Raw genomic sequence first — 116,348 nt, 5'->3', positions numbered from 1 at the left:
GAAAACAAACGTACAAAACAAATGAGAGATGCAAATAAAACAAAACAAAACCATATTCAGATATTAAAACTAGGCAAAAAAACGGTTGCTCATACCACTGGAACTGAGAAACCACGAGGAGCTTTTATCAAGTACCAAAAGTTGTGTTTCTTAAGGGGGAAAAATGTACGAAACTGATCGTGAAACGCCGGAAACAATTGCTTGACCAACACTGTAGCAGACCAGGCAACAGCACTGTGATGGCAGAGGTCCCCCCTCAAGACCGGCGCAGTGCTAACACTGCAAAAACTGCTGAGGAATGGCCCGAGACACATGGCAAAGAGCTCAAGGTGTCGATCTGGCCCCACGTCACAACCCACAAATGATCCACCAACATCCTGGTACCAGACAAGGAACCTAAAAAAGAAGAAGCTGTCATTATGTCACAGAATCTTGCTTTGGAGTCAGACTTGTGGTGACAGCTGTATTGAAGTCTATGGGAGATGCATGCAGAAAACCCAACACATCTACATCGAATGACTTCTGATGAAGAAATGCTCACAGAAAATGAAAGAACACACATCAGAGAGTAGGTTAACAACCAACTTTTTTATTGACACGCTTTTTTTGCTTGGTACACTACAGGACACTCCCAGGGGTCATGTGAGCATGCCTCAGTAGGTCAAAGCCAATTCAGTCCATGGCAGGGCCTCCATGGATTGGACTTGTTCAGACATGTCCCATGGACGCACACAAACCACTCATTTATCTAATCTTCTTAATAAACATCTGATTCTGAAGATACATTCATGTTAGTCATGTGTTTTTCATTTGCAAAGTATGACTGAATCACGTGCCTGAGCTGAGGTGAGCTTGTGTCTTTTTGTCAGATTACATGTCGACATGTTTCTTTGTAGCTTACTGTCCCCAGACTGTTTATGAAAAAAAAAATTACGTTTTATGGTATTATGGTTCAACACCAAAAAGACACAATACTCACACAATCACAATGTGCAGCATGTGTTGTGATTTTCTGTTAATCTCTCTCTCTCGTAATTTTGTCTTAACTAGTACAGTACAAACTTTCCTCTATCTCCGTTCTGCTTTTCACCTTCTACCCTCCATCTGAATTTCACAGGTCATTGGAATTACTTGACTGCAAAGCAACATATTGAACCATAATTGGCTTCCAAACTAGCTGTGATGTCACAAAATCCGGCTTGCACTTCACAGAGAAACTTTCCCCCATCACATGAATGTGGAAACAGTCTTGTATTGAACTCTACACATGTTAGTCTTCATAGTGAAGTGAAGAAACAATAAGTAAAACACATTTTTATTTGAAAGGGGATTTAAATAGAAATACCTGATGACACTATTTCTCTCAGACTCCTCCAGAGCCAGCAAACATAATGTCACTGACGACTGAGCATACTCCATCAGTTCAAGAAAAACTTGTGGTGGACCTTGAATAAAGATGCTTGACTGTGAATTCAACTATACAGCCCCACAAGTCCAAAAAGGGAATTTTTTTAGATAATTAGTTTGATGTTATAGAATTGAAAACTCATAGTGTTCAACTGAAAGAATGTACTTTTAAAATAAAATATAGTTTCATAGTGTTCAAAATTAATATTTGATTCCAAAATAAAGTATTACGATAAGAATTACATTCAGTGTAACTTAAATTACAGAAGCCCTAAAGGGCCATGCATTCACACATTTTATTTCCTCCGTTTTCCTGTGATAACGAGTTAATTTCATTTGTTTTCTCGAGATCTCGAGTTATTATCTCGAAATAACAACTGCCGTTTTCCCGAGATAACGAGATAATTTTCTCGAGATAACAAAACTTTGTTTTCCCAAGATAACGATATAATTAATTTGAGATCTTTAGATAATGACTGTGATATGATAGGCCTGAGATTATGGAGACGCCCGGGACCTCGTAGCTGGTCAGCTATGTAGTTAACGGCGACATCAGGCTCACTTATTGCGCGGCCGATATAGCTGAGGCCTTGCTAACCGTCTTTTTAGATTACGCACACTAATGTGTTTATTATCTGTAATAGCAAGGCATAATGCTATTTCAGCCTGTGTCAGGCCTTGATTGAAAAGATATGTGACGCGGTGATTGATATGCTCCTGCTCCTCTGACATTGCTATACTGAATGATGTTTCCTGCAATGATTTAATATACTACACTATACTCTCGAATTAATTATATCGTTATCTTGGGAAAACAAAGTTTCGTTACCTCGAGATCTCAAATTAATTATATCGTTATCCTGGGAAAACAAAGTTTCATTATCTCGAGATCTCGAGAAAATTATCCCGTTATCTCGGGAAAACGGCAGTTGTTATTTCGAGATAATAACTCGAGATCTTGAGAAAACAAATGAAATTAACTCGTTATCACGGGAAAACGGAGGAAATAAAATGTATGGATCCATGGCCCTTTAGTACGGAAGCCCTAAAGGGCCATGCATTCAAACATTTTATTTCCTCCATTTTCCCGTGATTTCCCGTTGTTTTCTCGAGATCTCGAGTTATTATCTCGAAATAACAACTGCCGTTTTCCTGAGATAACGAGATAATTTTCTCGAGATCTCAAGATAACGAAACTTTGTTTTCCCGAGATAACGATATAATTAATTTGATATCTCGAGATAATGACTGGGCTGATAGGCCTGAGATTATGGAGACGCCCGGGACCTCGTAGCTGGTCAGCTATGTAGTTAACGACGACATCAGGCTCACTTAGATTGCCCCGTCGATATAGCTGAAGCCTTGCTAACTTATCTCGAGATCTCGAGAATGGGAGAACGGCAGTTGTTATTTCGAGATAATAACTCGAGATCTCGAGAAAACAACTGAAATAAACTCATCATGGGAAAATGGAGGAAATAAAATGTATGAATGCATGGCCCTTTAGGGCTTCCATATAAAATAACTTGGTAGCAAAAATATAACTTTTGGCCACGAAATAGAAAAATAACCCCTTTAAGTATTAAAGTTATATCTTGTTATCGTGTGTGCAAAAGTTATCTTGTAGAAGATCATAAAGGAAGAACAGAAGATACATATACGATGACATTTTAGGGGCTCCGTACTAAAATGACCTCAATGTGCAACATCGATGAACTCGTCCTTCGACAGCTTCATGAACTGATTGGATCGGTAATCTCTCTGGTCTCAACTCATTCGATTAGTTTGGTCTTGCAGTCACGTGACATTATTTTCTCCTTACTTCCGGAAATAACCGTCACAGCAGCAGTGAGCGGCAGCAGCTTCGGCAGAAAGTGAAAATAAATATCGACAGACCTCCTTCCACCGACCTGTGTGGCAGGTGAAACTGTCAGCCAGAACCGCTCACGACACTGCAAACTGACCCATTATACAGGTAAGTGTAACGGGAATGTTCATATTATTCTTCTGTAGTTTTAAAAGTTGTCTAAAAGCTGTTTTATGCCACGGTAAACAGTTGAAAAACAAGTTAGCTTAGATGAGAAGGACCGTCCAAACGGATCCGTCTAGCACCAACTCCGTTCACTTTCCTGTGTTGTGTCAGCTGGACAGTTTGCTGAATAATGCGTTTGTAACAATAGACAACATTAGCCTGCTCGCTAGCTCACTAACTTGTCATTTAACAGTGCAGCGGTACATGTTTGCTGAGTGGTTAATGTAACGGTACACAGGTGCTGACTTGGTTTAGCAATGTTGTTGCAACACTTAAAACCTCTGTGACCTAGATTTTCAACACCCGTTAAGACTGTTGCCTCAGAAAATCTTCAGTCTTCAGGGTTCATAAGCTGTTTTCACCAATAACAGATTCAGAGAGACAGAAACAGCATGTCTATGGTTGTAACAGAAAGGAGAAAATCTACCCTAAAGCAAATGCTTCTGTGTTTATACCTGACAGTGAAGCTACCTTAATGTCAACAGAGACAACTGTCTGCTTGAATGTTTTCAGAGCTGGATGATCGACACAGAACTTGTGACTAGAAAACCTCTAGAGCAGGTGGACACAAACTTTTTCCCTTAGAGGGCCAAATCTGAAACTTAAAGGGTAACTCCACTAGTTTTACACACTTACACAAGTGTGTTTACAGATCTCGGGGAGTACTACTGCATTGTGAAAGCAGTAGAAAGCCTTTTGTGGCTACAGAGGAAGCTGCATGTAGTCTGATACACTGCCTCCAGTGATGTCACTCAGTGGCTAAGTTGGATTGCGGGTGATGTAAACACCATGTTTTGAAAAGAAAGAGGTGATATCTCTGATTCTGCTGTATCTATTTTGATTATTTGTCAACAGTCCATAATGAGTCCAACAGTGTTACATGAGTGCAATACTGTTATGGACTGTTTTTCAATACCTGGAGCCTACATTACCCACAATGCAACTAAGTCACTGAGTGACATCATTGGAGGCATGTGTTGGATTACATGCAGCTTCCTCGTGAGCCACAGAAGGCTTTATACTACTTTTTCACAGAGGCTAACTAACCACTAAATATACTAACCCAAGACCTTTAACACACATTAATGTGTAAAATGGGTGGAGCTGTCCTCTGCCTGCCACGGTCAGATTATGAAAAATAATTATCAGGGATCTACGCATTTATAGAGCATTTAATTAAGGAATGTTTATCCGCAGCATGTCTTGCTGATTATAAAACTGAGGGGGGGAAATTACATCACTCTCAGGATTTTGACACACTTAAGACAAAAATCTTACTGTAAGGACCTTTTTATATTTACCGTGCCTGATCTGCTTTTGCGTTAACGTAACGCCACATGACCTAACTGGTCTCTTATCTCCTCTCTGAGATAAGGTGCAATTTTGCAAAACAATTTTATTGTTTGCTGTAAAATTCCTTTTCCGAAGGTTAAAACTTGTGTCACTATGTAAATAATAAGCTCCCAAATCAGATTAGTATGTTTAAATGCTTTGTTATGTCGGTTGATGAATGTCTTTGATGCTCATTGACTGTGACTTTATTTTCAAAACCCACTCACAACAGACTACAACACTGGCATCTTCACCTGCCCACGTCCTCTCCCTGTCCCCTGCCATGCCTTTGGACTGAGGTTCATCCCTCCATCCAGCTGCCCTCGCCACAGACTCGCAGCGAGCGCATCATGGTGGATGTAACCAAATGGCCCCTTTTCAGCCTGATGGGGCCTCAGGAGCTCTCCACGATACGGAAAGCATGCGTGTTCGGTATGTCTGCTAATGAAGCCATCTACATCACCAATGATGATGAGGTAAGAGGTCCGAGGGAAAACTTGTTGGTGGAGTGAGTCATGAAAAGGAAGACACTGCCGAACATTGTAGGTGATGTAAGGCTCCCAGGAGGGGTTTAGCATCTTTTAACTACCGTAGTTGTTTTAGTTTTATACCTGCAACTTTGCCTCACTGTCACTGCTCTCACCAACCTTGTTTCTTGCTGTAACAGGCAACTGTTTAATTTTTTTAAAAAGAAAGCTCCTCTGTAGTTTGGTGATATGGCAGTTGATATCTCTGTATATTTGACATACATTTATCAAGTAGCTAAAGACATGATTCCACATAAATGCTTAATTTATATCTTGCTCTTTCCCACAGCACCTTTTTAAGACAAAATATTCCAATTTACTGTTTGTTTTGTTGCCCCGAACTGTAAAAAAAAAATCAAGTAATGCAGCTTCAACAATACAGATTTGAGATTTGGCTGCCATAAAAGCATTACAGTAAGCTTGCACATTTTGAAAAGCATATTGTGAAGTCAGGAGTTTGTTGCTACTAAAGGTTGCAGTTTGGCAGCTATGTTTAATCTTAAATGTCAAGCTGTCCTTGAATGATGGTCATGATCAACGTCTCTGTGAACAAAACCTTTGGTATGGTTCTTTTATAACTAATGATTAAGTAAATAGGAAAAAAATCTGTAGGCCAGTGCTCCTGTCCTTGCTTGTGGAGACCAGACCTCCACCTGCAGCTCTTATCAGCGCCGCCAGATGATGTCCGTGTGTCTGGAATGTGACCTGTTACCTACTCGGCCAACAGGGGCTGTCTCTGCTTAGCCCTGCTTATAACTGTTCCACATTACATGCTCTCCTGTTTGTCCCTCCTCTATCCACACTCAGGTGTATGTGTTTGGGCTGAACTGCAGTAACTGCCTGGGTACGGGGGACAGCCAGAGCACCATCGTGCCCAAGAAGGTGGACTTCTTGAGTGGGAGGAAGGTGGTCAGCCTGAGCTACGGCAGTGGACCCCACATCCTGCTGGCCACAGAGGGTAGCTGCACAAAACATTTAGTGCTCCTCTTCTTCACATTTGGATTGAAAAGTGCTGCAGAATGACTAATCGTTTTGTCCTTCAGATGGAGAACTGTTCGCCTGGGGCCATAATGGTTACAGCCAACTGGGAAACGGGACAACCAACCAAGGAGTAGCTCCAGTGCTCGTGTCTGCCAACCTGCTCAATAAGAAGGTCACAGAGGTGGCCTGTGGCTCTCACCACTCAATGGCTCTTACTGACTCAGGAGAAGTGAGTGTCTGGGGAAAGGAATGTTTAGTATGCAGTAGAATTATACATGCAGCAGAATGGAAACCTGTATACACTGGTTCCCAGCACCCTCATTAGGGAGTCATCAAAGCTTCACAGTAGGGTTGCGAGGCCTTCCTGATTTTAAGGGGTGAAAGATAACTTTTTAACAAACATACAGTAGATATGTCAGAATTTCTTTCATTTCTGTGAAGAAAAGTAAATGAAATTATTTAATAGTAGTAGTATTTTTATTCAGTCAATACACATAATAATAGTATAGTATAGACATTATAAACAAAGTCAACAGTCTGTGTATTAAGTGGTGACTGAACAGGCCCAGGCAGAAGCAAAATGCTTATTTTTACTTATCTTACATTCTTATCAATTTAAGCTACCATCCAGAAATAAGTACACAGTGGAGACCTGAACACAGGCTGTATTCACAGCCTTCATGCCCTGCTAAACCGCCTCGTCCTTTATTAGAAAAATATTCAGTTAAAACGACCAAAGAGCTAATAGAACAATGGCCAATTATCAGAGAGGAGAAACACTGAATTTGTCAAAAAGAAATAGAAGTACATTGTTAAAAATGAAAGGATTACATAATGCAGACAGAGCATTGTATTAAAAGTTCCTAAAAATATCAGGAGAACTCATCTCTGATGCTATTTTCACAAGCAAAAATCGCCTTAAAATGTATCAAAATCACTTGTTTTATGCAAATATAATAAATATATCCATAAAATATGTCACAACTTTATTCACAGCAGAAGTTGATCCCCCTGAGCTGAAAACTCTGAAAACTAAGCTCAGCCTTAAGGAAACTATCATGCATCAAACTACTTCAAACGTAGTCGGCTTCACGCTGTGTTTCCTGCTGGCTGACAGACACGGCAACATTTCTGTTTTCACTGCTTAAAATTCACAAAAAGAGGCTCTTATGTAGTTTAGTTAAGATGTGTGAAAGCAATAGTTTGACATTCTGGGAAACATATTTACTCAGCTGTCTTGCTGGGAGATTTGTACCACTTTCATGTCTGTACAGTGAACAGCAAAGCTTCAAGGTGCAAGCTAACTTAGCTAACCGGACTGTTTCTTGGCCCGGACCTGTGAATTCTTGGAGTCTCTGCTGGTTGCTTCGCAACTGGTGCTGGCCAAGAAATAGATGGAGTCATTATAAAAAGCCCTGGTTTCAAAGAGCTCGCTCTCTCCACCTATTGAATGTTTTTTGGTTTTTTTCTTAAAGCTGCTGTAAGTGATATATTTTTATTAAAATAAATAGCTCTATATTCCAACAGTAATCACAGATTGAGAGTGTTTGGTCAGTAACACATGTCTCTTCTCCCCCTGCTCATGTAGTAAGAAGGGAAACTTTCTGGTATCCCTGTCCACTTTATCCAATCAGATAACTCCGTAAAGAGGCGGTTCTGTCTGCTCGTGAACACACAGAGAGCAGGATCCTCCTGTTTGCTGCTGTGTCTGGTGATTACTGCTGCATGTTCATGTGGGGACATAGAGAGGAGGGAGGGGATTGCTTACTGCAAAACAGACAGGAAGTTAGCTCAAATGACGACAACGCTTGCAGCAGCTTTAACATTTAAATTTTGAGGGGGACACGAGTTCATTTCACATATATCACTGTACATAGTATCAATATGAGTCCAATCCATTTGCACTCATATTGATACTATGTACATACATCTGGCTCTTCTAGAGGTTTTCTTTGGTAACATTGGTCTTATTTTTTTTTTTATTAAACACCTTAGATAAATCAAAGTGAAAAGGAAATGAAAAAGAAAAGTGAATGGAGAGTGAGCTGGCATAATGCTGATCACATTATTTTCTCACTCAGTCATTCTATCATGTGAGCCAGTTAGCTAAAGTCCTAGGTTTAATCTGCTCAGTCCTCTTGGTCCAAATCTGTAAAAAAAAATATCCTTATGGACTTTGAGGGAAAATGAAAATGACAATGACATTCCATGATACATTTGAAAGTTTTGTCTCATTTCTCTCCTTTAACTTCCTGTCTGCCAGGTGTATGCGTGGGGCTATAACAACTGTGGTCAGGTGGGTTCAGGCTCCACAGCGAACCAGCCCACACCCCGCAGAGTGTCCAGCTGCCTGCAGAACAAAGCGGCTGTCAGTATCACCTGTGGTCAGACCTCGTCTCTGGCAGTAGTGGACAATGGAGAGGTGACTGTTTAATTTATAGTGAAGCTATAAACAACTTGTTATCCGTTTTCAGCCCCAACAGCGCTCATGTGCTCCTCATGTCTCTGCAGGTGTATGGTTGGGGCTACAATGGGAACGGACAACTCGGACTTGGAAATAATGGGAACCAGCTCACTCCCTGTCGACTCGCAGCTCTGCAGGGTTTATGTGTGCAGCAGGTGGGAGATTTTACTCGCGCACAAAAACCTTTACTTGAATGAACTTAAAAGTTCATGTACACATTTTTAAGCAGCTAGTACATGCAGCACTTTCATCTTAATTAAAAATCTTGCACATTAGTGAGTCTGCCATGAAGAAAAAAACGGTGAAGTTACAGTTTAATTGTTGAGATGATTCTTAGAATTTCTCGTAAACAATTTTTTCCTGGGATTTGAAATTGATTGATAAGTGTGTGAATATTCTCTCCAAATCCATTCTACAAGTATACAAATGTTTTTGTACCAAAAATAACCAAAAACAAGACAACAGGAGTCTATTAGGGGAGGTAAATCTTGGGGAAAACATTATAAGTGTTAAATGATGGTGTTATTATCTTATTATTATATACACTGAAGCCTGTATATGTGTTTCTGTGATTGTCTTGTCTTATCTTTAAGACCCTGACTATGTAGTTTCAAATAGTAAAGCCTTCTCTATAACAGATTTTCACTGATAAAATGGCATAGACGGAAATCTTTTATGAGAAATAGCCCGGTTTAGGTCCACTTTGTATGTTTACATTGCAAACTGAGTAAAGTTTACTGTATTGGCGCAATGAAAACCCACTTTTTGCTCGTTCCTTCCTTTGTTAAGACTGGGGTGAAAACAGGTTTTCAGATTTTACCTTTTCAATAGTATTAGTAATAGACTAATATTTAAAAGTAACTAGAGCTTTGAGAAAGTGCATTTTTTTGTGCAACATTTTATCGTTTGCATGCTATGTATGGGAACAGTTCTTTATATTGTTATTCAGTATAAGTCGCCTTTTTTGGCATCTTAAATTTGTGGTTCTTACATCAAAGGTTTTTTCTCCTCTTCAGATTGTGTCAGGCTATGCCCACTCCCTGGCACTAACAGATGAGGGCTTGCTTTATGCTTGGGGTGCCAACACATATGGACAACTGGGCACCGGCAACAAGAGCAACCAACTGAGCCCAGTTCAGATCATGACTGAGAAAGAGAGGTGAGCGACACCACCATCCCCACAGATATAATAAACCTTCTCACGGCCTTCTACACATCTTAATTCTCTCCTTTGGCTTCTTTGACAGGATTGTGGAAATCGCCGCCTGTCACTCCACACACACATCAGCTGCTAAGACCCAGAGTGGTCAAGTGTACATGTGGGGCCAGTGCAGGGGCCAGTCGATAGTGCTGCCTCACCTCACACACTTTACCTGCACCGATGATGTCTTTGCATGCTTCGCCACCCCCTCAGTGATGTGGAGGCTTCTTTCCATGGGTAAGAAGATAATACTGAGTTGACTTTACACTGATTTTAATATCATGCAGTCATACCCGCAGGTTGTATGAGAGCTTGACTTGCGTGGAGCATTAGGAGACATTTCCACTTAGTTTATTGCAGCTGTAAGGAATGAAAGAGAACTGCATTGCTAGTTGTGATATTGCCCACATTTAAAAAAATGAAGCTGGCTAACTAAGTAAGTAAAACCTAAGTATACCACACCCAAAAAAACCAGGGCTGCAAAATCTTTCACAGTAACAAAAGAGATAACATAAAGCATTTGAAAAAATATTTAAATCAATTAAATAAATGCTAATTAAATCTATGTTATGGATAACCTATGTTAACATGTCTCTGCAGCATAGTTTTCATACTGTAAATTAAAACATTTATAATAATTACTTTAAATAGAAGTCATTTGAAAACTTCTTGCCTCCACAGAGGTTTGAAGTCACTCTAAAAATGTAAGGTTTATTAAGGTTTACTATTAAACATAGAAAACATCAGCTTGGCTGTAGATGTTTGCCTGATCGATTTAATCTTGCCTCACTCTCTGCTGGTTCCTCCACTTTGCCCTGAATCCCTATCCAAACAACAAATAAAACATACTATCTATTGGCAAATAATGGACCTGTACTTCCTTATTGGTCCATTATTTGCTAATAAAAGTTTCTTGTAATTTCTTTATGTGTTCCTAAAAGGTTTCCTGGAAAGAACTATGTACTTTTTGGTAGTGGGTACTAATTATTGGGACATTAATGCTGAAGGTCTGAGGCTTAAATAAATGTGTTTCCTCTCCAGGGGAATTTCCTTATAAATAACTCAATTTAAACCCATTTTAATATTTCTTTATTATGAATGCACAGGCCTTTCTCACAGCAGACATTTTGTGGAAAAGAGCAGGTCTTTCTTATAACAATAATGATGGCTCTCGTCGATTCATGTGTCTTAAGACAGTGTGACCCTGAATCTGCATGCACAGCACCAGGACCCTGAAACTGAAGCACCTAAATGGAATCCAGCCATTATAGCTTTTTTCTTTGCACCTGAGATTTGTGTCAAAATGTCTTCCATGGAAAATGTTACTGGGAACTGTATTATTAAATAATTCCTTTTGAATCCAATTGAAGCATTTAATTGGAATTATTAAATTGCAGTTTACCAGTCAAACACAGTCTTAATTAGACTTTAATTAGTGCCAATTACACAGGTCTTTCCAAGAGACTGACGAGCAAATTATTAGGAACAATAAAGCCTCATCAAAAAGACAGAAGAGAAATGTCATCCTCCTTCCTGTTTCAGTTGCAAAAATGAAAAGTAATTATATCTTCCTAATGCCAGAGCATGATGTGCGTGGGTGTGTGCGTGGATGTGTTTTCTCTCTCAAGAGCACGATGACTTCTTGACCGTGGCTCAGTCTCTGAAGAAAGAGTTTGACAACCCAGAGACAGCTGACCTCAAGTTCTGCGTCGACAGCAAATATATCTACGTCCACAAAGCAGTTCTCAAAATCAGGTCAGGGATTTCATCTGACAGCTGTCAGTTTGAAGTCATGATGTAAATGATTAAAAAATACATCTGTTTCTATGCTGAAACAATCTCTTGTGCAGGTGCGAACACTTCAGATCCATGTTCCAGTCCCACTGGAACGAGGACATGAAGGAGGTGATCGAGATAGACCAGTTCTCCTACCCAGTGTACCGCTCCTTCCTAGAGTTCCTGTACACAGACAATGTGGAGCTGCCTCCTGAGGATGCTATAGGTCAGGACCACACACACGTCACAGCCTGATCTTCATTAATATTTAGACTATGTGATAATTGCTGATACTCACAGGGTTACTGTCTATGCTGTCAGGGCTGCTGGACCTGGCCACGTCATACTGTGAGAACCGCCTCAAGCGTCTGTGTCAGCACATTATAAAGAGGGGGATTACAGTTGAAAATGCCTTCTCTCTGCTGTCTGCGGCTGTGCGCTATGACGCAGAGGTCAGTGTTCACCAGCGAAACAAATTATCATCTGTTTCTATTTCAATAAGGAGGGATCAGTTGGAGGTGTAGAAAAATATTTCTTGACAGAGTAAGACTTCTCATCTGTCGATGTGATGCATCTTCATTAAAGGAAATGTCAGGTGATTGTATGTCTCCCCCAAACAGGCAGAATATCAAGTTATAAGGGGCCTGTCTGATATGTGTACAGGTCTGTGGATTTAATTTCTTAGCAGCTCAGTGTCGTCTGTTTGTAATGAGGGTAAACACAGTGGAAGCGGTGGGTTATGGTACCGCGTCCACTGTTGTTGCACTTTTCAAATTGGAGGCTGCGCATTTAATAACATCTCTGTCCGGCTGTCTTCAGATGGCTGCGGGGATTTAATGAAGTGAGGGAGAAGCTTTTCACACAGTGTAAAGCAGCTGTGGACAACAGATACTGAGCAAATCACTTATATTTGCTTGTAGATCATTGCACGAAAAGCTATTTTTTAAACACATGTACTCGCTATGGAGTGTTAAATCAAAATTTGTATTAATGTTTTAAGCATTACTGTGTCATTGTTGCACATTTACTTTCAGACTTTGTTTGCTGTTGTTGAGAAATTGATCTGATTGGCAGCAGATCGATGTTGGGTCAGAAATAAACATGGTTCTGAGACCTCTATTCTCAGAACAAAGTTGAACAACAACTATCCCACTGAGCAAATACATCCAAAAGACTCTTTAGCGCATCTCCTTCCACCTGTACACTGTGTGTTTAGCACCAAAAATACAAAAATACAAGTCCAAAATGAAGCAGCATGAACCAATTTGTGCTCTTTCTTTTGTCATTCAGGACCTGGAAGAGTTCTGCTTTAAGTTCTGTGTTAATCACCTGACTGAGGTGACCCAGACCGCCGCTTTCTGGCAGATCGACGGCAACATGCTCAAAGATTTCATATGTCGAGCCAGCCGCTATGGTGCCTTCAAAAACTGACCTCGACCCCTGATGAATACAGACACAGATGCAGAGACTGCTGTGGCAGCTCCGGGAGTGACTTCTTAAAGGACTCCATCACTCTCGGTCACCTCCACGTACCGTCTCTGACAGGTGGTTACACACAGGAAATCTTCAGATCATCACCATCACTGTCATACCTGTTAGGTCATCTCTTTACAGATTAGAACCAATGCGTTCGTAGCGTGAGCTGTCCATACCCAAAGTACAAGGCTAAGTCTGACAGGAGGGAGCGCCACTTCACAGTCCAGTAACAGTAGCTGTTTGCCACAGCGCCTGACTTCCTGTTCATTCACACATGTTGTGTAAAACAGGGTCTGAAATGCATTGAGAGTTGTTCCTTCTGCTAACTTGAAAGATTCTTGCCAGTCGCCTGCTATCACTTTACTTTTTCTATTATTCTGTTTAATTGACCAAGTTACTTCTTTATTATTTGCACTTGTGTTGAAACATTTTGAATATGATTTTGTTCCTCTTCACTAGAAGATCACAGTTTGGATGTGCCATCTGGAATCATGGTTTTCTGGTTGAGGTATGAGGCTGTTTGCACTTGTTCTATCCTGACACATACAAGTACCTTTAAGACAAGACAATGACATATCAAGATTAGATTAAAGCCATTATTAAGTCTGTTGAAGTCATACTCTGGTTTTAGTGGCTTCCACCACTGCATTGTTGTGAGAAGACTCAAGGAGGGGAGATCTAGTTTCCAGTGTCAGATTCAGTCTTAAACTGTGACTGATGTGAAAATGATCATCTATGAGCTACGTTTGTGGATTCTATTGGTTGGAAAGTATTATATAATGAAGCTTTAACTCCACAACATCATAAAGTTTCTTTAGTTTGTTATTTTTATCACACAAAACACTGGTGTTAAGAGGCAGTTAAACGTGCCTGGTTGCCAGCTGAAACATGGATGAGGCCATTAAAAAATGGGTTTACAGTGAGGCATGTAACTCGTAAGGGCCTGAACACCTTTTCATCCACATGACATATCTACTGTAGCATGTTGAAAACAATATTTTACAGTATTAACATTTTTAAAGTTAAGTGATATCTGCACTACTGCTGTATTTTTAAGAACATGTGTGCTAATTCCTATGCAGTACCTTTGTACTTTAAAATCAATAATTATGTCTAATTGGTTGATTATCATGTGCCAGTAAATTTTGTGACCTTTGCAAGCAAATTAATAAAAAGACTGTTTTCTGTCAAGTATTTCTGAGTATTCGAATATATTGCGACTAACACAATAAGCTCATCTCTCTATTGTGCATCTATGAATCATCATAAACCACAAGATGCAAACCATCTATATGCAGACCACCAAAAAGTGTTTGTTTTTTCATCATGTAAAACACAAATTTTTGTAAAATGTTCTTGCAAACAAGATCACATAGTTTGTTTCAAGTGTAAGCAACAAAAAGTGTCTCATGCATTATGCATTATTATCTTATGAAAAGTGTGACAAACTGAGCAAAACAAGAATCAAGAATAACAACGAATAAACAACGAATTGCAGCTTCATATGAACGTTTATAATTTAAACTGAACCAGTTATGAACAATGTTTTCCTGAACAAGAAAACTAAACATGAACTCTTCTTTGAGCAATAATGGACTCTTCTGTACCATCAGGATACAGAAACAAATACTCAACTGTAAACTGCTGCATTATTTTAGTCTTACTCAAATTAAGTCTTGATTTAACACGTTTACTGTAAATATGATCAACCAGATAGGCCACTAACTGACAACAATACAAGTGACATAAGGCTGAGGAAGAACTGCTCATAAATATTAACCAACAGAGGTAAAAAAAAAAAAAAAAGTACTTGGTTTGGTATAAAGACAAACTCTATTATTGTCACTATAAAGCTGTTCTTTATAATAAAATTCTTTATATTTTCTCCCTACTCTTTCCAAAATGGAAATGGGCCGTTTTGACCCTGAAATCCCAACTCAGACATTCACAAATAGCTACACAGAAATATATGAAAACATTTTAAACATTCACAAAACATTTTGCCTCTTCCTTTTGTTGGGTGGATTTTGGATTTTCAGTGCCTAAAGAAGTGCGAATGGCACGCAACATCTTAGCTCAACACAATAACAAGGAACAAACTTCAGTACAAAAATATTAGTAAAAATATCTTCACATTTTCATATCTTAACAATTCACCAGACTTCTGTGCGACTTCTGATCTAAATGAAACTGTAATATTAACAACACATCGTGATAACGGAAATCTGAAACCAGTGGCTTGAGAATGATCACTGACAAATATATATATATGAAATACGGTTTTGTATTTCCACATCCAGCCCTATTCACTGTCTTAAATATTAAGGCATAATCATTAAAAAAATATATACATAGACTGTTTGTATGAAATATTAAAAAAGACACTGAGTAACTAACAAAAAAGAAGAGACAGTAAATCGTACACACTGATGTCCATGTTGTCTGCTGCTGATGGACTTATCTCCTCAGTGCTGAGACGACTTCCTTCATAGCTGCTGCTGCCTTCCGCAGCTCCGTCTGTTTCCTTTGTAATTCTGTGAAAACAATATGTTGTCGTTTAGGTATTTTATTGTTTTAAAAATGGAAATGCAATACCTTCTTTTCACGTTTTCCTGATAGCCTTGCACCTATGCGATGTGCATATAACCAGTCACTCCTCATTCAAATGAAAATTAGCCAACAACTTTGTCTCCATCAGTTACCAAATGTAAAGTTTCACGTTTCATGAAAGGTCACAGTGTGATGGAAATTCAAAGGTAAAATCTCTGCAGAGAACGGTTTTGGACACCTCAGACTCTGAGGACTTCTGAGGCTGTTAGACTAGCTCAACTTTAATCGGTCCAAACTATGTTGTCAACCTCATCTGAATTCTATAATTAGCATATATGTTAACATGGCACTGCTACATATGTGCTAATTTTAGCAGTTTCTCTTGTCACAGTGTGTAAATGAGGGAATACCAATGTTGCCACTGTTGATAGTTTACTTCACCTTTCTGCTGCTTGGTCACAAGCTCTGCCAGTTTCCCAGAAGCCTCCATCACTCTTAGTGCAAGATCATAATCTGTGGAAGGAGGAGTAAGAGCTTTATATTCCCGTGTTGACACCGAGATGCTTTTATAGTAACTTGTGAGTATACCGTCTCCTCCCTCACCCTCCTGGCTGGCCTGGTCCGTCTGAATTCTGCTGGAGATATTGATCATCTCATTAATGAAATCAGTGAAGATGGCCTGTGTGCAGCTTGCCGCGTTGCAGCTTTTCCAGAAGCTGGCGGAGTCGATGCTGGGCTTTGGGTCAGAGGGGAGCACTGCAGGGGGGGAGACGGTTTCAGGTGGCGCTGGGGAAATGGTAACACTGCAGGGTTTGGAGTGATTAGGAAAGGGAGGGGGCCTGGCAGAGCTTTGCTGTGGGACAGAGGGTCCAGCAGTGTGTTGATCAGGACTGTGGACAGGACTGTGGACAGGACTCTGCTCAGGACTGGACACTGAGAAGACAGAGAGAGAGAGAGAGAGAGAGAGAGAGACAGCTCCATGTGTTAGCACAGCTTATGTAACATTTCAAGGTGTCAGTGACACAGATTGATTTTTGAGTAATTTGCAAATGTACCGCAACCTCTCTGTGACAACAGAAACTCCCTTAGCTAGGCACCGTATAGTGTTTCCCCATGTGTTCTTATTTCAGAGGCCAGCCCATTGGTCTAGGGCCACAAAAGATTATTTTGATTGTCGATTAATCTGCTGATTATTTTCCCAATTTAATGATCAGCTGTTTGAGTTATAAAATGTCAGAAACTTGTGAAAAAAGTCGACGGGATGACGTCCTCGAACAAGACATTCAGTTTACTGTCTTAGAGGAGTAAAGAAACCAGGAAATATTCCATTTTTAAAGGCTGGAATCAGAAATTTTACCTTCCCCCCCTTAAAAAAATACTCCAATTAATCCATTATCAAAATACTTGGCAATTAACTTAATAGTTGACAACTACTTGATTCATTGTTGCAGCCCAACATTGGTTCTCTCATTCAGCCATGAAAATGCACTTTGTATTGTGATCTGTAGCAGCTCACATCACTACTATGTATGTGTTGTGATTTGAACATTACCTGCACTGGTTAGTGATTTAAATCCTGTCTGCAGCACATACAGTATATGGGTAGTTTTCCACCCCCACCCCAGTAATAATTTCAGCTGTCCCGTTTATGGCAAACCAGCTGGTCCTCCTGTAATTAAATCCCATCCAGATGGATTTTTGTGTAGCTTAAAGTGGAGCTTTATCCTGGTTAACAGCTGCATTTTCTCAGCTCAGAGTGAAATTTGACTTTTGGTGTAAACGTTTTAGTAATCTGACAGAGAAATGTTAACACCAACATGCACATCTATCTGGAACCAATTCCACATCCTACAGGTGAGCAAGAGCTCATCAAATGGCCTGTGCGTGTGATTTTACTGGCTATGATAGGGTTGTACTGATGGTGGTGATTCAGAGTCATTCTATACTAGTGTTCTGTGTCAGCCATTTCAGATCTATGTGAGATGCCCTCAGTAGCCTGTTTCAAGCTGGTGTGTCATCAAGCAACAATGATCTGGAGCAAAAAGGTGCAATATTTAAGAATTTTAGTTTAAATATTCAAAAGTATCAACATAATTATTATCGTGGCGCAGAGATGTCTACTGAACTTAGCATGCACCTTTAAGAAACCTTAGATGTATTTAAGCTTTTACATGTGCTGTATAACCACAATCAAGACGTAGTATTTCAAGTCTTGATCATGGTTATATTTATACATTTGCATTTACGTTTCACATTTCCTGACACAAATAAAGTCCATCTTCTCATCATCTGACTGCACGTGAAACAAACTGTTCTGTCACAGTAAGAGTAAAATTTACCTTCACCATCTATCTTCACCACCTCCATCGCCTCAAGCAAAATCACACTATGTTGTGATTGTTCACTTGTTTCAGTCTCAGTTGTCAGCGCAGCACTTGTCATCAAAGGTGGCTGAGAGTCCACACTTCTCTTCACAGGAGGCAGCAGACTCTCAGACTCAATATCCTGAGAGGAAGCAGACACATTTCATGTAAAATGAGTAAATACTGTTCTTCTAGTGAAGATATACCATATATGAATCATGTGTAGAAAGAATGTAGATTTGGAGTTAAATTTGTGATTGTAAGAGAGAAAGAGCAAATGAGAAATTGGTGTGATGTTATAGCTGTCAAGGATAATCATACATTTTTTAAGGTAAGACACGTTTGACAAAAATGACGCACTATGCAACAACTCACTGTTTCATCGTCATCTTTGCTCTCATCCGCAACTTGATTTCCTATAGAAGACAGCGAGAGATTGTAAACCACTTGTATATGAATGTCATGCCTCAGCTACATTCTCTATATATTGTGAATCTGTTGTGACACCTACCTGAGGTGGACTCAGTGGGACACTGAATGTCGTTTCTGTGAATGAAGAACGTCATCAAAAAAAATATACCTTTCTGTTATTTTTAGTAAACAGACAAAAGAGAAGCATTGCATCTGTGCAAGATACCTTAAATAAAAAACTAACATTCAATATATAATGGTTGATGACAGTGTCACAGAGGTGATGTTTGAACTCTGATTGAGCCTGTAGTTCGTTGTGGTGTTGTACTGGATTGTATATTAATTCAACATGTAGGATTTTTTGATTAAATTCTTTCCAATGAATGATTTGACAGTTGGCTAATTAATAAATCAGCTACTTGTTTCATTACTAGTGAGGTGTTTCTGATATTGTCGTTCCTTCTAATATGTACAGTAGTACTTTAAACTAAAAGGTAGTGTCATCTTTAAAAATAATGCAACACCACAAACTACAAAACATACCACAGAAATGAGTCAGGACACAAACAACGTAGTAGCTTCAACAAAACCTGAACATTTTTCAGTATGATAAATATATATAGCAGAACTGTTTATTATTTTGCTGAAGAATATGCCAGTGTTTTTGTTAAAGAGGAGTGATCTCACCTGGTCAACTGAAGCACAGCGGAGAAGAGGGGAGAATAAAACAAATGAAAAAGAAGAAAAATGAAGATCAGATTATTGAACATCTTCAGCCTCTAATGATAATGTTACTGTGGTATAATCAAAGATTAAACTTACTTGGGATTCTGGACCAGAGATTACACTTCCGTCTATGTCAGACTCTAAAGGGGCGTATATTGCCATGTCTGTATCAGGTTCATCTGCAGTTGGAGGGGAATATCAAATAAATCTGTTTGCTACGTGCTTCATACAAGAGTGCTAACCCCACAGAGGTCACATTCTCTCATGTATTGTAAGTGGGTTAACCTGGATCTGAAGAGTCATCGGTTAATATCCTGCTCCAGCTTTCAGGATTGCGTTTAGATGAGGGCTCTTCCTGTCTGTGTCACAGGAGAGACATTAGGCATTATAATAAGTGTCACACTTCATATAGAGTTCATGAAAAGCATAAAGTAATGGGGCTACACGAAGCAAAACCATGGTTGTAATTGTAAAGAAAATAAATGTCTTGCTAGTTTATTGTTATTTATTGCTGTTATTTAAATTGTCCACTAGTGAAAACAGTGAAGATATAAAGGTGCTGTGCAAAGAAAACAAAGAGTTCTGCACACCATCCATCCCTTCAAATAATCACACACTTACTTGTCGCCGGAACTCAACTGTCTCTGTTTCAAAAGCAAATCAGAATGATTAAAATCACTGAATTAATGACAAAAAATAAGCAGCATTAAAAAGCGTCAATGAAAATGTTTACCTTGGAATGTGAGCGCTTCATGCTGCTGGATGAGTTGGAGTCACTGCTGCACGCAGACGGCCCGGCTGCTGTCCAATCAACTGTTAGGAACAAAGGGATTAATCTGTTATTAGAAGAACAACAACAACTTTATATCAACACATAATATGAGACACGTGCGCTCTGAGCAGGACTTACCGTTGGTGTTCCTCTTCTGTGATTTAGGAGCATGTTTGTCACAGTACAATCTAAAAACACACACATGCGTGGTTGTGGTCAAATACTGAAGAGCAGATTATAAACATTTACTGAATAATTATTTAGTTATAGACTTACGAACGGAGATGTTTGCAAAGTGTGAACATACTTACATAACAATGCTATTAGACAAACTATCCAAGCTGATGTTCCCCTCGGTCTTCTCACAGGTAAGGCAATACACCTCGTGGAAATAAAACACAGATATCATTACTCGCTGAACGGTTTGGGGCCACACAAAACTACGCCATGTTATTTCAAATTCAAACGTTTGGGCAACAGGAAAATGAAATTACTGTTTACTTCCACAAATAAATACAGACATTAAAACATTCTGTATTGTTAAATCCTGAGAAAATAATAATCAGTAAATGGCTGATCCTGTGTCTATGTAGTTTTATCAAACAAACCTTAGACGGTCCAGCTTCACTGGGATTTTTGGAGAGTCCGGGCTTTGTGAAGGAAGAAGCATGTCCATTAACAGCGCTGTTCTTCTCTGGAGATGAAAAAGAGCAATTCAACACATACTATGTCATTCACTGTAAAAAGTGTTTACAGGGAGAAGGGTGAAAATTCTGCGATCCCCACTTACCTCGGCGTTGTTGAGAGTGTTTTAAGCAGTACAGCCTGATGACAACACACAAAGACAAATTTATAATCAATTCAAAATAAGTAAAATTCTTCCAATGAATTCATCTTCAACTGTGATTAAACATGGATATTTCTTCTGACACAAAAAGGACTGCAGTAGAGTATTATAAGGTTATTTTGACAGTTATGTCAGACTGACCCAAAACATCCCTTTTCTGAATCATCAACAATCTCAGCTCCTTCATGAACAGCACATGGGTAGTGGTAGGACTTTTTGCAGCGTTTGACTTCACACCCAGCAGTGGCTCCCTTCTTCTTGCACCAGCTACATATCTAATGCAAACAAATAGAGAAACGCAACTACAATCGCTTCCAGCACACAATTAATGGATTGGGTTTACTGATAACTGAAAATGTCAAGAAGAGTCTTTACCAGTTTGCTTCCTCGTTTCACCTCATCCAACACATCGTCCACAGAGAAACCAAACAGATCGTCGTACTCCGGGGAGTCCCGGCAAAATAGCCCTGAGGAATACAGCTGTAAAACAGGGACGACATGAGTGAAATGAGAACACCGTCATTCAAAGCAGGATTAAACATCAGCTGTAAATAAAGGCCTTGTTGAACATCCATACATGATACATGACACGTAACGCGTGCTACAGAGATTTCCAAGCCGACAAAATCTTTATCTCCAGATGTGAGAAAACGTGTTTGTTTGGTAGACTCAAACAGATGTCGCATTATTGTGATTTCAATAGTTTTTTCAGTGAGAAGGAAAATTGTGCTGCAAAAATGATCATTTCTACTGACTGTAAATCAAATCACAATATCTGTCAAAAATAATTGCAATATGATGTTTGTTTTACTACATCGTTCTGCGCTGGTTTGTTCAATAAAAACCTTCTGTCTGTCAGTCCTTTAAGGACATTTGTTATTGATAATACTAATAAGTATGTCAAACCGTAATACACAGACGCTTCCTGAGACGGTTATTGGAACAGAAAATCTCATTTAGTTACAGCTTAATGTTCTCAGATCTGGCCTACATAATAGTTTGTCTATCACAAAGCACTGACATGTTTATTTTTTAACTTTAAAATGTCCTGCTGAGAACATTTCTTGCTCACCACTCTGTAATAACCAATGTTTTCAAAGTATTTAAAGTACTTACTTTGCAGCTGAATGGCATATGTCAGTGTTAGCTGATCAGCCTACACATCACATTACTTTACTAGTATTGCTTAGTAAATGACTGCTTACTGTTGGGTACTTTATTCAATAACTAAACATAATAAGATTTTAAAATCTGCTCATGCAAAGTCAGTGAATGACTAACTTCAGCTGTCAAATAAAGGCAGTGGAGAAAACAAAAATACAGTTTCACATTTAAAATGTAGCTCAACATTGAAATACTCATGCAACGTTCAAGTACCAGAACACTGTACTCGTGTTATGTACTGAGCAGTAGTTACACTCCACCACAGCTCAACAGTAAAACTGTGCCCTTCACCGCCATTACCAGCTCCTTTACCGAGGCTGTGAGTGTGGGGGAGCTCCTCGCTTTGCATCTTGACCACAGTTAGGTTTCTATCAGAGTTTCTGTCGCCTCCATGTTTCCTCAGGGAGTAGCCTACACCTCCCCCTCAGCCCGGGGAGGGCTCTCTTCAAAACTCAGGCGCCAACATTTAAGCTAGCGTCACTAACTTTAGCTCACAAGCGAGTGGTTAGAGATGAATGAGAGATGAAGGAGAAAAAAAAACAACCAATGCAGATATTTACCAAACAGTTCTGGTGAGCTGTGACATGCTCTTTGGTCGATAACGGTCCTGTTGTCTTGGTCTCTTTGTCCAAGTGACAAAGTGCGCAGGAGACTTTATGACCGTGCCCCATGTTAAACAGCTGATGGCAGAAAACCTCTAAAAAAGACGTGTTGGTTAAGTTTCAGAGTTAACATCGATCAGTCTGAAGCTCCGTCCTGCTCCTCCTGCTCCTCCTCCTCCTCCTCCGCGCCGTATTAGCTCACCTCCCACTGTTCTGGTCAGAGGTTGCCAGGTTCGTTCCGAAATATCCCCCGTCGACCTCTCTAAATGTCCTGACACTTGAGAAAAATGTGTGTGAATTTAAATGTTTAATTATATTTTCTAGTAGTAATTATCTTGGATCTGGTCCCAGAAAGTCGCAGAAATAGTGATTAAGCGTTTCATTATTATTATTATTTTTTTAAAAAGTCATTAATATATCGGTATACAGCTGCTCTATTAATATTTGAATTACTAGACTAAATCAAAAAGTCATTTATTGTTTGTTTTTAATGGGCGTAAAAAGATAAAATATGAATCCATTATTTAATAAGTTAAATCAAAAAGTGTGAATAACTATGTGCATTTTATTTTTAATTTATTTTGATTTATTTTTTAAAATATTTTTTATTATTTTGCTCCAAAATAGTCAGATTTAGTCCAAGAACATACAACAGCAACAACGTAGAATAAAATGCATGTGCTATTGCAGCATGCAGCTCGTCTCTGTCATTATAAACCCTCTCAGAAATATCACTGTGGACAGGACTTTGGTGTCCTCAGTGGAGTCTACATGAACGCTCAGATAGTTTTAATGTTACAAAAATATTTTCATCCTCTGTGTTTTTTATTTATAGTACTTCCTTATGTTATTATCAAGGAAGGGACAGGTATACTACGTTTTTCTACTTCCTGCTCCTGTTTTGCTCATAAAATGTGTATAAGTATGTAAAAGTGTATCTTTTATATGTATGTCTTGTACAATTGTTTTTTGGTATTTGTAGACTTAAACGAGCAAACCAAAACAAGTATGAACTAATATGAATGAACAAATTAATGTTCTTATGTTAATTTAATTCCAACACACATGTTTTTGTTAATTTCATAAATGAATTCATTTTCTTCCAAACAAGACTTTATGTGGGGATTTTCAATCTGCTGTAATCAGTAAATGTTTAGTCTTTTGCAGAGATTTGTGGCTTTGTAAACACATTTTCTGGCCATCCTCTGTCTGGGAAATGTTGCTGCTTCAGTTCAGAAACTCATAATTCACCATCTAAATTGCGACGATGCCTTATTTCACTGTCTATAAATGAAAAGATAAAAGACTAGAACAATATTTTTCATGGTGATGTGTTTAGTCTGCAAATTCCAGATATAAGCACAAATGGTTGTAATAACAAACATGGCAACCCAGTTGTCTAGTTTCACTTTCGTTTCCGGTCTAAGTCTGATCTGAGGCCTAGTCTGCCTTTGTGCTTTACATCTGCACCTTCAAATGTTCCAGATGTTTCAGAAAGGCCCAGTTTACTTCAGACAGGACAAGATATATGTATACCTTGCAGTGCAATCAAGTATCAAACCTTCATTTATAGACACAAACAAGACAAAAGAAGAGACCATGCCTGAATTATCACAAGTTGTTTATGTAAAAAAAATTAGACAAGTCACAAAGTAGTGACATCACCATACTTAATGTACAATATAGCATCTCAAATAACAAATATTTCATGACAGACAGATATTAATGAACAATATCTACATTCAGAACATGATCCCTCCACGGGGAATAAGTTAGCGCTATACAGTGATTTCTGATTATTCACATGGAGAAACATTTTTAAACTGCAGCGTACATGAAAATCCACAGAGTTTGACCGGGAGGCCGCCGGAGCTCGTACAGAAAGTCCGGGCGACACAGGTTTCTAATGACAGGCTGACAACAGAGAGACAAACGTGACAGACAGGGCGAGAGTAAAAAGACGGCGAGGAAAGAAGAGATGAGAAGCAAATTAAAAAGTGACTAAATACTGTATATGTTAGCTTCTCTGTTTCTTACGAATAAATAAACACATGTAAAGGGAAAAAAGCAGCAAACAGGGTGTGATCAGACAGAAAACATTCATTCAAGCCCAACGAGCTGTGCGTATTGATCTCTCTCAATCTTTTTATATTTACAGTAACAGTGGAATTATAAACTCCCGGGTGAGTTAGTGCAGACGAACACAAAGACAGCTGTCGTACACATGTGATCTCTGATCTTTTCTCCACGTTTTAATGTGAACATAAATAGATGCATCAACTGAGATCAGTCCTGCTGGCCCATTCATACATCTATTACATTATAATCACAGGGGTCCTCTGTTCCTCATAGAAAACAAACAGACAGGTGTATGACTAGAGGGAGATCACTTTACTACACTGTGAGATGACTGTCTCTGATGTGTTTTGTAAATCCTTCACTGTACAACTGCACCACAATCAAATCTACAACATGTGCACACGTATGACACATTATCTTCAGGACTGGTGCATGTGCATGATTTTAAAAACTGAAAAAATACAGCTTTCTGTGGAAACCCGACAAAAGTCCGATGAGTTGGCAATACGGCGCAGACAGCCACATGAAGCTAGCGTTCGTGACGGCAGTGTGGTGATGGAGAAAGTGCTGAAGAGTTCAGGGTTTGATGTCTGAGAAGCTTGTGTAGGTCTCACTGCAGCTGGACGATGTGCTGAGGTTTCCAGAGCCACTGCCTTCTGTTAGAAACACATATTCAGAGTTAATGTCCTTCTCAATAACTATCCGTTCACACTTAGTTTGGGATAGTTTGTTTGAATACCTGAGCTGGTGAGAGACTGGCATGATTTTGATTTCCCAATGAGCGTGATGAGATTAGCAGCTGCGATCCAGCCTTCCTTAGAAGTGCTCAGGTTACGGACAAACCTGCATGACCACAAACGTGCGATTACAGCAGTGCTGCTATACTGTATATACATGTGTTTTATTTCTCATAATCAGCAGTTAGTAGAAGCTGTTTTCTCACCACTGCCCGTCATCCCCCTCCTTGACCAGCTGCACCATGTCTCCGCTCTTCACTGAGAGCTCTTGAGCGCCGCCCTTCTCATAATCAGCCACCACTGTGTATTTGCCAGCACTCTGTTAAGAAAAGAAAAAAACGAGAGTATAAAAACTAAAGTTAGAAAATAAGCACTTTGCCTGACTTGACACAATCAACACAAATACAGAGTAACATTAGTTTAACTGCTAATGTAATGTAATGCCCTTCGCACTATGGGATGTTTTAGTGTCGTTGAGCTCATTGTTTCGGTTTTGGTTTTCAGTCTCTCAGCCACAGTTGGCAGATGTTTCAGTGAAAAAAACAAAACAAACACCACTACAGGCCATCTGCCTGGCACCAAACAAAAGTCAAACAACGTTAGAGAATAGCTGGTAAACATGGCAGAGCATTTAGAGGTTAAAGAGACAAATATTCCCCTCAGGAGCTGGTGTGTGGCCAAACACGACAAATGTCAGATGGCCAGAAACTTCTAACGAAGGCTAATTTCAGGCTCTGTGTCTGCTGGAAGGGTATGAAATGTAAAATGTAATGAAACCCTGACATTTATTTAAACTGTAAAGCCTGCTCGCTTATCTGCCATGATGGAAAGAAATACAATTACAAGTTTGCAGAAATATACAACAGTTATTTTTAGGAAGGTCATTAAAAATCAACCAGTAATGGACCAGAACTGTAATTGCTCTAACTATCAGGTGCAACATACCTTTTATTACTTACTTCTCAATATCATTTTATATACTACCTCTTCTATTTGAGTTTTTTTAACTTGTTTTCCTAAATATATCTGTTGTTTGTTTGTTTAAGTACTAATGTCAGCATCCACTCACTTTCTATTATCCTGTACACTTTTTTTATTTTTAGTCTCTCATGTTTTTGTATTTTATTGTTATGGTAATGTCATTTTATGCATTCTCTGGCACAATAATGTTTTGCTTTGGGATTAACAAAGTTCTATTTTATTCCATTTTATCGTATCTTAGTATGATGCGTGCATTATCTTGACAGCACCTTCTATTTGAGTTAATGTTAAAATATACGTAAATGCAAAGAAGACAAATCAGTTTTCACAGTGATCATTATGATCTGATTATGTCACTTATCCAGCTGATAATAATTACATGTGTAATGACTTGTAGAATCCAGTGGTGGAAAGTAACTGAGTACATTTACTCAAGTATTTTAGTTAAGTACAATTTTGAGGCTTTTTACTTTCCTTGAGTATTTCCACTAAACACTACTTTATACTATTACTCCACCAAATGTTGTACTTCTTACTCCACTACATGTATTAGATAGCATGAGTTATTAAGTACTTTTGCATTTTTAGATGAGTATGATTTTAAATGCAAAACTTGTATTCGTAACAGAGTATTTCTACACTCTAGTTTTGCTACTCGTACTTCAGTCACATCAAACTTTTTAGCCTCATATCTTGTTAAAGCCTCAAAGGAAAATTCTGTGCAGACACTTTGTTTTTGTCCCCTTGGAGGATATATTTGCCTAAGCCTTAATCATAACCACTCTCAGCCCCACCCGAACCTTAACAAGTACAGACAGGTGTACACATGTTTCTCACACACAGTGACTCATAATACACACAAATAAACAGCTCACACACTGCAGGGCTCCACAGTGTGCAAGTGCGTGAGCTGTTCATCTTTTTATCTCAATGACTTGCTCACGTTCAGCTGACACCTGCCCTCTTTGTTTTATATGAGGATGCATACACAAGCGACCCACCAGTTTCTTGCCGTTGTCCTCCTCCGGGTCGGAGTTAAGAGGATCCTCTGCACTGGAGTAGCCGTCATGCTCCTCTGAGGCATCCAGTGACAGCGAGGCCTTGTTCCAGCCTGAGGGGAAGACGGAGACATGTGTGTTTAGTTTAGAGCAACATTCAGCTTCAGCTGCTGTCAAACGTGTGTGATCTGCACTCAGGTGTGAAAAGAGTGGGGAGGGAGAACTACAAGAAGCTTTTTTGAACAGAGAAGGAAAAACAGCTAATCCCAGAAATCCCAGCATGGCACAATCAGTTCCACAACCATTACCAAAACACCAAGAGTGATGAACATGCACCTCTGTTTTCTAAACAAACAAAGAAAAAGTGGCAGGCAAAAATTCCTTCACATTAGTGTATATTTCTATGATTTTCACGAGGAACGTGGAGACGTGGAACAACAAAGAAAAAACTGAGATTGAAGGGTTTGTAGGAGTGAAACAGTGGGCTGGACACACAGCCAGCGCGAGCCGGTCAATGCCAGTGTACCTCTCAACTTTGTCTGTAAGAGACTAGAGGTGCTGAACCACCTGGCCCTGCTCAGGTGGAGCGGGGGAGGACCTGCATCTGAGGAACAGGAGGCAATAGAAACACAGCTCGTCACTCACCCAGTCAGCCAATGAAACTCACTGTAAGAGGCCGAGGCTGTGCTCTGGCATCATGGACGAACAACTAACCAGACAGGGAGAGTGTGCAGTTATTGTTGAGCGAGCTAAGTACCTTTGAAGCCGAACGGCGTGGGATCGCTCTGGCGTTTCGTCTTGTGATCAGGGCTTGTGGGAGATCCTGGCACGAAGAAAGAAAAAAAGAGGGGTTAAGGATGGTTGTTGGGACAAGAAAGAAGCCACAACCCAAAGATTGTTTGAATATCAATCTTTGGGTCGTGGCTTCTTTCTAATTTTGTGCTAATTTTGATGAGAAAGGACTGAGGTATGGAAGCCCAGAGAGGCAAGTGTGAAATTTCTTTTTCTGGTGATTCATTTTCAATCATCCACACACACAAAAAAAATTGACAATGGACTACTTGAATTACTTTTTCTTCCTTGCCTCTCAGCACTTCCATACGAAGGATGGGCAGTAAACAGCCAACAAAGATAAACTAAAGGCTGAGGAAAGACAACTACGAAGATGCAAACTAATTCTAATAGAGAGCACCTGCGAGATGCTGCTCACAGTTGTGATGCTTTTTGAATGGAAGAGGCTATCCTAACAGACACATTGGCCTTTTTCACAAAAGACACTCTGACATGACACTGTACAAAAAGCACAGGAGGAACGAATCAAATTAATGATGGCTGGATTTATCCGCTTCAGTCTCACGATCCGGGCATTGTGCACGCTGGCTCACTGCCACACTGTAACGTCTTACTGAGACACTTGAATAGCACGGAGCCATTGTTAATGTTATTAGTAGTAACAGCTGTGCTTTTCACACTGTGACAAGTCAAAGCTGTGAAAAAGGTATTGTGCTGGGTTGAATAAAGCCAGGGTCCAGAGCTGTGTGATACCTGGTGACAGGAGGATGGTCATGGGTAATGTAAAACTTTTATCATCGGTGGCTGAGGGCTCTGTGGAGGGAAGCATGCAGTATTTGACCCACTGACCAAGAATCTTTAAAATATATAGCTCTATAAAACTTATTTTATAATTTTGGTTTAACATTTATGCTTATTAGCTTAACCTACATGCATAGAGTTAGATGAGAAGATAAATAACCTTCTGCTTTACAGTAAAAATGCAGCCAGAGCTGGTTAGGTTAGCTTAGCAAAAATACTGTAAAAGGGAGAAACAGCTGGGTATGTTTAATCCATACAAGAAGTGTTAAAATGACAAATTATGTCTTTACTGGGAGGTATGATCCCTATACAGACCTGAGACTGCTATCTAACTTCTCACCTGACTCTCAGCACACTTCCAAAAACTCTATTCTTTGACTTCAACTGACTGAAACTACAATTTTTCATTTCACAAATGCAGAAGATGATGTGACATGTCAGGTATGAGACTGACAGCGGCCTGCAGTTACCTTTCTGAGCTTTGAGGTTACTGAAGCCCTGTAAAGTAAAGCGCTTTTTAGCCACAGCAGCTCTGTCTGAGGTAGGGCTTGTCACAGCCTCATCTGACCGGAGGGAAAGCAGGAAGTCGGGACAGACAAGAGGAAGGAAGGAAGAACGTAAGTTAGGTGTAAAGGAGGAAAAGGAACAAAAAGGGTAGACGTTAGTGGAAAAGACAGAAGTTAAGACATGGGTTAAACATCGGTGGGACATAAAAAGTGTAGTTTTCATGCCCTGCAAACGCTCCATAAAGAGTTGTTACAACAGAGAAGTGTCATCTGTCTGGTTGTCGTCACTGTACTCACCTTTTCCTGTTGGCTTTGGTGAGGAAGAGGAGTTGACATCAGGGCTGCAGGGCTCAGCTTTCTTCTCCTCTCCCTTCTTAAAGCTCCTCTGGCCGGACTTGAAGGGACTGTGGTTGGACAAAAGTGGAACTTAAGAAGCTTCAAATGCAGCTTGAAGCAATCTTTCTGATTATCCACACATTAGTGAACAAATGAGGTGTGGAGTTCAGACTTACCTGAGACTAACTGCTCCGCTGGGTACAGGAGGGAACTGGAAAACAGAATCTGGAGCCCTCTGCTGGCTGGCTACTCAAACACAATACGATCGTTTCAAAACACTTTAACTGAACATTGCACTTATTTTCACAGTCATTACTAATAAAATATTAGTGTTGAAGTTTCTGGTAAAACATATTAGTGTGAACATTACATTTAGACGTGAGTTTTAGAGCACATCCTCTCTCCGTACCTCTGCAGGCTTCCAGCTGGGTTGTCAGAACCTTCCTGATCTCATTTACCCAGGTGGTTTTTACTTCAGCTGATGGTGCCTGAAAGGGTTGGACAAATATTAGAGGGCTGTCATCATTGTTATCTGGAGGTAGATCCATATGCATACCAGTTGTTCAAATACAATACATTGTGCTCAAAGGTCCAGTGTGTAGAGTTTAGGATTAAGGGGGATTTATTGGCAGAAATCCGATATTATATTGAACATTATTTTGTTGTTTTTATTAGCTTAAAATGAGCCTCCATGGATCCTTTTCCATGGAGTCCACCATGTTTCCCCGCCATGTTTCTACAGTAGCGCAGAACAGACAAACCAAACACTGACTCTAGAGACGGCCTTTTGCGTTTTTAGCAGCCACTGTAAGAGGTTTGTACGGGTGAGATGAGGGGCTGGATGCCACTAAATTCTACACACTCGTCCTTTAAATGATAAGTCATAAGCTTGTTTTGCATTTTTCTTTTTGTCAACAAATTCCAGAAGAACGACGGCCAATAATTAACTATGTGTCCGTCGCTCGCTTGATACTTTACAAGTTTTCTATCCTGTCAGTGACAAGCACATTTGTTCTTGAAGACAAAACCCTTAAAATGGATCATAAACATATATTTATATTTAAAAGGATTTCGATTTTTCTAAATGCAGCCCGTCATTGTGGTGTACAGCACATTTGCATTTGCTGGGGTTCATTTTCAGCCTCAGATTTATAAGTGCAAGTATTTACAGCTACAGAAAGAAGATGACACCAGGTCACACAGGAATCAGCCTTCAGTGAGAACGACAACACTTATTACTAAGATCAAATCATTATTAATTTTTTCATTTCATGGGATTTGTTGACAATTACACAACATGTAGTAAATCACCTTTAATTTGTATGTGTTAACGCACCTGAACAATATAGACCTCCTCTCTGGAGTTGCACCAGATCTCAAACTTCTTGTTGTCTCCCTTTGCGTTCTCAGTAATGCCGACAGCACTCATCTGGACATGAAGATGGCAGGGTTACAATTTTATATAAATTACAGGTTTACAGACAACTAAGAGATTAGTAGAGAGGCAGTATAAGAGACAGATGCGTCTGTAGAGGCGCTCACATTCAGAGACTGTTTGAAGCTGTATGAGGGAGCTTTCTCGTAGCCCTCTCCGTTCTCCTCCCTCCTCTTGCAGAAGAGCAGGGCCTTCTCGTGGAGGAAGAGGTGCCTCTGCATGGGCTTGAATCGGGCCAGATCCTTCACCTTGGCGTGACCTTTCTTGTGCTCTGTCCACACGCTGAACGAGCCCTGCATCAGCAGCTTCCCCAGCTCACTCAGATTACCCTGAGAAAGAAGAGAGTTGAAGATACTGGTATAAGATCCACCGTATACTGCACTTAATAAAATACTGTGAACAGGCCTTGATTTGGTATTCATACTCAATTTATATTTTATTTAATGCATCTGTTTTCTGTCGGGTCTGTGTTCTGTGCCAGTGTCCATCTGGACTGTCTATATTCAGACCAGTGTGTCTGTTCTCTAAATAATTTGTCTGTGTTTCATGGAGGCAGCTGCCACAAGTATATGTGCTCCTGCTAATGAATCATAAAGACTGTCTATCTCATACAGACGGGCACTTTGTTCTGCATAACACAGAATCTACTGAACTTTCAAAGTCCTCACGTTATTTTCTTTCTTTATCTTCATCCAGTCTTCATGAATTAAGTGACAGTGAAATTTCAACAGAGTCACAGCTTTCTGAATCCGTGTCTCATTCTATTTACACCTACTCAGCAGATTAGGGCAGTAACTAATGATTATTTTCATTATCGGTTAATCCATTAATCATTTTATCTACAAATAGGGAAAAATGTAAAATCCCTCACAGCCCAAGGTGACCTCTTCCACTGACTTGTTTGTCCAAAAATCATGTACACAACTTAAAGCACCTAACTCTCATAATTTAGAAGCTGGAACCAACAAATGCTTAAGTTTTTGATTAAAAACATGATTTTTTCTTTTTACTTATCCATTATTCTACTGTTTGTTGCAGCTCTACAGCAGATGTAATGCTAAAAAAACATCTCTTTTATCAGTGCAAGTCTGCCCGTACAAACAACAATTATGGGACTGATGCACAAAAGTGTACAAACATAACAAATAATAAACAGTGAAGGGAGAGATGTTAAAATGTTTGCAAACTTAAAGAGAAGACAAATTTAACATACAGAAAATATACAGTATATATAACCATTATAATAATAATATCAATAATATTGTCAATATAAAATCAGTAACCTCTTGAAAGAATTGAAAGATGACGTAACATAATAAAATGCAGGTTTTATTATGTTACATGATTTTTAACAACCTATTATGTAATATATATATTATATATAATATATCCCATTGTGCTATTTTATATGCTGAGTCGTTCTATCCTTAGATTTAGGCAATAAAACAACTGCATTTATTTCTATGTATTCTTTTATTCACATGTGACCTGGTTATAGTTTGTGTATTCTCCTACTTTTTTACTGCCTTAGTGTTCCTGTCTCCCTTTTTAATCCACTCTTCTCTGTTGGTCTTTGCCTTCTACAGATGACTAACACGACCATGCAAGAAATCCAATGTGCTTTTTCATGACATCACACTGTACGAGGCATCTGCTCTCCTGTTAAATGTCTCACCTCGTATCCTGTGATGGCGATGAGGTGCATGGAGTCATTAACAGCCTTGAGGATGCCTAAGATGGAGGTCAGCGCCTCCTGCAGGTCATCGGTCCCCTCACAGGTCTTACTGTACTTCAGCATTTCCTGTGGTCAGAAACACATTAACCATGCAGCTCATAGCAAAGACTAAAGAGCAGAAATCACTCTGAGAAGACAGTTTAACAGTCCGGTTGATCTGTGGCCAGCAGAAAGCACCGTACCTTCAGTAGCAGCTGATATTTGGTGATCCTCTGAACAGGCTTCAGCAGATAGGAATCTAAACCCAGTTTATGCTCCAACTTCTTCTGACACTCCTGATGGAAATAAGAAAACAGGCAAAGATTGTGTCAAATTAACATATAATAGGATATTTACTTAAACACTGGCAGTAAAGGTGCTGTCCGTTCACCTGGAAGAAGGCGCAGTCAGAGCACTGTCTCCAGAGGCTTTCAGAGCGAGGCTTGTTGTGACAGTACTTCTCATAGATCTGCAGGTCTGTCATCTGAGAAACGCAGCAAAAACAAAAGTGGTCAAGACTCCGCTTCATCAGCATAAACAGAATGAAACCTATGTGCTGAAAGTTTCACTCACCCTCTCTAGAAAACACCTTCCAACCAACTCTGGGCAGTCGGTGTACTGCTCCAGCTCCCTCAGAAACGTCCTGGAAACAACAAAACCAGGTGGATGAAGAAGAATGAGAGAAAAGGACAAAGATGATGATTAATTAAAGTGTTGATTAGCTTTGATGGCTAACCAGTGGCACAAAAGGAGCACCAGCTACATACTGAAGGGGACAGAAGTGATGCATTTCCTGCACCTCTGTAATAAAAACACACAAGGAATTATGAACTATTCAACCATTTAAAAGCATGTGGACCCAGCCAAGTCAGCCATGGTGACAGGTTTAGGATTTTTGAATTACTGTAAAGATGCAGGTTCTCCTAAAATAAATCAGGAAATCAATATAAGACTGTATGCGATCGAGCTTGACAGCTTTTGTAACGTTTACCACGATCAACTTATCCATTGCGATGCACGGTAAAATCTTAAATTCTCTCACCCCTGTGCTCTAATGCATGAAAATTGCATCTGACAAATTAAATGCTCTGGCAGCAACTGTGTTGATTCACGATGGAAGGTTCAAGCAGCAGCAGTCCCTTAGAAAACGTTTTCCATCTCAGGCAGTGTTGTCTGCATTACTTTGACACAAGAACATCTATGTCCAGTGCAATTTGTGCAAGTCAAAAAAATAAAGTCCATAATCCAATGGATTATGTTCATTATAATGAAAGCGTCATGTATTTGTATTCAGTAACCGCCTATCTGGTGCTACATCATGTTTTTCTGCACTATAAGGGCACCAGTGAGGTTAACAACAACATGTCAGATGATATCATCAGTGACAGGCAGATGGCGCTCCTTCACCTCTTGTGGAAGTGGTAGATTTCTGGCATGTTGCCAAACAGAATCTCCTTTTTGTTCTGCAGAGGAGCAGGGATGAGGTGAACCATGGCAGGATTATCCATCTCAGAGGCATACCCCTGTGAAAACATGGAAACAAAACGTGAAATTCCGGGCTCGAGTGAAAGACAGAAAGGATTAAACATTCTGAGGAGTGAAGAAACACCTGCAATACGCAGAGCAGCTCCTCAACGTAGGCTCTCTCAGTCTCCAGCAGCTCGTTCATCACGTGCCTGCAGGCAGACAGAGAATAGAGGTGAAAAGAGAGATCAGATGGAGGATTTGGGGCAGGCACGCTCAGGAAAAAGATAGCTCCACAGCTCCATAGATAATGAGATAAGTGTTTTCACACAGTCCATCTGCCGTGTAATTTGATTAGAGATGAAAGAGCGACGGCTGATCCCTCACCTCCTGAGCACCGCCAGGTTCTCCTCCTCCTCCGACAGAGAGGCATGTCTGCTGTTACTGTCTCCGTTCTGCAGTTGGCCGTTTCCCTGAGAGAAAAATAACCCAACAGCATGATAAGAGACACACAAATACAAACCTTTAGAGAACAAGTGGACAGACAACATGTAAACTCCACTCACCTTCTCACAGTTGTTCCCAGAGTCTGTCTCTGAGCAGTTTTTCTCCTGCTGGGCTCTGTGTGCTGTGGAGGGAAAAGAGGATAAATCTAGGGCCAGGCCATGTTGACATGCTTTAGCATTTTTGTTAAATCTCAAGTATTGTGGTTTAAATTAACTGTAAATACCCTAGAATTAGAATATGTGTGTGTGGAAACAGGTAGATGTGAATGATTGTAACTCAATGTAATCAATCTAGTCCTGAATGACTCAAATTTTGTACCTGTACCAAACAACATAGTGACTATTTCTCAGTTTGATGCTGTTGATTGAGGTCTTTTTACCGTAAATAATGCCGTGAACTCACCCTGAGATGTTTTCACAATTCGTTTGGCAACAAAATACTTTGAATATAATATGAAAGCATATAAATAAACAGTAGTGGGTGCAAGATTAAACACACTGCATGTATTTTCTGCCACTAGGGGTCTCTCAATCAAAACAAATCAAAAGACGCAGTTTGATGATGTCGTGAGGTAGCATGGGATCATGGGAGTTGTTGTCTTCATTGTTAAGTAACCACCACTGCCAATGAAAACCTATCTGACGTGAAGCCAAGTTCACAGACGAGGTAATGTTATAAAGATTTATATGCTGACTTCCTTCCTCACTTTCTAACGTATCATCTGATGATTCCCAGGAAGTTACAGCGACAGGTGACCGAATGAAACACACAGTCACCGTGAATAAGATTACTGATTTCTGTAGGTTTAAACATTGTTTGAAACATTTGGGATGATGTAAGAACTCAATCTAGAACAATGGTTTAGTTGTTTTAAGACCTTTTTGTGTAGAAATGTAACATATATTCTCTTTCAGTATATCCCTTGTTTCAACAGTGCCTTTATTGTTCTGAGACGTAACTAAATAATCAAAACTTCTGCCGCCTTTTAGACAGCAGACACAACAGCTTTCAGCATGTAGGATGCATTTAGTTTCAGAACAAATGTGAAGAGTGTGGAAAGAGTACCACTTATTGGTTCGAGTAGTTGAGGATTGAAAATGTATGTATATCACCTGAAAATGTAAATGGTGCCCTGAAGAAAGTCACAGATATGCAAAGAATTTCATGATGAAAGAGACAGGAAGGCCAGACCGTGATAAAAGTCCTCGTGAATGAATGAAATCCATGAATAAATTCTTTAGGAATGTGTCAGCACTTCTAGGTTGACTGCAATGAACATTTCAAAAATGTAACATTTAAACATTTTCGACAGGAAATTTAAAGTATAAACCACTCGTGAGCCATGATATTCATCCACTAAATTAAGTGTTTGAGGGCTGTGGAGAATGGAGTCTAAATGGAGAGTCTGATAATGTTCGTTTGAGGCCTTCACACCCTGTAAATAGCATTAGGGTTGTGCAAAGAATGAAGAGCATAAAAGCCTCGAGAAGTGTGTGAATAGGCTCTGCATTGTGTGAGCTGAATGGTGCAGGTGTGGGTGTGTGGAGACTGACCGGGCGAGCTGAGAGGGGATTTGATGAAGGCTTCAGGTCTGGGGGCTACCGGCTGCACCGGCCTGGTCTGTTTGGCTGCTAGCTTCTTCAGGCTGACCCTCCTCTTTTCGAACATCTCCTGCATGGACGTCTGCTTCTGGAACACCTTCTCCACCTGGTCCTGATGCACAGGAAGTGATCACAGGAGTGTTATGTAAGTCAGTGTATTATTTGAAATGAATATGAATGTGCTGAGTCTATTATTTGGCCATTGCTGAGAATACTGGCAGCTGTTTGGGTTAGTTTTACAGTATTAAAATATTCTTTGTTTGGTCGTCTTACCCTGAACTGCTGGTTGAGCACTGACTCATATTCAGTCCAGATGGCACTGAGGTCCGTCAGTTGGTTCTGGCCCGCGTTATCCAGGTAACGCTCCAGCTCCTGCAGGGCTAACTCCGCCCCTTCATGTGATAAACACTTGTCTACTGGCTGAGACGCCAGCAGGTATATACCATCATCAACCCATTTAGACGCCTGAGGAGGACAGCAGACAATCAGTCACATAACGGCAAACCAGACAAGGCATCTACACTGTGAGAGTGTGCTGCCTTCTTACCTTCTCCAAACTGTGGTGCAGCTCCATGGCCTTTAGCAGGTGGTCCTTCTTGGCCCTAAGGTTGCTGCTCACGTTCTCGCTGATTGTTCTGACCTCGCCGCATTTAGGCTGAATGGAGTCTTCAGCGTAGTGCGAGTTCTGGATCAGCTCATCACCCTCACGAGCCAATGCCAAGGCTCTGTCCAGCACCTCCTGTGGACCAGAGGAGGGTGATAATTATTAGTTATTTCCACCAGTATTCCTATATTTAATACAGTTTTCTTTTACTGGTTGTAATTTTTTAGAGCCAAAATCTATTTGACAGAATCTGACTTAACGTTTGAAATCACTGTCGATCTGCAACCAAGGAATTATGCAACTCTGAGAGATCCTGCAACATTTGAAGGCATTTTGCCCATAGGTGGTGCTGTATATCAACATGTTACATTTAAATAACCATGCTGTAATGGATGTGTGACTTATAATGTAATGACATGACAATATATGATCTTTGTACAAATCGCTAATATTACAAGACAGGATGTAAGTATTAGCCCAAAATCACGACTGGATCCAGAATAGAAGTAAAAACATTGTGTGCAGCCTCGGCAGTGAAGTACACTTCCTGCTGCCTTTGCAGAAAAGATCACACAGAGCAAAATTTCATTAAAAATAAGAAATCTATGTAGATACCTTCATATATATTCTAAATGTGATTATGATATTCACCATTACCAAACACATTAATCAACTGGGACAAAATGTAAATATAATATTATTACAAACTAACAGTTTATTAATAACAGCACTCTATTACTGTTTATAACTGTGATTTGTTATTCAGATAAAATCAGTAATGACAATACGACAAACCCACATTATAAAGATATTATTCATCTATTCATGCTGCGGTTACACAAAGCTTTAATTGAGAGGGGTTGGGTATTACTTACACAGACTCTCTCCTCATAGGTGGTGAGTTCACAGAAGATATGGTCAGCGTGGGCCGGGCTGATCCCCACCTCAGAGAAGGTCGCAAGTTTCTCAGACACCTGATCCAGCAGAGCCCTCAACTGCAGGAGAAACAGCACGGTCAGTTTTCAAGTTAAAAAAAGAGGATCGTGTGGACGATTTCACCTGAGCTAACAGGCTCCGGCTCACCTCTCTGTAGTTGTGCTCAAAGTGGCGCAGTTGGAGACACTGCTCCAGTTTGGTCTGATGTCTCACCCAGAACTCATCGAAGGCCCTTTCTGTCTCGTCCAGCTGAGACAGAAGTCTGACAGAGGAGCAGAGAAGAAATGGAGAGGGATTGTTCAAAACAGGCAGACAAATGCAGACTGAGATATCTGGATATTTTTTTTCTTTTTGTTTGCCTGTGTGCATCTGATGTAGAGTTAATGCCTGCTGACATGGGAATCAGTGCCCTCAGTGTTGCTTAAAATACAGCACTGACTTACCTCAAAGCACACTGCCGTACCAACTTTTATGTAAAATACACTGATGGCAGAGCTCAGACAGCTGTGAACAAATCATCTGCCATCATCATCAACTAACAAAAACAAGCCTGCTGGCATTCATTTTTGTTACATAAGTCAATAAGAGCAAATTGAGAGGCTGTGAAATGTGATAAACATCAGTGACAGCACTACTGTGTATCATTAGCCCAGCGCTGCTACTCAACTTATTATGAAATGACTACAGCGGGTATCTTAAATGTCTAGTTTGGTTATGTAATTGAAAGAACCCCATGTGAGTCGTGACTGGATAGAGTACGACACAGAAACGGCTGTATTTCAAACACCATACAAAGATTTCTATCAAATGTTTGGTGCCATTGCATTCAGAACAACTTCATTTCAATTTGTGCTTTGCTCCAGTGTAAATATGATTTTTAGTGATTTTTGTGATTTTTTCTATCAATTAAGGCATGACAAATATGTGAAATCAAGAATTTTAATTTGTCTTGTGTTGCCTCTTGTCTTGAAAGATTCTGCAGCAAATCTTGTGTTTCTACCTCAAACAGAAAAAAATCTGCTTTTCAATAACAATGATAGAAAACCAAAATAAATTCAGCTTTGAGTTATTTTTAATGGAGAAAAGTCACACTGAAGCTGTAAACTGAACATGTGGGGTGCATTTGCTTAATAAATGGCTAGCAATTAACACCATAAATTACAAAATAAAACAGTTTTCTTTCAACTTCACACATAAGGTGATAAAAAAAACAATGCTTTTTTTATTCAGTTTCTGAATAATGACACAGAGTCACTACAAGTTTCGACACCTTATCATTTAAGCATCAATTCATTCATATGTGCTAATGATTCAGGCTTGGGACCTGTGTGTTTTGTGAAAAATTAAAAAAAAACAGATGTGTTGAACATCTGAATCATTATCACCTCCATCTGTTTATGCTAATGATTCATTTTTCCTCTGGAGAATTATAACACAGAGTCTGGTGTTTGGTAGTTATCCTGCAGTTGTATCGTCTTGTATTTGTTCTCACCTTTGCACAGTCGCCAGGTTCTCCAGTTCATCCTGGTTCATGTTGTGGTCTGGGTCTCTCACTACGGGCTCGTTGATGCTCTCCAGCAGCCTGCTGCCCTGACCCAGAGCCACCAGCAGATCCTCCTGCACACAGACAAAGTCATTTCATCCAAATACATAACAAATGTACATACTTGATATACAGTACACAAAGGAATCATGTATATTACCTTCATTTTGTCTTTCTTGTCGGTGTGCGTGCTCAGCAGGAGGTTTGTGGCCTGGATCTCATTGGGGAGTTCAGTTTCGGCCAGCTCGGTCCCAAACGCCTGCAGGATCTGTGCTGTTTTCTTTACCATCAGCGCAAAGCCTTCAATAGCCTGAAGCACACAAGACACAACAAAGACCGTCAGCGTGCTCACGCATCAATCGAGTCTGGTCACTTTTTATTGGCTACGTATTTTATTGCTGTTGTGCTTTTCTTGATTTTACTAAACAAAACACTTTGTGTAGTGTAGTAGTGGCCATTATTTGATGATGTCAATACCATTTATTGATGCCATTTATACACAGCCAGCTAAGGGTAGCTTGAGTATTCGTAATGAAACCTATTGGAAATGGAAGGACACTTCAGAGAGTAGGTTAACCACTCATTTGTTTTTCCAAATGATTGACAGGGCAGATAACATTGTGACCAACTGGAGCAGGTCACACGTATTATCGCTGATGAGTCTGCAAATCACCCATAGACTTCAATACAGCGGACACCAGTCTGGTTCCAAAGCTAAATTCAGTGAAGTAATGACCCTTCTTTCTTTTTTAAGTTCCTTGCGCAGGTATAGGAAGAGAAAGTATCTGTAAGTCTGATTCAAGTTTGATTTTCATTTTTTGACAAATGGCCACTACACTTATCATTCTCTCTGTCTTATTTTGTTCTTACTAAAAAAGATGGAGGGGTGTACTTCAGTGTGTGTATTTTATCTTGCTCATAAAGCATCTTGTGATGGCAGTGCGGGACAGTGTAATGTTGTACATGACGTGGTGTGTTCAGTGTACATACAGTGCGGTGAGAGATCCACTTCTCATGGCAGTACTCCTGCGCTCCCCCGAGCTCCTGAGTCAGCTGGCTGCGGTCGATGTAGGTGTGCAGCTCTGTTATTGAGCTCAGCATAATCACCTGAAACAATTACATGCACATGTCTTTATAATTAACCAGCGTGTTATTAGCATTGTATTAACATCTTCTTCCTTCATTGAGTTGAATTGGATGCAGATGTAATAACACAAGTCAAGGTTTCTAGAGGTGAGAATGACTGTACGCACCGGCACCTTCATCTTGAACTCATCCTTGTTGAACTTGAAGAGGATGTCAGAGAGTGTACGCTGCAGGAGGGTGGTGGGCCTCAGAACCAGAACCAGCTGGAGGTTCCCTGGGAAGGAGCCCTGATAGGAGCGAGTAGATGGAGACCGTCACAACAGGGCAGACAGCATCCTCCTCCAACCTGACTCAATTATACATCACGCTTGAGCGGGACATGTTCTGTTCTGCACTTCCTTTATATTATCCCCTCCCTTTATGCGTCTCATGTGAAAACTCTGGCTCCAACACATTCAGACATGTGTGTGGAGTGTGTGGAGTACAGGAAAATTGAAACATGTGGGGGATGTGGGGCACTGTTCCTTTGGCAGGGACATTAATCTTCATGTCCTCTGAGATTCTTCTGCATGAATAATGAGGTAAAAGAAGTCGCCTCCAACTGTATGTATTCAGCATTTTCTTTACCCAGCTGTAATCGTTGAGACGAAGATTTTTTTCCCCACTAACAAACAAACTCAGCATAAAGCAAAGATATCCTGACTGAGCAAAATCCATAATAATCCTCCTAATATTTACTGCGTCATGCTGTGTAGCTCAGCCAATAGAACCAATTAAATGCCAATTAAAATGTCATGATTGACACCCACTGACAGGCTAAGCACTGCTGTGAAAGCTGCTTGGTGATGGCTGGTGGAGGGCGGACACTGATCTCCCCTCCTGAGGCAGTGGGATGGTTAATGCAGCTTTAATCAGCTAATGACCTAAACGGACGGCTCGCCCGATAGGCCGGCCTTCCCCGAGTGAGTTAGGGAATGATGGTCTAAGCAGAAATGACAATGAATACATCGTTAATGAAAAACCACGTGGGATGGGCTCTGTTAATGGAATTAATTAATCAATTTGGCGTTTGTCCTTGCTGACCTGCTAAAACCAGGAGGAGCACTGTGGAAAGGGTCGCTCACCACCTGCAGAGGTGGAAATTATTGTGGGACATACTAATGTTTTTATAACATGGTAGTGGTACTTTAATGATTTTTAACAAGTTGTACAGCACACTCTGAAACTGACCTCCTACGAGTTCATATTTTGTCTTTTGTCAATAAATCCCATAAAACACAAAACAAATTTAAACCTAATTTAATATGATCTTGACAATTATTTCCTGTGTAATCAAATCACAGTATCGTATTCCTCTGTGTGATAAAGCTCTGAGATGTCCAAAAACTGTTAAAAATACATTAATGAGCCACACTGTTGCACTGGGTATTATGTTCATTCATAGTGATTTACACAACCATTGTCGTTCATCCCATAAACACCGTCCTGCTGGCAAAAATCCTCCGAGTAGCCTCACAAGTACCCCACAGCTGCAGCCGAGAATAGTCTCTGACTCAGACACTATTCGACTGACTGAGTATATCAGCATTGTTTCCTAAAAAATACAGTGCCCAGCTTTTCTGGATATTATTCAGACTTTTTTTTAAATAAGATAAAACCAAATATTTTTAACCAAACATTTACATTTTCAGTAAGAATGAATGAGCTCTGGTCTTTCCACGGGCTTTGACAGCAGCCTCACTATAGAATATATCCAGCTTTAATGTTTATATGTATATTATAGCTCGCAGCAACACTCAACCATGCAGCCTGGATCTGTGGTCGCTGGCAGTCATGGTCAGTCATGCTGCTTCTTTGTTCTTTGTCAGTGGTAGACTGAGAGATAAAGGTGCACGCAGACACACACACACACACGCACGCGCACACACACACAGATGCACACAAAGCCTCAAAGAAGAGCCAGATATATGACAAGCGTGGAGGAGATGCTTCAGGGACTGACAGTAACTCTGCTGACTTAATTAGGAGCAGTCTATAAAACACACTTTCTGTCTGTCATCAGATCAAACTCAGCCATGCACGGCAGCGGGGAGCTTTCCTCAGAACACACTGACCCACATTCACACAAGCACATGTACAAACAAGTGTGTTTACATACACAGACACACAAGAAGACAAAGAGAGTGTAAACATTCAATATCCCCGCTTACTGTCTCTCTCACACACACCGTCATGCATGTGCACACTGAGTGAACAACCTCGCTGAGTGAGCACAACGCAGTGTGCTCTGAACATAAACGAGCCTCCACTACAAACATACAGCAGCAGCTTGACAAGAGCCAGCTTTCATCATCATCCATTTAGCAGCCGGGCTGAATCAGCCCAAACGGGACATGATTGCAGGGATGAGTGAATGCCCCCTATTACTGGCCTGTCAGTCTGTAAAAGTCTCCCTCGTGGGATTAATAAAGCTTGATTTAATTTGAAATGAGCGACGTGGTCTACCAGGTCTCTCGAGACCACGGCTGGTGATATACATCTCTCTTTCTCTCCCTCTCTCAGACGTTTCGCATATCCCTCTCTGCCTTGGCTTAGTGCTCTGATGTGAGGACCTGCCCGACTTGAAACTTGAAGCTTCGTATTCAATTATTAACACTTTCTTATAATCTACAAGATGTCTGAAATTTGCAAATGTTCCTGTGTTTCCTGCATTTACACAACAGTAAGGGAATCGTGGTGCTGTTAACATCCCAAAAAAGCAATATACCGAGAGAAGTGTGGTGGGGGTGGTTCTCCCCCACGCACACGCGCTTCATCACTTCCCAACAGAAAACATGAGACACAGATAAAAAGATAAGCTTTTCAATTCCCAGAGGAGGAGACTGCAAATGTAATCAGAAACCTGATTACTTCTGATGTTCCACATCTGCATTCCTTTCATTCAGCACCATGAATGACATGACGAGTATCAGCTCTCTGTCTCAGAAAAAGGTGTGATGGACCATTGTGTAGCAATGAAAGATATGATAGGAAAACAAGGGCACAGTTTATGTAACTGATTCTCTTACTGCAGGACCACACAGCAACTGATTGTGCTTCAGAAAAGCAAAAACTATGACTCAAACTCAGTAGGTTTGTAGGCTGCCACCTTCTGAGTCCTCATACATAAATTAAAAAGACATTTTGCATTAATTTTGGCAATTTGTGACGTGTAAATTCAAGATGATGAGTGAGATATTTAAATCACTGTGCGAACAAAAGAAACATCATCTCCCTCTCTCTTTTTTTTGGCATGTGACTCTTTATTTGTCCCTGTAGCTATGGAAACACATGGCAGGCTGTGATGGTGACGGGGAGAGAGTTCAAGGATGGGGTTGGCTCATATTAACCTCCCCCCCAGGGTGGCTGTGATATTAGAGTTGGAGCTGTGAGAGAGTGATGGGGACGCTTCCAGCACCTCTCCTCTCTGGCCTGACACACCTCCTCTCCCCGTGGGCGAGTGAGGGAGGGTGCAAGGCCTCGCAAAACACAGACAATGCAGACAGGAAGTAAGTGCACACACAAAGATAAACTTACTGCGATGCGGAGCAGGGTCCCCTTGACGGCTGCCCATCGGTCTTGCCGGCGATCGATGACCAGGATGAAACCCACATCTGTCGAGGACAAACTGGAACACAGAGAGAGAAGAGCGTGATGAGATTAAGATTGTAATTTGACAGCACAGTGAGTGGTGATAAGAGGTGATCACATCAGCTTTCACCTCCAGGAAACATGTAACATCACACACTGCAGTTTAGTCTGGAAAGTCTGTATGACAATGTAATGACGCTTAATAGCCACAGAAAAGAACTCAAGCAGGACAAGAAAACACAAAAACATACATGTACTTCTCCTTCCCCGTGTGCCGACTAAGATAGTAGAGAACCTAAGTGGGTGTTCACAGCTCCTTGTTTTGTTATGCTGCTCTTTATCTCCTCAGACAGCTGCACCAGTCCGTAAAAGGAAACGCTGTGAAGTACCTCCAGATTTCTTGGCCATCCGCCTCCATCCAGCCCCCCACTTCTCTCCCTGTGCCTCCCCCTCCTCCCCTGTCCTCTCTGGTCCCAGGAGAGAGGAGGGCTTTACGGTTTACACACCACCACCAATCAATGACAACATGATGCACCTACAGCATGGCTGCATGTGAACACCTCAGAGCCTTTCATGCACAAATGTCCAAGTAATCCTCAAGTATTCGCTGTAATGTCCGCCACTCTCGGTGCACAAACAAGAGCAGTCCTTGAAGCAATGAGGGCAAAATAAAAACACAAAAGAAGAGGATGTGTCTCGGAGGTAGATCCCAGCTTTCTGTTCTGAGAGGGAGCCAAATGTTTCAGACCATCACAGCATCCAGCCGGTCTCTCCCCCCTCTGCCCTGCATCTTTCAGCCGTCCAATGAGACACTGGGAGCTGCAGAGACACTCTCCTATAACAGGATGGCTGCAGAGTGATGAGCAGCTCTGGTAGCCAGTGAGCAGATCTTTACAGATGTGGGGGGAGGGGACAGACTCAAAGAGGATGCCACTGTAAGCATGAGGGCTTCATTTATTAGTAAAATACAGTTTATCCATGTCTGCCTCTCTGCTTCCTCTCACTGTAACATTTACATTCACAGCGGCACTTCTCATCCTTTTCCCCTTTCATCTCGACTATTCTCTTCCTCCATCATGCCCACTTCTCGGCTCCGCACTCAATCATCTACACAGACTCTCACAGCCACTTGGGCTTTCAAAGCACAAACTGCTTTACATCTCAGCCGTGGAGGAGAAGGAGGAGGAAGAGGAGAGCGGGGGAGCGGGACAAGAGCTTTTTCTGCCTTCAAGACATTTACGGCTGCTGAGATGAGAGGCTGGTTTATGGTGGAACATAAAGCACCTGAGGCTGAGAGGAGAAGAGCAGAGGAAGACGATGAAAATGTGTGCTGTGTGTGTCAGATGACATGCTATTGCTTGTATCCCATTTCATTTTTACATAATATATGTCTTTTATATTGGGATATGAGTGTTAAGTAGCAGTTAAGCTAACTATGGCACATTTTCACAAAAATGCTAAAGTTAATTAGGGGCACTACACAATATAAATACACAAATAAACAATCAATATCATATGTGGACTCATCTTCTGCATTATACTAAAATATAAATAAAAAGTTTGGTTCTAAATGAAAAGTTAGTTTTAATTTATACTGTAAATGTGCACACAGACAGTGCAAATCTTAGGTTTTGTACCAGTTGTCTGGCGGTGTTGTTGCTGCTCGAGTGTCCTCATAATAATTGGATTTCTCGGGACAGAGTGTCAGAGCTGTGAGTTCTGCCTGATGGCGATGCAAAGATGAGGGAAATTTGCTGCATGAATGCATATGCAGACATAGCAACACACGTGCTACACCTTCCCCACCCCCCTCTCAGAGCAGAGAAAGTGACTGCCAGCATATAAGAGCACTGGTATATTAAATTAGAAACAGATTAAAAAGCCATGAGTGCAGAATGTGTTTCAATTCTGGGATATTACTGTCAGCTCTCTGTACCATAAAGTGTTTGTAAAGGCCAAAGAGAGATATAAAGAGAGAGGGGAGAGAGATGGGATCAAGGACATGACTACTAGTTCATTTGCAGGGTGTGTTTAGATGTTAAACCTAAAACAATTAATTATGATCAATAAATTGAAATTGAAATTAATTGAAAACATCCAAGCAGTCGGCCTTGACTTGGATAAAATGTTTACAGTTATTATATGACATGGTAACGAGCATGTGTGGTATGATAGGATTTTAAAGAAAAAATTAAGTCATTAATATCGATCTGAAAATATTTGTTTTAAACTAGCGGCAGCTGTTCAAGGACATAATACAGCTGTAGGACATTTGCCCCTGGCTGTGGACTGTATGTGCCCTGTCGGGGTTGTCGGTCCCTCAGGTGGCTGCAGCCATCTGCCTCTATATTGAGAACAGCTTGAGGCTCATCGCTACGGCACTCCTGTGGATGACCCTCCTTACGATGGCTAAGTCAAGGAGGTAAATTTAGACACTCACAATGAATGCAAATGTTAGCTGGTTTTCAGGTTAGATCTAAATAAAAAAAAAAAAAAATCCTCATTTCCCAGAAATTGAGTAAGAAATATTGGAAAAGTTGAATCCTGACTAAAATTAAAAATAAAAAAGAAAATTAATAAAGCTTCAGTTTAATGATTCAAAAGTAAAATGTGACAAGAAAAATGCTGTATTGACACATTTCTAAAGGTCTACAACACGAGCACATGTATGTGTGTCTTCATACAGATACAGATGTAGATAATGTGAATACATAACACACGTACTTCAGAGCACAGCTCTGCTCAGCTGTCTGTATGCATTATTCAGAGTCAAACAGTCAGAGTCACTGCAATTTCTATTTTAACGCACTTTGCCGGTCCAGAAATGATGAAGGAAGGCTGGGACAGCCAGGGGGAGAGCTAAATCAAGACACTGAAAGGCTAAATCGTGACCAGAGAAAAAAGTAAAAAATGTACAGGCAAATGGGACAGGAGATTTTTTTGTTTTTTTCTGAGGAATAGGTAGAGAAAGAGATAGTTTGGTACATTTCCCCTCCCCCTGTTGTCTCATGTGGTCTGTCCGTGTATACAAAGACTGTCTGCAGAAGACTGATAAGGACCCAGGGTTAGTAATTGGCTATCTTATTAATAATGTAATCACAACATTCTGCCCTTACAGATTTCCATGCAATACACTGAGCGTCTCATCCACTGCACAAATCCACTGCCGCCTACACCTTCATGCAGTGAGACTGTGTTTAGATACCCACTGCCACCTACTGGCAGACTTTATACACAAAGGAGTGAGGCGTCCTCACAGACTGAGGCTGCCGTTGAATAGTCTTTTTTGCTTAGGAAGGTTCCTCACTGATGGAAATGACCCTGAAGTGCCTAAGTGGCATGATGAGAGCTGGTTGAATGATCTTAAACGCATGGAAAGGGGCTTCAGTGCTTCTTTTGTCTTTATATTATGTATTATGTGGTCTAAGCTCTGAATTCTCCTTCACATCTTTCCTTGACATCTTGACATTTGCCATCAAGGTCAAGGAAAAGTGTTATGGTGACATGCAGTAGGACATCATTTTTTTGACTGCAGCCTAATTCTATTATCTATTATCTTATCTCTATTGCCTCTCTCACTTCAATACAGCCACTCCCTTGCCTGTCTATTTTAAGTTTATTTATTTTTGGACTATGGAAGAACACTCAAGAAGGGTGGAGAGAAAAATCAGTGGTGAAACAAGGGGTAAGACAGTTGGTACAAAGGATATGCAACAATATCTCTCTCTCTCTCTCTCTCTCTCTCTCTGTGTGTGTGTGTGTGTGTGTGTGTGTGTGTGTATGATTTCCTAAGTGTGACACTAGCTGGTGAACTTTACCTGGGAACACTAGTCAGGTAGGTAAGCACATTGTGAAACTCTCTGTCCGTGATCTCTCCAAACGCAGGGAACTCTGGGAACACAATGATGGGGCTGCCGTTATCTCCTCTGCCTCCTAGAAAACAGAAATAAAGAGAAACATTTACACACGAATATTCAGGAATTAGATAGGAATGTGTCTTTGTGTGTATCCCTCCGGGGACCGAAGCACTGAAATTATAGGACAGTTTAATATATGAAGCAGAGACATAACCATTTAAACTAATCATAGCTGTCATACTGTCACTGTCGATCAATCTGACAAGAACAACTCTCTTTGATTTATCACAGTTAGAATAAAGCAATAGAGTGCTGCGAGGAGGACGCTGTGTCCACACGGGGGCACTGATGTTAAAGCTGAAGGTCTGATGACTGGAGGCTGTAAAGAAAACGGTCTGAACATCTATCATAACAAATGATAAAGTCTCATAATCCTCCATTTTACAACAAACAAACAAACAAAACAAAAATTTTACAAAAAAGCAAGTGGATTAACATTGGATTGATATGATGCTAGTTTAGCATCAGACAATACACACATGTAACTTGTAAAACTGTTTTTAGAAAGAGAATATGTAATGGACCAGAAGACCAGCCCAAATAGGACAGGTTTTCCTGCATAATATCCGACCATATGACCAATATAATATATATTTTACTGAGCTTTTCTGTGCTTTTCAAGCTGTATGAAATGTTTAAATGACGTAATGTGGGTACTGTTGTCATTCGTAGTTTTATTGTTGTGAATATTTTTTTTGATTTGTTGTTTGTTGTATTTGTTTTGTTCCCTTGTGCTTTTTAATAATTGTATTTTATGATGTAACCTGATACTTGTGTTGACCCAAGAAAGAATAGCCTCCACCTCTGCAGTGGCTGATGAGGCTCTAAATAAATAAGTGGTTTGTCATAACTATTTTTTCCCAATACAGATAAATTGCTTATTTTGAAAAAGCTAAGATTTTGAAATAAGAAATGTTTCAATCTAAAAGCACCTGATTAGTTTTAGCAGTTGGTTAAATCGCACATCCCAACTAACCACAAATGTTAACTTTGAAGGACCTGGTTTCAATCTTATGCATTTGTCTTTGGTTCATGACTAAGGAAGCAACAAACAAAGATAATGTTTGGAAAGAATGTCCTCAGTGACTTTTTAAAACTTTTTTTTATTTTACACAAATTCAGCTAATCTGCTTCCTCTGGACTGTGTGGGGGTCGTCTGATCAGATCTAACTGACAGTGGCTTAGCAACCGTCATCAGATTCTGCTTTTAATATTGTTAAATCCTGATTGGTGCACTGAAGTTTGTGACATCACTTTTTCCAGACAGAGCTCTGCCCACCTCAAACCACTGAAAATTTTACAGACAGACAGACAGACAGACAGACAGACAACTATACAACATGGGGAAAAAAAATGATATTAAAAACTGATGAGAGACAGAGGTGAAGCACATCGCTCCTGCCATGTTTGCACACAATGTTTGGTGTTGACACTGACGCATTCAATCTCACCTCTTACACACACACACAACCAAACACACGCACACACACACACACACACACACACACACACACACACACGCACACACTCCCTGTGTGGAACAGCTGCTCTGTCAGCGCATGTGAGTGGAATATCAATCTGTCTGCCTTTTCTTCTCTCGTCACTATAGCAACAGCAAGTGCATGGTCATGGTTTCGACGTCTGCTCATATCTTTGTCTTCAAAATGGTTCCCAACTCTGCTGCCGCCACAAGGTCACCACTGAGACACAGAGCAGACAGCTCTTACAGTCCTCTGATGGATAAATAATAGATGTCACAGATATCTGGAAATATCTTTCAGAAAGACGCCTCAAATATGATGAAAAGACTTTTGTGGAGACGAAAACATGTTTATGGTAAACTGGAAATGTAGACGCTAAGTAAATGAAATATGAATTAGGTTACAAAAGCAACAAGGAAGTGGGTATCAGGACAAAAACCTGACTAACAGTGAAGAGGAAGGAGGGCGGTGACATTTGCATAGCATCTCATAACTGCCAGGAAAAAGCCGTTTGTATGAACTGTTTAAATGTCAAGTGGAAGAGCTAAAATGTAGATGAGTCCTAGGAAGGCAGACATGAGACAGATGATTAGCAGTATGTTAATGAAGAGAGAGAATAAACATGACAGACAAAACAGAAACATAAATCCCCAAACAGACAGACACACCTGATGTAGTTCAGAGCTGTGAAAAAAACATGAAGCACTCCCCTCTTCAGCTCTTCATTGCTTTTGCATTTTCTATATAAAAGCACTTACAGGGCTAGGGAGCTGTAGTTCTGCATGCAAAATACAAATTCTGTTATTTTAAAAATTTAGGAGAGCCTCTTAGCATCTACGACTGAATAATGACAGTGCACTTCAGTTAAAATAGGATGGAGGCATAAAAATCCTGACGGGAAATGATGAGGAAAATGTAGAGGGGGAGCTAGCGACCAGAAAAGCCAGGGGATTAAAGGAAGGAAGTGTCACACAGCGACAGACACTATCCTGGAAACATGCTGTCACAAAGTGACAGACAGCAGAAGAATTGACTCAAGAGAAAAAGGGAACACAGACAGACAGGAAAAATAGAAGTGTCACCTGAGAGAAAGGCAAACTTCCTCTTGAGGTCAGGGGTGATGTCAGCAGCCCGGAGGGGACTGCTGTCCAGCTGCATGATCTCATCTGGAGAAAAGACAGAAAGGCAAATATTAGTGACGTCAGAGCCAAAGATAAGAGGAGAGCCTCAGGTCTGTTAGTTATCAAGTCTCTTTATTTGCCATGTTTACAACCAGTCGTCAGGATAAATACGTTGGCAGTTAATGTTTCTGCAAACCGCTGATACATTCACAGCTGTAAACGTTATACTACCATACTGGCTGATTTGTACAAAATGTGTCATATATTATTCACATTACATGTTGATGACCTGTTTTTCATTTCAGGAGGCTGTGGAGTTACCACCACAGTCTGGTAATCCAGTCACCGCAGTTTGAGACTGTATTTCGACACCTGTAAGTGTGAAACCACTGGATATTTTTGACGAGGAACCACAGCGTTTCAATATTTGTAAGCGTGACACATCTGAATAATGTTAAGGAGCCCTCGGGGGAATTTCAAGCCGTGTTTGTGAAAAGCAGATACTATTGACAGAAAGTCTTCACATCTTCAACCATCTTTGTGGCGACCAAAACAGGTATTTTAAGACAAATCATGATCTTTGCCTGACCCAAACCAAGTAGGTTTTGTGCCTGAACCTAACAATATATCTGTGATTTGCAATGCTTACATTACCAATATTTATTCTGGCAGGTGGGTTGTTATTACATAGGTGTCATTTGTCACTTCCCACACGCAACCAACCAACACAGGGAATATAAAGAGCTGCTTTTCCTTGCAAATTATATAAAGGCAGGATTAAAATCTAAACACACATTTTCTAAGAAATATAACTGCATGGTGACCACTGGACCACTGGAGACGTGCCCACAGATCTGTTCTCTTGTAGATGATATACAGTGTTGATAAAATAAAAGTTAATGCAGGTCTCATCACTCTACCTTCAGCCCCTCTCCATCCCCCATGGTCACCCTTCATTAAAAGGATTAAAATAATCAGATTTAAGGTCCATTACTCCGACAGTAGTAGATGGAGATGCAGGTTATACCAGGGATCAAACTGGAAGTTTGGGTGACAGAGGGCAGGGGGGCATAAGTCGTCTAGCCAGTGACGTTTTGGCCAGACAGCTTTTTACCGTTAGCTACTGTATCATTACATGCTCATCACCATCGTTACAACAAGTATATCTACATTGTGAAGCAGTCAGACACATCACAGATATTTACTCTGAGAAGTTACACTGAGACACAGCTGTGTCTGCCAGCTGCTGGGCCTCATGAATATGCACTGAACACACACAGTCTCCCTCCAATATACAGCGTATGCATTGATTTTTATTCAAGGAACTTTTCAATATTGCCTCTGTTGAATGAAAACCGACCGCAGTTCAGCTTGAAAATGAGAGCTGTGCGGCAAAGAGCAAAACAGATCAATACAGGAACAGTTGGCAAAGTGCAGCTCGTCTGCTGTGGGATTGTAATGATACTCCTCCGTGTTTACATCAGCTCAGAACGTACACATCCTATTATTTTACACTTAACAAGGTGGGTACAGTTCACTGTATGTTGTAACAATGTGTCTGTTAACATTCGTGACATCTCTATAAAGCTATTTGTCCTTACAGAAAAATAAACATTCAAACGTCTCACTCTTATCTCACTGGATTCCTGCAGCCGCCCACAAACAAAATAAACTCAACACGCACATCATCTTCTTCTGTCCCAGGAGAAAACAAGATGTATGACATTTGTGCTGTTTCATCATGTTTCATTGAACTAAGCAGATGCCTGTTTTAAAAGTCGATGTCACAGTGAGACGTCTGAGGGAAATAAAGTCTGTGCGAAGCTACTGTGAAGTTAGGTAATTTTCAGCATCAAGCCTCGGGGCGTTTTTGTTTGCAAACATTTGTGTTCAAATGCCTTCTATCAGGGCAAATCAGCAGAAGGAGACTACAACTTAAGACAGACCTGATGTGGTTCAGCTCTTCAACTTATCTCCATTTTCTATTAAGAAGCACTTCTAGGACTATAGCTGCAAAGCTTCTGCATGCAAAGTCAAAATAATGTTATCTTATAAACCTACAAATCCAGCTTCCAAAACTGAATCATGATAATGAAAATAAAGGTGAAAAATACGAAGGAAAATGACAAGGAGGACCAGAAGAGCCAGGAGCTGATCAGAAGTGAGTGGCTCACAGTGAGAGGCACTATCCTGTAAACATGTTTTCAAACGTGCCCAAGTCACAGTCAGGAACAATATTGACTTTTCATCTTAGTCTGACTTTGTTTGCTCTGTTCTCCTGAGGCAAACCAGACAGAATTACCACATCTTTCCCACACTGGGAAATGTGTAGAGAGATTATATAAAGGTCAATTCTTTGTGGGTAGTGTTTTACTTTATTATTTGTAAAGCCCATAAACATTATACAGTATATTAGGTTTGTATATACAGTAAGTTTAGGGCTAGCGCTCCCACATTCTTCCCTTGCATTTTCATTTTTAGTAAGAAGAAATGTGTGAAAACATTGGACTGCTGCTCCTGGACTTTAAAAATAATAAAAACTTAACAATCAGAGCCACTTCTTTCTTTTGTTTGTTGTCTGATTATAGTTTTCTGTTTTACTACTTTGGTAAACAATTACCCAAAATCAATGAACAACTTTACAAAACTACACACAGTCCGTCCCAACAACCTCCCCTGTGTGCAACCCTACCTGCTCTCTGACATCTGGCTGAGTAGTGACATCAGGCCCAGACACCTGGCTTCATACTCGGAGTATCACAAAAAATATCCATCAACATTATAAATGTTGTCCTGTCTCTATCGTATGTATGTATGTATCTAGCATGTATATGATCCTGTCTCTGTGTCTCTTTACAGGCACAGCCCCTTCACTTGGACCCTCCTCTGACTCCAGTTCAAACAAACTAAGGAGGCTTGTTTGTCAATGAGACCTATCAGGTGACTTTTGGCCTGAGGGTATAAGTACTCTGACATTCATTGCCTGCTTTCCATCTCTCTCTCTCTCACAAACACACACACACACTGTTTGGTTACAGGATTCGTTCAAGTGTGTCATCTTGGTCTGGCATTTTCAGTCTCCTCTCTATTTAAAACCTTTTCCCTCTGAGACCAGCTGGTGCCATGACTGTTGGTTCAAAACAATCAAACATCAATCATAGGATTTCAGCTAATCAGGGAACTTAAAGGACCATACCACTGTTTTTGAGTATGTAATTGACGACTTTACAGAACAATTCTATTATACTTCACTCAGCATGCCGTATGATTTCTTTTGATTGTTTTCCTACCTACCGATAAGCATATCAAACACCAATGTGTACCAACTTAAATAGTCTGATAATTGCAGCATCAAATTACAGTTCATTAATTAGGCAGATTATGTTCTAAAGCAAATTAGAGGAAACATATTAGGCCTTTTTGTCTTTTTACTTTCCTTCAGTGTTCTTGTGCATGTAAAAGGTCTTGAAAGTTAAAAAGGTCAAAGTCCGCACCAACAGAAGCTCCTCTCTCCCACAGAAAAACACTGCTCCTAAAACGCCACATCGGGCCTTTAATTCTGTGACATTGTGACAACACACTACGTCACCATTTGCATAATTTATGCCTAGCGGTTAGATTGGCACATAAGACTTGATTTAACACAGCTGCTCTGTTGTTGTTAGCGGTGCTGGCTCAGACCTGTGTGAGTTGACCAATCAGAGGAGACTGAGTATTCAGGAGGGTGGGGACAGGAGCTAAAGCAGAGTGTTTCAGACAGAGGGGGAATCAAATCAGTAAGAAGAGCACAGACGAAACAGCATCAACATAAATCTCACATGTGAAATGACAAAAACTGTTCCTGGAGGAGACCATCGCCTACAGTAAACGCAGATCCAGAAAATAGGTGTTCAGGTCCTTTAAGTTTATGATATCTCTATGACTGATCAGTGACATCAAAACACCTTTGACATGTTTATAACATCACAAATACAAATACCTCTGTTCACATGGCACCGAGGCTGATGCAAAGATTGAGGAACCATTCAAATACAATGATCAGTTACAGCAGTCTGTTTCCTCTTCTACTTTACTGGAAATGCTCCTGTTTGTGATGTGGCAAAGGTTGCACCAGTTCATCTGTTAAAAATTAAACACCTACCTGTAGCTGGACAAACATTATTGATCATAAAACCATTTTTGATCTGACCATAGAGCCAAATCAGGGAACAGACTCATTTTATATCAACCTTCTGCTTTATTGATTGGATACTACTTCCACTGACATCTGCACTTAACAGATATTGATTAGGGACAAATGATTGATATCAGATGTTATTGGAGACACAGCGTCCTTTTCCTCTTTTCTTTTAATTTCACCTCAAGCAAGGGTGTGTGCTGTACTTAACAGAAGTCAGACAAGTGGACGTGAGACTAGATAAGCCCGAGGACACAGAGCTACAGCAGTCCAACCATCTGCAAAGCGCACACAGGCACTCACACGCTCCTCGTGGAATCAAGTTCACACAGAAACCTCCGTCAGTTTCCTCTTTCTGACCCAGCCTCGGCCACACCTTGCCCCCAGCAACTCCCACACATATCAAATAAAAACCGACCCCCAACCCAGGCCAGCAATGGCGGCACTTTGTTTCCACATAGAGGCTATTCTGTTACAGAAAAATCCCCCCTGCAACCTGGGAGTTTCACTCACTTTTTGGGCAAATTTTCCTCCTTTCTTCAAACTAGTTTCATTGCTTCCTTCCAAACTTCCATTCAGCGTTCACACAGTGTTATACAATCGTTAGCAGCTCCTCAGGCCATTAAAAGAGAGGGGATGAGCCAGTTTCAGACACTTGTGTATTTCTCACAAAAGAAAACAGTGAAACCATCCTTTTCCGATCTCATCTGCAAGTATCGATGTGTCACTAGGATCTTATAAAAGAAAAAACAGAGATGTTAGAAAAAAAAATCTATTATGTTTTATCGTCTCTGAGGTGGTCTAAATGAAACTCCTATAATGTACATTGATACAGCAAACAGAATCCAAAACATGAAAACAGGAATTGTGAAGCCTGTCAGGCTCAAATGACTTATTGTTTACTTTACTCATGTTTGACTTCATTCTACTGCATGGTAGATAATTAGAAGATAGCAAAGTATTTGCTGTTTTAACTTAGCAGTATAAATGACTAATGGAAAGCTTATCTTTCCCTCCAAACAACAATAATTGAATTAAAGCACTTTTTTTTGCTCTGTCAATAAGAAAATACACACCCTGAACAAACATAACAACGTCCCAACATTCCCTACATACACACATGTAAACACACACACACACACACACACACACACATACACACCACCTGCTGGATGAGACGCTAATGTTCTTTAAAAGGCTTAACGATGGAGATTAGTGTCCACTCACGCTCACGTTTGTGGGCGACGAGTCAAACGTTAGTGGGTCAGAGTCACACACCTGGACTGCCTGCCACTACTGACACAGATTAAAGCGGACTAGAGCAGAAGCCTGAAACCCGGGTTCAACAGGGCACAAAGAGAGGACCAAAACAAAATGTAGACTGTAGAAGCAGCTGGTTATTAGCTTGTTAATGATTCAGAAAAAACTCCTTTAGAAACTCCCAAAGTTTCTTCCAAGTGCTAAACTGTTTTTCTTTTCTGGTTTTGAAAATATGTTATTGTCCAAATATTGGATGGTTCAGAGTTGGGGGGGGGGGGGGGAAGATGGACACCCACAAACAGAGAGATGGGGGAGGGCAACAAGTGGGGATAAGGGGCTTACAGTCATGGTCATGGAGGGGGAGCGACAGAGACGGAGCTCTAAAGAGGGCTGAGCAGTGACAGATAATATCTAAGGGGTGAGAGGGTTCAGATGGGGGTTAAAGGGCGGTGATTAAGGTGATGTTATGGTTAACAATAGGGCTCCAATTAACGATTATTTTCATGATTGATTAATCTGCAGATTATGATTAAACGTTTACTCCAGTGGTCTTTAGTCCTGGTTCTCAGGGACCCCTGTCCTGCATGTTTTAGATGTTTCCCTGCCAACACACCTGATTCAAATGAGGGCTCATCAACAGGCTTCAGCAGAGCAGGGAAACAGCTGAAACATGCAGGACAGGGGGCCCCAAGGACCAGGTACTGAAGAACACTGGTTTAGCCTATGAAATTAAAAAAATGTGAGAATGTTCATTACAGTTTCCCAGAGCCCCAAATGACATTTCAAATTGATTCTTTTGTCCAACCAACAGTCTCAAAGCCCAACTTTTCTTTGACTATTATAAATGACAGAAACGCAGCAAATTGAAGAAGGCGGAGCCAACACACGTTTGACATTTCTGCCAGAAAAATTACGAATAGTTGTCAACTAATTTTCTATTGATCGACATATCTCATTAACAAATGTGCTGGTCTTTATTAATGCGATAAAGAAATAGGAATGTTGTTTGTATTCAGAAAAAAAACACAAGTTAGAAAATGGTAATCATCACTCTGTACAAATTAATAAAAAGCTAGAATTGTACTTTCTTCTATTCTACCTCAGCCATTCCAAACCGTTTCAAGGACATAAATACATACTCGTTGTTCTGTCTGATTACAGTATGTAAACATGACAGAACACATATGGACACAGACCATCTCATGCCTTCTTCTCCTTCTTCTACTTGAAGTAGAAGTAACTCTTCACAAGAACAAATATTGTACGACTGTGGCGATCATGTTATTATATCTGTGATACAAAAAACATGAGGGAACATGATAAAAAAAAAGCTGACACCTACCACGCAGCCAGCGGCAGCAGCAAATAAATCTGTAGTATCTTTCCACCTCCTCCAGAGAGATCCGTACGTGAACCCCACTCTCCTCTATTGGCATCAAACACACATCCAACGCTCCTTCCGTCTCTTCCTCTTCAGTCTGATCATCCACCCCTTCAGTCTCTCCATTCTCCGCTGACCCTGACTCAGCCTCCATCTCTCCTTCCTCTTGAGTTTGACTACCTCCATACCCTCCAGGACTTCCTGCTCCATCTCTCTGCTCATCACTAGCAAACAGAGAATCTCCTGTAATCACAAGCCAGTCCAACTCCTCTCTGTCACTCATCAGCGCTGAGTCCACTTCCACGCAAAACCCAGAGTCCAGCTCGACCTCAACATCCTCTTCCATCAAGCAGCCTGAATCTGCCTTGTCCTCTCCTCCCATCCTGCTGTCCCGGTCACTCCTCTCCGGCTGCACTTGTTCCATGCAGCTCTGCAGAAGGTATCACGGTAACAACTTCCTTCTCATTCTGACTCCACCTTTCACCAGCCGCTCACTCTCTGTCAGGCTGCAGGTGCTCTACAGCCTGCAGCTCGTCACTCAGTAACTGTGGGGACTTCCTATTGCAACCTCAGGTTACCTTCCCTCTAGACAAAAGCTACAGTGTGGCACTCGACCCCACCCTCCCTACCTGTATCCCTCCCCTAAAAGGATTACCTGATTTGAACAGCAACCTGTTAATAGTCTGACCTCCGAAATAGATCCAGTTCTGACTCTGTAACAGTAAAAAGTCATACATAATCAGTTATGTCATGCCATGTTGTGTCACAGTTAGGTAGGAACTGCAGCGCCCAGCGCTCATTTACCTACGCCAACAAAGCTCCGGCTCCTCGCCTGCCTTATCTCAGGAGATGTGGACCAAAAGTACAAAGCCTCCATTCTGACCAGCCCATTCAAACACTGCACTGCATCCCCATTTAACCATTCAGAGACTATATCCATTCAAAGCCCCTATTCTTGTTTACACCACTCAAAAGAGCCCATTCTTACAAACTTAGTGAAAGACTCAATTCTAATGAGACCTCTCAAAGAAAGACGCTGTGTCTTAACTGAATGTGGCGATTTAGATTCCATTTCAATGAGTTGTATACAAGATATAACTGAGCCAACACACGCTGATAGACACCATTCTGTCTCCTAATTCAGCCATTATCTGGTTCAGTGTGCTAAAAGGTTCGACCAAGAGAAGTTGATTGTGTTAAGTGCGTGTACATGTATGCTGTGTGCATGGGTATGAAGGCTTTCATTTGCATGTGTGTGTGTTCAGTGTGGGTGGGGCTTTAAACACACTTGTCTATGACCAAGGGCATGCACGAGGTTATCAGTGTCATAAACCTTGAGAGATAAACACGAGAGCCATTAGGGTCACAGAAGTGCACAGCTCAGACTGAACAAAAGGGTCAAACAAAGGGACAGGGCGGTGATCAACTCGCAGCCTGAGACTAATTGAGAGATGCTGATTCATCTGGTTTTCACATGAAGCCAGCGAGTGAGTACAACGACTGAAAGCAACCACTGCATCAACTATACTTTACCTGTGTAAACCAGCACAATATGCCAAAAAAAATGTTTACCGTAAAAAAACAAAAGCCACCTACACTGTAAGTTTTAAAAGTTGACTTCACTCAGAATTTCCAAGTAAAGTAGACCATTAAAATTAAGTTATATGACCTAAAACCACTAATCTACTTTAAAATCTACATTTTTAGGTGATCAGATTCCTCAGTTGTTTTAAAAGCAAAACTACTTTGTCAGATTTAACAGTGAACTAGTTTATTAACTGATCTTATGTAGCACTACAGCATATGTTAAAAAAATGTTGCATGAAGCCTTTTGTTGCTATGCATAATCTACTTAATTGACTCAAGTGATGTAACTTGAGTTAGTGTCAGTTGAGGCTGAAGATTATGTGTTTGAAAATGATGAACATCTGAAGGAGTGGAGTTAGAAAGAAATTTGTTTACAAGCGGCTAGTGGCTCGAGGCTACATTAGCTGCAACTAGACTCACCTGGACTAGATTCACACCTGAATACCGGACCAGTTGTATTGTGGGTAAAATAGGCGTTAGTTTTGACAAGGAAGAAGAATGTATGGAATAAAACATAAAATATCTCTGGCTCGGCTTTAGCGATTTAGATCCTTTTTTACAGACGTCCATTATGAGCTCGACAAAGTTAAAATGCTAAATCAGTGTTAAAGATTCCCTCTACTGATCTAAATTGTATTCTCTTCTGTGTTTATGACTTGACATCTGGTGAATAAAGGGTTTTGCCAGAATAATCTTTCTAAATGTTCTTTCTCATGTGAAACGAAGTAGGAAAAAAAAGTTTTGTCAGGATCACCAGGAAAAAAAATCCTCACTTGGCCCTCAAGTCTTCTGTAATTTATGCATACCTCAAAATAAGTTCATGTGTGTCTGAAATGGTTTTTGCAGAAAAAGGTATATTTACCACTTAAAAATCCTTATAATGGCACCTACTCATTAAACTGCTGGACACAAGATGTCTCCTCCTTCACCGTAAAGTCCTGCACTGGAGTATTCTACATCACACTTGTGTATGCTGAATATTGGAGCAAAAATTGGCTTCCAAACTATTTGTGATGTCACAAATCATGCTCATAGGCCCGCCTGTAAAAATCAGTTTTCAATGAGCACAGAGAAAATTTACACTTTGAGCTTTGAATGTGAAAACAGCCTTCTAGTGTCAAACTGTGCACATACATCATTCCACACAGCGAAGCTCAAACATTCAACTGTAGGAACAAGAAGAAAGACACATTTCTGACTGGTGGGGGACTTTAAGTTGAGTTAAGAGCTAGCAGATCGCTTTTAAGTGTGCTCAATTCCCTCTTCATGATGGTGCTTGTCTCTGCCAACTCCAACATAAACAGTGTTAAGGACGTTGATCCCTCTACTGGCTTCCCACCTACAAACACTGTCAAGTGCGTCAATGCAAGTCCTGAAGTCAAGTCAGTTTGTTTACACAGCTCCAAATCACTAGTTTGTCACTTTGCAATCTGTGTAGAACATACTCTGTTTGCTTACAATTTCTCAATTCAATAAAGAAAATCCCCCAAGAAAACCTTTTAATCCTTAGGAAGAGTGAATCCTCAGCCAACACAGACCGACAGAGGTAAAACACATGTCATACAGAGTGCAGCAGCAGGTTGGAAGAGTCAAAATATTCCAACATGACACACCTGGTTCTGACAGTTTCACAAACTGGTGTAATGGCATCAAGACAACACTAACTACAAACTAACTATCGTCTGAAAACAACTCAAAAAAAGATTCCTTCTTTTCGAGATTTTACTGCTCAGTGGCCTCCAACCAAACAACTGTTAGATCAACAACATAGTTCCTCTCCTGTATGAGTCTACCTCATGGCTAATGACTAAAACAGAGCTGGGAAGAAATGAGAACTTCCCTGAAACCACAGAGCTCGAGGTACAGACAAACAGAGCAGACAAGAACAACATGTACATAATGTATGTGCAGTCAATGCATGCTATAACATACTGCACTATACGCAGACACACATACGCACTTACAATCCATAACTGCCAGGCACAGTAAAACCTTCGCAATGACGTTCATCCAGGAACAGGACAAACATAAATATCTGAGGACGACCTTGGAGAGAGATGAGGCTGCCTCATCAACATTAAGGAAAGGTTTTCACACACATGGTGTCAGCAAGCTTAAGCAATACACAGAGACACAAAGTCACAAAGCATTTCTGGACAGAAAAATACACAACGAGAAACAAGAAAGTACCATCTGTACATCTCCTGACTCACGTGAATTAAGTGGAACCATCGGCATCCCACTATCCCATTGAGAAGCTCTCCTCCTGGCTTTCCTCACCATGCTTTCCTCCCTGTGTGTTACTGTGACCCGCTAAAGTCCTTTTTCTACGCAGTGGCACAAGCCAAGGTCCCAAAGTGGCCACAGTCTAGCTGAAAGGACACCAACTTGAAAACTCAGCAGCTTTAATCAGCACTTCCCACTCCTTTGCACCAACTCGTCTGCTGGTGAGCTGCTGCGTGCTGCAGTTTCTGCATTTGCTGAAGAATCTGTGAGTGCTGCAGAAAAATATCAGTGCAGCTGCAGAGAGCTGTATGTTGCAAACCGAGGCGGCCGCTTGAGCTGCGCAGTCACGCACTCGCACAGACACAAACTGTTATAAAGACACAGAAACAGCCCAGTGGGGAGCGAGGGAAGCCCACAGGAAACACTGTGTGAGGCTCTGGGCATGATGCCCTGCTGAACTCTGGCCAGTAGATACACATAAACATACAAGCTTGTAGTTTTACAAACACTGAAAAGTTGCACATGAGCGTGCTGAGCCACAGAAACACTCATACACACACACACGCTTACCGTTCCATTCTCTCCAGGAATTCTTGCGGCTGCCAGGGCTGGAAGGATAAGGGGATCCAGAGATGTCCAGGTTCTGGATCAGATGACTGAGCCGGTTGATGAAGCGGCATGACGCCTCACCACCCTCCCGCAGAAACTCATGCAGAGACATGAGAGCCGGCTGCTGTTCTCACACACTCAAAACAAACTCTGTCATCCAGAGAGACCCCTCACTGCACCTGCAAAGCTCCGCTGTACACTCTAATAGACTCCAAGTCGCAGCCCCCAAATCCAGGCATGGGAAGGAGCCTCACCCTTACTCAAGACGACATGCTCTCACACACATCCTATGAAGCGATGTCTGCATGAGCTACAAACAAGACAAGCCTGGTGTCCTCTGCAGAGCCACATTGGGGACTTGAGGAAACGGTGCAAAGCTGGCAGGACCAAGTAAAAAAAAGCTGAGTCACTGTCGGCTCAACCTCGGAAATAAACACTAGAGGTGAGAATTGGCCCTGCTCTGCTCTGCACACACACACTCACACTCTGATGCACAATGTCGCAAGTGCATCTAATGACACCTTAGGTTTTCCGAGCAGGGAAGAGAGGGGAGGAGGGTGGAGGGCAGCAGGAGCAGAGGGCAGCCGGTAGAGCACAAATCCCCTTCTGCTGCTCAGGCTAATTATATTCCTCCACTCCTCAACTAATCTGCCTTTTCTTTCCCTCTTTCTCTCTCCCCAGATTCATTGTTGGTGAACCAGGAAAGAATCCAAACAGCATGAAAACGGCAAAATAAAAATTGCTGAACCTCGACCTCTCAGGGTGCGTTGCTGCTCAGTGTGTGATCAGAGGTGCAGCAGCAAACACAGTGGGTCGTCTTTATTGGGAGAGAGGAGGACTTTTCTGGCAGGCTTTCAAATGTGTTTATGTGTGAGTGTTTGGTCGTGTTTGTGTGGTTAAAGCTGGCAAGCAAAAGGCAGCTTGCAGTTTATAGGCTTAGAATAGAGAATAAGCGAGGAGCTGCACTCTCACACATACTGATGAGGCGACTGCAGGAGGATGAGACACACAACATCAACCTCCATCTCTCTGCCCCCCCCTTCCCCTTCCCCTGTTAATCAGGTCTGATCCCTCTTTTGAGGCATCATCCACCTCTTGTGTGTTATTTCCTATACAGCCCATCATCACTGCTTGCTCCCACTCACCAACCCTAACCCTATACCTGCATGTGTGGACATTTACATACACACATACACGAGCTAAAACCTACCTGCGCTCTCTTACCCACAATTTCAGCAGCACAGATCATAATGCAACAAGACTATGAGACTACAGCTGTACCGGTGAGGCAGTGAGGCTGTGCTCATTAATAAATAATAATCCAGTCAGAAAGATGAACTTGCTGGAGTGTTGATGAAGAGTTCAGGAGTCCCACAGCCTGAGGAAAGAAGCTGCTCTGTAGTCTGGTGGTATGGCTGCGGGTACTTTGGTATCTTTTGGCAGACGGCAGCAGGGTGAACAGACTGACGGGTGTTGTCTTATCTTTTGGGTGATACTAACATGCTGATGTTTAGCATGCAAAATATCCACCATGTTTACTGTCTCAAATGCAAAGTTAGCAGAGGCTGATGGAAGCATTAGTTTTGCAGGTATTTGGCCACAAAACAAAGTAATGGACAAATTATGATTTTGACCTGATGATGGCGCTCCAGGAAAAGTCAGATCACAGCAGTTATCACAATGACTTTCCTAACCCTTCCCACGCTTATGGTAGTCTTGCATAGCCAGATCGTTCTCCATAGCATTGGAAAAAGGACTGGCTGCCCACATTATCAGTCTGGGAAAGGAAAAAAGAAAAAGTTTTTTTGTTTGAATATCTTTAAACCAATCACAATCATCTTGTGTCCAGGATGCAGCGATGGTGCCCCTGCAAAATTTCGTCGGGGGAAATTAGTTTTACACGAAGAGAGGTTAGCCCTGGCATAAAAATGGCTAATTCACCGCAAAAGAGATTGTCAGAGCTGCTAGCCTGTTTACGCTCATACTGCTAGAAACCAGGTTAATGTTAGAATAACTTTGCTATTTTCAGCATGTAGGTTGCTAGCTCGGAGGTTGTTGTTGTTTCCCGTAGCAACAGGGATTATGAATGATGCAAACAGAGGTGACAATGGCATCCAGTGAGTCAGACAATCCTCATGATGGCCATTGAGCAAAAAGCAGTTCACACCTGCTTATTATTGTGCAGGTTCCCCTTGTGCAGCCAAAACAGCTCTGACCCGTCGAGGCATAGTTATAAGACCTCTGGGGGTGTCCTGTGGTGTCTGGCACCAGGACGTTTGTAGTGGATCCTTTGGGTCCTATGGGTTGGGGGGTGGGGCATCCATGGATTGGACTTGTTCCAGCATATTCCACAGATGCCCGATCAGATTGGGATCTAGGGAATGTGGAGTCCAGGTTAAGGCCTTGGGCTCTTTGTTGTGTTCCTCAAGCAATTCCTGCAGTGCAGTGCAGTGTTTGTGGCATGGGAGGGCACACTGTCCTAATGGGGGGCACTGCCATTGGGGAGTACCATTTCCATGAGGGGGGACCCAAGGTTTCCCAGCAGAACATCACATAATAACAAGATGATCAGTATTACTCACATCACTTGTCAGTGGTTTTAATGTTGTGGCTGATCGATGTATATTGCTGCCTATAGAGCCACACCATTAGCATGTCAAAGAAAGTTATTATTAATCTATCAGTATTTCCAATACATATAAATAATAGCAAGTATGAAAGCAAATATAAAAAAATCAATCACATTGTGACAGTAGCCTCAGTAAAATGCAATGAAATAAACAGAGAACAACACTCTCCTTGGCTACATCTACTTGTGTCTTTCTGACCACAGCTGACTGGCTGGAGACTAATGGTGACCTGCTGGATCCATCTGGCTATACACCTGCTCTGCCTTTGGGGATGAGCAGCACAGCTCACTTAAGCAGGTTCAATGATTCCCTGACCTCAAGCTAAAAGGAACCTGACACTCACATTATGTGAACAATAAAGTCTGACTTGTACCTGATTTATAAGCAACCTTCGTTCTTGTGCTTTCCATCAAAACAATGCAACAAAGCAGCATCTGATCAGTAACGAATGACTGGGATCCAATAGCAACCATGAACGTGTGAGACAGCTGGGCTGCCCGGAGATAAGACACTTTCATAAACCTCAGCTCCTCAACCTGGCTCAGCTGCAAATACACCACCAGAGAGTCATTCTCACACACAAGCAGAGAGGTGTGAATACAGACTAGCCAACACAAAAAACTCCCCGATCACAACATATAATCTGTCCCTATAATTGCACGATAAATAAAACAGCCCCCCGAGTTTCACCGGCTGCAGATGAACAAATTCCTGCTGGAAAAGCTCAGACCAGTGACTCAGTGAACTGGATGTGTCCCTTTAAATCAACTGGAAGTAGGTCAATCTCCCAGTTAGAGCCCAGTTCGAGAGTCGAGGAGAAGCTGTCTGTTATCACGGCAGCAAGTAACAATTCTATTTATAAATGATTGATCTACTGTTGTTTATTCACAGGTTACAAGAGCTTATATTTTGTAGTCATGCTTAGGGCGTGGCTCTGGGGACGGCAATGTTGGTCGGCAAGACCTCTTTGGTCAAGCCTGAAGTATCTCAGCAACTATTGGATTGAATGCAATGGAATTTTTTAACAGATATTCATGGATCCCAGAGGATGAAGCATACTGATGTTGATGATCCCCTGACTTTTCCTGTAGTGCCACCAGCAGGTCAAACTTCTAACTTATCCAGGGAAAACTACATTTTCTGGATGAAATGGCACACAACCCGAACCTCAAACAGCGATGTTTATTTCTAACCCTAACCAAGTAGTTATCTTGCCTAACCTTAACCTTTCTTGGCAAAACCAAACCAAATTGTGGGAGAAAGGTCTAGTACATGTTTGGCTGGACGTGTCGCTGTATGTAATCTTGGGAACAGTGATACATGTTGTTTTGGGAGAGGCTGACAATCGACCTATTTCTTCTTTAGCTATGAAGATAGTTTGTTTCAACACTATACCAGTACCTTGCCAGGCAGCTGGTTTTGAGGGGTCACGTGATAATGTGATTTTGCAAATCCATCTTGACAGGCTTCAAGCTATGCACTTGTTGCTGAATACACAGCGTTGAACCTATCAGTGTCCTTTGAAGAAGTACTGGCTGCCAGAGACAGCAGCTAAGGGTGTGGTTTAAATGTGGCAACCAGCAAGAGGAGCAACAACAGTGGTGGCTCCTCAGAGAGTTAGCCTCGATGTTGCTATAGCATCAGTTAACTTAGTACTGGGGAGTTTATTTCATTGAAAGAAGAGCAGAAAATAGTACTGAAGGCTTTTCTCAGTGGATAAAATGTTTTTGCTCTTCTCTTGACTGACTTCAGTAAAATTTTGATTTACCAACTGGCTCCGCTGGTGGTAGCCCCCTCCTACTGTTGATCTGATTGGTTGAAGTAAGCCAGTAAAAGTATATTTTTTATTAAAGTGCCCTTTTCCAAACAGTTTCAAGCAGTGCCTTTCCAGATGGTTCTGTGTAACAAATCATCCGGCACGTCAGGTTTACAAACCTCTATTAAGCACTTTGTTAATTTTTCTCAACTGTAGGACATCTGTATTCCCGTGTTCAGGTGTTTGGGTCTGAGTCACAGCGGTATATAAAACAACAAATACAAGTTAAGACAAGAGGATATCTTTATAAACCAGAGTGTATTGAAGAATGGAGGGGAGAGGGGAAACATCTGTAGAAATTGCACCTTTTTTCCGTTTTTTTTAAGTCATTTCACGTATTTTTAGGTGTCATAATCTTACAGGGTGGTTGGGTACAGCTGTGCTCTGAAGCAAGTGAATATCTGGCTTATTTTGTGGTGGTTTTACATAATCCACTTCAGAGAAATGTTGCAAGTAGAATGTTGTTTACGGTTGAGTAAATGTGGTGCCAAAGGAAAGTGCTGTCTGACTGCAAAGTAAAATGGTGAAAATATTCTAAATATAGCGTGCACTTAAACTAAGACAGGTTTTCTTAGGTGGGCCTGTTTTTAGGTGGCTAAAATACAACCTGTCCACAGCAGTACATTGCTAGGCTTTCTACGCAGGTACTCCTCCTGCCTCTGGGGGCGTGCCGACCATCTTCTACTGTATATAATACACTGACAATGGAAAACCCCTTAAAACCCCATTTAACAAAATCTCCATCTTTCCTTTAGACCTATTGTACTTTTTCATTTGTTTCCCTTTCATTCAGTGTGCAATATTGTTTCTTTTGCATGTAAAAGATCGTGAAAGTTAAAAAAAGCTCCCGTCTCCCACAGAAAACACTGCTCCTGAAACGCCTCGTCAGTAGTTCGCCTTCAATTCAGTGACTTTGTGACGTCACACTATGTCACCATGTCACACATTTGCACAATTTATGTCTAGTGGCTAGTTTGGTACATAAGAATTGATTAAGCACAGCTGCTCTGTTGTTGTTAGCAGTGCAGGCTCAGGCGTGCCCAAGCTGGCCAATCAGAGGAGAGTGGGATTCAGGAGGGCGGGCCTTAAAGAGACAGGAGCTAAAACAGAGTATTTCAGACAAAGGGGGAATGGAGAGGTGCAGCATTGGACAGTAAGAGAAAATTGATGTGTCTTTTGAGCATAATATAAAACTATGAGCCTGAAAATGAGCAGAATATGTCTCATTTAACTTCTAGTCTGGTCAAATCTTTATTCGTCCTATATTTCTGATATTACTTTTGGTTTATGACTAAATTTTATTCTTGTCGGCCTCAACTGTAATTCATGAGGTGATAATTGTGCTAACATGCTAACACGGCAAAAAGAAGATGGTGAACATGGTAAATATTATATTTGCTCTTCTGTCTGACCAGCAATCAAAAACCGAACCAATACACATTCGACTGAGCATAGCTAAGATGTGGTAAACTGCTCTGCTCGTTCACTGATGACTGAATGGCTCCACTGATAGAGAGGTGGGTTGGATTTAAAAGAAAAAAGAAAAAACAGTTTGCCAAAATGTGGAATACTGTAGACAGCCAGAGACTAGGAGCTAACACAGAGACAAGTTGTGTGCATAACTTGCTCTCTGGGGGAAAAGGAAAACGATGGGAGTTCGTTTTCTGCATTTTCCAACCTGACACCTCCTTTTCAGCTTGGTAGAAGCAAGCAGTTTGCCAGATTAGACAATGCTAAATCCTTTTCATCCTCAGTTGACTTTGTTTCCCTGAATCTGTCTATTCCTCACTCTCCCTTCCTCTCTGCTGTCCTCTGTGATCAGCGTTAGAGTCTCTCCTCTGAGCCGATTACTGCTCTCATCCTCCTGCCACACCACATTCTCCTCACATTTCCTGCGAGCTATGATTGCACGTCTGCAAATGTTTAGTATAATGTCACACACTTAATGGTTGCACATGTAAAAAGAAGAATATGACAGTTTTGCCTTTAATTTTGTTTATAGCATGTCTGGAGTAGAGCGATACAGCTCATAATTCTCCTTCAGAGCCGTAGTTTGTTCAGTTTATTGCTGTAGCCATGGGCCCTCCTCGCTCATGGTCCACCCACTCACTACTTTCACCATTTCTGGTGCTATAAGGAGGAGAAGATGGAACTAGAGCACATGCAGCAAGAGCCTCGCCATCATAGAGAACTCAAAAATCATATAAAAGACAATATTTCTCCATATTGTAACAGTAAACACATATTTATTACAACAACAGCTACAAAAAGACTGCAAAGACAGCAAGATTTGCAAACTGCAACACAGTATGGCAAAATGAAAAAAAAATCTAAACAAGATCAGCATCACTGACCTCCGACGAAAAAATATCAACACCAGATGAAATGAAAAGACTGTCTTGTGTGTGTGTGTGTGTGTGTGTGTGTGTGTGTGTGTGTGTGCGTGTGGGTGTGTGTGTGTGTGTGTGGGTGTGTGTGTGCATTCATGCATGTGAGAGTGGCTGTGTAGCAGTGGGTGGATTAAGGGAGATCTCTATAAATGGATCAAGAGAGAAAAGAAGGGGAGCAAACAGCAGAAATATAACTCAATCATTCATATAAGTGCCATTAGTGTGATAAAGGATACAAATCTGTCCTTCAGTCGGTGGTTATAAATCACCAACATCAGGACATCACATCATCAGTCTGAAAAAAGGCTCCGAAATAGCTTTTTTTTGCGATCATTTTTCTCTGCAATCAGACATAAAAGGCCTAAAATGTTTCCCCCGCAACAAATTTGATTGTTCGCAGCAAATATGAAAGGCCCTACACGTACACAGTGGAGCGCTGCACAAAACACAATAGCACACACCTGAGGGCAAAATCTTAGACGTGATGTATATACCTGAAGTGGCAAGTCCATGTTGAGTAATCAGTCAAGGGTAACAGAGGAGAATGGACCGAACATATAGGTCACTGTCTCCCATTTCTGTCCTCAACACCTCTTCTGATCAGACAAATGATTAGGGTGGAGTACTGAAGAAATAGGTCAGTGAGGTACAGTCTTGTATCACAACATAGATCTACCTGATCGCAGCCTGTGTTTAAGCATATTTTACACACATCAGTGTATAGATTTAATGCAATTATCCTAAAATGTGTTACAATTCATTTCAGCTCTTGTGTCTTAACCCCATGAACTACTTTTCAATCTCTGAGTCAGTATCACATTTTCCACCGCTTGTAACAAAAACACAGATTAATGGCCAAACATTTGCTTCGCTTGAGGCAGAAACAGCACAAACAGCGACACATTAAACCTGGTGTGGCTTCCTGCAACAAAGCTTTGTGGCTCACTGACATGATGATCCTGCTTTTTTCTCCATAAACCGCTTCCTTTCACCTTTTATTTGCTCTAAATGTAACCAAGTACTACACTGAATTGCATTGAGGCTGTGTACAGACTCATATTTCACCTTTATCCATACAGCCATGATCCTCTGCAATCAACAATGCAATAACCAGGGACCGTAGCTGCTGCTGAATGTGTTGTTGTCACCCACCTATGCTTTGGGTGACAGTCCTCAGCCTCTCCAGCAGCTCCCCAAGGGCCATCTCTTCTGTCTTCATCCACAGGATCATCCTCCAAAGGGACAGCGGAAGACCAGCTGCCCAGCCAAAGGACACTTTGACGGGAAGAAGAGACAGCTTGCCTGCTTTTTTCTGAACGGTGACTCGGAGAGAGGATGATGATGACGAGGATGGGAGAAGGGGTATGGTGGAGTGGCAAGCCTGACAGACCAGAAGGGGATGAGAGGGATGCAGCAGGGTAAATTAGCCCGAGAGATATCTGTGAGAGAGGGGGTGTGTGCAGCTCGGAGGTGCTAGGATGCTTGTGAGAGATGGGTGCTTTCGAGGATGGAGAGGATGCTGCAGAGGCGGATGAGGGAATGATGCTGATGAAGCTGCTTCGGCTGTGACAGCCCCAGCTGCGCTGACGAGTCCTCCGCAGAGGGATGCAGAGCTCAGGATGCCGGCGATGGAGATGGGGAGGAGGAGGTGTAGCGGGATGCCTCTCTCTCACACGCATGCCTCAGCCTCAGCACTCATGATGCTGCAAACCTGTGCAGACCTGGCAGACTGAGAGGGGGAGGGGAAGTGAAGGTCAGCGCTGCAGTTTCGCACGACGACAGCTGATCCAATAGTGACACCCAGTGTGCAGTCGAGGCATAACAGCAGTGTCACGGAAGAGACTCTTCTGTAGAAACACACAAAGCACTGCTGGTCACACACCATTGGTTATGCTGCATTGGCACCATGTGACGACACTAGGTGATGACAGACATGGTTGGGCTACTTTAGACAAGGGTCAACTCCAGTTGCATTTTCATTCAACTGCAATATTTTGGTCTTTTTTAAAAAAAAGAAAAGGAAGGTAAAAACATGAAGTAAACATCCATTTCTAAATATATTGGAGCTTAGCTTGTACTCAGGTCCAGTGTGTATCAAGATGGATCTATTGGCAGAAATTGAATATAATATTCAGAATTATGTTTTCATTACTGTATAATTATGTAATAAAAACATGAATAATGAAATTAACAATAGCAGAGTTCTCTTTTTCTTAGAATGAGCTTTATATTTTTACAGAGGAGCAGGTCCTCTTCCACAGTGTCTCTGTCACAGTGTTATCTTTTGTGGCACTGCCATGTTTCTAGAGTAGCCCAGAATGGACAAACCACACACTGCTTGAGGCCTTTTGCATTAAATGCGTTTTTTTTTTTTTAGCAATGATTGAATGTAAATTTCCACTCCACTACATTTTGGAGGCAAATATTGCATTTGACCTTCCTCTACATTTATTTGATAACTTTAATTACTAGTTACTTTGCAGATTGGATGCTGCATACCAGCCAAAGCAGTGCAGTGTTTAATTTATTCATTGGCAATCAGACAAAAAAACCCCATTGATTCCAATCAGAAAAATGCTGAATATCATATCTGATAATCAGCAAGGCCGATAACTGGTTAACTCATAGTATACATGCAAATATATGCATGATTTACTTTATTTACTTACTTGTACTTTTAACACTTGAAGCAAAAATAAATTTTCAAATTCCCCCTTCTAGCATTTCCCTGCCGAATTACTAGTGACGTTAGCAACATGGCTACCGTTAGCAGCTTGGCTACGGTCCAAAGCAAAAAGCAACTGTAATAAGAATCCAAACTTGACCAAGTAACCCTGATCTCAGTGCTATGAAAAGGCAAAGTAAAACAGCAATACCTGGGGATAGCGACTGGGGGAAACAATGCCTCTTCCTTCCTAACTGCTATAACTGAAACTGCTGTTTGCTAGTTAGCTCAGTTAGCAGTGCAGCTAGTGGTCTAGACTGGGAGCTCAGAGCACTGGGGGAGTGTTGTCATTTAGGCTTCTAGGACTGGACCTTTGGACCGGGATGGGAAGGGGTTAGCTAGTTAGCATGCTAACCTCAGTAGATATCTCTGCAACAGGATGCGAAGACGTCAAAACTCTTACTTCTTTACATTCTGTTGACAATTTCAGTTAATATTTTTTAATGTTTTGAACTAAAATGACATACATACACATACTTACAGATTGCATCTTTAAGTTTGAGCAAAAAATTAAGTTATTTGTCAAAATATATTTACAGTGTGGCTCATCAACATTGTTAAGAAAATACTGATTACTGGTGGATAACTCATTTTTCTAGCATGCAGGGCAGTGTTTTCACACTTTATTGTTATCTTGAAAATTGTGCAACCATGGAGGGGACTTAATCACATATCACATTTTATCTACAATAGGGGAGTCCAACAGGGACCTTTTTTTTTCTTCTTTTTTTTAATTTTAGCTTTATTTCAAACATGGGAGCATAAGCAACAGTTGTCTGCTGTGGCTGATGAGGGGACGGTCTGCCTGAGGGGCAGGTCTGCCTGAAAACAGACAGAGGACAGGTAGGGGATGACATCACAGGACAGGTTAGAACTGGAAGCCCTTAATAATGGCATACAAAATGTTCTGACAATATTACACAACAGTAACACAGAGGAAAATGTTTTCACTCTTTCTTTATTACAAGCAGAATGACAATACAGTGCTTTGCCCTCATTTGCTACAGACAGGCTGGCAAAAAGTAAACAGGTGAACTTTTAAAATCTTTATCCCCCCCATGAAAAGTAAAATTCTCAAAACCTGTTTAGTAATACAAACAGTGCTGTACTGAAGGTATGATATGAAGTGTGCTGCTCTGAGCACACGAGTCAACATTTCAGACCTTTGCCAAGCTCAGGAATGACAGGAGGAGCACCTGCTGTTCTGCTGATGGACTTAGAAAAAAAGCAGTTTGACATTCTGATCAGCAGTAGAAGGCTGGTGCGATAAACCCATTTGAGACACCTACAGACCGTCCATTCCATTCAAGTTATTTGGTCACTTTTTTTTAACTCACCCACTACAATCTTCTTAGAAAAATAACTTGTGAGGAGGAGTGAACACTTATAAACCCCAGTCGACAGACAATAGACCTTGTTTTGGGGGAAAACCGATCAGTTGTAGAACAAAGTGCAGTGTGTAGACCTATTGGTAAATCTCTAATGAATCATATAACGTATATGTTGCTCTCATTTTGGTTATAAACTTGAACGTACATTCTAACAGAGTTAAAATATAGTTTTCTCTCTGGGATACAAAAGTAGCAAAAGAAATATTCAGAATGGAAAACACAAAAATGACGAGTAAGTCGTGAAAAACTGAGCTTTGAAGGACTCTGCTAACAAACTGTGTTTGAAGAGTGACTAGAAAGAGTTCCCCGGTACGTTATTAAAGTAAAATAGACCTTACAGCATTATTGTGGTAGAATGTGACATGTAGAATATGGCAACAGCACAGTGAGGTGGGACACTGCATAACAAGCACCAAGGCTCTTTTATTATTAATCTAGTGAGGTCAGAGTGAGCCCCCAAGTCCAAACACCTGTGGGGGCTTTGAGTGAAAACTGAAAAAGACAAATCCAGACCTCCAACCAAACTGATAAATCATCCGTGCCCCAGTAAGAAGAAGAAAAAAAATAAAAACTTTGAACACCTGTTACTAAATCTATACATGTTGGCAGATGGTGATGTGTATGAAAATAAACTGTATAAACATACAAAAATGTTTCAGAATCTGACATTCAAGACTTCCAGAGTCAGTCACTCGCTGTGCAACACGACAGATATGCTTTGGACAAAGAGGACTTCGGATGTTAGAGATGCAGAAGAGAGGTTCATCCATAATGAGCTACAATCTTTAGCTGGAGGACATGATGGACAAATCAGTTCAACATTCTATTGATTTGATTGTGACATCGCCGATTCAAGTCTCCCTCCTACCTACAACAGACTATATATATACTATATATATAACACCCTCTTCTCACTACAATATATATCAAAAGTTTTTAAGTTACATCCATACATCAACAGTGACCGCCATCAATAATTTTCGAACAATACATAAAAACTCATGGATTAATGCAACACAGAGAAAAACCTCTTATAACGTGACGACGTGACATTAGCATTCTTACATACAACTTTTGCATAACACAGAGCATGGCAGCAAACACACAAGCACAATGCAACAAGTCATTTAGGACATCCATAAATAAAGACTCCATCGGTGTCGGGCTGCTGCTGTTGCCCGACGCGGCCACATGGAGGCGGGTGTGGCACAGTGGGCTCATTGTCATGAGAAAGAAAAGGGCTGAATCCAAATGTCCACCTTCTGGACTCGAGGACTGAGCTCTGGCAGACTTCAGTTGAACACACTGTGACGTGTTCGCTGTCATCACGTCAAGCCTGCGAGGTTGTGAGACTGCAAGGCTGTATAAGATGCTGGTAGACAGGCCTAAACACTCCAATTATAAAATGCATTTCAGTATTATGTTTCACTCCTGAAGATCACAAATAAAGTAAGCTGTGATTAAGTAGTTAGTATTTATTGAGTCTACTTGGTTACTAATTTGTATTGTGTTTCACTTCACTTTACTTGAAGGATGACAAAAAGAGTAACTAATGATTAAGTAATTGGTAAATAATGAGTCGTTACTAGTTCAACTCATTAAGAAAATGGTCAGTATGTCACAGATATTTATGAACTAATCATTACCTAATGACCTGATTAATACAGTATCTTCCGGTCTGTTCTCAAGTAACTCATCATTACCTACCATACAGTCCTGAACTAAAAGTTGTTCAGGAATTTCTCATTAACGAATCATTAATTGTCAAGGCGTTTCAGAAATGGGAAAAAAACTATTTCCCGCCCATATTGCAAAGAATTGTGGGCACTAAACCAGTGAGTCCAGTTAGGTCTGCACCCCAAGCAGACTCTCTGAGACACTGCAGAGAGTCTGCCTGACAACCCTTGTGGACTGGATGAAATGTGGGTTTGAAGAGCCCTCGGCACTCGCAGACAAACGGTGAACAAGCCCCCCAAAGTCTGCGAGTCTGCAAGAGCGGTGAAGTCTGGGCATTTGGATTCAGCCAAGGTGTCATGATATGTTTCGTAATGAATGATGTCTGTGTTGAAGAGGTTTAAGGAAGACCCGAGAGAAGAAGGACAGATCAGCATGCAGCAGTGATCCGACATGCTACAACGGCAGATAAGAAAAACAAACATGATTGTGAGAGTAAAAGAAGAGACACACTGTACCAGACATGTATGCCCTCTGAACCTCCCTGTCCACTCACAAACATTTTTAAACTGACCTAGAAATATAATCCACTAAAAATGAGTATCTATGAATTAAGGCAGGGTGGCTAGAATACTGCACATCCCTCTTCGGATTTTCCCCATTTCTCTCCTTCAGCTGATGGGTGTGTGTGAGTGTAAGGCTTTGTAAAACACCACTTCTGCTCATTTTTTTTGTTTCTTTTACACCCTTCTCCTTTGGCTCCTAGCCTGCTGCTGTGTGGTTACCTGTAAGGCAAAGGTGTGTCACATACAAACATACAGTTACAGGCAAATTCATGCATACACTCGCGCACATGCACACGCACGCACACCTAAAGGGCTGAGCTTGCCCCTTACTTGGCCAGACCACGTACTGTACATAAATGTTTCCGACAAACGTTTAGAAAGGAGCAAAAAGGACGTGAAAATGGAGGAACAGGCAAGAACGTGAGACTGGAAATGAGGACGAGGAATACAAAAATGTCCGACGTGTTGAAACAGGACAGTTCAATAGTGCATGAAACAATGCACCTCCGCACATGGTTCCCCTTTTGTTCTTAGCCTTTTTCAAGTGAAAGTTGGGTAGGAACTTTGATGAGACTAAGACAGGGACTACACGGAAACAAAAAGTATGAAGATGATGCGTCAGGGCTACAATTTCTAAAGGGTCATCCACTCAGGTGTAGCCCAGAAAATGCACATGGTGAACTCAGCAAGGAGGTTGATGTGTGTGAACATGTTTGTTTGTGTTTTGCTCTAGAAATCCTTGATCCTTGAGATCTTGGTCGCACATCGTGGGATGTACTTTGAGTTTCAGCCCACCAGATTCATGTACACATAGTGTCAGAGTCTGCGCTCGTGTTCACACGGAGGTCTCCGGCCCTGGAGCGTAGTAGGCGAATCCAGCCCCTGAGAGTCTCAGCCTGTAGGGGCTGAGAGAGCACAAATCTGCCCCTCCCCCTTCCGCCAAGTGGGCCAGTAGTTTCTGGGGAAGGGGATCAGACCGGCGGAGCGACAGCATCTCCACGGCGCCAAGGTGGAGGTGAGAGGAGTCTGTGCTCGTGCCTTTGTAGGATCGACAAGAGGACAGTGGAGTCGACTCGGCCACGCCACCCCGCGACAGCTTTTCATGATCCTGCAGAGAGATGGAGGAAGCATCGTGATGAGAAAATCCAGAACAAAGGAGTAGAAAAGGAAATCAGAATCATTGCGCCATGCATGAAGATGGGCACAGACGTAAGACAGGTTAATGCATAAGATCAAACAGCAGGGTTATATTCAGAAGGCTTGTTTTAGATATTGAGATGTTTAGTTTTAATGACACCACGTCATGGATCCCTGGATCAAATTCACTGAACAAACTGGACACAGAAATCCATGAAGTGTGGACACTGGAAATAATTTGCAATGATAAGAAATTCCCATTTTGATTAATAGACAAGTTAGATTAAGCATGCTTATGCAATAGGGATGCAATGAAAGATCCTCTGAGCACAATACCACCTCATTGACTGCCATCGGCAAATAAGACAGCATGCACTGATGTTCACCTGATGTGTCACACAAAATCTTACAGTGGCACAGTCATTAGCTAGTTACATTTCTGCCATCAGTCTGTAAGGCTATGGAAGCACAGATTTTTTCTTTTTTAATTGAGTAGGTAGTTATATAGTGGGCTAAAAATGCTCTTAATTTAAAATCCTTTTCATGTGAAAGACACTTATATTAAAGACTGTTTCATAAGTTTGTACTATACAATCTGTGCTCTATCAAAGATAGTGTAATGAAGGGCTGAATGAATTTAAAACAGTTCAGTTATTTAAAAGAAAGAGATGTCTTTGTTTTTCTGTCACAACAACAAAACAACAATATGTATCAGCACTTACTATGGGCCAATATCGTAATGCACACAGCCAGACTTTCACTATCAGTGCATTCCTATTCTGAAGACACAATTTTCACTTGCTATTCCACCTTCAAACAGCAGATGTCACCAGTATCCCTGATACAAGATGACAATTTTCAGCGTGAATGTGTACAGTACATAGCTTGCCACTGCCATGACCAACCTTGATTTTTCAAAATCAGTTTTGTCTGTGGCATCAATAATGGATTAAGACACCTTCTTTTGAACTTGAATAATAAAATATAAAACTAAATGTTAATCATATCTATATAAACCTCTAAATCTTGACAGTCTGACCCAGAACCTTTAGTTTAAACACCTTACCCTCACATCTATCTTCAGCTACAGTCCAGGACCAAAAAGGAGTCACAACAAACCTACTGCTTACTGGAGCCCAAATGACAAATGGCAGTGGATTTTAAGTAGCCTGGGTCTAATAAAGACTGGATTAAATGTCTCATTTGGCTTGTACCCAGATCAACATAATTCCCACCCCACATGCAGCGAGAAGCACAGCACGCTTTGGAACCAGCGCTGCAGAGTTAATTGGAGATTGTGAATCCGAAAAGGAGGTTTGACGGAAGGAAACGTCTCGTGCAGACACTTCCCAACCCCCGGCCCGAGCCATAGCACGACACAATGCCCCATGCGGTGCAGAGTAGCAGTAAGCTTTATGGCAGCAGCATTAAGAACCCGACTCCCCGCGGTCAACGCCCTCTGTGTGCTGTTACCATGGTGACCCTAGCCCAACTGGGGGGGGGTGCACTTTAGGGTTTGCTGTGCGGGGTGCCGCGGCTGTGTGACATCATGGAGTCATAGGTCCTAGCAGCTTTTTCTCCACTTTCTCCCTCACAGGTCCTATAAGGGCGGAGCAGATCCCTCTCACCTGCAGAGCCAGGAGCCACACAGCCCTCCAGGGCCCCTGCTGTCCTTACCTTCTGTGGATGACGTTAAAGGAAAGGAGGTCATAATGGAACCTGGTCAGACCTGTTGTCTTGTATCCATATATACTCAGCTCTCACTTTATTAGGTACACCAAGCTAAAACTGACGCATGCTAATTCAGCAATCCTGCAATAAATCCAACCTTCATAAAAACTATGATTTTCAGGTAATGCTGAGACTGTTTTAGAGGTGTTGATTCAACGTTATCATTTTTAGAAAGATGTACCAACTGAGTGTATATCCAGCCTGTGTGTAGATTAAGTTGAAGATGACTATGGTTGACAGCTGGCACTTCGGCTCGATATTGTTTTCAATGGACCACTTTTGATCAGATTTTACATCCCCACACACGTTTAATTTTGAGGATCGAAAACTGTGGCAACCTTTCCTCCTCCCTGCAGCTCCAGAATATGACATCACTATAGCATCCCTGACCGACTCTGATTGTGACTTCATCACAGTAGATCCCAGCGTGGGACAGCTGTATTTACCACTGATCACCATGGACACAGTTCATCGCTACATTTGATGTCGGTTTGGCAAAATAAGGGCGCCAAGCCCACTTTTGGGTAGAGCTGCAACGATTAGTCGATCAAAAGACAATGAATGGCCAATTATTATGATATTCAATTAATTGTTTCAGTCATTTTTCAAGCAAAAATAAAAGGATTTGCCACCTTTCTTTGTCATGTATGACAGTCAAAGAAGAGTTCTGGGGTTTTGGATTGTTGGTTGGACAAAAGATGTAATTTGAAGACGTCACTTTGGGCTCTGGAAAATTGTGATTTTGTTGACATTTTATAGACTAAATAATTGTGACTATAATCTGCAGATTAATTGGTAATGGAAAATATTTGTTTGTTTGTTATCTGTTATAATTAATACATAGCAATGTTTTTTTAAATTATCATTTTTTTCTCGATTAATCCCATTGAGTATAAATGTCAGAAAACAGACTGGTCCAAAAAATACTCAATTAACAATGATGTAAAAAGAAGAAAGAAAATCTGTAAATCTACAGATTAAAGAAGATAGAGTTTTGGTATTTTTGCTTTAAAAAGGACTAAACAATCATTTATCAAAAGGGTTGATAATATATTTTTGGTAAATTCTCCATTAATCGGCTTTTCCTTTCAGCCCTACAGTAGATAAAAAACATCAAACTGCTGTTTCACATGAATTCTGCAAAATCCAAGAGTTAATCTGTTTCTGACAATCTCAGAAAACTGGTCCCACACATACCATATTATTAAAAAAAAACACATGACAATGTAACAATATGAAAAACATAAAAGAAACATGGTGTAGTAGATGCAATTTAAATCTCTTAAACAGTAAATATAAAACATGATATATATAATAGAAAATGTTTACTTCACAAGTGGAAGGGAAAATGTTTAGAGGCAGAAATACACAGTTCTAACCTGGCCTGCAAATCAACACCGTCACTACTGTCGTCACGAGCGCCCTCACAGTTAGTTTCACATTAAGCAAGGTGTTGAGACAGTGATAAGTGGTTTACACTGGGACATGCCAGCATGCACACAAAGATAAGGGCTTAAAAGAAAGAGTCACCTCCTCTTCTTGCTCCTCTCTCCTCTCTCTGGGCCAATCAGAAACTCATTCTGCTGGAGGACTGAGAAAGCATGAAGATGGTGGACGGCTCCACAGTAAGGCACGGGCGAGTGGACTGCAGTTACCCCCGAAAGAGCGAGCGGGTGCAGAGGGCAGAGTCACAGGCACACACAGGAGCAGTGGGGGGAAACAAGAGGAGGAGAGGAGAGAGTGATGAAAGGAAATTAAAGAAAAGGAACGGGGAGAAAGGAGTGATGGAGATGGAGGGTGGTGTGAATTGTGATTATGGTGGTCCATTAGGGTGCAGCGAGAAGGGAGAAAGGAGAAGAAAGAGCACAGCAGGAAGAAATCTGTCAGACCTTTCATTCATTTTTCCATTCACGGTGAAGCTCCCTTCACGGGAAGGTGAGGCTAAGCCACAGGGAACAGGAAGTCATTCTAAAACACGCTGCCACTCAAAGCTATTAGGAATCCTAATGGTCTTACTGGATGATTAATAGAGTAGAATAGATTTGCTGCCTGCTCGTATAGTTTATTACAGTCAGAATATCAGGTATCAGCTAGGATATGAGACAATTATACAGGTTGTGAACTGAAATGTGTTACTGTATGTGCTAAAAATGTTTAACTTTCTTAAAAATGGGGAAAGCATTAATTAGTCATTAGTTTATGGTTTTAGCAAAGCAAGAAAACAAAAATCTAAACTCTAACTGGGGAACAAAAGAATTCAAAGCTTCAGTTTGACCTTGGAGTCAAGCTCTTACCTGTGCACGTTCGGTGGCTGTGGGACACATGGTCCTGCAGAGGACCTTCTTAATGACATCTGGCAGCAAGCTGACCGTAATAAGCAGGATGATGCTGAGCCAGGCCGGACCGCTGGACAGCATCTGCATGAACACGTAGTACATCCTCTGGTAGTTCAGGAAGGGCCTGAGCAGCAGCAGGAAACAAAAAATGATCTGATTTTCAGAACAGGCTTAATCAACATGAAGGTTATTGATGCTGAAGAAAAAACAAAGCGGATTATACCAAATGATGCCTCCCCAGAGAAGAGAGAAAATAACGTAGAAAAGTAACGACCCCCAGATGACAAAGTGATTGATCCAGGTCCAGTGGTGTGTGTCCAAGGCAAGCTGAAACAAACAGAATAAATACATAGTAAACACTCAACCAGTCAATGAAGTCGATAGCTTTGCCTTCAGGGTTTAACTGTTGTGCAAACTGAGCGGCCAGTGAAGTCGATCATTTATGTAACACGCTAGTTAACATGAGCGCCGCAAGCTCGCATACGATCGGGCACGTGTGCAGCGGTAATGAACTCATTCGGATTGGAGGGATTACGCAATGCAATAGACAAGAGTGTCCCACACGTGCTCACACACCTTGAGCGTAACGGTGAACACCAGCACAGTAAAGACGAGAGTCCCAAAGGTCCAGTTCCCAAACATCTGCCAGGGAAGAGAGGGAGAACAGGGTTAGTGGTCACATCAGTCACACACCTGCATCCATGGATTGTTTATTAGTGAACACCCTGTGGTTTTGCAGTGCATATTCGGGCACAAAAAAGGAGCCAACAGCCACCGAACATCATATCTAAAAAAGAAAATAAAAAAAGTATTCTCTTGGACTTTCTTTTAAGCTCTGGGGCCAATTATCTGAGCATATTTTCCCATCACCTCTGAGCATCCACATGATTCTCCCTGCTTAAATCCTAGAAAGGTTCAGGCAGACATCGGGAGCGAACAGATGGAATGAGAGTTGGAAGGGAGGAGGGTGGAGGGAGAGGCAGATCAAGATGGACAAACTGGGGTTTTTTAATGTAGTAACCACAGCTGGTTGTTGGTACCAGTGCACCTATCTTCCTTCATTCATTAATCCTTTCCTTTGTGGATGAGAAAAATACTACGATTTTCTGTTTTACACCCATTTTTTGGGTTTGTCACCCGTACAAAAAGATGAAAACAGACCAGCCACTGGATGCTGGAGCGGTGAAATTAAAACCCAACCAACCCCCGAGAACTGCTACCACAAACACATGGACGTACAAGTACACACATATACACACACAAATGCACAAACACGTTAGACAGAACAACAAACAGATGTTGGATCTTAATCTATAGTACATACTAGCAATACTCCATTTACTACCACAACGAAACACAAGGATAATGTGGGGGAGCGTCTAAGGTTTCTACTATGTCAGTGGAGTTGTTAGGATCAGGTACTGTGCAGGATTCAGGGCTTTACAGAGATTAGGGGGAATAATGGAGCACTGGAAAACTACACATTCAAATGAAAGTGCATGGATGATGTGAAGTGAGAGAGGATGAAACGGGATGAAACGGTCAAACTGAAAGCTTAAACGGTACGACAGGAACTAAAAAAGCGTGAAAGACAGAGAGAGCTGACAGGGAGGGAGACAGGCTTACCATCTGTGTGTTGGTGGTCATAAGCTGAGGAAGAAGAAGAAGAAGAAGAGGAAGAAGAAGAAAAAGGAGAGGAAGAGGAGCAAAATAAAGAGAGAGGAAGCAGAGAGAAGGAGGGGGAAGAAAAAAGAGAAAGGAATCAGGACAAAGGGTAAAATGAATTTCAGGATGTTTCAACTTAAAAAACAGGACCAAAGGCAATCAAAACAGTTGACATGATACAAATTAACAATACAGAGAAAGATGCTATTGCGTTGTCGATATGAATGGAGATCCAATGTTGCTGACCTACAGGGGGGCTGGGATAGAAACCTTACTGTTAAATGACAAAAACATGACCACAAAGTCAGTCTATAACACTTAACGCCTCTTTCATGAGAATCCAATGGAGATGGATGAGTGTTCGTTCAGAAACTTTGTGTCCATTATCCTCTTTTCATTTCCCTAAAAGTGCTTTAACTGGTCTATTTCTACCTTGCTCCTCTGTTGACAGAGACAGAGACTTACCTGGCCATTGCTGGTGAAGGTGGTGTTGTCAAACAGGAAGTAGGCACCAAAGAAGAAGATAACAGCGTCAAACACACCCAGGCATGTCCAATACAGGAAGACAGGCCAGCGGAGGAGGGAGTTCTTCGCTATGTCCCTAAAGACAGGGAAAAACAGAACAAAGCAAAATGAGCAAAAGCAGCTAATGTAGCATTATAAAGGTCGCGGACAACATGTCTCCTTCGACCTCACCTGTACAAGGAGGGATCCCTCTTGAGCGTCTCCATGGTGACGTGCTGCTCAACCAGGCTGTAGAGGAGGATGGGAAGTGAGGTGAAGCTGATGTTGTACAACGTCAAGTAGGCTGTGTCGTACAGAGGCTGCAGAGGGACAATAAACATACGTCAGACATCTGGAAAGGAAAAGGCCATCCTGAAATTTTAAGTTACATCATTTTTTTGGCCACTTGAGGGCAGCATTCATTTCACAGTTAGCAATATGGAAGACACATGACAGCATAAGCTTTTTTGTGGGGAAAAATGTCTGGTCCTTCAGCTAGTCGCTAACTTTTTGCCACATTTCCACCCTAAGTACCCAGAATTTGCAAACTTTTAGGCCCAGGAACTACTTTTAAAAGGTAAATTGAGCCCATTGTTGGCTTCCTTTCCACCACAGTCTAATGGTGCGTTCCATCTGAATTTGGCAGTCGAAATTTCCGAGTTCTTGGTCGACATCATCATTTCATCTGAAAAGCCCCCCCATTTTCGACTCAGAAAGTCGGAGACACCTCACCAACCCAAGCATTACACAGAGTTCTGTCCAACTTCTATCAGTTGCTCCAGTGTTTTTATGCCAAAATAACTTCAACTAGGGTATGACGTCATTCATTCAAATAAACAAAAACATTTTTATAGTGGCTGAAAAATGTTGCAAGTACTCGACCAATCAGAAATGTTCAGTGCTGCAAGCCCCACCCTGAAAGTTCCTTACTTTTGGAAGGTACTACTGAAATAATGTCCACAGAGCTTAATTTAGACCCTGTGCCCTGCACTGAAAAGGTTCCTGATCCCTAGAGAAAGTTCCTGCGGCTGAAAAGCGGCTTTTATCTGCCTTTTATTGCTGGGCAGGTACCATGAAGTTAATGTATTAGAGTTGTCTGCTCCAGCTAGAAACATGATTGATGACAATGGAGTTTGTGGGCTGTGAAATCAAAACAATGAGCTAAAAGAGGTGAAAATGCTCAGAACAGCTGAGAGTAACTAGAGTAGGTAGTTTCTCTGTGGGTCCGTCAATGTGAGCTACACCTTTCACATTACGTCATTTGATCCATTGTTAACATGAAAATATGAATTCCTGCAGCTTTAAAAAATAAACGTTAAAGGGAAACTCCACCAAATGTACACATTAGAGTGTGTTTACAGGTCTTGGGGAGTAATACTGCATATGTGAAAACAGTACTACAAAGCCTTTTGTGGCTCCAGAGGAAGCTGCATGTAATCTGATTAATTGCCTCCAGTGATGTCACTCAGTGGCTACATTGCCTTTGAAAAGCAATAACTAATATATAAAGCTGGTTTAATCCAGACCACTGTGAGAATATGTAATGTGTACATAGTGTATTTAAACACTCCGCTGTGTGCTTGCAGACTGCAGCTCTAACACAGTGTTAAGTGCTTACCTGCTGGGAGAACCCACAGAAGAACTGATACAGGAACTGAGGGAAGATGAAGCATACATTCTGCAAAAGATTTAAGAGGAGAAAAAACAACGAATGGAGAGAGTGATAGGCTTGTGACAAGTACACATGAGGAGATTTGAAGAATCTAAAAATGCTACTATCTACACATTTCTGTTTATGCAGAGATTGTGAGCTATAAGCTGACTGAGTGGGCCGCACAGAGCTGGCCTGCCAAAAGGAAAAAATGAATCAGTTGGCAGGGCACTGCTTGCTGTGGAAGCCGCCCACACTGATCATCGTAGCCATGAATCCAGGAGAGAACGCCGCACCAGGGATTCATGAATCCGGTAATCTGTCAAAGTAGCTGCAAAATCTGGTTCTTTGTAGCTCAGTGTTGCACTGGGAATTACTATAAAGTGATTAAAATGACTGAGTACACGAGGCATCCGTCTTGTACCTTATAGAAGAAGTACTGAACGAGTTCAGCAATTCGGATGTAATAGTAGTGCCCGTGAACGAGCAGCATCTTCTTCAGGTGTTTGAACTTGGGGATGGCATAGTCACTGTTTCTCGCTGCCTGTCGGCCTTCTTTACCCATGATGCCTTAAGGAGAAAGAGAGGTTGGTTACTTATAATCAGATCAAGAACGTAACACAAGAGGGGGGTTAACACCTATCTATACAGACACTAATGTTTACAGCAGAATATAGGTGAGATATGCGAAAAGAAATCTAGTTCTAACATCTTTTATCAGCTGAATTTGTGGGTATACGTGACCATTTTAAAATCAAGTTTCATATTTTGCTTTTTATAGGTTATCTATTACACTTATTCAATTTCGAGACAGGAATTGTGTTTACAATTTACTATTCCTGCATTATATAGTTGCTATAATCTTGATAGTTTACAGACAGATGTCAAACATTCTGCTTCAGTACATATCCATCACAAACTGATCACCCAATTTCTGTGATTCTTGCCTAAAAATGTTTGTTTATATTATGTGTTTTTGCGCAAAAAAACAAACACTGACGCAAACATCTTCATTAGATTGTTTTACTCTCAATCATCAATATATATGGGCTTTAAAAAACAACTCAGCCTCTTAATAGAAACAATGTAATGTATATATTAATGGATGAAATGAGCTCACCAATGCCCACATGTGCTTCCAAGATCATGCTGACATCATTAGCTCCATCGCCGATGGCAAGGGTTATGGGGTGCTCCTTGGAAGCTTTAATTAGTTTCACAATCTGCCGAAAACAAAAACTTCAGTAACTACAGCTGTACCTCATTCAGGAATGTGCTTTGAGTATATTTTTGAAGTGAAGTGCAGTTCTCTCACCTGTGCTTTCTGCAGTGGTGCCATGCGACAGCAGAGCACAGCGCTACAGTTGCGACAGATCTCTAGAAAAATATCTCTGTAGTTGCCAGGCCCGGCTCCCTCCTGGTTAGGCTTCAGTACTGCAGACAAAGTGGCCCCGTCGATGATCAGACCGAAATCAAGGCAGTCGACTGACAACCTGGAACAAAATATCACAGATCAGAAGGGAGCTTTTCACACAACACAACAGATTAGTCTTGATCTTCTACTGATATAACCAGTTGTAAGTGCAACTTTAATTTATGATTATGTGATACATGGATCCACAACATTGACCACATGAACTGGTGTAAACACTGCTGAGCACCAACAATAAGTCGATTGACAGAATGTTTATCAGCAACTACTTCGATAATCGATTAACCATATCAAGTAAAAATGTGATGGTTACAATTTAATGCCTTTTTCTTGTCTTACATTTCAATAAGTTGAACACTTTTAGCTTCTGGACTGCTGATTGGACAATAGAAGACATCTGAGGTAGGGATGCACTGATTTTTTGGCTGAACATCAGCATTGCTCTATAAACGCCTTGTTGACTGCTGTTGGCCCTAACCTAACACTCACTGATAGCAGCGGCCGATGTGTGCGGTGGCACATTCATCGCTATCCGACAAATTGTTATTTTGAACTTCGGTATTTCACAATCAGTGCATCCCTAATTTGAAGAAATTGTGACAGTTCAGTTAACTGACAGAATAAAAAGCAGATTAATGGATGGTAATAGTAAATAATCATCAGTTGCAGTCTTAATATACAGAAGATATCTGCGTGCATAATCTCATACCCAGAAATCGAGCGTTGTCTGAGAACGGTCCTGTTTAGTTCAAACAGCACATCATGCAGACTCTGCTCCTCTGTGCGTTTCTTGGTCAGCTCCAGGATCTGGGTGCTGCGACGGAACAGCTTGCTGGCATAGCAGGTAGCCGCCGCCGTCTCCATCTTGTCCCCTGTCAGGACCCAAACCTTCATCCCCGCCTTGTGCAGCGACTCAATGGTGTCTGCGGCTTTCTCCTGGAGCCTGCGCATCAATACGTCAATAAGTGTTTCAGCCTCCAGCGGGGTAGGTAAAAGCATCCATCAAAACTTCAATCCATCAATTACCAACTGGTGATAACTCATCAATGCGTGACCACCCCTGTCCCTGCCCATCACCAGTTTATCTACTGGGGAGTCAAACTGTCAGGCAGCCGATCGATCGGTTAAGGAAAACTACCTCTGCAGGTCAATACTGAAATCTGCCTTGTTGGAGCACAAACACATCTTATATTTTTAACAGAGCAAAAAATGAAAAAAAGGCACAAAAGGCACAGCACGGGTTGGCACTAAGTCACTTATCAGAGCTCAGACTGAACCTTCTTTTACCTCATGAGTCATTACAATGCTTTGAAGAGGACTTCATGACTCATTAATCTTCCCTCGGTCCCCCTGCTGCTGCACTGTTTTTAAATCCCCCCCCCCAGCCCTCTCTCCACGGGGACCGACCTGTCCTCCACTGCCGTAGCGCCCAAAAGCACAAAGTCCCTCTCGATGATGTCATAGGCATGTGCCAGCCTCTGCTCCCTGTCCTGCAGGGCCAGCTTGGCTTCGGTCAGGTGATGACACGCCTCCTCGTAGTCGGACTGCGACAGCCTTTTGAAGGCGACGCACAGAGTCCGCAGCCCCTCCTGTGAGAGAGACGCGGAGGAAGTTGTCATGTGATCCAATGTAAGTTTGCTTAATATGGGTTTTGAAATGACAATACTACAGTACAATCCGTTTTGCTTTAAAACAGCATTACACAGGGTTTTTTATGGCCACTTAAGAGAGGCAGATAAAGTTTTCATGGTGAAAGTGTTCGCAAACAGTTGTTTTTTACACTTGAACGTGCGTTAGGAGTCGTGTTTCTGGCCAGCTGACAAATGTTGAGTCCAGTTTTCTTTCTCCTTTTAGCTCTTCTTTGATTTTCCAAATATCTGGCTCTTAAACTGCTGAATGCTCCACTATTCTCAGCAGCAAGTCACTAACTTTGTCTGTCTGACACTTGGTGCAGAGCCAACAGAGGAAAGTTGTGGCCCGTAAAACCAAAGCAATGAGCTGAAAGATGAGCAGAGCTGGGTGATAATTATCTGCGGGTGAAACAGTCGACCCCTTGCAAATCACCAGCTAGTGTTAATATAGAAAATACAGATTTTTATACAGAGCTATTGTTAAAATACATTTTGATCTGATTGAGAAATTCATATTCAACGTAACTTTGCTAAATTTAGCTATTGACAATAACATTTAAGTCATCATGGGCCACTGAACCTGTTTTGTTTATAAAGTTATTTCACATTAGACAGAAGCTGATGAGGAAATATTAATGCACTGAATGATAGTTATGCCGAAACTGGCCTGATTCAATGTCTCATTTTAAATCTGTAATTGTCGACCTGAACACTTACCACAGCATTCTGCTCCACCCGTGCTTTCACCTGCTCCACCTTCCCGGACACCACCCGAGGAAATATGGACGAGTCGGCTCCCTTACAAAACAGCAGGTATTCTCCTGTGATCGCACAAACACACACAAAAAGAAAACAGTTCAAACAAACTGCAAGAGCGACGCAGGGTGTCTAATCATGGATTTATTAAATGCATTAACATAGTCGTGATATCTGTTACCTGAGCTTGACTTGACTATGACGCTCATTCTCCTCCTGACAGAGTCAAAGTTGAGAACGTGGAGCAGCTCAAACCTGGAAGAGAGACAGTCCTGGCATAAAGAAGGGCTCGCTTTCTCACGTTCATTAATCTTCTTTAGTGGGTTTTTTCTCAAGTCTTGCAAATGAAGTAAAAATAGTCCTCAGTTCTATTTGCACATCGTCTGTTTTGTAAGTACTATTTACTATTATGGTAATATCAAAAACAGAAAGCAAGTGACTGATTGTCAAACAGTACCTTCAGCAGATCATTATTTCATCTGTACTAGAATTTAGTGTGATTAGTATATATGATGTTTTCTGAAGTACTTCTGAATGCAGTGTCATCGAATCCACTTCTAACTAAATGATTCTGTTTGATGATCCTTGAGCGCCTGAATATGCAAACTGTAATTCAAATGAACCACAACACAGACGGATGATCTCAGGCGAAGGTTTGTGATGTGTGCTCAGCGCGTTTTAGACTAGCAGTCTGTGTGAAGGGCCAAAAGGCTCAGATTTACTATAAATGGTTACAAAAAAAAAACAACAAATGTGAGACTACTCTGGAACCGTTTTGCTTTCTCTCCAATCTGCTGGATACAACCCCCCCTCCTCCCCTCTCCCGCTCCCTTCGCTTCCTTAAAATAGCTCACTATTGACAGGCCACTGCAGAGAGTGATGGAGAGAGAGGCTGGTTACACGAACACTTCCTACAGATCAAAAACCTCAGACAATTTCCGCCGACCGCTCTCTAATGGAATCTTGCTGCCTCTCATTCTTACGGACCAGGTGGATCTGATTGAGCAGTTTCTTCAAACAACCATCTGCTCCACTCTTTAGAGGGTTTTTTTTGTAACAGCTGTTTAACATGAAACACAATCCTCTCTCCAGGCAGCTGATGTACGACCACACCTCCATCAGCTGAATCACGCCTCCTGCGGTGTGACCACAACAGAGCCTCAACTGACCAACCTTTCAATCTCGTCGTCTTTGTTGAGGATCTCCATGTGGTTGTCTTTCAGTCGCAGGTAGGTGTAACCCAGCCTGGCAACGCAAAGTGAGGGAGAAGGTTTGTGTTAGTCTGACAGAAGCATCTGTGTACACTGCGCAGAGTTACCCTCTTGGAAAGGCTAAAGGTGGTCTGACGCATTTAGTGTAACTTTAGTACAGCTACTACAGAACTGCACATCTGCGAAAGCAATATCCGACAGCAGCGCCCTGTGATCTGGCATGTTGGACTGTGTGTAAGTCACGTATGTCAAAGGCCACATTCAGACTTAAAATAGCACCGTGCTTCAAAACAACATATCGGCCTGTGTTGGTGTGAGCATGTGGCTCCAGGTGACAGTCAGAAGGTCACATTAGTTCCAGGTGCGGTCCGGTTTGAATACTACAGTCATGAGTTTAAAGCTTATGTGATGCAAAAACACTGCACAGTGGTTTGTAAAAGAGACGCACCAACACAATCTTTTTTTTAAATTTCCAATCCAATTCCAGTGGAATTGTACCATTTATTAATTATAGTTAATATAAAGTGTTACTGATTTCTATACATGACTTCAAAAGCCAACAAGAAATTGACAATCAATCAATCAGACTGACTAGATGAAGCCTAGATCAGTACGTGGATCTGTGACATCGATCCTACATGAGATAAGTGAATTACATCTGTTTCACTCCCTGATGTCGATATTGGTTGGGATCGAAAGCAGCGGCACAGAGACGTGTGTGTTTGAGATTTCAGACAGTGTTTAACTGCAAAGGATTCCCAACCAAATTCAATTTCCCAACGATTCATTAAAGTTTAATTTATCCTAATCCCAGATAATTTAGACACTATGAATAGTCTTGGCAGTTCTTACATCGTTCCTCTGATGTTAATGCAAACAACCTGAAACTGAAGCTGATAGTCACAGTTTACCTACGTGCTTACCTTTTCATTCCCTCCACCAAAGCCACCTCATCCGGTGAGGAGGAGATGTAGAAGGAGGTGGGCCGGCCCTGGTGGATGCCCCTCTTGATACCATCCACTGTCTCCTCCTCCTTCACCTGCACTGTGTGACACAGACACAGCGCCCGGAAAAACAGATCCTCGTGTTCCTACAGACACAAAGCCGTACATTATGATCCTTTGTACCTTCTTTATATAGATGCAACGGTTAGTTTCAAAGCAGCATCACTGAACGGCAATACAGAAGGTAAAAATTTGGTGTTCATAATATGTTTTTTTTTCCAAATATTAATCCTGAAGTTCCTTGCTATTTTATGCCCATGTTTGGTGCTATAACTGTATTTACGCAGAACTACATATCAATAAGAAAGTATATCCATGAAAATCTTTGCTCTAAAGTTTTGTGTACATTTAAGTCTTGGCGAGGAGTGCTCCTCTTCCTCGCTCTCTGCTGCCCATGCTGACAACACATTTTTTCTTCTATTAAATCTAAACAAATCACAGTTGCCACTGCCAGAAACGCAAGGCTCATCACTTTTCTGTGTACCAGAGGACTTTTTTTGCTCCATGTAAGACACAGCGAACACTTAGGAGTTATAAAGAAAATGTCATAGTTTTCCTGAACTGGATACAAGCTGTATCCCTACTGTGTTTATCAGCAATGGAAATGAGCGAAACAGACATTTGTTTATGATATCGAAATGTCAAAAATAATTACTTCATCTGCCTGACAACGTGACACGTTAATCTGTATGTTTGGCTCACTCACATTTTTCAACTAAAATATGTGAAAGTTTTCTTCCCTCTCATCTCCGTCTCTATTCAGCAGCAGAGTAAGCGCAGCCAAGAGTCTATTCAGGCTGGATTCACAAGCCTGTTAGCTTTGTCAAACACTTACTCTCCTGTATCCTCCAGGTGAGGAATCAATCATGTCTATACTGGAGGCAGCGCTAAGGATTTGGCCGTTGCAGATGGCATGCGGGATGTAGACGTTCCCATCGACACAGCATTCAATAAACTCCATGTTGTTCTCAGTCAGGGTGCCCGTCTTATCAGTAAACACATACTCCACCTGGGAGGGAAGGAAGGGAGAGGGTAGGGTAAGGGCACGTCTGCAAACTGCTTAAAAGCAGATACTGTATGCAAATGTGCGTGTGTGTGCGTGTGCACGCTCGTGTACCTGTCCCAGCTCTTCATTCAGATCGGAGGTGTTGACCTGAGCGCCCTCTCCCAGCTCTTCGTCGAACATTTCCTCATCCCAGGTGATGAAATAGGAGCCAAGGAATTTCTGCATCTCCACCGTCACGTACATAGAGACTGGGATGATGTAATTAAATAAGACCATGAAGGCCAGGAAGTCTGTGAATGCTCGGATCACCTGGAGTGAGGGAGGAATAAAGACAGCAGCTATGAAGTTTTGTGTGAAATTAAGGCTAAGTGGGGATGTTCCTAACGACTAATTTTCCTGACCTTGAAATAGATGTTTTTACTTAGACTTGTCGACACTCAGAAAGCAGTCAAAATTAAATTATGAACATTCCTCATTATGATCAATTAACAGTGTCGGGTGGCTGCGTAATATATTTCTGAACCTGAAAATGAGCATATATATATATATATGTCTCCTTTGACCATAGTTGTTGATAATAAAGACAGACATGACATTTCAGTGCAAATAATGTGGAAATGTAAATGTAATTGTGTGCATTTATAGAATATATACAATAAGTTTAACTAGTATTTCTGGTGCTGACTAGCGAGGGTAGCAACGTTTGATGCACTGTGTTTTTCAGTTCGAGGTTGGTGAACACACCACGTGGCGTTGGCGCTCGTTCTCAGTCCTGTGGTTGTACCAGGGCTCGTCTCGGTCAGGAGACCACTGCCAAGCGTATTTCAGAACAGTGTTGATCACCGCTTTACTGATGAGGATGCACAGATACACTATCAGAAAGGCATTCATCGACCTGCAGGAACACAGAGCGAAGATCAGGAAGAGGAAAAAGGAAATGTACCAGTCCTCAAAAAACAATTCTTGCGCGAATTCTTGACTATACATCTAAATTGTGTAGTTAAAGAAATGGGAGATGTTAATCATACTTTTCTACAGCAGAGCGTTTCTGAGATTTAGACTGGTAATTTAGCGCCATCTTGGTCTCCATACCAGTGTAGACTGCAACGGCTGAGGGGAGAGAAAACAAGGCAAGAATTAACAAAGACAACAAGCCTTTCCTCAAACTTTTCTCAATCAACAACATTGAGAAGACTCTAAACAGAGTGAATCCACATGTCACTACCATAAATATGTTGTGTGTTCTTCAACGTGGCTCCTCTAAGGAGCAAGTTCTCAGCCCCAAGTGGTCTGCAGGAATGAAACACGAGCCTTGGATGAATTTATTTTAGGAACATCATGAAAGACATTTGATTAATTGAGAAAAAGAGTTGGCTTCGTCTATAAAAAATATCTAAAAAGTACATGACTCCATAAAAGAAGTACCCTCACCTAGCCACAGGCTCTTCTTTGTCCTTGTAAATATTGATGCGTCCCACAAATCTGCAAAAAAAGTCATGGAAAAATGAAATCAAGAGAGGCCTAAAAGGGAATATCTGCCTCCAAGATTGAAGCAGATAATATGTGTGCATCAGTGAGCGTGTGTCACACTCACTTGTAGAGGTCAGGCTGCGGTTGTTCACATTCAATAGTGGCATGTAGCGAATCCACCTCCTGCTCCGTTCTAAATGCCATGGTATCTGGTACAGCATAATAGGTCTGAGACAGAAAGGTGGAGGAAGGGGGAAAGAGGAGAAGACAACAGAGGAAAATGTCACCCACAGCTACTAATGAGAGCAGGGTGCATGTGACTCCTCAGCCAGGCTTCCTGCAGATTTTCTAAATGATGGGAGCGCCTGGGAGGTGGGCTGTTATAGACCGCTCCCCGGGTCAGCAGGAGACAGCACGCTGGGATGGTGAACGCATCAGGGGGTCACCCCTGGGGCATGTGTGAGGAGGGTGGGTGGAGTACTCTACGCTACGCTGTGGGATATATTTACTGTATGTGTGTGTGTGTGTGTGTGTGTGTGTGTGTGTGCTCAGCCATGCGTATCCGCGTGTGGAGTGACATCAATGCACATCAGAGGGGCAGTGTGAATGTGAAATGTGGTGTATGACCATGTGTCACCTGCACTCGTACGCATGTTTGTGTCTGTGTTCATGTGTTGATAAGTTCATGGCAGCAGCTTAACAATTATTTTCATTACTGATTAATTTGCTGATTATTTTCTTGATTAATCACCGGGTGCAGCTTAGGAGGTGGAGCAGATTGTCTACTGATCACAGGGTTGGCAGTTTGATCTCCACCTCCTTCTGTCCACATGTCCTTGGGCAAGACACTGAACCCGCAAAGGATGTACGAGTCAGCATCTCTAATTTCTGGTCTTAAGCTTAGATGAATGGGCAGTGTTGCATCAGGAAGAACATCCAGTGTAAAAGGCAATAAAAAATGAAATATGTAGATCGTAAAAATCAAATGTCAGTGCCAGGGTTGCCAGCAAAATGGAAACAGATGATCCGCTGTGGCAACCCCTAATGGCAGCTAAGAGAGGAGACTGATTAATCTTCTGATTATTTTCTCGATTAATCGATGTCAGAAAATGTCAGAGAATACTGAATAATGCATCACAGTTCACTTAAGTGTTGTCTGAATAATAGTCTGAAATCGACGATCATGTATGAAAAAGAGAAGCAGCAAAAATACAAGGGAACAAAGAAAAACTGTTATTTTTGCTTAACAAAGGACGTAAATAATTAATGAGCCAATTCCACCCAGTGTTTTGTATGAATCCAGGGCTGGAAATTCAGTTTCAGTGAATCAAAATCATGCACTTGTCCCTGCACCTTGTGACTGGACTCCCCGTCCAGGCTGGTGGTGGTGACGTAGCAGGTCCCATCATGGCGGCTGGAGGAGAGCAGGATGAGGTCACATGGGAAGGTCTCGTCCTCCCTCACCACAACAATGTCCCCAACCTGACAAAGAGGGGCAGACACATGGCACCGCCATTATGGCTTACGCATCAATAATAAATGTAAACACAGGGAGCAAAAGACAAAGAGACAGACCTGCGTAATCGTCTGTTCATCCTTTACCATTCCTTTTTTTTTTTTCCCCAAAGGATTGAGAAGTTGCATAACGGATTATGCGAGCGGAGCAGCTTAAGCTCTGATAAATCCCATCTCCACAGTGACCATACACATGACACACGCTCTCTGATTTTGCATGATTAATATATTCATCATTATTCCTGCTCCCAATTCACACTCTAATCCTCTCTGTTTGATCTACGGCAGTGAGAAACCTTGGTGCAGAAAACGCTGGAAGACACACAGAGAGAAAGAAAGGAGGAAGAGAGGGAAGGACGGGGATGATGACAGACAAACAGAGACAGAAAGACATAGACTCTGTGCATGTTGATGCATTTTTTTTCTCTCTCGACCAATGAAATTCACTGAAAACCACTGCTATGGCAACACAAACTAAAAGACTGTTTAACCTTTAAGGCTGGGAAGCTGTGCTGAAGCTTTACTCCGAAGCTGACCCTCAACATCTCACACACACTCTCTGCACACTTGACGGGAGCAGCAGACGCAGCAGAAATTAGACGTACCTGCGCCCATTATACACCCTCCTCATACACAATGGTGAAACAAGACTGAAATACACCCATCTACACATCTACATAGGAAGTGCTGAGCTAGACACTCACATTACGCAGTGTGACAGCTCCGTTTTCATTCATGCTCAGATGATATAAGATAGGTTTCTGCAGAGTAACAGCTCGCCGAAGCTGATTCGTTTTTTCCTCTACATTTGCCACCAGGAATAGGATTACTGAATTAAACAAAAACAATATTAATGGGTGTCTTATTTACTCTGCCGGATTGTGCACTGTTAGCACTCTGAAATCTGTCCTGAAAATTAACACTGCTGGGAGTTATTCATTTCCATCGTAGAACCAGGGTTTCTGCAGAGTTTATCAACATTATGCAATGTATCATGCATTATGCAATTCAAGACCTTTTTTTCGCACTCATACAAGTCAAAGAAGAAGTCAAAGAACCAAAGAAACTGTTGGTAGCACGTGCTGTCTGTGTTTCGTCAGTGATCAACAGTAAATATAAGAAGTAGGCGCTGTTAATGTTAGCAAGCGTTAGCAATGTTAGCTAATGCAACAAACTGGCTATCACTTGAGGGGGCGGATTATTCAAACAACAGCGGTGCTGCAACATGAATGCAATGTGGAATATTTAGAGGCTGAACGTTATTAATAACTCCTTTTAACATACATGGAATTATTGAGCTTCCTAGTTGCTGTGGCTAATAACAGCAACCATGTTCGCTACAGGTCCAACGGCACTGACTGAAACTCCACATAAAGGGATTGAACTTGTACAGTAGATGTGCAACGTCTCCTGAATTGTTAATGTTTAGAAAACTCTAAGTTACATCTGCCTGTTAGTTAATTTAGATTAGCCTTGAGAGTGAACAAGACTTTATGGTGTTTATCATATTTAACCTGCTTGTCATGTTTCATTTTGTGTTATTACATCTTCACATGATTTTCTAGAAAATGGCTGAAACAAAGAACATCACATTGACACAAAACCCATAAAGAGACCGAAACCAACAATGAGTTGACCCTACAGACATGTAGTGTCTGTGCAGCCAAAGGCTGATACAGATTATTGTTCTGTAGAGACCTCCATTGTGGTCCAAAAACTATTCAAACATAATAATGAGCCACACAGCCTCTCTGTGACATTTTGATTCATTACTATGAACATGGGTACTGTAGTTTACTTTGAGCTGACGCCACACACTGTCGTGCTGTAGTAAACGCTATAAATAGGCCCAGCAAATGCACTATTTACTACTGCTTGAGTGACAATTTCTTAACACTAAAGCACCCAGATGATTAAGGAGATTAGTAAGCTTCTTTTTAAAAAAAGCAAAGTCTATATTTGTGACCCATTTCTTAAGAATTCCTTCTTCATTAAAAATGAAGAGGCTTTGGACTGGGAGCCACAGACTGGGACAGAGACCTCAAAATACTGTGAGGTGGACTAATACATTGTTCCCTTTCATGGGATTTGATGTAACAAAAATATACATAACGTCACCAGACTTGGTTGATTTGATGACACTTGTTGTTAATAGTTGTAACTGCAAGTGTGTATAAATAATACAGGTTCCAGAGCAAACAGCCAAACAAAATGTGGACTATGTGGATTCCTTGTGTCACTTTCATAGCCTGTATGAATCAGGGTCCTTGTTTCCGTGACATCGGCAACAAGTTTGTGAAGTTCAGTGTGGTGGCTCAGTCTAACTCAATCAAAAAAGGGGTAAAGAGTTGGAGCGTGAGGCGGCACAATGACGCCTGGCTGCTGACAGTTAGCCATACAGCTAGCAGCTAACTCAATGCGACCACACTCTTAATAAAGCATAACTTAAAGCCTTTTAACGTTATGATTTCACCCGTTGTTTGTTTGTTGGTTGGTTGTAAATGTTTCATGTGAACTGGAAGTAGACATGTTGACTTATTGCGATAGCGTCTCCCTACAATATACGTGCATTTGAATGTAAGTATTAATATTATTGTTTAGTCAATGTGACTCTCCATGAGTGACCTTTGCATCACCAGATGCATGCAATAAATAAATGAAGCTTCAGGACCTTTAAACCTAGTATTTCTTAATTTATTACTATTGTAACTATTCTGTAATGATTAAATGCAGCTCTTGATTGATGCTAGCTAGCTTACGTGAGTACATGTATGTTAGTATATTATACAGTACACAGAAATGTGGAAAATCGTTTTATCTCTGTTTCTTCGGGCTATTGTTGTAACCAACATGTATGTAAAATCTGAATAACATCAAAATCGCCATCCATGTAAGATGCCTTCATCAATAACTGGAGGTCAATGTGTCAACTGACTCAATTGAACTCCATCGAATCAAATTGTCAATCCAACTACCCATGCTGCTTTCACTGTCAGGAGGCAGCAGCGGACACTGAGTCACTAGACCTGCCACCGCAGTAATGGGACACAAATCAATTGCTCGATTTGTCTTTATTTGTTTAAATAATCATTTCCTTCATTATACCACGTTTAATGAACAGAATATTAAGTATTCAGAAAAGGAAAGAATCCCACCAACCCTGCAATAAAGCTGGCGCATTGTTATTTCAGGCAAACTGTATCTCCATCTTAGATGATGGGGCTTTAGTCCAATCAGATTGCACCCTCTCAGAGCCAATCAAGGACTTTGCTAGTTGAGACCTTTTTTACCAGAAATGCTCATTGTTACTGGGTGAAAAAGATATGCGATAAATCTCCTTTAATTAATTGAGTATTCTAGCAGTCTGAATCAGTAACTATGAAAACTGCTTTATACAAAAACACACTTACAGAATGTTATTGCCAAAAAATAAATAGTATCAAACGTTGGTTTTGTTGGAGTGTAATGGATTATAAGGCATTTTCAGGAATTAGACTGGGCCACACTACCAAGCAGTGATCTGATGTTGCATCAGAATGACATAAGAGCACATCAAGGGATGATGACAGGCACATTCAAATGTATGAAATACATCAGTCCTGTTCATCTTCCAGGGGACTCTCACATTGCGCACCAGGGGACACTGTAATTGTTCCTCTACTACAGTTTCAGGGGCAATTAATTGTTAGAAAAAGACAGGAGAGAGCGAGAAAGGAGGGAAACAAAGTTAGAGAGGACTGCAGAGAGAAAGAGAAGGGGGTGGGGGGGTGGGGGTCGGTTATAGAAAAAGTAAGCTATGCAGCAGTACTGTGGTGTCGCTTTGTGGCCTCAGGTGCTATACTGCTCTAATGAGGCCATTCTTACCCGTAGCTTGTGACTCTGCGTCCTCACCACCTTCCCCCGCTGCACCACGTCCACCGGACACTCATTTATAGAGCAGTCAGCCTTGTGTCTGAGCCAGTCCTCATAGCCCTGAGAGAGATGCAGCGAGAGAGGAAGACAGAACAAGATCGTAAGGGAAGAGGAAAAGGAAGCCGATGTGTTTGTTGGCACGGGGGCTTGGGGGAAACGGAGAATATAGATTATTGTGCAGAGAGAATCAAGGACGGAGCATAGTACGAGACGAAGGGGGAGAGGTGAAAGTCATACACAGTAATTAATTAGCATTGTGCTCCCTGAGCTTAGTGACCTGTTTCCTAGATTTCTAGCCAACATGTCATGTTTTAGATTTATGTCCCAGTAAAATTCAGGCTTCCTTAGCCAGAACAGCCCCATCTATCACTGATAGTGCCCCATCCCTCAGTACCGGGACGCGGTAGAGAGGATGCATCTCCCCCGGGCATGGGATCCTCAGCTAGAGTGATTAACAGAGGAGACCATTCATTATCATATTTCTCACATCACCAGACATATTCAATGGCATGTCCTTTTCGCTGAGAGAGGAATGTGTATATACAGATAATAGAGCAGCCGATTGGGAGAGAGTGTGTGTGTGTGTGTATTTGAGGCCAGGAGTTGGAGTGTGTTATTGTGTGTGTGTTGTGTGTGTGTGTGTTGTGGGGGTCATTGCGAGCAACATTTCCCAGAAATGCGAGCACGTTTGTGTGCGTCCTACCTGTTTTATGGCGGTGACAGTGATAACAAAGAAGAGGGGCAGGCCGCTGGTGACCGGGCTGGTGGGGGTGTCGATGATAAGCTGCAAAGGGAGAGGAACAGTGGGAGGGAGGTGCAGGGGGGAGGATGAAAGGGGGACAACAGAAAGGAGAGGATGCCAAGTAATGCAACACTGAGTAAGGAAGTGCAGAGCAGGAGAAAAGCTTCTGTAATAAGGAATCAAGCAGCAATCTAGCAACGCAAAGTATCCACGTAATCAAATCTTGTTGGATTTCCTGCATCTGCACTTACAGGAAATATCCTAGTGTTTTTTAATGTTTCCTTTCCTATATGTTTTTACGGACTGTATATATGCAGATGCAGAGAGAAAAAACAGCAAAGTTTTTAGTCAACAAAAAGAAAGAGGAGCACAAACATCACTGTTGTGTGCCATGCCCAGTTGGATCTCATTAAGAGGGCGCAGTATTTCACATGCTACTGATACAACATACAGCACACAACACACCCAAGCTGTGGCCATGTTGCATTCTGGTCTGCTGAGGCGTCTGCTGCAAAAGACACTGTTGCATCCTCCTCTCCTATGATAAATTTGTCCGTGCATGATTATTCAACATTTGGTGCTATACAGTGGCTCAAGGAAAACAGCTGTTTCTCCTGACACACACTGAGCGATACAATACATGTAATTTCAGGATAATATGATGTTAGCAAATTATGGTAATCCTCGCGCAGGTGACGTCAGGCACAGGTGCAGGATTTAGCTGTTAATCTTGGATAATTGCTCTTGTGTTGAAATCAGGGAACAATGAGGGCAACATCTTACTGTAACTGTCATCAGCACTCGTTTGATTGGTTAGTGCAGACGATTGAAAAGACAACATCTTGTTGAGTTAATATAAGGCTATGAGGAAAACTGTCTCAAAATTCAATATGTGTATCTTAACCATGAAATAAGTTCAATTAGCATGTGCAGCCTTAATAATTATTTCTGTTTCTATTCATTTCAACTCTGTGAGAAACTATAAGAACATTCTGTCAACTAAACTTACTGCCTTCTGAACTGTGTCAACAAGCAGGGCTGGGTGATATGGCCTTTTCTGGCTCCACTGGTCCGATAACAAGTCCGACCATCTGCACTAATAATAATCCAACTCTGAAAATAGCACCACATATAATCTTAAGCTTGCTTAAACCTGCTTGTTTTGGGGAAATAATTAGCAATCTAATCAACACTGTTCAGTTTCCTCTACATGAAAAATGGGGCAGTCTTCAATTGTCAAACTTCTCCAGCTGCCCTGGAAATATCCTGATGTGAAGCCATGCACTTTAAGTCAAACTAGGCCAGTTATGGAAGTTGAAAAAAAGCATATAATGGACTTCAAAATGCAGTGCTTTTTAAGGCTGCTACCATTAGCTGCTTGTTAGATTCAATTTCATATGTTTAAACAAATGTACAGCTGGGAGAGAAAGGTGTTCTTGAGTTGAAACTGTTTAAGATTTTCTCACCTGGACCAGAAATATGACCAAGAAGTAGAAATTAGCGATTCTTCTGAACTGCTCAAACAAATTCTTGGGAATGAAGTTCCAGAAGGTGTACTGTGGGACAGAGTGACAGCAGCAGTATTATTAACACACACACAGACAAACAGAAAGGGAAAACAATGGCACGTCATAATTCACTCCTCCTGGCAAGAAGAAACAAGGATGCAGAGCTTGTCAAACACAAGAAAAGTGAAGTGTGTCATCCTTAAAAACACGGGCACAAAAGAGATTACATGGTTGTCTAAAAAACGAAACTAAAGAATAGAGTGATGATAAACAATGTTATGGCGCTGACTCCCGGGCTCGCTCACCTTGGAAGAGACGATGCGGTTGTCGGGGTAACGCTGAGGGATGTAGGCCTCAGCTCCCGGAGGGGGTTCTTTATGCCCGATGTACACCGTCCGACTGTCCACCCAGATCTCCTCCCCCACACACTGACGGAGAGAGAGACATATAGATATAAATAGCAATACAGGTGGAGAGAAAAAAAACAGATCACACTGTTCAGCCTCTGTAACATGGCTGTTACAATTCATAGCCTACTTACTATTATTAGGCTGATATTATCATAACCACATTTACTAAATTAAATATCACACTTTGTCATCCACCCACGCTGACACCTTATAATCACGCCAACGCCTCCTCACAACCAGGCATCGACTAAATGCAGAATATGGACTATTAATGGTCCACTCTAAATAAATTAGATTTCATCATCTGATGTTCATTATTTGATTTTAATTATCTAATGCTTATTTTGCACCCTTGGTCTACTGGAGAAGAATCGACCAGATTTTACTGGATATACTGATGCTACTAAAACAACACATCGACAGAGCTTGTTGAAAGATGCAGATTAATACTATCTGTTTTCCTTAAAAACATTATTATGATTGTGAATCGATGATTTAAAAATGTTTGTGGGGTCCAACATCTGTTTATGTCTGTGTAAGAATTCTGATGGTTGGTTTGTCTGTTTGTCTGGTCTGTTGGTATCACGTGGTATCTGTGTTTTGTCAGCGATCAACAGTCTTGGTAGTAAAGAAACATAAGAAGCGTTCAGCATACTGTGCTGCCCTCATGTTAGCTAGTGTTAGCAACCTTAGCTAGTGCACAAACTGGCAACAGCTTGAGAGGGCAGTTGACTCGAACGAGAGCGGTGTTGTAACGTGAATGCGATGGAAGGGTTTAGTGGCTGAATGTTACGAATAATTCAGTCATTTATCAAATAAAAAGGTCAAAGAATCTTTAGTTTTAGCCTCTGAAATATGCTGATTTGCTGCTTTTCTCTGTTTTATATCACAGTAATTTGAGCATCTTTGGATTTCAGACTGTTGGTGAAACAAAACAAGCGACTTCGAGATGTCACACTCAGAGACATCGATGGACGTTTGTTATATTTTGAGTCGATACAGTAAATCATTCAAAAGACATTTTTAAAAAAGACCTACAGATTATTTGAATAATGAAATCTGACGCCATAAACAACACCGAATCAAATTCAATGTAACTGTAATAAAGTCCAAATGAATTACAAATAAAATCCTTCTTTAAATAAGAACCTTGCCTGACTGCCCTGGATTAAACATTTGTTACACAACACTGTAACGCGACTTCAGTCAGTTCTTTTTACAAACAACCTCACAGACAAGACAGGGCCGACTAAAGGCTGAGTGCGTGTTTGTTGATGTGTGTAGGTGGAATCAGCTCTGAGTCACACAAGTGTGGATTTGTCATTTATCTTTCCACTTCATCCTGCAGGACCTCTCTGCAGTCTGCACTCTGCTCCATCATTCGATTTCTCTTTTTCTGCTACACACATACGAAACAACACTTCTGTTGGTTTTACTAGAACAGTCCGATGAATTGATACAAAATAATGAAAGCGCGTTAGATCCTGTGTATGCAAGTGCTCCATCTTAGTTCATCTCTCATCTATATACATCTAAGTAGCTCCCTGGGGATTAACAGAAGTGCATTCTGGGAGTTTAACGCAGCACATATTTTTTCCAAGGTGTCCTTCATTACACACTACTGTGGGAAGTGAGCTCTCTAAGAAACATCAAGAGTCAAGAGACCACAGCATTCAGCTGCTTGTTTCCATCTGGCCTCCTACATGGCTCCTGATGCTTCGGCCTGAGTGGGCAGCGTGAGCGGAGCCTTTGGCAAAGCAGCCTGCCTGACACAGCTCAAACAGAAGTGTTGACCATTAGCAGAAAAGTTCTGGGACAAGCACTCCATTGGAGGCCGCGCTTCACTGCTTAAAATGTCCTCAACATTTTGGCACAGTTGTAGCTCATCGCTGCCAATGACCGAATCTTTTAATGTTCACATGCCTCCTCAGCAACCTTGTGCGTTCAGAGTCGTAAGTTTTAAAAAGTTTAAACTGGAATACAACTATCAACTAACATCCTTCTTTAAGTTTGGACACAAGCTCTAATAAGGATTTTCTCTTGTGGCCTCTGCAATGAGAAATCTGTGTCAAAATAGCGGAGCGCAATAGTAAAAAAACACAGAGTCACAGATCTAAACTTATCCACAGCGATCAACAGGCGCTTGTTGGCCGTGGGATGAAAATAGACATGGAGCCAACAGTGTCAGCCAACTTGAGACCCCTCCAAAACATTAGGGGGGCAACATGACCCTCAGATGCAGTGCAATGGAAAGAGAGAGAGAGAGAGAGAGATGGAAAGTGAGGCGGAAAAAGGGTGGCAGATTGAAGGGGGGGCGAGCAGCAGGTGCAAGACACTGAGACGGACAAAAGAATGAAATGACGGCATAATGGAAGAATGAAACACAGTGAAAAAAGAAAGAAAGGCAAGAAGAGAGAAAAATGTGTTACGAAAACAATGAAAGGCTGACAAACAGTGAGAGAGACTGGGGCTGATGCCAAGTTCAAAAAATAGAAGCTGTAGTTGCTGATAACCAGATGATTCACCACTTAGGAGTTTTTTTTTTAGTAGAGGGTAAGTAGCTGACCAAAGCAAAGATTATAAAACACACACAATCTGTCATAGAAATATAAAGTGTCATGGTCAGTGCTCTCTAATCAAAACAGCTTCAACTAGAACGGCCCTTCAGTAGAGCACATACCTCCGCCAAGGCCCAACAGTCCCATTTAATTAAGCCTAATCCAATATCCAATAAAACATATTTAAATCTGGAAGAACTGGATTTTTTATTTGGATCCACATTTAATTGCACTCAATCGTAGATAAGATACGATAGATCGTAACCCAGCTGCCTAAAAACATATATTCCCTGAGAAATTAGCAAAAATGTCCAAAAACACTCACAATGTTGAAGAAATCAGAAAACATTCTTTATCCAGATGCACACCAGAAGTTACTTTTGAGGGTTTGATCTTGAAGACTTGTAGCTCTGGCAACAGCTACTGATAGTTTAAAGCTTTGGAGAAGTGCCTTTGAAAGATCCAAGCTTGTGTCAGACTTGACCTCCGTCATCTCTGTAGAACAGCTCTGATCTGGCTGAACAATCAACCAAATTATAAACATGGTGAATTCCTTACCAAGAGACTTGACATTGCAATGTTTAATCATTTACTAATGTTGGACTGAGAAATATATTACCTACAGCAACCAATGACTTGTTCAATCAGAAGAGTCCAGAAGTCCAAAAATGTTTCCCTGATCGCTGCTGATTCATCAGGACACCAGTTGATTACAAACATCACAATAGCGATAAAGGAGACAGAATTCAGAAGAGTGCATTATATGTTGATGGTCTCAGAACCAGTGGATATCTGGTTAACGGACAGGCTATGTGGGCCAGTAACTCCTCTTCTATGTGCCGGTCATTGTTTACAACTTCAGACGTGAGAATGGAGTTGGAGTTGAGAGATGTCTCATCTCTATAAACAGATATCTGCATATGAATGCAGATTAATTTTGTTTAAAAGCTGATAAAAAACTAACTGATAATCAGATTATAGCTGATGGGTTCTGAAATTAAATTCGGCCAATGCCTTCCTTTGATCTCCACATGAACTTTTCACAAACATGCAACAAAAGCCGGCTCGAACATGATTGAACACTTCTGAACATCTTGTGTTGTCTACAGATTCTGCATTCATACGCGTCTGTTTATAGATAAGATGAGTTGATACTAAACATAAACACTGTAAACACATTTAAATTAGGAATTCGGAGCGATGTGTGATCAAAAACTAAAGTAATCATTGATGTATTTGTTCAGTAGTATAGTAGTATTCAGTATATATGTTTTGGACGTCATTTTAATTATTTAACATAATGTCATTTTGCTTATCAATTGCCTAATTGTTCAGTACTGCTGCTCAGTAATATCATAATGCATATCGCCCAGCTCTGTCTGTACAGCATCTCCACTACGTCCTACTTCTATTCAGACATCATCCTCATAAATCCACAATTCCCTGATTCCATCATTCATCTGCTCATATTTCTCTCTGTGCTGTTTCCTCCCTTTGTTCCCTCCATCTCACTGCAGAGAGTGTCACACTCTGACAGTGTGACTGCACGAGAGGGATGGAGAGAGACACAGAGAGATTGCATTGTGGTTTGTAGTTATCTGATCATTAATCCTCACTGATCCGTATCAACCCCCGGCCCACTGTTCAGTCTTCACTCGACTACTCCATCAGACAAAGTGGCTGGTTGGTTGGTTGCAGGACATGGAGGCTTTGTCTATATTAACAACAGTGAAGCGGCCTCCTCCTAGCAGAGAGGCCGGTCTTACATCACCATCAATCATCAGCGATGACAAGATGGATTTGATAACATCCCACCGCTGCAACTTCTACTTTCAGTTTCAACTGTACAGCAGTGCACTTCCTCGGGCGGAGCGCTCTGAGCAGTTTAAACTCTGGATTCAAAACCAGAGACCAGGAGCAGGTCTGCTGTTTGTAAGGTTTAAAATGCAAACAGATCTCTCTACCATAGCACTTTGAAGGACATGTTTTCATTGTGGAAAAGCAACCTCTGACCCGGCCACGTGTCACGATCTACCCGTGCTGTCTCCGTGATGTGGCCCCCTTTCTACCACAGAGGTGTAATAAAAGGTACACACCATTAACTGGCCTGATTAAATGGTCGTGTCTCACCCCTCCTCGGCTGTCCTGCCATGCTGCACTGCAGAAGCACACAGCATGTTGAGCAGGTATCCCTCATTAACTCACAGATCAAATTCCTCTGACTGCGCTCTTCATTAATGAACTACTCCTGTTAACTGGACAGACACATACAAAACATGACGACACACAGACGTCTGTACGCAGGGCTGTGGTAGATTTCAGCCCAGATATTATCGATTAACAGTTAATGTTCGGGGAATGACAATAACAAATCAATGGTTTCCGAGCTAGTAGGCCGACTTACAAAACCTCAAAAAGGTTTTTAACTCAAACCATATAAAGATTTTACAAATAGCTGCTGTAACAGTGACATGAGCCAGGTTTTACTGATCTGACGGAAGACTTATATCTTTTACACAACATTCAAATGAGAGAGCACAGCTGCCACAAAGAAATTCTTGGATAAACTAAGGTTAAGAATCTTAAATTACGTCAATAATCTTATTAATAGGAGGTAATTTTGTTGTGGCATTGAGCAAAGATAAAAGGAGCCTTGAGACCTTGCTCAGCTGAAAAGGGAGGAGGCGACCTGTTCAACATACACTCCACTGCTACTCATTTGCCATTAATCATCATGGCAACACAGTATGCAGCAACAGACAGCTCGCTATGTCTGCAAGTTCATAATGGCAAGAATCAGGACCAAACACAGAGGCTTAATTATGTACAGACTGAAGATCAAATGTGTAGGATTTTCTCATTAATTTAACGCTGTGAAACCGGATCTGACAAGAGAGCGTAACGCTTTAGGATAAAACGTGGAGTGTTTCTCCTCCAGACAATATCCTCAAGATCTTCTTCGTGCTTTTATTTGGTTCAACGAGGACTTGTTAGACTGTGCTCTCTGTGGGCGAGCCCTTTTTGGAACAAAGCAGAATCAAAGCGTAAACATCAAAAGGAGCAGAGAGGGAGAAGCTAATGAAATAGAGGGGACGCAGCTCACGGGGAGGGGAGGTGCCATCCGCCTCTTATCATCATTTATCAGGCAGTAACATTTCGGGGGAAACTGCCTCATAGGTCGGACAGAAAACATAGATGCACCGGTGTTATGGTTGGAACGTTTGGAAAAAGTGACCTTCAGTCTGCACATTAAGTCCTCTGACACTGATAACAAAAGCCACCGGACCTCCGATGACGAAGGACTTCACACCTGCGACAAAATCAAAGAATAACGGCGAGAAGATGACTTCTAAAATGACAAAACGTGCATTCTGCTGTTGCCCCAGCTTCCTCTCCCAGTTGACTTGCTGCGATCCAACTGTTACATAAGTCTTTAATCCAGCTGTGCTACTTCTCCTCTCCCCCTCCCTCTCCTCTCTCCCTTTCTCCCGCCACCGTAATCTGAATAGAGAAAAAAAACAACCTCTTTCTCATTTTGCCTGCGTTTAACACCGACAACATCCGAATACGAGTTTGAAAATGTGTCTTATAATGAAACCTCTGTCTCCGGGGCACGCTGTGGGAGACGGAATAATTCTTATGAGCCAGCAGCACGCCGACGCTTGGCTGTTTTCTCTGATATACTCACACAGGCCAGCGGGCAAAAGCTCTGCCCAAACACAAATCCTGTGTGTTTTCGTCACCTACCGCCTCTGTCTCTCCGCCAGGGCCCCATCTTCGAGGAGGGCAGCGACAGGAATAGACTGCCCTTAACTGTTTGTTGCAGTCGGAGCTAATGTGGCAAATAGTCATCTCGCAGGTTGTGTTCTGCTTTTCAACACAAGCCGCGGGGACTCAAAGAGCTGTAAAGTTGCTAGAAACCTTTCTAGAGCCCTCCGGCGCTCCGGCGACTGCTGGCACCCTTTTGATCAAAGGAAGGCCCCTCTGCTATATCTGCTGAGGTTGTGAGAGGTCTGCGCAAGAATAACAGTCAGACATTCATAGATAAGACGTAAAGGAGGGTGATGATAGAAGGGAACGAGGGTAAATAAAGCCGAGGGAAGGAGAAAGCGGAGGCCATGGTGCTCATATAAATGTTATCGCAAGAGGATAGAACATATTTAAGCCGCTATGTGGTGTCATGTATCTTTAATATAAACACCACTCGCACATACCAGCGTCCTTCTTATCCAGATCATGACCTCATGCAGTTCGCACACTTTGCGCCCGTCTGAGGCATCACGGCATCGCTATTATTATGACCCGACGACAAAAAGGCACCGAAGAGAAGCCGGTGGACGCACATACACAGGATCTGTTCAACCCACAGGAGGTCATTTTACAGATAAATCTCATTATGAATAAAATCGTTTCCTGTCACGTCCTGGCCCACAGATACCAGAACAAGAGGGCACCCACACACACACACACACACACACACACACACACACACACACACACACACACACACACACACACACTCCTATTATACTGTGTATATAATATAACCATTACTCTTTTATGACAACAGAGTGAAAAAAGTTAAACAGATTTAGGTTATGACGCAACAGAATGTCCCATTTAAACTTCATGCACTGCAAAACACCATGACACCGAATTTTTTCTTTACAAAAACAATTTACGGCACTGAACAGGCTCAATTCACCAGAGTTAGAAAACAGGCTTACAGGCAGGACGGACTGCTCTTCCTTCAGAAAGTTAAATAACCCCCTCTCTTTATAAAGTGCTGTAATGTGGACGTTACATCGTGTCTGCTTCTTTGTTATCACTACACTTGTTGGACTGTGTAAACACGATGGAGAACAGTGGCAACAGAAACATCTCCCAGTCTGAAGTCCTATCATATCTGAGTTTGGGGTCATATTTAAGATTTTAAGGTATTACAGAAACACGTTTCCTTAGTGCATTTAGGGGGAAAAATTAATTCTTAGAAATTTAGCTAGTACATAACCATCCCAATTTAAGATTTTCCCAAGTAAATCCTTTGTTAGGATGGCAGAGACCCTTTTCTAAATTCAAAATAACTGCAGAAAACAGAAAGCTATAATTGATGTTAGCCTGTTGGAGAAGCTAACAGTGATGTTAGCCTGTTGATGAGGGGCTAGGACAAGCAGTTTGGACATTTTTCTGTAATGAGGCCCCTAAATTAATCATTTTATACACAACAAAGTCTAACATGTTGTATTTTAAAAATATATTACAATGTTGTTAATAAGCCAAACCGAAAACTAGCTAAGCAGAGGACAAGTCACAGACCAATGACAGGAGATAATAAAGGAACACGATGTGGAGTGAAAGGCTCATAAACTTGCCCGGTGGAGTAAAGAGGATTCAATCAGAAGTACATCTTTTCATGGCTGAAGATGCTGTACTAATTTACCTTTTTTTTAACACAATTATTAAAGTAATGGGAGGCAGTGACCTTGATGAGAGCGTTACTGCTCTCTCTGTCCAGAGGAAAGGCTCCGACGCCTTGCTTATCACATGTTAATCACCTCGCATGATGTAATGTTTGTTCTTCTACGTAGCCTCATTAAGGGAGCAGCTGCTCAGAATATGGCAGGGTTAATAGAGGGTGCACGCACGTAATAGAGGACCAGATATATACGTCAACCATCCCTCCGATTCTAAATCAATATCCAGATAATTGAATTAATGATTAATTCCTTGTCTGCTTCGTAATGTTGCTGAGTGAGGATGCAAAGGGGAGAGGGCGAGAGATGAGGGGCGTGTTCGATGACCCCATCCCACCCTCCCCCTCCTCTCCGCCTCACTCATGGATCTGATTTCCCCTGATATTAGCCCTGCTGGAGCATCCGTCAAGCTCCACTGTCACCCGCCTGCACGCACACACACTCATTGGTTCAAGCCTGACGAACCACTAAAATACATAAAAACACACACAAAGGCAGGAACACACATGCTCATACCAAGTACAGTTATAGCTCATAGTTATGTTCACTGCACCTGAGCCAGTGTTAAGGTCAGGTGAAAAGGGTCGATGTGCTGATACTCCAGAGCTGCCCCCAGTCTGATGAACATCACCAGACCTGTCACCGTTTTCTCTCATTCAGCCACCCACCAACCAGCTGCTTCCTGTTCTGGCCCACAAGCAGAGACCGCTGAGGCGCCGGCCTGTGCAGACCAGACCGACCAGTAATACTGTTACAGCTCACCATCGTCTACTCTGTTTCACTGTGGACATTTCCTGCTCACAGACCAGTGATTACAGATAATGATGGTGTTGTTCTACGTATTTAAAGTCCCTCTAAAGTCAATATCAGTATTATAATCAATATTATATTGTTACGTTATGGCAAAAGTGTTGTCGTTTCCTGGTTTTAAAGGAAAAGTTCAGCCAAATATTAAATTTCAGTCATTCTCTACTCACCCCCATGCTGATGGAAAGTCATGTGAAGTTTTGTAGTCCACAATACATTTATGGAGCCTTTTCATAAACAAGTGAAGTAGACGGGAGCTTGTTTTAAAACATAGAAAAATCACTGAAAAACAAAACATAGAATGAGTCCACACAGCTTGTTCAGTGTAATGGAGGTGGCAAGTGTCTGGAGGCCCTGAGATCCCAAATTGATTTGAAAAGACATCTCCACCCTCGACGTGGGGGGTCGAGCTTGTGCACAAACTTCAGAAGGGTGCCCGCAAACGCTTTTAGCTCAGCATCTACAGTGAAGTTCTTGGCTTTAACTGTAAGTTACGCCTTTTCAAATCAAGTGAGGATCTCAGAGAGCTGGGTTAAACAGGATGAGCTGTATGGAGCCATTGTAGGTTTTGTTTTGATTTGTTTTTTCTTTATGTTTTAAAACAAGTCCCCATCTGCTTCAGTTGTTTAGGAAAATGCTGCAACACTGTTTTACCGTGAAGCTCCAGAAATGTATCGTGGACGAGGAAACATCACCTGACTTTCATCCATCTGCTTATAATAATTTCATTCATTTTTGGGTGAACTGTTCCTTTAAAGGCTGCATTACAGTAAAGTGAAGTAATTTTCTGAACTTATCAGACTGTTCTTCTTACCTACTTAGTCTTTATATCCACATTACTGATGATTACTTATCAAATATCTCATTGTGAAAGTTAACAGTGATTCCCACAATAATATCACAACATTGATTTTGTGGTATTTAGCCAAAAACATGGTGTGATATTTGATTTTGTCACCCAGCCCTAGCATTTCTAGTAACACACTTCTTGATTACATATAATATAATGTTAAGGCCACATCTCCTGGCTTTACCCTCCAGTTAAACATGCACAGCTTCTCTTCCCATCCGGCTGGAAGTGAGTACAAGTGTGTGTAAGAGGAACAAACTAGTGCTGCAGTTGAGCTGAGTCGAGTCCCTGCAAGCTCTCAACACCTCTCTGTGAGTCCTGATTGGGATTTATTCCCCCCTGCAGACCCAGGCGAGTAGAAAAAACAGGGGTTAGTTGAGTATGCGAGCATGTTGTAACTCACTAAAGCAACGCAAGTGGGCCAGCCAAGTTGATTTCTATTCTACACGTCCACCAGCCACCACTGCATCTGTAGCCACTGGCACATTCCCCATTCAGCTCCACAACAAACATTGTAAAGCCCACACTCAATGGCCTGCCAGAGCAGCGTGTTTATCACTGCAGATGAGCAAAGTGTTGATCATCACACACACACGCACACACACACACACACACACACACGCACACGCACGCACACACTGCACTGTGGGTGTCAGATGAAACAATGCTGCAGCTGTAACATGTAACATGCAGCGGATATATAGTTGCAGACACAGAGCTACAGTTGTGACAGTGTTGACAGACGGGGGCCCTTACGTATCTGCTGATGATGCTCCGGAGCAGGCTGAAATCCATCCTTCAAACAGCTCGACCACACTGTGCAACAGACACGTTCAGCTCTCCGTGGATCTTCGTAAACGCTACCTACAGATGATCTTTCCGCCAGTATCCATCGCTCACCACCACCACCACCACCACCACTACCACCGCCGCCGTGTCTGTGATAGCGGTCTCTCAGTCGGCTGCTCTGATTTTCATGGCATCCCCTGGAAGAGCCATGCAGCGACCGAGCGATACAACGAGCCCCACGGACGCTGCTGCTGCGGGCTACATCTCAGGAGACGATCCCCCGCATGCAAACCGCACAACCTCCGGGTAGATGGGTCGCCTGTCCGGGTTAGTCCTCGGTCTGCTGAAGGGTTTTTGCTTCTTGCAGGAGACGGTCCCTCATGGAGGCAGTCTGTCTGTGTCCCGCTCTGTGGTGGCCCGAGATGTAGCGGTAACAGCGTCCACAGCGGCTCAGCCGTCAGATGACTACGCTGCGCACGCGCACTGAGCTTTTTCTCACCTCCGAGGGGCAATATGTGGAAAAACTGCACTGTGAGAGCTGATTAACACCACATGTGAAGACTGCTGTCAAAACTCGTCACAGAGCAAAACTACAGGAGACAAAACAATGTGAAATTGTTTGCCAGTGTTATAAAGTATGTGGTAAACTTACCCAGCCAATCAGCAGGAGACATGCTAGTATTCAGATCATTTAAAGTAGTAACACCACAGGGTAAAACACTGAATTACTAGACCTGGATTAAAAGTTGTGTTTGGGTATTATAAAGTAAAGTTAAAGTGCCCACAATGCTTCCAAAAACATTATCACTGGTTTGTTATTACTGATGCATCAATGCAGGCAGCACCTTACTGCTGTAGACGGCAGAGGTGGAGGTGATTCTGGCTGTTCTGTACACTGCTGCAGGTTTAATTTACTGTACGATGCAATGCAATATATTTTATAGTATTACAGGTTCTTAAAGTAGTTGTAGCATTTTCTCAAGCAGCTGAAGTAGATGGGGAAAAACATAAAATGTCTTTGTTTTTGTTTTTTTCCTCAGCTATTTAAGTTGTTTAGAAGAATTTAGAGAACGGCATGGGCGTGAGGAGATAGTGGCTAATTTATTTTTACATTTCTGGATGAACTTTTCCTTTAAGACCATAAAAACCTACAATGCTTTCAAATATATTGCATTGTTGTACAGTAAATTAAACCACCAGCAGGATATAAGGCGTAATTATTACTTTATAATTATACATTCTATGTATAATATGTGTGAAAGTATATTTAACCTCTGCGTATATTTAGGCAGAGACATTCACAGGCTCTGAATGCCAGCTGCTCGTCTCCACAACATACTCTGACTGCACAGGCACGCACCCTTTCTCATTTTGGGTTGCCAGGAAGCAAGAAGCCATCAAGCGTATCTTTTTAAAAAAAAAATGTAAATACGTCATCGATAAAGGCTTTTAAACATGAAGTCTGTTGTTGTAAGCAGTGATAAGAGATAAAAAAAACAATCAGATTTTGGTCCATATAATGTCAGCCACCTTTGTAGAAATAAGTGCTCAAAAAGTCCAAAATTAGTTTTCACAACCTGACAATCCCAAAGTTCTCCTTACTGAATGTTTTTAATAGATCTGTTAAGAATTATTAAATGATTTATTAACCATCAATAAAGCAGATTGTTTGAGAGCGGTACCTGTTACGCTGCTATGCTATTATTTGCACTGTTTATGTGTGTTTATCAGATTTGTTTTGTGAAGTCTATTTAACATTAAGAGAAGAGAAAATGTCAAAGATGACACAGTAAAGCTGCTTCCATTGATGCAAAGAGAGCAAACACAAAGGAATCCAGGTGATTTTATAGCATCATTCACCAACAAGTCACTAGAAAAAAAAGCTATCATCAGTAAAATTGCTCAAGTTGAAAACATTAAAGACAGATAATATTAATAACAGGCCCACGGATGGAAATAAAAAGTAAGGAGATAGAGGCTCACTGTCTTTGTTATGTAACAGAGCTCATGTGTACTGCAGCCACACGACAGTAATCCTGACATTGTTGTCACACAATGTAAGCAACAAAACCCAACTGCATTTATGAGCAAATCTAAAATTAGCTGCGGCTCCATCTAAGGGGATCCTCCTCTGGCTGCAGGGTGGCAAGGCGTGATGTCTGCCCCAGACGTTTCATTTGCGGAGTTATGACTTTCAATTAGCACAGACACTATTAATAATGCACAGGGATCCAGCACTTTCAGCTCTGACCTACTAATGCTTCATGCTGCTGTTTACCTCCCTCAAGACTCCGGGGCACTTAGTGTCTAATGATGAGTGTGCCTCAGTGGACAGATTACAACATGCTCTTTGTTTATGGGCTGTCCCAATTGTATGCATGTTGTGTTTTATGTCATTGTCATGTTGAGGAGATAGGAGTGCCTCTTTTTGTTCTCTTTTTACTTATTTGTCACACCTACAATAATTACAGCGGTAATCAGGGTAGCTTATGCAGTGCAACCGCTGCAGATTTAAAAATACACTTACATGAGGCTATAAAAAGAGCACGGGAAAGCTGACTTTCGGGAATAAATGCATCGTTAATCTCGAGCTGATAAAATAACTTTTGCACTTCTCAGACTCAACTCATTGCATGCTGAAGAGACTGTGTGATGAACCCACAGCAGTGACTTCTCCATCCTACAAATGAGCCATCCTAATTGCTTTAATCTAAATTTTTACAAAGATCTGATCATGTACTGATCAGAACATCTGACTGGATCTGATGACCCTCCAGGAGCAGCTGGCCTTCATTCCCAAATGAACTGGGCTGAAGTTGCTGCTCAGTTTGAAGCACAGGTTGATGTTTCCACTGCTGCTGCTGTGATTATCACATAGCTGACTGATCGTTCCATCCAAGTGGAGGAACTGGGTCATTGTTCATTCTTTCCTTCTGTCTTGTGTGTGGGCGAGAGGGAGCTACATATGGGGCAGTGGGTTAGTTTCCTCATGGTGTCATCAGTCATGTGTGGGCAGAATCTGCATATTTGGACACATTGTCCCCAGTTTTTTAAAAGAATAAGACATAAGAATGAGCGCTTACAAGTCAAATTACTGCAGTTTTAGTACTCGTCGTTGGTGCAGTTAAGCATAAACTCCTGCTTTTTTGTGTGCATGTACTCCCAAAGTAAGGTCCTGTTTTGTAGAGGGGCCCTGCATCAAAGCCAAGTTTTAAAACCTTTTTTGTATGAGTTTTCTTTTTTAATATGACTATTGAATTTATCATTTTCAGACACACAAACCACATCACAGAAAAAAAACCAGAACTCCAGACAGAAGAAAGATAATACAAACTTATACAAAATAAAATAGGTAAAGTAGACTTAATAGCTGCATACCACTATAGGAAATTGTTGGTGTCCATTTGCTGTCCTTTAAAGATAAATGTTTATTGTCCATAGTGTCCATATGTTTCCCATTGCTACATCAAACCTCCTGCATTCATGACAGTTTCAACAAGGGCTGTAAACACAACGGAGAAAGTTTCTGTGCGTTAAAAATACACAGAAACATGTTGTAACAAACAAACATAAGCATGACCCAGAAAGGTGTGTTCACTGGTTCCCCTCTAGTGAGTGAAACTGCAGAAACTTGCCTCATTCATTATTATATTCTTCCACCTCAGTCATTAGATCATAGGATATTTTCTCTCAAAGCCGCCACCTCACTCAGTTCTGAGGTCCAGTCCTGAAATGAAGGTCCTTCTACAGCTTTCCACTGTCTCATTATTATCTGTTTACCAATCAGAACATTTGTCTGAACCCAGTTTGCTACTGGTTTCACAATATGGTCCGTGGATTTTTGGTTTCCAAGGATGTATACACCAACCTCTGTGACATACTCATGATGAACATGGTCCAAAAGGTCTGTACCTTTGAGCATGACAAAACTTTTGGTACATTACATATAAAAAACTTTAAGACTTTTACTCGAGCACTATTCATATGGATTATTTCACTTTTACCAAAGCAGTATGTTAACATGATAACTTTAAGTATGACTTTTGGGTAGTTGGGTGGTTTTAACAACACTGCATGCACAATAGACACAGTTGACTGATACAGTGCAAAATGTAAAAAAGTTAATGAGTTTGATTAAAGAGCCAAAATGCTTTCCCATTTCATAAAACTGAAACTACTTATGCAGTTACTTTTAAGTACAAATATAAGTACTTACTTATGTGTTATTCAGACAATATCATATAGGTTTAATCGACTAATGTCTACTTGCTGACATTGTTTAATACTGTAGCTGAAACCTTAAACGGCTTCCCACTCATGTGTTTTTTTCAGTGGCAAACAGGTTTTTTCTTGTATAGTTGAATCGCTCCAGCTCTTGTTGCAGCTCTGCAGCTGACTCTGTACTATTGTCAGCACAAACAGTGGATCCTATTATGCTGTGGATATGAATTATCCCTGTATGAACCCCCTGACTGTGGAAAATAAAGAATGTGGAGCATTGGCTGATGTTTGAGAGGAAAACCTGCATTTACTTTGCAAGTAGCTGCAGTGTATACGATCTATAGATAATTTGTTCTAATCCCAAAAGCCAGAGGAGCCAATACATTAAGAACAATATGCTGGATGATCCTTTACCACTCATGAAGTATAAGAGAGTATAAAACGCTACAGATCTGATTACAGTTATATCAGTAGAGTTTCTGTTATTATTTTTGTGGTCCTGACTTGTAGGGGAAAAAGACAACAACGATGTTATGATGATAAAGCAGGTGATTTGTTATCTGTTGTTGGTTTCCTAACACCTCCTGGTGATGGTTTTAAAGTAAAGGATACAAACTAAAACTTACAAACATCAGTCCCCTGGTAGTCCCTGGACAAACAGCTGTGCTACTATCCTGGGGCCCATGGTGCAGGATA

General features: G+C 41.4%; 5 protein-coding genes across 21 annotated transcripts; 1 reads left to right on the top strand and 4 right to left on the bottom strand.

Annotated features, from left to right (window-relative positions):
• The first annotated feature begins 3,249 nt into the window (after window positions 1-3,249).
• Window positions 3,250-14,390, top strand: LOC311262119 (RCC1 and BTB domain-containing protein 1-like). Its single transcript, XM_084361318.1, has 12 exons — window positions 3,250-3,382; window positions 5,004-5,247; window positions 6,106-6,256; window positions 6,342-6,508; window positions 8,543-8,701; window positions 8,791-8,898; window positions 9,760-9,902; window positions 9,991-10,181; window positions 11,573-11,699; window positions 11,795-11,946; window positions 12,042-12,172; window positions 13,011-14,390. The coding sequence occupies exons 2-12, from the start codon at window positions 5,122-5,124 to the stop codon at window positions 13,149-13,151; spliced, it is 1,596 nt and encodes a 531-aa protein (XP_084217444.1). The 5' UTR covers window positions 3,250-3,382; window positions 5,004-5,121; the 3' UTR covers window positions 13,152-14,390.
• A 305-nt stretch (window positions 14,391-14,695) lies between these two features.
• On the bottom strand, window positions 14,696-18,689 carry LOC311262458 (uncharacterized protein). Its single transcript, XM_084361842.1, has 6 exons — window positions 18,621-18,689; window positions 18,485-18,525; window positions 18,086-18,251; window positions 16,350-16,679; window positions 16,188-16,259; window positions 14,696-15,730 (listed from the first exon to the last, which is right to left on the bottom strand). Exons 1-6 carry the CDS (start codon window positions 18,673-18,675, stop codon window positions 15,654-15,656), a joined length of 741 nt encoding a protein of 246 aa, XP_084217968.1. The 5' UTR covers window positions 18,676-18,689; the 3' UTR covers window positions 14,696-15,653.
• Window positions 18,690-19,203: 514 nt separating this feature from the next.
• LOC311262925 (PHD finger protein 11-like) lies at window positions 19,204-22,790 on the bottom strand (the record flags this gene model as incomplete). Its single annotated transcript, XM_084362674.1, has 12 exons — window positions 22,590-22,790; window positions 21,241-21,345; window positions 21,007-21,140; window positions 20,809-20,843; window positions 20,627-20,712; window positions 20,330-20,400; window positions 20,157-20,206; window positions 19,980-20,059; window positions 19,868-19,890; window positions 19,532-19,605; window positions 19,343-19,425; window positions 19,204-19,215 (listed from the first exon to the last, which is right to left on the bottom strand). The coding sequence occupies exons 1-12, from the start codon at window positions 22,698-22,700 to the stop codon at window positions 19,204-19,206; spliced, it is 864 nt and encodes a 287-aa protein (XP_084218800.1). The 5' UTR covers window positions 22,701-22,790.
• A 1,445-nt stretch (window positions 22,791-24,235) lies between these two features.
• On the bottom strand, window positions 24,236-70,398 carry mcf2lb (mcf.2 cell line derived transforming sequence-like b). Of its 12 annotated transcripts, none has more exons than XM_084361247.1 (34): window positions 70,129-70,297; window positions 50,862-50,945; window positions 48,200-48,314; window positions 44,328-44,418; window positions 40,919-41,038; window positions 40,656-40,772; window positions 39,826-39,975; window positions 39,615-39,739; window positions 38,270-38,384; window positions 38,062-38,181; window positions 37,130-37,321; window positions 36,856-37,047; window positions 36,535-36,694; window positions 35,041-35,102; window positions 34,862-34,947; window positions 34,620-34,686; window positions 34,418-34,533; window positions 33,584-33,653; window positions 33,402-33,494; window positions 33,214-33,306; window positions 32,972-33,097; window positions 31,404-31,625; window positions 31,198-31,290; window positions 30,232-30,349; window positions 30,038-30,107; window positions 29,823-29,929; window positions 29,490-29,582; window positions 28,972-29,031; window positions 28,184-28,249; window positions 27,953-28,030; window positions 27,430-27,539; window positions 25,654-25,766; window positions 25,450-25,553; window positions 24,236-25,366 (listed from the first exon to the last, which is right to left on the bottom strand). In XM_084361247.1, exons 1-34 carry the CDS (start codon window positions 70,205-70,207, stop codon window positions 25,287-25,289), a joined length of 3,687 nt encoding a protein of 1,228 aa, XP_084217373.1. In that variant the 5' UTR covers window positions 70,208-70,297; the 3' UTR covers window positions 24,236-25,286. The 12 variants fall into 12 exon arrangements, with proteins under 12 accessions (XP_084217373.1, XP_084217367.1, XP_084217371.1 ...); XM_084361241.1 differs by lacking the exon at window positions 70,129-70,297 and adding an exon at window positions 62,102-62,844; XM_084361245.1 differs by lacking the exon at window positions 70,129-70,297 and adding an exon at window positions 62,102-62,842 and having other exon boundaries at window positions 30,271-30,349.
• Window positions 70,399-72,638: 2,240 nt separating this feature from the next.
• Window positions 72,639-111,925, bottom strand: LOC311262288 (phospholipid-transporting ATPase IH-like). Of its 6 annotated transcripts, none has more exons than XM_084361567.1 (31): window positions 111,399-111,925; window positions 100,849-100,971; window positions 100,502-100,591; window positions 98,997-99,077; window positions 98,246-98,353; window positions 94,220-94,348; window positions 92,991-93,094; window positions 92,828-92,878; window positions 92,622-92,686; window positions 92,425-92,506; window positions 92,141-92,291; window positions 91,508-91,705; window positions 91,226-91,399; window positions 90,310-90,476; window positions 89,349-89,420; window positions 88,357-88,430; window positions 88,137-88,240; window positions 87,196-87,377; window positions 86,498-86,731; window positions 85,672-85,849; window positions 85,477-85,579; window positions 84,781-84,926; window positions 84,324-84,383; window positions 82,898-83,025; window positions 82,667-82,802; window positions 82,163-82,186; window positions 81,113-81,178; window positions 80,760-80,863; window positions 80,495-80,660; window positions 77,943-78,149; window positions 76,301-76,440 (listed from the first exon to the last, which is right to left on the bottom strand). In XM_084361567.1, exons 1-30 carry the CDS (start codon window positions 111,435-111,437, stop codon window positions 77,979-77,981), a joined length of 3,510 nt encoding a protein of 1,169 aa, XP_084217693.1. In that variant the 5' UTR covers window positions 111,438-111,925; the 3' UTR covers window positions 76,301-76,440; window positions 77,943-77,978. The 6 variants fall into 6 exon arrangements, with proteins under 6 accessions (XP_084217691.1, XP_084217692.1, XP_084217693.1 ...); XM_084361568.1 differs by lacking the exon at window positions 77,943-78,149 and adding an exon at window positions 79,731-79,845 and having other exon boundaries at window positions 76,354-76,440; XM_084361569.1 differs by lacking the exon at window positions 76,301-76,440 and adding an exon at window positions 79,731-79,845 and having other exon boundaries at window positions 78,022-78,149.
• Window positions 111,926-116,348: the final 4,423 nt, after the last annotated feature.

The sequence above is a fragment of the Pagrus pagrus genome (assembly GCF_965226575.1).
Source record: "Pagrus pagrus genome assembly, chromosome: 9".
NCBI classification, from domain to species: domain Eukaryota; kingdom Metazoa; phylum Chordata; class Actinopteri; order Spariformes; family Sparidae; genus Pagrus; species Pagrus pagrus.
This window is presented reverse-complemented; position numbering and strand designations above follow the sequence as displayed.

Coding starts and splice junctions, on each gene's coding strand:
- LOC311262119 (XM_084361318.1), top strand. CDS start 5,122: ATGGTGGATGTAACCAAATGGCCCCTTTTCAGCCTGATGGGGCCTCAG. Junction 8,702..8,790: donor CAGTAGTGGACAATGGAGAG/GTGACTGTTTAA, acceptor ATGTCTCTGCAG/GTGTATGGTTGGGGCTACAA. Junction 10,182..11,572: donor GTGGAGGCTTCTTTCCATGG/GTAAGAAGATAA, acceptor TTCTCTCTCAAG/AGCACGATGACTTCTTGACC.
- LOC311262458 (XM_084361842.1), bottom strand. CDS start 18,675: ATGACGTTCTTCATTCACAGAAACGACATTCAGTGTCCCACTGAGTCC. Junction 16,680..18,085: donor GGTGAAGATAGATGGTGAAG/GTAAATTTTACT, acceptor CTGTCTTCTCAG/TGTCCAGTCCTGAGCAGAGT. Junction 15,731..16,187: donor TGTGACCAAGCAGCAGAAAG/GTGAAGTAAACT, acceptor TTGTTTTCACAG/AATTACAAAGGAAACAGACG.
- mcf2lb (XM_084361241.1), bottom strand. CDS start 62,252: ATGTCTCTGCATGAGTTTCTGCGGGAGGGTGGTGAGGCGTCATGCCGC. Junction 41,039..44,327: donor GGACCCTGCTCCGCATCGCA/GTAAGTTTATCT, acceptor CGCTCCTATCAG/GGCTCCTTCCCAGGGAACCT. Junction 29,032..29,489: donor TAACCTCAAAGCTCAGAAAG/GTAACTGCAGGC, acceptor TTCCCTCCACAG/AGCCCTCAGCCACCGATGAT.
- LOC311262288 (XM_084361565.1), bottom strand. CDS start 111,437: ATGGATTTCAGCCTGCTCCGGAGCATCATCAGCAGATAC. Junction 88,241..88,356: donor CATAGTCAAGTCAAGCTCAG/GTAACAGATATC, acceptor GTGCGATCACAG/GAGAATACCTGCTGTTTTGT. Junction 85,850..86,497: donor AGACAACGCTCGATTTCTGG/GTATGAGATTAT, acceptor ATTTTGTTCCAG/GTTGTCAGTCGACTGCCTTG.